The sequence below is a fragment of the Staurois parvus genome, unplaced genomic scaffold, assembly GCF_062004578.1.
Source record: "Staurois parvus isolate SC_StPar_1 unplaced genomic scaffold, SC_StPar_1.0 ptg000999l, whole genome shotgun sequence".
Classification (NCBI taxonomy): Eukaryota; Metazoa; Chordata; class Amphibia; order Anura; family Ranidae; genus Staurois; species Staurois parvus.
The window spans coordinates 1-112121 of NW_028318795.1; the positions used below are offsets into that span (position 1 = coordinate 1).

The 112121-nt window shown below is 47.5% G+C and overlaps 1 protein-coding gene across 1 annotated transcript; it reads left to right on the plus strand.

The window, feature by feature from the left end:
* The first annotated feature begins 7264 nt into the window (after positions 1-7264).
* LOC149441362 (protein mono-ADP-ribosyltransferase PARP14-like) lies at positions 7265-94974 on the plus strand. Its single transcript, XM_089657428.1, has 17 exons — positions 7265-7773; positions 10385-10506; positions 22057-22090; positions 26886-27095; positions 32701-32931; positions 39071-41358; positions 51184-51420; positions 55895-56116; positions 63180-63297; positions 64741-64890; positions 67867-67929; positions 72522-72698; positions 76317-76520; positions 82682-83287; positions 92907-93043; positions 93289-93463; positions 94521-94974. The coding sequence occupies exons 1-17, from the start codon at positions 7584-7586 to the stop codon at positions 94808-94810; spliced, it is 5454 nt and encodes a 1817-aa protein (XP_089513554.1). The 5' UTR covers positions 7265-7583; the 3' UTR covers positions 94811-94974.
* Positions 94975-112121: the final 17147 nt, after the last annotated feature.

Sequence of the window (112121 nt, forward strand, 5' to 3'; positions counted from 1 at the left end):
TATACAGTCCGGGGGAGGGGGGCTCACTTCTGGGAGATATATATATATATATATACATTGTATACAGTCCGGGGGAGGGGGGATCACGTCTGGGAGACTCTCTGTATATATATATACATTGTATACAGTCCGGGGGAGGGGGGCTCACTTCTGGGAGATATATATATATATATACATTGTATACAGTCCGGGGGAGGGGGATCACGTCTGGGAGATATATATATATATATATATACATTGTATACAGTCCGGGGGAGGGGGGATCACGTCTGGGAGATATATATATATATATATACATTGTATACAGTCCGGGGGAGGGGGATCACGTCTGGGAGATATATATATATATATATACATTGTATACAGTCCGGGGGAGGGGGGCTCACGTCTGGGAGATATATATATATATACATTGTATACAGTCTGGGGGAGGGGATCACGTCTGGGAGACTCTGTATATATATATTGTATCGGTGTCAATGCTGAGGATTTTCTTGTATCCATGAATTTCTCCCGATCCTTTGTGGTGCGATCGGCGTCTATATAAGATGTAAGGACACAAATGGCACCGCAGAGAATAACATGCGATTTGAGCAGGAATGGGATTCCCCTCCGACATGCGGCTTCCCCTCTCCTCCTAGGGGATCTTGTCCTAGGCTGAGCTCCCACAGGAGGGGTGCCGGAATCTTCCGGTAAAAATGAATAAAGAACACCCCATGACATAAATTTAAAGCGGTATTAATCCCCAAACCGGAGATGTGGTATATCGCAGCTTACCAACCATCACATGTGGCAGCTGCATTCGTTTTCTTTTTTTTTGGGCTTTTTTCCCCCTCTGTTTTCCCCTGGTGATCCGGCCAGTAACACACCTCCTGTATTAGAGCACCCCCGCTCTGGAGGAAGGAGCACAGAGGACACCTTTGTCAGTCTGGGGGGGGGGAGGGGATGGACTAGCAGATTCAGATACACTAACAAAGTGAAGCCGAAATCCGGATCACACTTCACGATCAGTTACAGCTTTGTTTCTTTTGGGATAAAAGGTTTTCCATCAATAAATAAAAGCTGCTAATTGTAAGCCCCCCCCTGTCAGTGGTCAGTGGTTTGTGTCATCCCTCTGACATATCTACAGGAGAGCTTGTTCTGTTAAAAAAAAAAAAACAACTGACTTTCTGGCTGGATCACCAGGCAAAAATATTATTATACAGGATTTATGGAGCCAACAGTTTGCTCAGCACTTTACAATATGCAGGGAGACAATACAGCAACAATACAGATCAATACAAGAGGGATAGGAGGGCCCTGATCCTGGGAGCTTACAATCTAGGAGGGAGGGGCTGATCCTGGGAGTTTACAATCTAAGAGGGAGGGGCTGATCCTGGGAGTTTACAATCTAAGAGGGAGGGCCTGATCCTGGGAGTTTACAATCTAAGAGGGAGGGGCTGATCCTGGGAGTTTACAATCTAGGAGGGAGGGGCTGATCCTCAGAGTTTACAATCTAAGAGGGAGGGGCTGATCCTGGGAGCTTACAATCTAAGAGGGAGGGGGCTGATTCTGGGAGTTTACAATCTAAGAGGGAGGGGCTGATCCTGGGAGTTTACAATCTAGGAGGGAGGGGCTGATCCTGGGAGTTTACAATCTAAGAGGGAGGGGGCTGATCCTGGGAGTTTACAATCTAAGAGGGAGGGGCTGGTCCTGGGAGTTTACAATCTAAGAGGGAGGGGCTGGTCCTTGGAGCTTACAATCTAAGAGGGAGGGGCTGATCCTGGGAGCTTACAATCTAAGAGGGAGGGGCTGATCCTGGGAGTTTACAATCTAAGAGGGAGGGGCTGATCCCGGGAGCTTACAATCTAAGAGGGAGGGGGCTGATTCTGGGAGTTTACAATCTAAGAGGGAGGGGCTGATCCTGGGAGCTTACAATCTAGGAGGGAGGGGCTGATCCTCGGAGTTTACAATCTAAGAGGGAGGGGCTGATCCTGGGAGTTTACAATCTAAGAGGGAGGGGCTGATTCTGGGAGTTTACAATCTAAGAGGGAGGGGCTGATCCTGGGAGTTTACAATCTAAGAGGGAGGGGCTGATCCCGGGAGCTTACAATCTAAGAGGGAGGGGCTGATCCTGGGAGCTTACAATCTAAGAGGGAGGGGCTGATCCTGGGAGTTTACAATCTAAGAGGGAGGGGCTGATCCCGGGAGCTTACAATCTAGGAGGGAGGGGCTGATCCCGGGAGCTTACAATCTAAGAGGGAGGGGGCTGATCCTGGGAGTTTACAATCTAAGAGGGAGGGGCTGATTCCGGGAGCTTACAATCTAAGAGGGAGGGGCTGATCCTGGAAGCTTACAATCTAAGAGGGAGGGGCTGATCCTGGGAGCTTACAATCTAAGAGGGAGGGGCTGATCCCGGGAGCTTACAATCTAAGAGGGAGGGGCTGATCCTGGGAGCTTACAATCTAGGAAAATAGAAGAAAGAAAGCCTAAAAAACAAAAACGAATGCAGCCGCCACATCTAGGACCTGGTAAGCGGCAGTATAATGTTTGATTTGGGGTTTAATACCGAATTAATGGCGCTCATACCGAATGTTGATGTAGATCCGTGTCAGTCATGCAGAACAATGTCTGTCGATGGTGATCCTCCGCACACATAGAATACAAGATCCCCATCGGCGTTGGTATGTCAGCAATCCGGAAGGGATCCTGGGTGACGTCATGGACTAAAATACGGAGATGACCATATCTGCTTCATGACGTCACCCAGGACGGTATACAGCGACCTCGTTTTATATCCAGTTGTTTCCTCTCACCCGGCACATATAGGAGAAGCCACTAGATGGAGCCGACGTCATACAGAAGAGCGTTTTCATAGAGAAGAGGATTTAAAAAAAAAAATATGAACCCCTTTATGATCGCCTAACACGCGTGTGCGACTACAAAAGGGCGGGCTTTAATATCCACACGCCGCACATATGTGTCGCCAGGGCCGTGGATAAGGGGGCACCACCAGTCCTCTTTTAAGGGGCCCAGGCCAGCAGGGGGGGTGAATCAGATGTGGGCAGGGAGGGTGATTGGCATGCAGGGGGGAGAGGGGCAATTACTGGAACTGATCCCCTGTATGGCCCTCTCTGCAGCAGCTGAATTCTGGCTTCTTCTCTGTTCCCCCTCACTGGCCTTCAGCTGCTGCAGAAAGAGCCATACAGGGGATCGGTTCCAGTAATCCCCCCCCCCCACCACCACATCCATCACCCTCCTTGTGCACCATACGTTTCCCCCTTTAGGATGGAGAGTGGAGGAAGATTCCGGCAAATATGTCACATTTACTAGCCCCTTTTTTTCCTGAATGACCACAATGAGTGATCGGCAGGCCTGGACTGGCCATAAGGCACACCGGGCTTTTGCCAAATGGGCTGGAACCTCCTGGCTTAAGATGACCGTGCCGCACAGTGGGAGGTAAGCGGCGGCCGCAGTCTGGACCGGGCTAATACAGACCGCGGCCGCCACTCACCTCCCGCTGTGCGACTGTGCCTAAAGCAGGGCCGACAGGAGGAGCAGCAGTGATGGCTCCAGATGACAAGCAGGAATCGCCACTGACACAGGGACACCTCCTTGGCTGGCTGGATGGGGCTGTCTCTTTGCTGGATAGGCTGTCTCTTTGCTGGATGGGGCTGTCTCTTTGCTGGATGGGGCTGTCTCTGTGCTGGGTGAGCTGTCTCTTTGCTGGGCTGGGCTGTCGCTGCTAGACGGGCTGTCTCTTTGCTGGACAGCTGTCTCTTTGCTGGATGAGCTGTCTCTGTGCTGGATGAGCTGTCTCTTTGCTGGGCTGCGCTGTCTCTGCTAGATGGGCTGTCTCTTTGCTGGACAGCTGTCTCTTTGCTGGATGAGCTGTCTCTTTCCTGGCCGGGCTGTCTCTTTGCTGGGTGGGCTGTCTCTTTGCTGGATGGGCTTTCTCCTTGCTGGATGAGCTGTCTCTTTGCTGGAATGGCTGTCTCTTTAATGAACAGCTGTCTCTTTGCTGGACGGGCTGTACTTTTAATGAACAGCTGTCTCTTTGCTGGATGGGCTGTCGCTTTGCTGGACGGGCCGTGTCTTTGCTGGAATGCTGTCTCTTTGCTGGTTAAGCTGTCTCTTTGCTGGATGGGCTGTTTCTTTGCTGGATAACTGTCTCTCCTGGATTGGCTGTCTCTTTGCTGGATGAGCTGTCTCTACTGGATGGGCTGTCTCTTTGCTGGATGAGCTGTCTCTTTGCTGGACGAGCTGTCTCTTTGCTGGACGGGCTTTCTCTTTGCTGGATGGGTTGTCTCTTTGCTGGGCGGGCTGTTTTTTTGCTGGATGGGCTGTCTCTTTGCTAGATGAGCTGTTGCTACTTGACGGGCTGCCTCTTTGCTATATGGGGATGTCTCTTTGCTGGATTGGGCCATCTCTTTGAATATATAGGGGGCATTGTGATTAGATCTCTAAGGGTACTGTGATATAAAGGGGACTGTAATCAATATTACAGTGCGGAGGACTGACTCAGTGAATATTCCGTCACCAACTGCCCCCGCGAATGCCCTTGCACACTCCAACCCCCCCCCCCCCACACTGGAAACTGGCTGCTCAGTCTAAAATTCCCGGGCCTATTTTTTGTCCCAGTCCGGGCCTGGTGATCGGTACCAATCACTAACTGTGTTCATTTATAACTGAAACATAGTCAACTGTGTTTATTTTTTGGGGGGTGGGGGTCAGCTTGGCTGTATGGGGCCACGTGGTTTCTAACAGCAGCCTTGTGTGTCGCTGGGCTGCCGATATTTCTGGGTTTTCAGTGCACTCATTACACTCCTCCAGCACAGAGACTGAGTGATGAAAGACAGCCCTGGGGCCCCGCTAATGATCAGTAGCCAGCGGGATCGATTCCTGTAGTCAGTGCAGCATATCAGTGCCGCCTATACCTGTCAATGCAGTCTTATCACTGCAGCCTTATCTGTACCTCTTCATCAGTGCCCATCAGTGCAGCTTATCAGTGGTCATCAGTGCCGCCTCATTAGTGTCCATCAGTGCAGCTTATCAGTAATCATCAGTGCCGCCTCATTAGTGCCCATCAGTGCAGCTTATCTGTGGTCATCAGTGCCGCCTCATCAGTGCCCATCAGTGCAGCTTATCAGTGGTCATCAGTGCCGCCTCATTAGTGCCCATCAGTGCAGCTTATCTGTGGTCATCAGTGCCGCCTCATCAGTGCCCATCAGTGCAGCTTATCTGTGGTCATCAGTGCCGCCTCGTCAGTGCCCATCAGTGCAGCTTATCAGTGATCATCAGTGCCGCCTCATCTGTGCCCATCAGTGCAGCTTATCAGTGGTCATCAGTACCGCCTCATCAATACCCATGAGTGCAGCTTATCAGTGGTCATCAGTGCCGCCTCATCAGAGCCCATCAGTGCAACTTATCAGTGATCATCTGTGCCGCCTCATCTGTGCCCATCAGTGCAGCTTATCAGTGGTCATCAGTGCCGCCTCATCAGTGCAGCTTATCAGCGGTCATCAGTGCCACCTCATCAGTGCAGCTTATCAGTGGTCATCAGTGCCACCTCATCAGTGCAGCTTATCAGTGGTCATCAGTGCAGCTTATCAGTGGTCATCAGTGCCACCTCATCAGTGCCCATCAGTGCAGCTTATCAGTGATCATCAGTGCCGCCTCATCTGTGCCCGTCAGTGCAGCTTATCAGTGGTCATCAGTACCGCCTCATCAATACCCATGAGTGCAGCTTATCAGTGGTCATCAGTGCCGCCTCATCAGAGCCCATCAGTGCAACTTATCAGTGATCATCTGTGCCGCCTCATCTGTGCCCATCAGTGCAGCTTATCAGTGGTCATCAGTGCCACCTCATCAGTGCAGCTTATCAGTGGTCATCAGTGCCACCTCATCAGTGCAGCTTATCAGTGGTCATCAGTGCAGCTTATCAGTGGTCATCAGTGCCACCTCATCAGTGCCCATCAGTGCAGCTTATCAGTGGTCATCAGTGCCGCCTCATCTGTGACCATCAGTGCAGCTTATTAGTGGTCATCAGTGCACAGCAATGCAGTTTATCAGTGGTCATCAGTGCCGCCTCATTGGTGTCCATCAGTGCAGCTTACGAGTGCCCATCAGTTCCGTCTCATCAGTGGCCATCAATGTAGCCTCATTGGCAGTGGTGTATTTAGATTTTGTGCTGCCCTAGGCAACACAAAAATTTAGCCCCCCCCCCCCAATGAGAGAGCGAGATAAGTGTATGTATATATGATTCTCTCTCTCTCCCCTCCCTCTTTCTTTCTCCTTCTCTCTCTCTCTCTTCCCTCTCTCTCTCTCTCTCTCTCCCCTCTCCTCTCTCTGTCTCTTCCCTCTCTCTCCCCCCCCCTCTCTCCCCCCTCTCTTTCTTCCCCCCTCTCCCTCTCCCCCCTCTCCCTCCCCTCTCTCTCTTCCCCCCTCCCCTCTCTCTCTTCCCCCCTCTCCCGCTCTCTCTTCCCCCTCTCCCTCTCTCTTCCCCCCCTCTCCCTCTCTCTCCCCTCTCTCTCTCTTCCCCCCTCCCTCTCTCCCCTCTCCCTCTCTCTCCCCTCTCTTCCCCCTGTCTCTCTCTTCCTTCCCTCTCTCTCCCCCACATAGATCTTCCTGCTGTCCGGGCCACTGCAAGGGTACCGGTGCGACCCCTCTGCTGGCGGCCCTGCATGGCTCTGTCCACCACTGCCCAAAAGGTCTCTTCTTGGGGGGAAGTGCCACCCCCCTGAAAATTGCCACCCTAGGCAAACGCCTTATTTGCCTCGCGGTAGATACGCCCAGGGGTGGACTGACCATTTTGAAACTCGGGCACTGCCCGAGGGCCCGGAGTCAGTATGGGGCCCCAGGAGATGCCCCTGGTACCTTTTTCATAGGATTTTTTGAGTTTGGGGAAGGACACAGGGGCCCCATGATCCCCTATTGCCCGGGGGCCCCATGAGTTGTCATTCTGCCCCTGGATACGCCCCTGCTCATTGGTGTACATCAGTGCCCACCAGTGCAGCTTATCAGTGCCCATCAGTTCTGTCTCATCAGTGCCCATCAGTGAAGAAGAAAAATTACTTTTTTTAAAAATTTTAGAACAAATAATTTTTTTCAGAAATGTTGGCCTTTTTTTGTTTGTTTAGTTAAAAATACCCCTCACCCCCACCCCCCAGTGGTGATCGAATGACACCAAAAGAAAGCTGTCTAAACAAAAATGATAACAATGTAATATGTGAACAGTGTCGCATGACCGCGCAATTGTCATTCAAAGTGTGAAGGCACTAAAAGCAGGAAATTGGTCTGGGCAAAAAAAGAACCCCCCCCTCGCAAACACGGTCCTGGCAGTGAAGGCGTTAACCCTGCAAGTGCTCTCTTTCCCCGTAACTCTTTCTTCATACTGGGTTTTGGATGCAACAATGTAACAATGTGGTCACAGGACCCAGATACAGCTGTATATATACAAGTCATGGGAGAGGACGGGGGAGGAGCCTCAGAACCGACAAATAAAGAAATGAAAGTGAAAGAGACTATTTCACATACTTAGGGACCTGAGAAGGGCCCCACACTGCGTCCCCTGCCCCCTCCTCACTGCCAAGGACCCCTTCACCATGGGGGACACCCAGTACCCCTACCCTGTGGCCCTCCAGTGGAAGGAGGACCCCAATCAGCTGAAGAAACTAAAAAATAAACTTCAGCTGTATTTCCAGAAGAAGAACGAATCCAACGGAGGAGAATGTGAGATCCGAGACACCGACTGCAGCCGGGGATACATCCTCATACACTTCAAGGCGCAGAAAGGTAGGTACTGGGGGGGGGGGACTGGGGGGGGGTCCTCATACACTACAAAGAGGAGGCAGGTAAGTACTGAGGACTGGGGGGGATCCTCATACACTACAAGGAGGGGCAGGTAAGTACTGAGGATTGGAGGGGATCCTCATACACTACAAGGAGGGGGCAGGTAAGTACTGAGGACTGGAGGGGATCCTCATACACTACAAGGAGGAGGCAGGTAAGTACTGAGGACTGGAGGGGATCCTCATACACTACAAGGAGGGGGCAGGTAAGTACTGAGGACTGGAGGGGATCCTCATACACTACAAGGAGGGGGCAGGTAAGTACTGAGGACTGGGGGGGGGGTCCTCATACACTACAAGGAGGAGGCAGGTAAGTACTGAGGACTGGAGGGGATCCTCATACACTATAAGGAGGGGGCAGGTAAGTATTGAGGACTGGAGGGGATCCTCATACACTACAAGGAGGGGGCAGGTAAGTACTGAGGACTGGAGGGGATCCTCATACACTACAAGGAGGAGGCAGGTAAGTACTGAGGACTGTAGAGGATCTTCATACACTACAAGGAGGGGCAGGTAAGTACTGAGGACTGGAGGGGATCCTCGTACACTACAAGGAGGGGGCAGGTAAGTACTGAGGACTGGAGGGGATCCTCATACAGTACAAGGAGGGGGCAGGTAAGTACTGAGGGCTGGAGGGGATCCTCATACACTACAAGGAGGAGGCAGGTAAGTACCGGGGACTGGAGGGGATCCTCGTACACTACAAGGAAGAGGCAGGTAAGTACTGAGGACTGGAGGGGATCCCCATACACTACAAGGAGGAGGCAGGTAAGTACTGAGGACTGGAGGGGATCCTCATACACTACAAGGAGGGGGCAGGTAAGTACTGAGGACTGGAGGGGATCCTCATACACTACAAGGAGGGGGCAGGTAAGTACCGAGGACTGGAGGGGATCCTCATACACTACAAGGAGGAGGCAGGTAAGTACTGAGGACTGGAGGGGATCCTCATACACTACAAGGAGGAGGCAGGTAAGTACTGAGGACTGTAGAGGATCTTCATACACTACAAGGAGGGGCAGGTAAGTACTGAGGACTGGAGGGGATCCTCGTACACTACAAGGAGGGGGCAGGTAAGTACTGAGGACTGGAGGGGATCCTCATACACTACAAGGAGGGGGCAGGTAAGTACTGAGGGCTGGAGGGGATCCTCATACACTACAAGGAGGAGGCAGGTAAGTACCGGGGACTGGAGGGGATCCTCGTACACTACAAGGAAGAGGCAGGTAAGTACCGAGGACTGGAGGGGATCCTCATACACTACAAGGAGGAGGCAGGTAAGTACTGAGGACTGGAGGGGATCCTCATACACTACAAGGAGGGGGCAGGTAAGTACTGAGGACTGGAGGGGATCCTCATACACTACAAGGAGGGGGCAGGTAAGTACTGAGGACTGGAGGGGATCCTCATACACTACAAGGAGGAGGCAGGTAAGTACTGAGGACTGGAGGGAATCCTCATACACTACAAGGAGGGGGCAGGTAAGTACTGAGGACTGGAGGGGATCCTCATACACTACAAGGAGGAGGCAGGTAAGTACTGAGGACTGGAGGGGATCCTCATACACTACAAGGAGGGGCAGGTAAGTACTGAGGACTGGAGGGGATCCTCATACACTACAAGGAGGAGGCAGGTAAGTACTGAGGACTGGAGGGGATCCTCATACACTACAAGGAGGGGGCAGGTAAGTACTGAGGACTGGAGGGGATCCTCATACACTACAAGGAGGGGGCAGGTAAGTACTGAGAGTGGTGGGGGAGGGGCAGCCAATGTCTCCTTTCACTTGCTATATATTCCATTCCGGGAAGAGATCGGAGTGTTGTCACCTCGGGTTGGATTTCTCCAGGAATTGGGAAGGGGGGGGGGAGGGGGGTTGATTTGATATCTGACCTGTAGGTATAAGAGGTCACATGGTTCTTTAAGGGGCCAGTCCATTATTTCTGTGTCCCGCCCCAATCTGAGGACAGAGAATATTATGTCCAAATATTACAATAATGATACAAAACAATCATTAATAATAATAATCAGAATGATTTGTTATCTGGGGAATGTATCCGGCGTCTCGGGAGATGTAGAACTCTTCCCTGTATACAGTATTCATGTGACAACCTACAATGGGGCGAGAGGGGCGTGTACAAGAAACCAGAACGTTCTCTGATTGGTCGTTCCAAGGACACTGGAATCCTGGCAGGATCAACGAGAATTTCTGTACGAGTAAAAAAGTATACCTAGCCTGAAAACAGAAAACAAATGCAGCCAACAGGTCTGGTTCACACCTACAGGCGCATGTACCCCCTGTATTCATATCAATGGGTTACCCTATGCATGAGAAACGCAGAAAAAACGCACCGCGCTGAACTGCACGTCGGGAAAGGTTTGGGCGATTGTGCGCACGTTTCCCACACACAGATCTGATCCGAGGGCGGCTGATCGGCCGTTTGTTCCGTTTTGTGTTCTCGCGTTTTGGGTCCAAATGTCACTTTCTCTTCTGTATGTTCAATTTCTTGGGATTTCCGTCGTTTCCCATTCCTGACCTCGTTCTTCTCACATCGCAGACCGGGACGGCGTGCTGCACAAAGACTCTCATGAACTGAACTTACCCGGAGGGAAGAAGATGAAACTGGACGTTCAGTGTGCGGGGGCGGACGGCGGCGGGGGCCCCGAGGAACCGCCAGCGGTAAGTGTCACCCGAGCGCACAGAGCCCCAGTGCAGCACCTCCAGCTAGTCTGATGTATATGAAAAGCTTTTATTGACTATAAAGGTTTCGGGTCGGTTTCGTACCATTTGTTTATTGTGGGGGCACTGTGATACCCCCCCCCAGCACAGAGGGCACAGTGATACCCCCCCCAGCACAGAGGGCACTACCATACCCCCAGCACAGAGGGCACAGTGATACCCCCCCAGCACAGAGGGCACAGTGATACCCCCCCCAGCACAGAGGGCACTACCATACTCCCAGCACAGAGGGCACTACCATACCCCCAGCACAGAGGGCACAGTGATACCCCCCCAGCACAGAGGGCACAGTGATACCCCCCCCCAGCACAGAGGGCACTGTGATACCCCCAGCACAGAGGGCACTACCATACCCCCCAGCACAGAGGGCACTGTGATACCCCCCCAGAACAGAGGGCACTACCATACCCCCAGCACAGAGGGCACTACCATACCCCCAGCACAGAGGGCACTACCATACCTAAAGAACAGAGGGCACTACCATACCCCCCAGCACAGAGGGCACAGTGATACCCCCAGAGCAGAGGGCACAGTGATACCCCCAACACAGAGGGCACTACCATACGCCCAGAGCAGAGGGCACTACCATACCCCCAGCACATAGGGCACTACCATACCCCCAGCACAGAGGGCACTACCATACCCCCAGCACAGAGGGCACTACCATACCCCCAGCACAGAGGGCACTACCATACCCTCAGCACAGAGGGCACTACCATACCCCCAGCACAGAGGGCACTACCATACCCTCAGCACAGAGGGCACTACCATACCCCCAGCACAGAGGGCACTACCATACCCCCAGCACAGAGGGCACTACCATACCCTCAGCACAGAGGGCACCACCATACCCCGAGCACAGAGGGCACTGTGATTCCCCCCCCCCCCTCCCAGCACAGAGGGCACAGTGATACCCCCAGCACAGAGGGCACTACCATACCCCCAGCACAGAGGGCACTACATACCTCCAGAGCAGAGGGCACTACCATACCCCCGGCACAGAGGGCACTACCATACCCCCAGCACAGAGGACACTGTTATACCCCCCCTGCACAGAGGACATTGGGATACTCTCCCCCCCCAGCACAGAGGACACTGGCATACCCCCCAGCACAGGGGACACTGGCATACCCCCCCAGCACAGAGGACACAGTGATACCCCCCAAGCACAGAGGACTCAGTGATACCCCCTAGCACAGAGGACTCAGTGATACCCCCCAGCACAGAGGGCCCAGTGATACCCCCCAGCACAGAGGACCCAGTGTTGCCCCCCTAGCACAGAGGGCACAGTTATACCCCCTGTAAGTGGGGTAAGTTTTTTTTTATAATTTCAGTGTTTTTAAATTGTCAGTGTGATCTTCATGGATTCTTTTGGATGTTCATGTACAATCTATAAGACCTGCGTCACACTTTTATGATGTGTGTTCCTGTGATATGTCCTGTGTTGTGTCCTGTGATATGTCCTGTGATATGTCCTGTGATATGTCCTGTGATATGTCCTGTGATATGTCCTGTGTTGTGTCAAGGCAGCCAGTTTAGTACAAAACTAAAAATAAGAAAGAAAGTATGAGCTCACAGAACGTACACTTCTCCATCTCCTCCTCCTCCATCTCCCTCTCCTCCTCCTCCATCTCCCTCTCCTCCTCCTCCCTCTTCCTCTCCTCCACCCGCTCCCTCTCCATCTTCTTTTTCTCCTTCTCCCTCTTCCTCTCCATCTCCTTTTCCCTCTCCCTCCCCCCTTTCTCTTTCTCCTTCTCCCTCTCCCTTCCCCTCCCTTTCTCCATCTCCCTCTCCTCCTCCCCTCTCTCCTCCTCCTCCCTCTTCCTCTCCTCCACCCGCTCCCTCTCCATCTTCTTTTTCTCCTTCTCCCTCTTCCTCTCCATCTCCTTTTCCCTCTCTCTCCCCCCCCCTTTCTCTTTCTCCTTCTCCCTCTCCCTTCCCCTCCCTTTCTCCTTCTCCCTCTCCTTCTCCCTCCCTCTTTGCCCTCCCCTCCCCCTCTCCTTCTCCCTCTCCCTCCCACTCCCTTTAGCCTTCTCCCTCTCTCTCTCCTTCCCCTTCTCCTTCTCCCTCTCCTTCTCCCTCCCTCTTTGCCCTCCCCTCCCCCTCTCCTTCTCCCTCTCCCTCCCACTCCCTTTAGCCTTCTCCCTCTCTCTCTCCTTCCCCTTCTCCTTCTCCCTCTCCTTCTCCTTCTCCCTCTCTTTCTCCTCTTTCTCTCTCTCCTTCTCCCTCTCTTTCTCCTCTTTCTCTCCTTCTCTTTCTCTCTCGCCTTTTCCCTCTCCTTCCCCTTCTCCTTCTACCTCTCTCTCCCACTCACTTTAGCCTTCTCCCTCTCCCTCTCCTCCTTCTCCTTCTCCTTCTCCATCTCCCTCTCCTCCTTCTCCTCCTCCTTCTCCATCTCCATCTCCCTCTCCTCCTCTTCCTTCTCCTTCACCTTCTCCTTCTCCTTTTCCTTCTCCCTCTCCTCCTCCACCCTCTTCCTCTCCTCCACCCGCTCCCTCTCCATCTTCTTCCTCTCCTTCTCCCTCTCTTTCTCCTTCTCCCTCTCTTTCTCCTTCTCCCTCTCCTTCTCCTTCTCCCTCTCCTTCTCCTTCTCACTCTCCTTCTCTTTCTCATTCTCCCTCTTCCTCTCCTTCTCACTCCCCCTCCCCTATCTCTCTCCTTCTTACTCCCTCTCCCCCTCCCCAACCCCCTCTCCCCCTCCATTGCCCTTTCCCTCTCATTCTCCTTTCTTCTTGTTCATCAGGGAAGGTCCCATGTTCTTTGTACAATATCTGTGGTGTGTCATTTACTGGAGGAGATAAGGAGCTGACAGGGCAGTAAAACCTTGCTGATCCCTCGGCTGCCTTACATACAGAGCGGTATATATGTAACACACTGGAGGTGAAGTCTTTGTTTTCTGAAATGTCGCCAATGATTAGAGCCACTCCATGGTCACCTTAATTTACTCCCATCAAATATCAGAACTTCCTTGACTTGTCTGACCTCCTGCAATGTGAAGTTGGTGTGTGAAGGAGTGTTGGGCCCCTTATGATAAGGTCCTTCTAGGAGGCCGGTCAGTCATGGTTCCTTGTAATGGATTTTCTAGCAGCAGGTTGTTTGGCAGGTCCCCAGCCATGACAGGTTCTCGACGCCCCTCTAGGGGGCCCTTCTTCCTACAGGACTGTCTAGATGCCTAACATTCATGCCCACAATCATCTCACAGCTCACGTAGACGTACTGTCCTCCAACTTGTGTATGGATGGTGGAGTAAAAACCTTGCACTACACCATCTTACTGGTCACCCAAAGCAACAGAGATTTGGGTTGGGAATTCTGCAGGGCCCTGTGTTTCTCTGATGTGTCAGGTCAGGGCTTGGCAGTCCAGCCGGACACCTGGGGCCCAGGTCACTTAGCACGTGTCCTCTAGTGGGGGTCTGTCCTTAACTGTCAGCACCACTCCCGACCTGACCAGATTTACCTCTTGTACCCCATATCCTGGACCCTGTCCACCACCACTCCTTACCTGGCCAAGTTTGTACCTTGTACCTCGTGTCCTGGACCCTGTCCACCATCAGACATGGCCTGACCAGGCTTGCACCTTGTACCTCGTATCCTGGACCCTGTCCACTACCACTCCTGACCAGACCAAGTTTGCACCATGTAGCTCGTATCTTTTATCCCTAATCTCTGTCCACCACCACTCCTGACCTGACCTGGTTTACACCTCATACCTCGTATACTGGACCCTGTCCACCACCAGTCACAACCTGACCAGGTTTGCACCTTGTGCCTTTTATCCCAAATCTCTGTCCACCACCACTCCTGACCTGACCTGGTTTACACCTTGTACCTTGTATCCTGGACCCTATCCACCATCAGTCACGGCCTGACCAGTTTTGTACCATGTACCTCGTATCCTGGACCCTGTCTACTACCACTCCAGATCTGATCAGGTTTACCTTGTACCTTGTATCCTGGACCCTGTCCACTACCACTCCTGACCTGCTCTGGTTTACACCTTGTACCTCATATGCTGGACCCTGTCCATCACCAATCCCGACCAGACCAAGTTTGCACCATTTAGCTCGTACCTTTTATCCCTAATCTCTGTCCACCACCACTCCTGACCTGACCTGGTTTACAACTCGTACCTCGTATACTAGATCTTGTCCACCACCAGTCACAACCTGACCAGGTTTGTGCCTTGTTCCTTTTATCCCAAATCTCTGTCTACCACCACTCCTGACCTGCTTTACACCTTGTACCTTGTATCCTGGACCCTGTCCACCATCAGTCACGGACTGACCAGTTTTGTACCTTGTACCTCGTATCCTGGATCCTGTCTACTACCACTCTGGACCTGATCAGGTTTACCTTGTACCTTGTATCCTGGACCCTGTCCACTACCACTTTTGACCTGCTCTGGTTTACACCTTTTACCTCATATGCTGGACCCTGTCCATCACCAATCCCTACCTGACCAGATTTACGCATTGAACCTTTTATCCCAAATCTCTGTCCACCACCACTCCTGACCTGACCTGGTTTACACCTTGTATCTCATATCCAGAACCCTGTCCCCAGCCATTCCTGACCTTACCAGGTTTATGCCTTGTATCTCATATCCAGAACCCTGTCCACTACCACTTCCAACCTGACTAGATTTATGCCTTGTACCTTTTATCCCAAATCCCTGTCCACCACCACTTCTGACCTTACCTGGTTTACACCTCGTACCTCATATCCTGGACCCTGTCCAATACCACTCCTGACCTGGCCAGGTTCACACCTTGTACCTCATATCCTGGACCCTGTCCACCACCACTCCTGACCTGACCAGGTTTATGCTTTATACCTCATATCCTGGACCCTGTCCAATACCACTCCTGACCTGACCAGGTTCACACCTTGTACCTCATATCCTGGACCCTGTCCACCACCACTCCTGACCTGACCTGACCTGACCAGGTTTATGCTTTATACCTCATATCCTGGACCCTGTCCACCACCACTCCTGACCTGACCAGGTTCACACCTTGTACCTCATATCCTGGACCCTGTCCACCACCACTCCTGACCTGACCAGGTTTATGCTTTATACCTCATATCCTGGACCCTGTCCACCACCACTCCTGACCTGACCAGGTTTATGCTTTATACCTCATATCCTGGACCCTATCCACCACCACTCCTGACCTGACCAGGTTTATGCTTTATACCTCATATCCTGGACCCTATCCACCACCACTCCTGACCTAACAAGGTTTCCACCTTGATAACAGTGCCAAGCAAAGCAACCCCCTCGTTTCAGTGTGCAGAGGGGAAACAACATGCGCAGGACACTGAAGATGGTGATGATCACTGCAAGGATTTAACCTACGTCTGTAGCCCCCTTGTCCTCGTTATTTTTACCCTCAGGCCTGGGAGAAATAAAGCTCCGGACACCGAAGTGTGCAAGCTAAATCTCTGAAAGTTTAATGCCTGACAAGAACGGTTATACAGAACTCAGTAGGCGCGGCTTAATCTCAGGATGACCAATGAAACATTCCATTCTTATCAATATAGTTACGTGAAGAACAGAAACTGCAAGTAGTTGAGGGAGACCATATAAGGGAGTTCCTTCTACAGAAATGAAACTAATCTAAGGAAACGAGAGAGAAGTTACAAAATCAAAACTAACTGTTCCCACGTCTAGCAATGGAGGCATTATACAACATGGATGACGATTAATAACATACAGTATATTTCCTTACAATCACTGTAGTAATGCCAACAACTACAGTAATTTCCCAGTGGTCCCATGAGCATGGAATCTACATACTTACATCATGCCATGCTGGACCAAGCTGGTGGTAATTGCAGAGCGCCCACCAACACATGCTAGGAGACCTCTGCTTGGCTATGTCCTTCACCCTTGTTGCAGAGACTATGGTGGTGGGTTCCAAATGGTCACTCCAGGGGCGGAATGACCATTTGGAAACTCGGGCACTGCTCGAGGGCCCGGGGTCAGTAGGGGGCCCCATGAGATGCCCCTGGTACCTGTTTCATAGGCTTTTTTGAGTTTGGGCAAGGACACAGGGGCCCCATGATCCCCTATCGCCCGGGGGCCCCATGAGTTGTCAGTCCGCCCCTGGTCAACTATTTTTAAGCTGTGGATCTGCTGGTCTCTACTACATGTGAGGGATGTGTGGTGTTACGTCAGGGCCGGGCCCTATATAGAGCACCTGCTTGGGCAGCTCGGGGCCTTTTAGGCAGCTGTGACTGGGAGACAGAGGTGTGATCGGGGAGATTTGTGTCAGTGATGCAGCTGAAAATGAATTTTAATGGCATAAGCGTGCCGGGGGCATAACACTGAGCTCAGGTATTGAAAAGTCCTTTCTTCAATACATTTGTAGAACTTTTAAAGACTTCTTCGAGTCTGCAGAGAAGTCGTGGCTTCCTGACACAGCTTTTCAGCATGAATTCTTTCTAGAAACGGATTAATATCAGACTAATCATCATTAATAATCATTAATCATTAATAACAGATTAATCATTTTTTTACATTTTCCTGTTTAGTTAAAAAAAAGGAAGTTTCAACCCTCAATATTGTTTTGTGAAATACTGTATATCGCCATTTGGAAACGCTATAACTTTCATGTAAAGCAATTAATTTACACGTATTATTGGTACTTATATACAGTTGCAAGAAAAAGTATGTGAACCCCTTGGGATTACATGGAGTTTTGCATGAATTGGGCATAAAATGTGCTCTGAACGTCATCTAAGTCACAACAATAGAAGAACACAGTCTGCTGAACATAATACTACACAAACATTAGATGTTCCCATGGTTTAATTGTACATAACATGTAAACATTCACAGTGCAGGGAGGAAAAAGTATGTGAACCTTTGGACTTAATAACTGGTTGACCCTCCTTTGGCAGCAATAACCTCAACCAAACGTTTCCTGTAGTTGCAGATCAGACCTGCACAACGATCTGGAGTCATTTTTGGACCACTCCTCTTCACAAAACTGTTTCAGTGTAGCAATATTCTTGGGATGTCTGGTGTGAATCTCTCTCTTAAGGTCATGCCACAGCATTTCAATGGGGTTGAGGTCAGGACTCTGACTGGGCCACCCCAGAAGGCGTATTCTGTGCTGTTGCAGCCATTGTTTTGTTGAATTACTTGTATGCTTTGGGTCATTGTCCTGTTGCATCACCCATCCTCTGCGGAGCTTCAGTTGGCGGACAGATGGTCGTACGTTTTCCTGCAAAATGTCTTGATAAACTCTGGAATTCATTTTCCCATCAATGACAACAATCCGTCCAGGCCCTGAGGCAGCAAAGCAGCCCCAAACCATGATGCTCCCTCCGCCATGTTTCACAGTGGGGATGAGGTTTTGATGTTGGTGTGCTGTGCCTTTTTTTCTCCACACATAGTGTTGTGTGTTCTTCCCAAACAACTCAATCTTGGTTTCATCTGTCCACAGTATATTTTGCCAGTAGTGCTGTGGAACATCCAGGTGCTCTTTTGCAAACTTCAAACGTGTTGCAATATTCTTTTTGGACAGCAATGGCTTCCTCCGTGGTGTCCTCCCATGTACTCCATTCTTGTTTAATGTTTTCCTTATTGTAGATGTGTCAACAAAAATGTTAGCATGTGCCAGAGATTTCTGTAGGTCTTTAGCTGACACTCTGGGATTCTTCTTTACCTCATGCAGCATTCTGCGCTGTGCTCTTGCAGTCATTTTTACAGGACGACCATCCCTAGGGAGAGTAGCAACAGTGCTAAACTTTCTCCATTTGTAGACAGTCTGTCTTACCGTGGACACATGAACATCAAGGCTCAAGGAGATACTTTTGTAACCCTTTCCAGCTTCATGCAAGTCAACAATTCTTGATCGTAGGTCTTCTGAGAGCTCTTTTCTGCGAGGCATGGTTCACATCAGACAGTGCTTCTTGAAACCAGTAAACCCAAAACAGGTGTGTGTTTTTTAAGGGCAGGACAGCTGTCAGCAACACATCCAATATCATCACACTGATTGGAGTCAAGGTTGGCTCACTCCTGGCTCCAATTAGCTCTGGGAGAAGTCATTAAGCTAGGGCCTCACATACTTTTTCCTCCCTGCACTGTGAATGTTTACATGTTATGTGCAATTAAACCATGGCAACATCTAATGTTTGTGTAGTATTATGTTCAGCAGACTGTGTTCTTCTATTGTTGTGACTTAGATGAAGTTCAGAGCACATTTTATGCCCAATTCATGCAAAACTCCACGTAATCCCAAGGGGTTCACATACTTTTTCTTGCAACTGTAGCTGTCAATTTACTTAGCACTTTACATATATATTATACATTCACATCAGGCCCCGCCCCCGAGGAGCGTACAATCTAAGGTCCATAACTTACATTCATACATACACTTACAAGGGACAATTTAGACAGGAACCAATTAACCTACCAGCATGTCTTTAGAGTGTGGGAGGAAATCGGAGTACCCGGAGGAAACCCACACAGGCACAGGGAGAACATGCAAACTCCAGGCAGGTGGTGCCATGGTTAGGATTTGAACCGATGACCTGAGTACTGCCAGGCGGAAGTGCTGACCATTTAGCCACTGTGCTGCCTGTATCGGGATTTTTTTCTAGCAAAGACACAGAGCAGAATACATTTCGGCCTAAATTAATGACAAAATTTGATTTTATCAATTTTTTTTACTGGACATGTTTAATAGCAAAATGTAAAAAATATTGTTTTTTTCTCAAAATTGTCACTTTTTTTTAGAGCGCAAAAAATAAAAAATGCACAGGCGCTTAAATACCACCGAAAAAAGGTCAATTCGTGGGAAAAAAAAGACGTAAATTTCATTTGGGTGCAGTGTTGCAAGACCACGCAATGGTCAGTTAAAGTAACGCAGCGCCGTAACGCAAAAAAATGGCCTGGTCAATAAGGGGGAGGAAATCCTCTGGAGGGCGAGGGGTTAAATTCCTTTAATTTTCTGTAAAATACAATATGGTTACCTGCAGGTGTCCAGTACACACATGATACAGAACTTCCCCCAGAAAGGTTGCTTCCTGCTTGTGTGATTGGCTTACTAACATAGTACGTCAGATTCTGGGCATCCCCTGAAATAAAAACATCCTTTTTGGTGAGATACCTCCAAAGGTAAATACGTCTCAAGGGATGCAGACCCCGTCACTTTCCTCATTAGAGCCCTGCAGGTGCAGCAACTGATCGATAATTATAAAGTCGCTCCCGTTCACAGTCACTCTGCACATGGACACAGAGAAACAAACAGCTATTTCTTCAGGAGAACAAAAGGTAGGAATCTGCAACAACATTCGTTGTAAACTCTGCAATGTACAACGATCACCCAGAGGGGAATGTTTTTCTCTCAACAAAAGTAGAGTTACTCTGTAACCACTTCCCGTCCGGCCGCTGTATATAAATGGCCAGACGGTGGCAGTGCAGGGGCGGGTTGCCGTTCATAAGCAGCGCCTGCCATTTTGGACTGTGCGCGCTCCCTGGGAGCGTGCGGCACAGCAATCCGCTGCGGACACAGCGGAAAACCTATCGCTGTACGGGACCTCTGTGTAAGGTCCTCATCATGTGATCACTGATTGGCCAATGAGTGATCACACGCAGAGTAGTAAGCAAGATGTCACTTCCTGACATCATTGCTTACTACGTGTGAAATATGTGAATGATCACAGAGATCACATGGTACAGGGCCATTCACAACAGCCAATCACAGCTCTCACAATATTTCTCAATGGCTGCAGGAATGCAGCCAGAGAGAAGGAGAAATGATTGATGTTACAGCCTTTATGGGTGTAAAAGCAATCAGCATGAAAAAAAAAATCTTCATAACCCCCCACAAGTAGTACAGTGTTACTATGGTGACACTACTGCTAGAGTGACAGTATGTTAACAAAAAAAAAACCCCATAAATAATAAAAAAAAAATAAAAATAAAAATGTAAAAATTTTTTTAAAAAAAATTTTAATTTTTGGTTATAAACTAATTTGGTTTATATTTTTTTACTAAAAAGATAGCTGAATAAATTTTGGCCAAGATTTAGGAAGAAAGATTATTTATTTGCAAAATTTTAAAAGAAAAACACTTTTTTTTCAAAATTGTTGGACTTTTTTGGAAGGGGGGGAAAGTGTCCAGACTGGAAGGGGGAAAGTTTTCAGGACTGGAAGGGGGGGGAAAGTGTCCGGACTGGAAGGGGGGGGGAAGTGTCCGGACTGGAAGGGGGGGAAAGTGTCCGGACTGGAAGGGGGGCAAAGTGTCCGGACTGGAAGGGGGGGAAAGTGTCCGGACTGGAAGGGGGGCAAAGTGTCCGGACTGGAAGGGGGGGAAAGTGTCCGGACTGGAAGGGGGGGGGGAAAGTGTCCGGACTGGAAGGGGGGGAAAGTGTCCGGACTGGAAGGGGGATGAAAGTGTCCGGACTGGAAGGGGGTGAAAGTGTCTGGACTGGAAGGGGGATGAAAATGTCCGGACTGGAAGGGGGTGAAAGTGTCCGGACTGGAAGGGGGGGAAAGTGTCCGGACTGGAAGGGGGGAAAGTTTCCGGACTGGAAGGGGGTGAAAGTGTCCGGACTGGAAGGAGGGGGAAAGTGTCCGGACTGGAAGGGGGGGAAGTGTCTGGACTGGAAGGGGGGGAAAGTGTCCGGACTGGAAGGGGGGAAAGTTTCCGGACTGGAAGGGGGTGAAAGTGTCCGGACTGGAAGGGGGGGGGGGAAGTGTCTGGACTGGAAGGGGGGGAAAGTGTCCGGACTGGAAGGGGGGAAAGTTTCCGGACTGGAAGGGGGTGAAAGTGTCCGGACTGGAAGGGGGGGGGGAAGTGTCTGGACTGGAAGGGGGGGAAAGTGTCTGGACTGGAAGGGGGGAAAGTTTCCGGACTGGAAGGGGGGTGAAAGTGTCCGGACTGGAAGGGGGTGAAAGTGTCCGGACTGGAAGGGGGGGAAGTGTCTGGACTGGAAGGGGGGGAAAGTGTCCGGACTGGAGGGGGGGGGGGGGAAGTGTCTGGACTGGAGGGGGGGGGGAAGTGTCCGGACTGGAAGGGGGGGAAAGTGTCCGGACTGGAAGGGGGGGAAAGTGTCCGGACTGGAAGGGGGGGAAAGTGTCCGGACTGGAAGGGGGGGGGGATTGTCCATACTTGAAGGGGTTAAAGTTAGAGTGCATCATATTCTCTCCAAGACTTTTCCTGCTCTAAATACAGTAAATCCTCTTTTGGAATTAGAAAGGAGACTCGTTTATTGTAACCTGGAATGGATGATGATTCCAAAGACAATGGGATTGATTTAGAAACCAATCAGCTTCCAGGTTGTATTGTCAAAGCTTCATTGAACAAGTGGAAGCTAGAAGCTGATTGGCTGCCACGCAGAGCTGCACCATATTTTGCTCTCTCCGGTGTTAGTAAATCAACCCCAATGCCTATCTGCCATTATTTCTGTAAATATTCTCAGCTTCTTAGAATAACTGATTCTTTTTGTTCAGCAAAATGTTTTTTTTCCCACAGGTTTCCAGAATGGATGTCACGGCCCAACCCCCAGGTAACGTGCGTTCAACGTATGGTTGTGTAATATATTCAGTGGCCAGAGAACGTAGGACTGAAATCCTGGTGGTTTCTTGGAGATGGTGGAGGCTGTAGGACACTATGATGGTCAGGATGGTTGCAGGAGATGATGGTTGGTATGGTAGACACCCAGTATGATGGGTCTTATGGTGACTGTTGAATAGTATGGAGGAACCCTTGAAATAAGGAAGTCCCCCAATGTATTTCCACTGTCTGTATTGGTTTTATCTTGGTTCAATAAAGTGGATTGTTTGGAGTGGAGCCGATTGGATTTCCTTTCTCATCTATGCAGCAGACGAGCCGGGCTGGTACCTACAGGAGGAGTTGTGCTTGGAGATTGGGAGTCTCTCTACCTTGAGCAGCATTAAACACAATCCTTGAAATAACTTTCCAGTGTCAGGGAACCCCTGTTAAAGCTAAATTACAGGAATTCAGCAACTTTAGAAAAAGTTCAGGCAAAGTATAAATTAAGTCCAATTAGGTGCATGTCACCTACGGGATTTATCTCTTACTTATATGTGACAGGTATATTGCACTCCGAAAGGATACATTCTGGTTGTGAGAAGCACATAGATAAGCAATGACCACCCCTCCCCTCTGTTGCCCATTACAGAAGCCTTCGTATTTTGTGAATGAGTTCACATAATGCAAAGGCTCCTGTGAATGGGCTGCAGGAGGGGAAGGGAGGAGTGGGCATAACAGTTCCAGTGACTCTGCTCTTGAAGGAACTGAGACCACAATTCGCAGCATTGGAACTTCAGAAATTATCTTCTTGGAGCACAATAAACCTTTCAGATGTGAATTATTGAGATAAGTCTACTAGGCTGAAGGCACCTCCTTAGACTTAACGCATGGCATGCCCAAAGTTTTTACAAAGTAGCTGAATTCCAGGAATTCAGCTTTAATATTTACAAAATCTACAGCTCAAAGTACATTTGCATGACAGTAGGAGGGAAGAATGCTTCTTACAATTATGGTCAGTGGGAAAAATCTCATCCTTACGGACAGCTAAAAAAATAATTTGTGTCAGTGGTTACTTATCCGAGAGTCACAAATTGCTCATTGCTCAAGGAAACCCTAACAACTTCTAGGTTCCATGGAACCTTGGTTGAGAAAAGCCGTGTTAGATGTTGAACATACTGGAGGGCCTGTAGAACATGACAATGATTGTAATGGCTCTAAGGGATTACTGTAGTCAATGTGGTTGCATGACTTAACATTGGTTGAAGTTGCTGTAAAATATATTTTTTTTATGGTGGCTGTAAAATACAATGGCGTTCATCCCAGCTGAGGAACTTGAGGGTGACCTGTATGCCTACATAACATGATGTTGGCCAACATACTTGTAAATTATAATGGTGGCACTTGGAGATATAGAATTTGATGATGGATACGGCTGCTGTGGAAAATGATGGAGTTCATGGCTGGTATATTAAATGATGGTGGTTGTGGCTGGTGCAGAAAATGATGAACATCATGGTTGGTGTATAATATGGTGGTGGCCATGGATGGAGTAAAAAAATTCTGATTGTCACAGTTGGTGTATAATATGGTGGTGGTCATGGCTGGTGAAGAAAATGATGAATGTCGCGGTTAGTGTATAATATGGTGGTGGTCATGGCTGGTGAAGAAAATGATGAATGTCGCAGTTAGTGTATAATATGGTGGTGGTCCTGACTGGTGCATAAAATATTGTATGTCACAGTTGGTGTATAATATGGTGGCGGTCATGGCTTATGTAGAAAATTATGAACGTCATGGTTGGTGTAAATTATGATGGTGGCCATGTCTGGTGTAGAAAATGATGAACGTCAAGGTTAGTGTATCATATGGTGGTGGTCATGGCTGGTGTAGAAAATTCTGAACGTCACGGTTGGTGTATAAAATGGTAGTGATCATGACTAGTGTAGAAAATTTTGAATGTCGCGGTTGGTGTATAATATGGTGGCTGTTATGGTTGGTATAGAAAATAATGGATGTCACGGTTGGTGTATAATATGGTGGCAATCATGGCTCGTGTAGAAAATGATGAACGTCATGGTTGGTGTATAATATGATTGCGGTCATGGCTGGTGTAGAAAATTATAAATGTCACAGTTGGTGTATAACATGGTGGCAATCATCGCTGGTGTAGCAAATAATGGTGATCACAACTGGTAAAAAAAAATGATGGTGGCCATGGCTGCTCTAGAAAACAAGGATGGTCACAGCTCATGTAGTAAATGATGATGGCCATGGATGGAGTAGAAAATCACAGTGAATATGGTTGCTATATAAATTGACGAAGATCATGGTTGTTGGTGAGGCCTGATAGTGGTCATGGTTGTTGAAGGGGCCTGATAGTGGTCATGGTTGTTTGTGAGGCCTGATAATGGTCATGGTTGTTGGTGAGGCCCGATAGTGGTCATGGTTGTTGAAGGGGCCTGATAGTGGTCATGGTTGTTTGTGAGGCCTGATAATGGTCATGGTTGTTGGTGAGGCCTGATAGCGGTCATGGTTGTTGGTGGGGCCTGATAGTGGTCATGGTTGTTGGTGAGGCCTGATAGTGGTCATGGTTGTTGGTGGGGCCTGATAGTGGTCATGGTTGTTGGTGAGGCCTGATAGTGGTCATGGTTGTTGGTGGGGCCTGATAGTGGTCATGGTTGTTGGTGAGGCCTGATAGTGGTCATGGTTGTTGGTGGGGCCTGATAGTGGTCATGGTTGTTGGTGAGGCCTGATAGTGGTCATGGTTGTTGGTGAGGCCTGATAGTGGTCATGGTTGTTGAAGGGGCCTGATAGTGGTCATGGTTGTTGAAGGGGCCTGATAGCGGTCATGGTTGTTGGTGAGGCCTGATAGTGGTCATGGTTGTTGAAGGGGCCTGATAGTGGTCATGGTTGTTGGTGAGGCTTGATAGTGGTCATGGTTGTTGGTGAGGCCTGATAGTGGTCATGGTTGTTGGTGAGGCCTGATAGTGGTCATGGTTGTTGGTTAGGCCTGATAGTGGTCATGGTTGGAGGTGAGGCTTGATAGTGGTCATGGTTGTTGGTGAGGCCTGATAGTGGTCATGGTTGTTGGTGAGGCCTGATAGTGGTCATAGTTGTTGGTGAGGCCTGATAGTGGTCATGGTTGTTGATGAGGCCTGATAGTGGTCATGGTTGTTGGTGAGGCCTGATAGTCATCATGGTTGTTGGTGAGGCCTGATAGTCGTCATGGTTGTTGGTGAGGCCTGATAGTCGTCACGGTTGTTGGTGAGGCCTGATAGTGGTCATGGTTGTTAGTGAGGCCTTATAGTCATCATGGTTGTTGGTGAGGCCTGATAGTGGTCATGGTTGTTGAAGGGGCTTGATAGTGGTCATGGTAGTTGGTGAGGCCTGATAGTGGTCATGATTGTTGGTGAGGCCTGATAGTGGTCATGATTGTTGGTGAGGCCTGATAGTGGTCATGGTTGTTTGTGAGGCCTGGTAGTGGTCATGGTTGTTGGTGAGGCCTGATAGTGGTCATGGTTGTTGGTGGGGCCTGATAGTCGTCATGATTGTTGGTGAGGCCTGATAGTGGTCATGGTTGTTTGTGAGGCCTGGTAGTGGTCATGGTTGTTGGTGAGGCCTGATAGTGGTCATGATTGTTGGTGAGGCCTGATAGTGGTCATGGTTGTTTGTGAGGCCTGGTAGTGGTCATGGTTGTTGGTGAGGCCTGATAGTGGTCATGGTTGTTGAAGGGGCCTGATAGCGGTCATGGTTGTTGGTGAGGCCTGATAGTGGTCATGGTTGTTGAAGGGGCCTGATAGTGGTCATGGTTGTTGGTGAGGCTTGATAGTGGTCATGGTTGTTGGTGAGGCCTGATAGTGGTCATGGTTGTTGGTGAGGCCTGATAGTGGTCATGGTTGTTGGTTAGGCCTGATAGTGGTCATGGTTGGAGGTGAGGCTTGATAGTGGTCATGGTTGTTGGTGAGGCCTGATAGTGGTCATGGTTGTTGGTGAGGCCTGATAGTGGTCATAGTTGTTGGTGAGGCCTGATAGTGGTCATGGTTGTTGATGAGGCCTGATAGTGGTCATGGTTGTTGGTGAGGCCTGATAGTCATCATGGTTGTTGGTGAGGCCTGATAGTCGTCATGGTTGTTGGTGAGGCCTGATAGTCGTCATGGTTGTTGGTGAGGCCTGATAGTGGTCATGGTTGTTAGTGAGGCCTTATAGTCGTCATGGTTGTTGGTGAGGCCTGATAGTGGTCATGGTTGTTGAAGGGGCTTGATAGTGGTCATGGTAGTTGGTGAGGCCTGATAGTGGTCATGATTGTTGGTGAGGCCTGATAGTGGTCATGATTGTTGGTGAGGCCTGATAGTGGTCATGGTTGTTTGTGAGGCCTGGTAGTGGTCATGGTTGTTGGTGAGGCCTGATAGTGGTCATGGTTGTTGGTGGGGCCTGATAGTCGTCATGATTGTTGGTGAGGCCTGATAGTGGTCATGGTTGTTTGTGAGGCCTGGTAGTGGTCATGGTTGTTGGTGAGGCCTGATAGTGGTCATGATTGTTGGTGAGGCCTGATAGTGGTCATGGTTGTTTGTGAGGCCTGGTAGTGGTCATGGTTGTTGGTGAGGCCTGATAGTGGTCATGGTTGTTGAAGGGGCCTGATGGAGGTCAAAATAATAAACTATAAGACAGAATTCACAATGGCTAAAGGAGATGACGGTCACATTGATCAGAGGGAGTTTTAACTCGATATCTGTATCGGTAGTATGACATTTTACATACTGACCGGAGATAAAAAAATCAGCTTAATGTTTTCCTCTTTAATTTAACAGCTGCTGAGTCTCCGGGAAAGCAATCCCAGCCCGCTACACAGGACCCCCAAACCACTCTGATCATGATAGAGAACCTCCAGGACAGCTGCACTCCGGAACTGTTAAACCTTGTGCTGGAGAATATCAGTGGTAAGAGTGAGGAGAACGACTTCAAGGTGGAGAGGATTCCAGAGAAACAATGTGCTGTCATCACCTTCCTGTGTGATATCGGTGAGAACCAACCCAAAACCCTTCCCTTATGATGTAATATGAAGGTATATCAATACGAGGGCAATAAATGTCTGTAATTGGATCTTAACCCCGTCACTCCTGAGGGTAAAACAAATCTAAATGCCTAAGCACAATTCTGCAACGTTGACCTGTGTTGGTAAAACCGTCCGTGTCATCACAACGACTTTGTACATTGAGGTTCATTATACCAGGACAAATTGGGCTTTCATTTGGTGGGAAATGGAAATGGATATCTCCTGATTTTTTTTTTTATTATCAAAGGAAAACTGGTCCAAAATAGTAAAAAAAAATATTTTTTTTATTTATTTAGCTGTGTATTTCTTGTTTCTTTTTTTTAAATCCTGACCTTTGACCCTGACCTTGACCCAAACACTAACCCTTGCACTGAACTAGATCAAACCTTGATCTAGGTATTTTTCTTTATTTTTTCTTTTATTTTTTAATATTTATTTATTTATCTTTTTTTTTTTCTTTTTTTTTTTTACAAACATTTTTTTTCTCTCTATGCCAGAAGTTAGAGAGATACAATGTATAATATAATGTATATAATGATACAATGTATAATATAATGTATATAATGATACAATGTATAATATAATGTATATAATGATACAATGTATAATATAATGTATATAATGATACAATGTATAATATAATGTATATAATGATACAATGTATCTCTTCTCCATTCATAGAGAGAGAAAAAAACAAGGGGGCCGGACTGTAAAGTGACTGATATCTCTGATAGCCTATCAGAGGCTATCACAGCGATCATGTGACCCGGAATCGGGAGTCCCGGGTCTCAATCGTTAGAACGGGACCCGGGGCTCTCAGTGACACCAAGCGGCGCGCTCTCAGCACAAAGACAGGTACACAAATATGTGGCACGGAAAAAAGCCCAGTTTCGCGAGGCCGCATATTTGTGTGACGTCGGCGTCAAGGGGTTAAAAAACAATTTGATTTTATTGCGGTTCTCAATGTGTTTTATTTTTCTATTTATAATCAAACAGTTCTTCGTTGTATTCCGCTGTTTATGCCTAGAACCGTAGACGTACTAAAAAAAAAAATGAACTCCGAGCTCAATAGTTTCAGAACAATTCTTTGCTAAGGTACCCAAAGTCCTGAGATGCCAGTTCCCGGTCCTAGTCCTGGGGGCCTAGAGTCACCCCCTGGGTGGGACTTCTCAGGACACGTCTGCTATGGACAGTTATTTCTAGTACCAGGACTATGATGGCTAAAAGGTGCCAACTGAAAAAATACAATGAAATAATATGGAGGAAAACCAACGAAGTAACTTGAATCAGCTAATGTAAATCATTCATCAATCAGCTGTACGAAAACATAAAGATAGAATACTTCGGTCACAATGGATATATACAGTTTGTTTTGTTTTTGTTCGGCCAGCTTGTAAGCTAAGGCTTGGGAAAGGCATGTGGTCTAAATCCACTTCATTCTCAACTCTTGGGGTTTATTTACTAAAGCCGGAGGGTGCAAAATCAGGTCCACTTCTGCACAGAAACCAATCAGCTTCCAGGTTGTATTGCCAAAGCTTAATTGAACAAACTGAAGTCAGAAGCTGATTGGCTGCGCCAGATTCTGATGGCTCCAGTTTTAGTAAATCGACCCCCTTGCGTCCATTCTACATGGCTGGAACTGGCCTCCATAAGTGGGTTGGTGGGCTTCCGCTGTACATACAGTTTTGCTCAAAAGTTTGCCTCCCCCGGCAAAAATCAGGACATTTTGGCATTGAGGATGCAAATCTGATCGATCGTGCCAAGAACTGTCTTTTAGTGAAGGATAGTGATGATATGAAGCCATTTATGATCACATAGTTGTTTGGCTCCTTTTTGAATCCTAATGATTACAGAAATCCTTCAAATGGCCCAGATCAGAAGTCTCTCTCCCCTCCCCCGGATCAGAAGTCTCCCTCCCCTCCCCCGGATCAGAAGTCTCTCTCCCCTCCCCCGGATCAGAAGTCTCTCTCCCCTCCCCCGGATCAGAAGTCTCCGCCCCCTGGAATGTTGGGCCTTGGTACAGGCACACAAGGTGACACATACAGGGTACAATGCCAATTAAAGGTTAATGTCCCACATCTGTGCCTTTTTAAATTGCAGTCAGTGTATAAATAGTCGGTGAATTTGTTCGCTCTCACATGGAGGCACTGAGCAGGCTAGATACTGAGCCATGGGGAGCAGAAAAGAACTGTCAAAAGACCTGCGTAACAAGGTGATGGAACTTTAGAAAGAAGGAAAAGGACATAAAAAGATATCAAAATCCTTGAATATGCCGGTCAGTTCTGTTCAATCACTTATTAGGAAGTGGAAAGTTTGGGGATCTCTTGATACCAAGCCAAGGTCAGGTAGAGCAAAAAAGAAAAAAAAAGCCACAGGTCACCTCAGAAGAAATACAGGCTGCTCTGGAAAAAGACGGCGTGGTTGTTTTGAAGGAGCACAATATAATGGTATTTGAACAAAAATGAGCTGCATGGTGGAGTTGCCAGAAAGAAGCTTTTACCGCGCCAATGACTCAAAAAAAGTCCGGTTACAATATGGCAGCCACAGGGCCATCTGGGACAGTGACAACATGGTGGAGTTATGTTAATATAAACCCCACCCCACTCCCCTGATGCCCGCCCTGCCCTCCTGTCCCTGAGCCATATATGGTCAGAGGGAGGGGGAAAAAGGAGGTGATTAGAGACTTGTAACCCCACCTTCTGTCACTGAGCCAACTATGCCCTCCTGTTCCCGAGCCTTACACCTGTCAGTGGGAGGGGTAAAGAGGGCCTGTCATGGGGGAGGGGATTAGAGACTGGCAACCGTGCCCCCTGACACTGAGCCCATCCCAACCTCCTGTTCCTGAGCCATATACCAGTCAGTGGAGGGGGAACCTGTCATGGGGGAAGGGAATCCAGAGGAGGTTAAATTACAAGCCCAGAGGAGGGGGGAAGGGCAGAGAAGCTCATGAGGTGCAATAAAGTTTTAATTACACCTGGTAGCTAACTATGACTGACTTCCAAGGGTAGGACGGTGGGGAACAGTGGACTGAATGGGGGTGTATTATTACCCCATAATACTCTGTACATGTCCCCCACATATGACAATAGAGTTTATATGTGACCAAGGGCGTAACTACAGGGGTTGCAATTGTGACCTGACCCCATGCTCCAGGGAGCCCAGGCAGAGCCCCTGCACACATGGATAGGACGTGCGGTGGGGGCAGCATATAGAGGAACCAATCCCCTCCATTTTCCTCCTGCAACCACTGAATGCCTGCTTCCCCTCCTTTCCATCCCACAGGTATTCGGCAGCTACAGGAGGAACATGGGGGCATTGGCTCCTCTATATGTTGCCCTCACCACCCCTCCTATCCAGGTCCTATATATCCAGAATACTGTAGATTTGTGTAAGACTGTAAGCTGTTGTGCTGCACCGCAGGCTAGCCCATCCCGTACCCCCATACACTGATTGCTGATCTGTAGGGTAATAACAGGTAAGGGGTGGCAGCTTAGTTGTGCCCCCCAGTAGGTAAATTACTGCACCTTCTACCTTCATCCACCAGGAGGCGCCGTGCTGTGCAGCACAAGGGTCTCAGCCAGGCTGGGTGGATGTAAATTTATTGTATGTTCTCAGCATTTGTGGTTGTGTTTATTTGCCACATCTAAGTAACATTCTGTTGTGGTAAAAGCTGGTGTTGGGGTTGTTTCCTCGTTCGTGACGTCACTGTATCCTGGGGAGCCCCCCCCGGTACACAGCTTACACATTCACTGTATCCTGGGGAGCCCCCCCCCCCGGTACACGGCTTACACATTCACTGTATCCTGGGGAGCCCACCCCGGTACACGGCTTACACATTCACTGTATCCTGGGGAGCCCACCCCGGTACACGGCTTACACATTCACTGTATCCTGGGGAGCCCACCCCGGTACACAGCTTACACATTCACTGTATCCTGGGGAGCCCACCCTGGAACACGGCTTACACATTCACTGTATCCTGGGGAGCCCACCCCGGTACACGGCTTACACATTCACTGTATCCTGGGGAGCCCACCCCGGTACACGGCTTACACATTCACTGTATCCTGGGGAGCCCACCCCGGTACACGGCTTACACATTCACTGTATCCTGGGGAGCCCACCCCGGTACACGGCTTACACATTCACTGTATCCTGGGGAGCCCACCCCGGTACACGGCTTACACATTCACTGTATCCTGGGGAGCCCACCCCGGTACACGGCTTACACATTCACTGTATCCTGGGGAGCCCACCCCGGTACACGGCTTACACATTCACTGTATCCTGGGGAGCCCACCCCGGTACACGGCTTACACATTCACTGTATCCTGGGGAGCCCACCCCGGTACACGGCTTACACATTCACTGTATCCTGGGGAGCCCACCCTGGAACACGGCTTACACATTCACTGTATCCTGGGGAGCCCACCCTGGAACACGGCTTACACATTCACTGTATCCTGGGGAGCCCACCCCGGTACACGGCTTACACATTCACTGTATCCTGGGGAGCCCACCCCGGTACACAGCTTACACATTCACTGTATCCTGGGGAGCCCACCCCGGTACACGGCTTACACATTCACTGTATCCTGGGGAGCCCACCCCGGTACACGGCTTACACATTCACTGTATCCTGGGGAGCCCCCCCTGGAACACGGCTTACACATTCACTGTATCCTGGGGAGCCCACCCCGGTACACGGCTTACACATTCACTGTATCCTGGGGAGCCCACCCTGGAACACGGCTTACACATTCACTGTATCCTGGGGAGCCCACCCCGGTACACGGCTTACACATTCACTGTATCCTGGGGAGCCCACCCCGGTACACGGCTTACACATTCACTGTATCCTGGGGAGCCCACCCCGGTACACGGCTTACACATTCACTGTATCCTGGGGAGCCCACCCCGGTACACGGCTTACACATTCACTGTATCCTGGGGAGCCCACCCTGGAACACGGCTTACACATTCACTGTATCCTGGGGAGCCCACCCCGGTACACGGCTTACACATTCACTGTATCCTGGGGAGCCCACCCCGGTACACGGCTTACACATTCACTGTATCTTGGGGAGCCCACCCCGGTACACGGCTTACACATTCACTGTATCCTGGGGAGCCCACCCTGGAACACGGCTTACACATTCACTGTATCCTGGGGAGCCCACCCCGGTACACGGCTTACACATTCACTGTATCCTGGGGAGCCCACCCTGGAACACGGCTTACACATTCACTGTATCCTGGGGAGCCCACCCCGGTACACGGCTTACACATTCACTGTATCCTGGGGAGCCCACCCCGGTACACGGCTTACACATTCACTGTATCCTGGGGAGCCCCCCCCCAGTACAGGGCTTACACATTCACTGTATCCTGGGGAGCCCCCCCCCCCCCAGTACAGGGCTTACACGGGGCCCGGTTCCGTTACACCAATAGAAAAGCAGAATACAAAATTCAAGATAGAGGAAGCAGCATCGCCAATATACGATGTATCCTGCTCAGCACTCAGGTTCATTTATCGGTCGATCAACCAATTTTGTTTTTTTTTTTACCAGATATTTCAAAAATTGCTGAAAACCTTTCAAGAAACCGCAAATTCCAGAAATATAAAGTGAAGCCTCTGGAAGAAACAAGATCGATCAGGGTTGAAGGTCTCCCCCCCAACACAGCTGAGGACTACATCAGCCTGTATTTTGAGAACCCGAAGCATGGCGTTCCTGGAAGTACGGAGGACATTGTCATTCTCGACAAGGGCGCCGCAGTGGTGACGTTCTCCACCGTGGAAGGTAAGTCGCGTTTCATGCCGGACAGCACCGGGTGCTCTGATTCCAGGACTGCACACATACCCGGGATGGAGATGATTGGCCATTGATGATCATGAATTATAATGAATCTTTCTGAAGATCTCCGGCTAAAACAAAGCATTTCTCTATCAATTCCCCATATTAGTCCCCCCCAAAAAATAAATCGCATTATTGTATGATGTCATTTCATATGTGACGTCATTTAGGTAAGACGTAGCGGAAGTCGCACACTAATTACAAGAGACATTCATTTCTGGTATTTAGCAACAACGTATCAGTTTTACATCCCAGACTCCTTCACTAAAGGGAACTGCAACCAGCTCCCCCATAACAAATATTAATAATCAAAGGTACGGGGGGTTGGATGCAATAATGCATGATCTAGAGCAGCGGTCTCCAACCTGAGGCCCTTTGCCTGCCTTTATCTGGCCCTTGGGACACTATTCCATCTACTGCCACCAATGATGGGCCACTATTCCATCTACTGCCACCAATGATGAGGCACTATTCCACTGACACCAATGATGAGGCACTATTCCTCCCACTGATACTAATGATGGGGCACTATTCCTCCCACTGACACCCATGATGGGGCACTATTCCTCCCACTGACACCAATGATGGGGCACTATTCCTCCCACTGACACCAATGATGGGGCACTATTCCTCCCACTGACACCAATGATGGGGCACTATTCCTCCCACTGACACCAATGATGGGGCGCTATTCCTCACACTGACACCAATGATGGGGCGCTATTCCTCCCACTGACACCAATGATGGGGCGCTATTCCTCCCACTGACACCAATGATGGGGCACTATTCCTCCCACTGACACCAATGATGGGGCACTATTCCTCCCACTGACACCAATGATGGGGCACTATTCCTCCCACTGACACCAATGATGGGGCACTATTCCTCCCACTGACACCAATGATGGGCCACTATTCCTCCCACTGACACCAATGATGGGGCACTATTCCTCCCACTGACACCAATGATGGGGCACTATTCCTCCCACTGACACCAATGATGGGGCACTATTCCTCCCACTGACACCAATGATGGGGCTCTATTCCTCCCACTGACACCAATGATCGGGCACTATTCCTCCCACTGACACCAATGATGGGGCTCTATTCCTCCCACTGACACCAATGATGGGGCACTATTCCTCCCACTGACACCAATAATGGGGCACTATTCCTCCCACTGACACCAATGATGGGGCACTATTCCTCCCACTGACACCAATGATGGGGCACTATTCCTTTTGTTGACACCAATGATGGGGCACTATTCTTCCTACTGACACCATCGATGGGGCACTATTCCTCCCACTGACACCAATGATGGGGCACTATTCCTCCCACTGACACCAATGATGGGGCACTATTCCTCCCACTGACACCAATGATGGGGCACTATTCCTCCCACTGACACCAATGATGGGGTACTATTCCTTCCACTGACACCAATGATGGGGCACTATTGCTGCCACTGACACCAATGATGGGGTACTATTCCTTCCACTGACACCAATGATGGGGCACTATTGCTGCCACTGATACCAATGATGGGGCACAATTCCTCTTACTGGCACCAATGATGGGGTACTATTCCTCCCTCTGATTCCAACAATGGAGCACTTTCTACCCACACTGGCCCTATTTTGCCCCCCCTATAGTCTAAAGCACAGTAAACTGGCCCTCTGTTTAAAATGTTTGGAGACTCCTAATCTAGAGGGTCGTTTTGGGCTCACTGGCCATCATCAGTGCAGTGCATGGAAACCATTGCTTCTATGGTGCATCGCTTAATGAGCAATGAGACTGAATACCCAAACAATGCAAGAGGCACCAAAAAGCCTCCACTAAACCAATTAAAACAGCAGATGTCAAAATAAACCTCCCCCACCCATCGCAAATCAAAAAATGACTCCACCCATTATCCTAAAATGAAGAGTAAGCCCCCCCCTGCACTTTTCTAGTTGCGTGTTGGAAGTGGGACATGCTCTCCCCGCCACCCCTTGTACAGACTACTCTCCCTATAAGAAAATGACATTATGGGGGGAATTTATCAAACCTGGAGCAGGCAGAGTCCGGGGCAGCTGTGCATGACAACCAATCAGCTTCTGTATTCAGCTTGTTCGATTAACTCCTCCCCCTCTTGAGGATTTATAACCCCCCCCCCCCATCATCAGACCATGTTTTGCGTTACGGCACTGCGTTACTTTAACCGACAATTGCGCGGTCATGCGATGCTGCACCCAAATTAAATTTATTTCTTTTTTTCCTCCACAAATGGAACTTTCTTTCGATGGTATTGGATTGGCCTGTGCGGTTTTAATTTTTTGCGCTATAAACAAAAAAAGACTGACAATTTCAAGAAAAAAACAACATTTTTGACTTTTTGCTATTAAACACGTCCAGTAAAAAAAAAAAAAAGATTAAATCAAATTTCGGCCAAATGTATTCCGCTCCGTGTCTTTGCTAAAAAAATTCCAATACGTGTAAATTAATTGGTTTACATGAAAGTTATGTTTACAAATGGCGAGATAGATACGGGGATTTTTTTTTCAAGTTTCTACTAGTAATGGCGGCGATCAGCGACTTATAGCGGGACTGTGGCGGGCATTCTGACACTGGGGGGGTGGGGGAACTGACTTGGTGTCACTGACATCCCCAGTGACACCAATACAGTGATCAGTGCTAATAAAAAGCACCGACACTGTACTAATGGCACTGGACAGGAAGGGGTTAACATGAGGGGCGATCAAAGGGTTACCTGTGTGCTGTGTGCTTCACTGTACGCATGCTGCTATGCAGAGCTGTACAAAGCAGTGTGCAGGAGCTGACAGGGGAGAGATCTGTGTTGTTTATACACAGGTCTCTCCCCCTTCGATCTGGTGATTGACAGCCGAGGCTGCGAATGGCAGCACGGGTAGGGCTCGCGTGGTGCGCACACGCCACGTGGATAAGTGCTGGGAGGGGAACTTTGGTGGGAGTGGATTTTTGCTATAAAGGGTATCCTTGGAAAAGGGGAGAGCAGATTTGTGCTGGAAGGGGGGATCTGGGGGGGGGGGATTTGTGCTAGGAGGAGGGGGGGATTGAGGGAAGAGGATTTGTGTTAAGAGGAGGGATTGGGGGAGAAGATTTGTGCTGGGAAGAGAGACTGGGGGTATAAGTGTTACGAGGGATGGGGGGGGGGGGTAGGAATTGTGCTAGGAAGGGTAATCTTAGGAAAGAGGGGTTCAGATTTGTGCTGGAAGGGGAGATTTGGGAGGGGGGTGAGGATTTGTGCTAGGAGGAGGGATTGGGGGAGAGTATTTATGCAAGGAGGATGGATTGGGGGAGAGGATTTGTACTAGGAGGAGGGATTGGTGGAGAAGATTTGTGCTAGGAGGAGGGACTGGGGGAGAAGATTTGTGCTAGGAGGAGGGACTGGGGGAGAAGATTTGTGCTAGGAGGATGGATTGGGGGAGAGGATTTGTACTAGGAGGATGGATTGGGGGAGAGGATTTATACTAGGAGGAGGGACTGAGGGGATATGTGTTATGAGGAGGGATGGAGGTAGGAATTATGCTAGGAATGGTAATCTTGGGAAAGAGAGGTGAAGATTTGTGCTGGAAGGGCAGATTTGGGGGGATGGGGAGAGGATTTGTGCTAGGAGAACGGATTGGGGGAGAAGATTTGTTCTAGGAGAAGGGATTGGGGGGGATAAGTGTTATGAGGAGGGATTGGGGGGTAGGAGTTGTGCTATGAAGGGTATTCTTGGGAAAGGGGGGTGAAGATTTGTACTGCAAGGGGAGATTGGGGGGGGGGGGGAATTTGTTCTAGAAGAATGGATTGAGGGAGAAGATTTGTTTTAGGAGGAGGGATTGGGGGGGGGATATGTGTTATGAGGAGGAATGGGGGGTAGGAATTGTGCTAGGAAGTTTAATCTTGGAAAAGGGGAGAGCAGATTTGTGCTAGTAGGGGGGGGGGGGGTTGAGGGAAGAGAATTTGTGCTAGGAGGAGGGATTGGGGGGATATGTGTTAACGAGGACGGATGGGGGGTAGGAATTGTTCTAAGAAGGATAATCTTAAAAAAATGGGGGTGAAGATTTGTGCTGGAAAGGGAGATTTGGGGTGGGGGTGGGGAGAGAATTTGTGCTAGGAGGAGGGATTGGGACAATGATTTGTGCTAGGAGGAGGGACTGGGGGGATATGTGTTATGAGGAGCGATGGGGGGTAGGAATTGTGCTAGGAAGGGTAGTCTTGGGAAAGGGAGGTGAAGATTTGTGCTGGAAGGGGAGATTTGTGAGGGGGAGAGGATTTGTGCTAGGAGAAGGGATTGGGGAGAAAATTTGTGCTAAGAGGAGGGATGGGGGGTAGGAATTATGCTAGGAAGGGTAATCTTGGGAAAGGGCGAGGGGGGGGGGTGAAGATTTGTGCTGGAAGGGGAGAGATTTGGGGGGGTGGGGAGAGGATTTGTGCTAGGAGAACGGATTGGGGAGAAGATTTGCTCTAGGAGGAGAGATTGGGAGATTATGTGTTACGAGGAGGGATGGGGGTAGGAACTGTGCTAAGAAGGGAAATCTTGGAAAAGGGGAGGGCAGATTTGTGCTGGAAGGGAATATCTGGGAAGGTGGGGGGGGAACTTGTGCTAGGAGGAAGGATTGGGGGAAGAGAAATTGTGCTAGAAAGAGGGACTGGGGGGATATGTGTTATGAGGAGGGATGGGGGTAGGAATTTTGCTAGGAAGGGTTGGAAGAGGGAAGAGCAGATTTGTGCTGTAAGGGGAGATTTTTTTTTTTTTGGGGCGGGGGTATTTGTGCTAGGAGAAGGGATTGGGGGAGCAGATTTGTTCTAGGAGGAGGGATTGAGGGGGTATGTGTTACGAGGAGGGACGGGGGTAGAAATTGTGCTAGGAAGGGTAGTCTTGGGAAAGGGGGGTGAAGATTTGTGCTGGAAGGGGAAATTTGGGGGGGGGGATTTGTGCTAGGAGGGGAGGATTGAAGGAAGAGGATTTGTGCTATAAGGGGAGATTGGGGGAGAAGATTTGTGCTGGGAGGAGAGACTGGGGGAATATGTGTTGCAAGGAGGAATGGGGGTAGAGATTGTGCTAGGAAGGGTAATCTTGGGAAAGGGGTGTGCAGATTTGTGCTGGAAGGGAGATTTATTTGGGAGGGGGGAAGAATTTATGCTAGGAGAAGAGATGGGGATATAATATGTGTGCTAAGAGGAGGGATTGGGGGGAATATATGCTAGGAGGAGGGATGGGGGGGATTTGTTCTAGAAGGAGCGATTCAAGTGGTGGGGGGGGGGGAGAATCTGCGCTAGGAAAGGTAATCTGGGGAAAGGGGGTGGGGATTTGCACTAGGAGGGGAGAATTGGGCTAGAGGATTTGTGCGATGAGGGGAGTTTTTTTTGGGTAGGGATTTGTTCCTGGAGGGAGAGATGGAGGGGGGAGTTGGGAGAGGGGATTGGCAGGCAAGATTTGTGCTGGGAAGAACGGAACTCATTACATTTTCTTGTTTGGGGAAAATCTTGACTTGTATAGGAAATTTAGGCCTAAGGGGTTGAGCACGCGGTTTGTCATCTCCATCACTGGGCACTAGATGATCTTCTCCCGGCTCGGGTTACGATAACAAGTTAAATGAATTTGAAATAACTCGTTAAACAAGGAAATACCACCAACCTATAGAAAGATTATTTGTGGAAAACTGAATGCAAGATCGATGTGTGGCATGAATAGAATAGAATATGAATAGAATATATTATAGAATAGAATAGGAATATATGATAGAGTAGAATAGAATATAAATAGAATATATTAGAGAATAGAATAGAATATGAATAGAATATATTATAGAATAGAATAGAACAGGAATATAGAATAGAATATGAATAGAATATATTAGAGAATAGAATATGAATAGAATATATTATAGAATATGAATAGAATATTGGTGAATAGATTTAACAATGGTAGACAGAAACAGACCCACATTCCTCAAACTCCTCCATTCATGATAACATTCAGGTTTGTTAGTACAATTGTAACCCTAAGAAGTATTCCTGGTTTTCCAGCGATGAGATTCTGATGACTCCTCTTCTTCCTCTGTGTTCTCTGCAGCTGCTAGGAAAGTTCTGGGGAAGAAGCATCAGCTGAATAAGAAGGAAATATCTGTTTATCCGTATTATCCGGAACTGGAGATGGTGCTTTATGGAGACGAAAGACCTCAAATACAACCACCAGAGCCGCTCACCTTCCCCGTAAGTCCGTACGTTTTGGAAGTCATCCTCGTGAACGACCAGTTCAAAGAAGGCATGGAAAAAGCAATGAGGACTCATACATGTGAGATCAAATGGCCAGATCTACTCTGCCCCAACCCCGTCATCACATTGTGCTTTCCTGAGGCCAAGTCTACTGATCCCGGGACATTGGCGAAGCTGGTACCAACATGGAAAGACAATGTCCATACAGAGTTCTCACGCCTCATATCAAAGTACAAAGTCAAAGAATATAAAATGGATCAGTCGGTCTGGAACGCTGTTAAAGAACATGCCAGCAGCTCCACATATAACGGAGTTCTTCTCAAACCCGAGTTGGATTCAGGTCAAGTCTTCTTAGCGGGAATGGTAAAGGACGTTACCAGGATTGATCCCACATTCACACAACTGGTAGAGGAAACCTCTAAAGAGGTGGCAAGAAAGAGCCAAACCAAGACTGAGACTTTTCCCATGTCTCCAGCCCTCTATCAGATTATGTGTAACAGCGGCCTGAAGAAGAAGATCCTGGACCAAGTTCCAGAGCTGAGGATTGACTATGACGCGCAAAGAAAGGCGATCCTACTATCCGGACTAATGGAAGAAGTACTCACCGCCAAATGTGAGCTATTCAAGATCAAACAAGAAATGAAAAGTAAATCCATCCAGATGAACCCGCACCTCGTCCAGTTCCTGATGTCCACCGATAATGAGGAGCTGTCCTCTCTGCTCTTTGTACGTCACAACATCAACGCAATGCTTGAAATTGAGGATGGCGCTGTTCAACTGACGGCCTGCTCAAAGAAAGACTTCACAGATGCCGAGGAACAGATGAACCAAGAACTCATTTGTAGAGACGTTTCAGTTGAAGAAAAGAGTATCCTGACGAGTCCAGAGTGGGGAAGTCTTCATTCACATCTGCTTGAGTCGTACAATATAGAGAAAATCACCGTCCTGATACTGGAATCCTATTCTGGAGAAGAGAACAGTGTGGCCATCGCCGGCCTGTCTTCAAATGTTCAACAATGTTACCAAACAGTCAGTAAATTTCTAGAGGAAAACACTATCATGGAAAAGCTCATTAAAGTCAAATCACTGCTGGTCATGCAGTTCCTCAAAGAAGAGAAGAAACAAGTGTTGGATGACCTGAAGAAAGATAACTTAAGTGTGGTAATCCGTAATAAAAATATACGCTTGAGAGGCCCAAAGACCTACGTAGCTGAAGCCCACTCCCGTATTAGTGATGCCCTGGGTTCCCTCTGCTCTGACACACTGAACATTGATAAACCCGGAGCCAAGAAGTTCTGTTTGGGAAATGAAGACATTTATGTCACTATGGCGAAGAATAAATACAAATGCCTCATACGTTTGCAGAAGGAAGAGGAGGAAGAGATTGAAGAAGATGAACCTGAGGAAGTGGAAGGATCACAATGCCAAGTCAGTCATTCAAATGGAACGGTCATCTCCGTTTATAAAGATGACCTGTGCCGTCACAGAGCCGATGTCATCGTTAACGCAGCCAATGAGGATCTGAAGCACGTTGGTGGTCTGGCATTGGCTTTACTGAAAGCTGCAGGTCCAAAACTACAAGACGATTCTGATCAGATTGTCAGGACAGAAGGACGATTGTCCGCAGGAGAGTCGGTAATAACGGACCCTGGTAGACTGCCATGTAAGCAGGTTATACATACAGTGGGGCCCAAATGGTACTCCGAATCACCTAGAAAGCGGGAGGATCTTCTACAGAAAGCCATAACCAGCAGCTTGGAGCTGGCTGAGGAGTACTTCCATACCTCCATCGCCATCCCAGCCATCAGCTCCGGTATATTTGGTTGTCCTGTAGATCAAAGTGCAGAGAATATTATCAAAGCCGTCAAAAAACACATGGACAACAAACCTAAAGGCAGATCTAGCCTTAAAGAAATTCGTCTGGTGGACAGTAACGTGGATACAGTACGAATCTTTGCCTCCACTTTGAAAAAGGAGTTTGGAGAGAAGGGAGCTGAACCCCCTCCGACAAACAGAGTGAGAAGGATGGAGGAAAGGCCTGAACCCAGGGAGAGAGTCTATGAATCCAAAGTATCTGCTAACCAGCTGGTGACCAAAGAAAACTTCATCATCAAAGTTAGAGAAGGATTAATCCAAGAAGCTTCAGTAAGTATTCAAAACTTTGTGTCTAAATCTCTTTTAAATTTTTGGATGAAGTAAGGAATGTTTAAAATGTGTTTTTGGGTTTTTTTTGTTGTGATTGTCTGGGTCCTTTTAGGAAGAATTCACTTTACTTTCCCTTTGGACCACGTAACACTTTTTGTAGATTGACGTGTAGCAGATACAGCTGGGGGAGCAGGAAAGTTCATTATGGGATGCTTGGATTTATTTATCGGTGCATAGAACCCTGAGTCTTGTGGGCGGGGCTTAGGGGCCCGTGTGGGGGACACTAGAACACTCATCAATTGCCTAGATCAGGGGTGGGCAAACTTTTTGACTTGAGGGCCGCAATGGGTTCATATATTGGACCCGGGGGCCGGACCAAGAGTAGATGAATGATGTGTATGTGTCATCCATAGTAAGTATAGTAATATTCCCCCATATAGTAATTCATCCCCCATAGTAATTCATCCCCCATAGTAATTCATCCCCCATATAGTAATTCATCCCCCATAGTAATTTATCCCCCATATAGTAATTCATCCCCCATATAGTAATTCATCCCCCATAGTAATTCATCCCCCCTAGTAATTCATCCCCCATATAGTAATTCATCCCCCATAGTAATTCATCCCCCATATAGTAATTCATCCCCCATAGTAATTCATCCCCCATATAGTAATTCATCCCCCATAGTAATTCATCCCCCATATAGTAATTCATCCCCCATAGTAATTCATCCCCCATATAGTAATTCATCCCCTATAGTAATTCATCCCCCATATAGTAATTCATCCCCCATAGTAATTCATCCCCCATAGTAATTCATCCCCCATATAGTAATTCATCCCCCATATAGTAATTCATCCCCCATATAGTAATTCATCCCCCATAGTAATTCATCCCCCATATAGTAATTCATCCCCCATAGTAATTCATCCCCCATAGTAATTCATCCCCCATATAGTAATTCATCCCCCATAGTAATTCATCCCCCATAGTAATTCATCCCCCATATAGTAATTCATCCCCCATATAGTAATTCATCACCCATATAGTAATTCATCCCCCATATAGTAATTCATCCCCCATATAGTAATTCATCCCCCATAGTAATTCATCCCCCATAGTAATTCATCCCCCATATAGTAATTCATCCCCCATAGTAATTCATCCCCCATAGTAATTCATCCCCCATATAGTAATTCATCCCCCATAGTAATTCATCCCCCATATAGTAATTCATCCCCCATAGTAATTCATCCCCCATAGTAATTCATCCCCCATATAGTAATTCATCCCCCATAGTAATTCATCCCCCATAGTAATTCATCCCCCATATAGTAATTCATCCCCCATATAGTAATTCATCACCCATATAGTAATTCATCCCCCATATAGTAATTCATCCCCCATATAGTAATTCATCCCCCATAGTAATTCATCCCCCATATAGTAATTCATCCCCCATAGTAATTCATCCCCCCATATAGTAATTCATCCCCCATAGTAATTCATCCCCCATATAGTAATTCATCCCCCATAGTAATTCATCCCCCATATAGTAATTCATCCCCCCTATAGTAATTCATCCCCCATATAGTAATTCATCCCCCATATAGTAATTCATCCCCCATATAGTAATTCATCCCCCCATATAGTAATTCATCCCCCATAGTAATTCATCCCCCATAGTAATTCATCCCCCATATAGTAATTCATCCCCCATAGTAATTCATCCCCCATATAGTAATTCATCCCCCATATAGTAATTCATTCCCCATATTAATTCATCCCCCATATTAAGTCCCCAAGTCCCCCCTGTGTCAATTCACTTACCTTTTCTCCGTGCGTTCCTCTCGCCGTATTCCCGCGCCGTTCCGGTGTAGCATGAAAATCTGTCTCCTATGAGGATCTGTCCCCTTCGACGTATCTGCGCATGTGCCAGTTTCAGGCATCAGCAGCCGATCGGCGATCTCCGGCACATGCGCAGATACGTCGAGGGGGACAGATTTTCATGCTACACCGGTCTTCACGGCGGACTGTGAGAGGAGCCTAGCTCCGCGGGCCGGATTAAAAGGTCCGCCGGGCCATATACGGCCCGCGGGCCGTAGTTTGCCCATTGCTGGCCTAGATTCTAGGCAGGAGTTTGCTTCCATGTGAACATCAGCATTAAGGCCAACCCCACACTTAGAAGCGAGCCACCATGAGCACAGTTAACCCTCTAGCAACCCGAGGCTAACTGACCAATACTGTTACACTGAGCGCTACAAACACTACACCACAGTTAGAGACCACCAACTTCCAGGTGCGCAGAATTAAGAAACCGGAGCTTCGGGGCCTGCACCGGCGTCCACCAACCCAGCAATACCTGTCACCTCACTCCCAGTAATGTGTTCACAGTTACCTATGGATACAGGAAATGAACCTCACTCTGTAACTATGTCCTCGCTCTCAGGGGCCCCTCTACGTCATGACTCCCAGGTTAGGTCCTTAGGCACTCTGTGTGCAGGTCTGATCCCAAGTTACAGGGAGCCAGCAGCTACTGAAAGGGGCAAACGCAACACCCCTCCACTACCAGAGTAACTGTCACCCAACACCAGTCACCCATTCCCTGGCTGGTTGTGACGGGAGTCACTTTGGGTGGGGGGCCCATGGAACACAGCTCACTTTGGAGAGGTGGAGAGACCCCTGCCTCAGCTCCCCATATCCCTCTTATGTGTAAGTCACCCTGTGCCTGTTAGGGATACAGGGTGATCTGTCCTAATATTGTGTAGACATGTCTAGGAGATAGGTGGGGTGGGGGGTTGTGCATTGTTTGGTGTTATGGTTGCATCCTATTGTTCTATTGTGTGTCTTGCTTGGGAGCGAACTATTATGGGATGTATGTGTTTGTGTGTATTAGCATAGTGGGGGGTGTCTCCAGCAGCCCTCCCTCCTGATGGGACTGTCTGTTGGTGTGAAGTTTGAATACCTGTGTCTCTTGTTACTAAGTGTAGATAGCCCCGCCCTGTGTCATTATGCAGGGAGGGGGGATTGCCCCCTGAGTGTATATATCTTGTATCTGTGTTCAAATAAACTAGTCTGCTTCCTGGTTTACTTCAAATCTGTGGTGCCTGTTGTCGGTGTTCGGACGGGGAAGCGGTATTCTAACGGAAGTACTCAGTGCAGGCTGGGACGGTTCCGTTTCACTGGTTGGTTGCTATAAGTGGAGTTCCAGGCGTTAAAGTCAGCAGCTACAAAAACTGTATCTGCTGACTTTTAATAAACTCACACTTACCTGTCCCGGGGACCAGTGGTGTGCTCACCCGCGCAGTCCCTTCTCTCCTTCTGTCCGCCAGCATCTCAACTGTGGATCAAGGAAGGAATTTTTCCCCTGCAGGAGCAAATTGGATCGTGCTTTGCTGCATTTGTTTGCCTTCCACTGGATCAGCTGTGGGTGTCGGATTATAACTTTTTTTTTTTAATGGTTGAACTGGATGGACTTTTGTCTTTTTTCAGCCAGACTAACTATGTAACTACTGTATGTAAGTTCGCCGCCGAGAAGTGAGATGGAAATTCGGCCCCCTCCTCGCTCCTGCAGTCTTCTGGGAACTTTCACAGGTCCCATAAGACTGCCGGACCAATCAGTGGGCGCCAGGCTGTGAAGCCGCAAGCTGTCACAGCCTGGTGCCCACTGATTGGTCCAGCAGTTAGTCTGGCTGAAAAAAGACAAAAGTCCATCCAGTTCAACCATTAAAAAAAAAAAGTTATAATCCGACACCCACAGTTGATCCAGAGGAAGGTGAAAAAACCCAGCAAAGCACGATCCAATTTGCTCCTACAGGGGAAAAAATTCCTTCCTGATCCCCCGGATCTGAGCCGGAAGTGGGAGCGGGTACCTGTCAAAACCAGGTACCCACGCCCCCCTCCCCCACAAAATATGCAAAATATGGCAGTGGAGAGGGGGGTGGGAGGCAAATAAGTGGATCTTCCACTTTTGAGTGGAACTGCGCTTTAAGCTATGATACATGTACGGTTGTCCCCAGCAATGGCCTACGCTGGACAGCAAACTACATGCTGGATTAAAATGTACTGTATCCATTGTAACCTACAGTCTCCATGTAGGGAGCCCTGTTCTCTGGATCCACCATGCAATACGCCACTTCAGAGGGAACATTCAGACCAGGCATTAAACAGTTAATGGTAACATGACTGAGGAAAGGCAACGTACAGGAACAGTTCTTGTAAAGCGACTTCTCACGTGAATTCCTGTACAAAGCTGCTTTCCTGCCCAAAAGGTAATCATACCTGAATAACAGCAGAGAGTCCCGAGCGTCCATTAGAGGCAGAGCCCAGGATTGGCAATTGATCCACAAGAGGTAGCACAGGGTCCATACAGTCCATGTTTGGCAAACATCCTTAAGGGTAGTAACAAGAAAAAGAGAGGAAGGCGCCTCTAAGTGCAGTATTGACAATTTATTTAGTAAACAATGGATAAATTTCACTTACAAGATAAATAGTTAAAAAGACTCATTGTGTGGTAATTAGATCCAGGTGGGACATCCAGCCGTCCAGCAGCAAAATCTGTCTACAGGATCAGGAAGTAGAGTCCAGGTTGTGCCTGTGCATCAAAATGAAGCTAGGAGAGCACAGTCGGATGTAGGAGGTGAAGGGGGCGGTAATGCATTTCGGAGCATGCTCAGTAGGCTCCTTCTTCAGACCTCAAGTAAGTCCAAGATTGGTAGTGAAGGTTCCTCAGGCTCTCAGTCCCTCAGGGAGGCCCGAGAGCCCACCCCAGCTAGGGGCGCCGTCCAGCAGCTTAACAGCCTACATCTTGTTAGTATTTCCAGCAGCAATTTCTTGTGTCACTGAAGGGTCCCTTTTTTGTGGATCTGTGGAAAATTGAGGGAAAAACTAGCCAATCAATATCCACCACACATGAACATTTCACAGGAAAGACAGAGGACTTGACCCAGATAACCGAAGAACATGAGTCAGCACAGAAAAAAAAAACATGAAAGCTTCTGTAGGTACCTGCCGATAGTGTGCCCTTACATCAAAGTCCCCACTTTCTTACTTCAGGGTCCCTATAAGAGTTCCTCCTTACGTGAGAGCCCCCATAAGAGTTCCCCCATACTTTACAGTCCCCATCAGAGTTCCTTCTTACTTCAGGGTCTCCATCAAAGTCCTCCCTTATTTCATACACTTTTTAGCATGACTCGGAGCCTGGAGAGCCCAGGAGCATAGCTGAGCAGAATATGGAGGAGGAGCAGGTCTACATGAAGGAAGCACCATCCTCCCATTGCTTGGGCAGGCATATGATTGGTTGCTAGGATGCTGGCGATCCTAGCAACCAACGTTACAGTGACAGCACAGCAGAAGAACCTGCGCTGGAGACTGGGAGGAAAGTTGTGGATGTTGTACCATAGGCTGACCTGGAGGCAACTAACCATAGCTGTGGTGAACATAAAATCCTACAACTGCGCTGGATTTTCTCTACAGGGCCATAGTTTGAAGACCCCTGATCTAGAACATGAGAGTGTTCTCATGCTGGTCCTGCAGCAACTGTATCTCCAGGTGCAGGCCTGGTCAGTGCAGACAGACAAACACCTCCAGCGTGCCTGTGTACCTGCTACACCCTGCCAGAACAATGGTCTTCTCAGGAGGGTGGATCCCGGAGCTAATGTCAGCAGCCATCTTAAAAGGCCTGTGCACACCTGAAGAGTTGGAATTCTGGACACAGGGCTGCAGGTTATATTCTGTCCAATACTCTACAAAGCCTCTGGGCTCTAGAACCCATACTAGGAACTACCAATCCTGGAGAAGACTGTAAACAAACACTCTGGATGCTCCTCAACCTGCATGGGTGACACCATATGCATTTCAAAGCCCATTGACACCGGCTCTTATACAGTTAACTGGAGCCGCTGAACAGGCAGCTTGTGGCCATAGGACAGGACTCCATGGAAATAGGTGGAGAACTGCAAATACTGTGTGGACTACATTGTAGTTCTCTTCTCCACCCATTTCCATGGAGGTTTGCCAATGGCCATGAACTGCCTGCCCGGAGGCTCATCTGTGCTATATTACACTTTTTATGACATTTTAATTGAGCGAATTGCTTTTTTTCCCAGTAAAAAGGATCTTCTGTGCCAGGTCAGTGTGCTTTGTTCCTCTTTTGTTTTGCACAGTTCCTATTCATCATCCTGCCATAATAATTCAATACTGAACACCTCTACAGTCTTCCTTTTGGGGTTCAGGTGGTTTTCTGTGCCTGTCACCAATGCTTGTTCTGGTTCAGTGACTCGGAATATCAAACCTATTAGAGCAGCATGTAGGCAGGTAAAGTCTACTGTAGCTGGAGAGGAAGTCAAGTGGAACATAGTTCCTCTATGGTTTTCTGGATCACTGGGGAAGCTATCTAGTTGGATGCTACTTCCCCATGTGACCCTGGCAGCCAGCTTGGGCCACACTTAGCCTATTTAAGGACCTGGCTCCCAGGCTTGGCACTTTATGCAACTGGGTAGCGCAGGGACAGGTACCCCATCTGTTAGGAGCAATCCTATTTGCAGGGAGAGGTTCCTGATGAGGAGGGAAAGCGTAGGGTTTGCAACTTCCCTGGCCATCTTCCCATTTGGGAACGAGACAGCCAGGCCGCCTTCTGCCCTCATAGCAAATGCTGTCAGTCCTGCTGAGACCTACACTGTATACGTTGCTGGAAACCATGAGTGTATCTGGTTGGGCAGTCTTCCCACCACGTTTATTGTAAACTGCCTTTGCATTACTTCAATATAAGCTCTTTATTTGCACTTGACTGTGTGAATTATTGCCGCCGCACCACTCTGCACCCCACCTTCAAGCATGACAGACAGCTACCTTTTGCAGTTTATATATATTTTAAAATTTTTTTAGAAACTGTTAGCAAATTAAATATTTTTTTGTAAAAGTTACAAGATTTGGAGCAGTCTCTTTTATATATAAGGGTAGGGTAAGTGCAGTACGGTGGAGATCAAAGTCCCAAGAGTATCCCTTAAGCCTCAAGGATGGTCGTTATGTGGATAATCCATGGTGAAGGTCTCCAATATCAAAGGCCAGATGATGTATGGTAAGTCCAGGAACTTGGGACGTAGGACTAGTGTATATGGGCACATCAGAAAAGGCTACGTTGCATGAAGTAGCCATGAATGGGTCATCCAGGCAAGGTTCTCATACCTTGAGAAACCAAAGAACACAACCCCTGTGCTTATAAGGCTTTTCCAGAAGATTAGGGTAGGTGGTAGACTTTTTTTTCATTCTCATTTAATAAAGTGGTAGGCCTAGGAGTGTTTTTGTAAGGCCAGGTCCTTCATTGGTCCTCACAGACACACCTGAGGATAGGTCATGACTGTTATTTTAGTTACGTCTGTCCTGTATGTAACTATCTCATGCCAGTAGCTCTGGATCTTGGCACATCCGAAAAATGTTCAATAAGTTTCCATGGTCTCCTTCACACCTCCAACAGGCAGAGGATTTGGTGTTTTGTGCAGCCTCTGTGGAGTGACCTTTGCTCTATGTAGGTGTCTAAACTGTATCTTACATTTTAGGTGTGCCAAATGCACCACTCCAGATAACGGGTTAGATCACAAAGGTCTCTCCCCAATGTGGATTAGTCTCCAAGGGGGTATACAGGACCATACCTCATCTATCCCTTCTTCTCGAGAGCTTTTACCTAGGCTTGGCCCACCTTTCCCTAACCAGAAGGTATTTGCCCCTATCTACAGTCAGGTCCATAAATATTGGGACATGGGCACAATTCTAACATTTTTGGCTCTATACACCACCACAATGGATTTGAAATGAAACGAACAAGATGTGCTTTAACTGCAGACTGTCAGCTTTAATTTGAGGGTATTTACATCCAAATCAGGTGAACGGTGTAGGAATTACAACAGTTTGCATGTGTGCCTCCCACTTGTTAAGGGACCAAAAGTAATGGGACAATTGGCTTCTCAGCTGTTCCATGGCCAGGTGTGTGTTATTCCCTCATTATCCCAATTACAATGAGCAGATAAAAGGTCCAGAGTTCATTTCAAGTGTGCTATTTGCATTTGGAATCTGTTGCTGTCAACTCTCAAGATGAGATCCAAAGAGCTGTCACTATCAGTGAAGCCATCATTAGGCAGAAAAAACAAAACAAACCAATCAGAGAGATAGCAAAAATATTAGGCGTGGCCAAAACAACTGTTTGGAACATTCTTAAAAAGAAGGAACGCACCGGTGAGCTCAGCAACACCAAAAGACCCGGAAGACCACGGAAAACAACTCAGGTGGATGACCGAAGAATTCTTTCCCTGGTGAAGAAAACACCCTTCACAACAGTTGGCCAGATCAAGAACACCCTCCAGGAGGTAGGTGTATGTGTGTCAAAGTCACCAATCAAGAGAAGACTTCACCAGAGTGAATACAGAGGGTTCACCACAAGATGGAAACCATTGGTGAGCCTCAAACACAGGAAGGCCAGATTAGAGTTTGCCAAACGACATGTAAAAAAGCCTTCACAGTTCTGGAACAACATCCTATGGACAGATGAGACCGACATCAACTTGTACCCGAGTGATGGGAAGAGAAGAGTATGGAGAAGGAACTGCTCATGGTCCTAAGCATACCACCTCATCAGTGATCATGGTGGTGGTAGTGTCATGGCGTGGGCATGTATGGCTGCCAATGGAACTGCTTCTCTTGTATTTATTGATGATGTGACTGCTGACAGAAGCAGCCGGATGAATTGTGAAGTGTTTCGGGAATATTATCGGCTCATATTCAGCCAAATGCTTCACAACTCATTGGACGCTTCACAGTGCAGATGGACAATGACCCAAAGCAGACTGCAAAAGACACCAAAGAAGTGGAATGTTCTGCAATGGCCAATCACCTGACCTGAATCCGATTGAGCATTTCACTTGCTGAAGACAAAACTGAAGGGAAAATGCCCCAAGAACAAGCAGGAACTGAAGACAGTTGCAGTAGAGGCCTGGCAGAGCATCACCAGGGATGACACCCAGCGTCTGGTGATGTCTATGCGTTCCACACTTCAGGCTGTCATTGACTGCAAAGGATTTGCAACCAAGTATTAAAAAGTGAAAGTTTGATTTATGATTATTATTCTGTCCCATTACTTTTGGTCCCTTAGCAAGTGGGAGGCACATATGCAAACTGTTGTAATTCCTACACCGTTCACCTGATTTGGATGTAAATACCCTCAAATTAAAGCTGACAGTCTGCAGTTAAAGCACATCTTGTTCGTTTCATTTCAAATCCATTGTGGTTTATAGAGCCAAAAATGTTAGAATTGTGTCCATGTCCCAATATTTATGGACCTGACTGTATGTAGTCTCCGCACTGCTGGTCCACCAAAATGACCAAACAGTTCTATATAAAGCCCATCTAGATCCAAGATGGCTGCCCAAACCTTGGGAAAGCTTTGTGTCCAAACAGACATAGGCTCCCCAAACTTGCCACAGAGTGAAGAGGACAAGTAAGTCTTCTGCATGGTTCTCCTAACACCGGAGGTAAGCTGACCAGGAAGTGATTGAGCGATCTGTGGAACACCATCCCAACTATCCGTGCTCGGGTGCAGCGACTGCCCCTCCATAGCCTATTATATGTTAATATACAGTAGTCATCCAGTTACTTGCATCACATTCATGACACTTTGACCTCTTCACACAGCCACAGGTGAAATAATTACCTTCTCCTACACTGCCACTAATTGCCACAGCAGGGACTCTATTCAAAGTCTGGAGGACATCACCTGCTACTACGATTACAGGAAAAATACTGTTTTTTTGTGAGATTTGTGATGTTTTTCAGACAGATGCCATTGTGAACAGCGTGGGGACAGACTTGCAGCTCGACAGCGGCGGAGCATCAAAGGCTCTACTGCAAAAGGCTGGGATGCAGCTTCAGAAATGTCTGAACGATGCCAGTTTTGGAGCCCAGGTGAAAGAGGGTTCGGTGTTCATCACAGAGGGCTGCAACCTGAATTGTAAGACTGTTATCCACGTAATGGTTCCTCACTGGAATGGAGGACAAGGTTCCTCTGAGAAGGTAAAAAATTAAAGTGTATCGAGACCCAAAAACAAAAATGTCATATATTGCAGCTTACTAGTTCTTAAATGTGGTGGCTGCATTAGTTTTCCTTTATTTCCCCCTGCTATTAACACACTTCCTGTCCTAGAGTTGGGGGCGGGGCTTTGAGTGCCCTAGTGGGGACACTGTGTAACGGCACTCGTTAATGCCTAAGCCATAGGCAGATTATGTCGATTTAGAAGCGAGCAGCTTGCGCACTTAACACATTGTTATCTGTGGCCAAACGTCTCACACTGTTGACACTAAGCACTCAGACACACACTGTTAAAGATCACCTCTTCCCGGGTGTGCAGCACTTTTGAGCTGGTACCGTGAAGAATGTACCGGTCTCCACCAACTCAGATACGTCACCTCACTCCTAGTGACGAATCTGAATCTTGCTATTGGATATAGAAAAAACATTCTCCTTCCTGGGGTCCCTGTACATCTCCTTCCCATGACTCCAGGCTAGGTCCCTAGGTACTGCTGTGGGGTTGGTCCCAGTATATGAGGAACCGGCCACTAGTGAAGGAACCAAGCATAACACCCCTTCAATATCAGAGTCCCATCACCTCTGCCATGTCCTGGATGGTTGAGCGACAAAAAATTGATGGTTCCTAGCAACAGATCTCTTACTGGCTCCCGATTGCCCAACGCATCAAATTTAAACTTCTAATCCTGACCTACAAAGCCATTCATAACACTGCCCCTGACTACCTCACCAACCTTATCCCCAAATACCACCCTACCCGTACCCTTCGCTCCTCACAGGACCTCCTTCTATCCTGCTCCCTGGTCTCCTCCTCCCATGCACGACTGCAAGACTTCTCCAGGTCCTCCCCCATCCTCTGGAACTCACTGCCCCAATCCATCCGACTGTCGCCTTCCCTCCCCACATTCAGGCGCTCCCTCAAAACCCATCTCTTCAGGGAAGCCTACCCCACCCTCACCTAACGGCCATTCTCCCTCATTCCTCCCACCACTTCATCCCCCTCTGCCACTTCATTCCCCTCAGCCACTTCCTATTGTTCCACTACCCCCTCCCTCCTAGATTGAAAGAGTAGGGCCCTCTTACCCCTTGTACCCTGTCTGTTTTTGTTGTACTGTGCCATGTATTGTCCCCCCGATTGTACAGCGCTGAGCAAACCCTTTGGCGCTATATAAACTCCATGTAATAATAATAATAATAATAATAATAATAATAAGTGCCCCATGAGACAGTCATATCTGAGTACAGCAGCAAAGTCCATCAAAGCAATCCATGGCAAGGCGAGAGTCCACATAGGCAGTAAATCCACAAAGGCAAGAGACCAGAGTCTGGCATAAGTCCATGTAGATCCTTTCCCCTTAGAACCCCGACTGGGCACCAACAAGGGGGGAAACCAGCAGAGTAACGGCTACATCCTGATAGTATAATGGGAAATCTCTTCCAGGGGCATTAATTGGCCACTATTTATATGGTATGACCTGTGGGGGGGGCAGAAACCTTCTGAAAAAGAGTGGAAAAGCCTGATCAGCCAAGTCAACCATTCCTTCTCAGGTCCACCAGCCCAGCAGGTCAACCCAAGGACAAAAGTTGCACCATGCTACATTGTAACATTTAGTTGTACACATAAACACAGTTGACCTGAAGAACCTCAGAACATAAGAGAACACAAAAGAAAAACGTTTATCACTCAGAACACCTTGAAAGCACCTGACAACACTTACTCATTCCACTGTCTCTAAGGAGGAGCAGTGTTGTCACACCAGGAATGCGGAACATCTTCCCCTCTTCTTCCTTGCCTGGGAGCGGTTTACATACGATATACGAGGGCCGACTGGAAAGTTCTCAGCCTACCCATGAAGCATTTGTCTTAGCCCAATTTTATTTTTGCTCCTCATAGTACATATCTTCCACACCAAATTTCTCTCAAATAGTTTTCTCTTTGTTTCAGTTATTGAAGACTGTAGCGCAGAAGGTCATCATTGTCTGAAAGATGGAGAAAGCGAGCAAACGTGCCGTTATCCAATACCTGCTGAAAAAGGGAATGAGTGGACAGGGCACAAGGACACGATGGAAACATCAGGGGAGGAGGCGCCTCCTTATTCCACCATTAAAATGTGGGTGTGGAATTCAAGAGGGGGAACGCCACTGACCAAGATGCCCCTCACAGTGAAAGGCCAGCAACTGCCTGAGGAAATCACAGCAATCCAGGATGTCAGGGATCGGTGCGGCGCCTCTCCCGGTGCACGCGCACTAGCGGTGGCTCACGCCGGGACACAAGCACCAGGTCCCGGCGGGCCGCAGCTGACAGGACGCCGCGCATGCGCAGTAGGAGCCGCGGGCGTGTCTCGGGCAGCCAATGACAGCCCGGGGGCGCGTCCTGGACGGCCAATGACGGTGCAGGGCACAATATTTAAAGATGCACTGTCACAGGTTGTCACAGGTTGCCGCAAGGTCTATCTGTGATCCTGAGTTCCTGTACCTGCATATTGACCCTGATTGCCCTGACTACGCTGCCTTCTCCTGTGCTTTGACCCGGATTGTCCTGACTACGCTGCCTTCTCCTGTGCTTTGACCCGGATTGTCCTGACTACGCTGCCTTCTCCTGTGCTTTGACCCGGATTGTCCTGACTACGCTGCCTTCTCCTGTGCTTTGACCCGGATTGTCCTGACTACGCTGCCTTCTCCTGTGCTTTGACCCGGATTGCCCTGACTACTCTGCCTTCTCCTCTCCTGATCCCTGTTTGGACCAATCTACGGACTGACTTATCCTGCTGACCCTGCATGTGACCTGACTACTCTTCGCCTGCCGATTCTGTACCCCGCTTACCCCACGGGACCACTGCTCGTGACCCGTACTGCTAGGTCCCGCCGTCCTCCTCACATCTGGCTCTCCCGGTACCTATACATCTCCGGAGGTTCCCTCTGCCACTGGTGGGCCTGCTCAGAGGTCGTGACCTGGCCCTGGTCTGTTACAAGTCCATCCCCACCATCAGGGGCTCTGGTGAAAGCACAGACCGGGACTTAGACTCCACGCTCTGGGTAGGTCTGTCAAGTGGGCAGCCGGAGGCACCACCTGGCGGATCATAACACAGGATCTCGTAATGGCAGACAGGCGTGTAACAGAGCGATTCATCACAGAGAAAGTGGGCATATCCCAGGAACCTGTTGGACACATTTTAAGAGTAGTGCTGGATATGCACAAGGTGTCAAGTCGGTGGGTCCCGAGAATGTTGACTGGAAAACAAATGCGACAGACACGTCATGTCTGCTGCAAACTTGACCCTCCTTGAGGCAGATCCTGTGAACTTTCTCAAATGTTTTGTGACCATGGACGAAGCATGGGTTTACCACTGTCAGCCAGAGTCCAAGGTGCCATCAAAACAGTGGAAACACCCCTAAAAAGTTCAATTCAGTCCCATCAGCAGGTATTGGATAACGGCACATTGGGTCACTTTCTCCATCTTTCAGACAATGATGACCTTCCGCACTTCAGTCTTCAATAACTGAAACAAAGAAAAAGCTGTTTTTGAGAAATTTTGTATGGAACCTTGCAAAGATATGTACTATGAGGAGCAAAAATAAAATTGGGCTAAGACAAATGCTTCACGGGTAGGCCGAGAACTTTTCAGTCGCCCCTAGTTTCTGGTAAAGCTGCTAACATCGTTGGAGATTTCAGTTCAATACAAGGGAAGTTAGAAGGACACGGCATTTCTGGCACAATCAACAGCTATTTTCTGTACCTGCAGAAAATGTTCTTAGCCTTAAAAAATTAAAACTAAAGCAGCCACCACTTCCAAGGACTTATAAGCTGCAATATATATATATATTGTGAGAACTAGCATGACATGGTAGAGCTTTTACAGCACAAAACCACTCGCTTTCTTCTTTTTAAGGGCCTTTTAGCCCAATTTTATTTAAAGGAAAGTTCCATACCATATGTTTCCCATGCAGGGGTATCCACCATCAAAACAAATTAAACAAATATACAGCCCCCTTGCTGCTCTGGCTCCCACCTCTCCTAGGTGAGCCCTCCTGACTCCTGACCTCCTATCTGCTGAGATGGTGCCCAGAACCATGGTTTAGCCTCTACAAAAAGGCCTGCACACACCTGTACAATCAGTGTGCTGGGGGTTCTGAAAACACGGACCCAGGATTGGAGATTTCATCCCTCCCAAATCACTTCGAAATCTCCAGGCCCCAGGTCCCAAAACGGGCTTTACGAACCAACGAGGAAACTGACAAACCAGTTTCCTCTGCATTAAGAGAATTGCCTGGAGCCCCTCAACCTGTATAGTTGAGAATCCTGGGTTATAACCTCGATTTAGACCATGGCAGGATACCATATACCGCACTGCCAATATATATATATATGACACCTTTGTTAGTCTGTTGTCTCTGGGTGATGTCCTGGCCAGTCACCTCTTCGCTAAGGTTGGTTTTTGATAACTGTTTTAACATTTTTAGGTTTTCAGGGAAATAGTGAAGCGCTGTTTGTTGGAGTCAGAGAAGGAAAAACTGAGATCCATAACATTCCCTGCCATCGGGACCGGAGTTCTGGGATTTCCAAAAAGGACCGCCGCCTCTTTCATGTTCGATGAGATTCTCAAGTTCAGCAGCAAAAGTAAACCCCAACATCTGAGAGAAGTCAACTTCATTCTGCATTCCAATGATAGAGAAACTGTAACGGTAAGTAAACTTTAATATGGGTAACAGGTTGGGATTCAAGGTCTGCATTAAAGTCATTGTTTAATTAAGTAAGCTCCCCCCCACGCACCCTTACTACCCTACCCACCCCGAAGGTGACAGAAGTCCTGAAATAATTACCTTGGCTGCAGAATCTTCTGCTCTGGGATTCTATGGTGGATAGTCACACGATCAAAGGTCCAGGAGCATGGTCATGTGATCTCTGCCAAACGAGGGATCCCAACAGCCAAGCTAAGTATTTCGGGGGTTAGCCAATGGATTCTAGGTTGACCATAGTTCTGTAGTCACATCATTCCGAATTTCATCACTCTGTATGTAGAAGGTGTACTACATCCGTGGTACTAAGAATATCATTTTGTACACTGTGACACTCAGGGCTAGTGCAACCATTTTCATCTAGACCAGCAAAGGTGCATTTTACCACCCCCCTCCCCTTCTCCATCCAGAATCTGATCCTCCTGTTCCCTGCAGCAGCCAGCTGGAAATGATAGGAGAAGAAGGATGCTGGAGGGGGGCACACAGGGGGAGCAGGGGTGGGGGGTACTCAGGTGGTATTTAGGGCAACTGGGTGGGTAAAGGGGTGCTGGGAGCCTGCACAGGCATGGTAGATTCCCCTGTAGTGGTATCAGTGGAGCCCAGTGCTGAAACTTGGCTCCGGTCTGCTGGGTAAGAGTTTGCAGCTGCTTTCTCGAGCCCTCTCCCCACCATCTGCCTCGCACCTTCCTCCTTCCCTGCACATCTCTCGGTCACTATGGCAAAAAAAAAGACTGGATCCCCAGCAAGTGGTTGAGGACTCAGATTTTATCGCCATCTCCCCCTTCCCCATCCTGGCACCCTGAGGTGGCTACCTTATGCTGGTGCCGGCCCTGGTGACTCACAGACATTTGTGAAGGATGGTGGAGGGGCAGGTGACATTGTGAATGAAGGCCAGGTGTGAAATGCTGGACTTGTGGTGTCAGAAAGACCTTTAGATATCAGGACAGGAACCTATCCTTCCATTATGGATTCATTAGATAGTCAACCAGTGAGTTTTTAAAGTATACCATTTGTAAAAGAGAAAAAAGAGGTCTCAACACACTGAGACGTCATATTTTCTGCCATCATTCGTCAGTCGCTAAGACTGGAGGGAAATATCCATCTCTAATAAAGTCCAAAATGTTAGTCGTAGATGAGGCCACTCCTTCTAAATGAGCTTCATGCAGATGCAAACATTACGTTCAGGCTCTGTAGAACACCCTACGGGCCGACTTTGGGGTTGGCCCATAGTGGTCATGTGATGTTGAGTTTCACTACCATCAGGATGATGCCCTGGTGCCAGAGAATTCTAACCCCCAACTCAGCCATCAGAACCTGAAGGTCTATATAGCCTACAGGCCACTTCAGAAGGCAAAAACCCTCCTCACGGCAAGGGAGGCAAGACCTCCAGAGGTGATTGGCCAAGGGTAAGAGTCTGTCAGACATTGAAATGAAACATAATTCGTCTGAAACTTGTTCTGAACTGTGTTTTCTGGTGTACTCCTGCCAACGGGATAAAAGAATATTGTCCAAAACTATCTCTCCTGCCTTTGTTAATACCAAATAGCCAAATATCTGTATGTTGTTAAAGCGGAGTTCTACTCACCTGTCAAAAAATAAAAGTCAGCAGGCTACGAAAACTGTAGCTGCTGACTTTTAAAAAACAGCCACTTACCTGTCCCTCGGTCCCGCGGTGTGTCTCCTGCAGCCCGTTTCACCGTTCTTTATTCCAGGAGGCCGGCATCTTCAGTGTGGGCACCCGGCTGTGATAGCTTGCGGCTTCACAGCCAAGTACCCACTGCGCATGCGCGAATAGTGCTGCGCTTCATGAATGGTCCTGTGGTCTTCTAGGACCTGTCACGTGTCCCAAAAGACTACAGGGAGGGAGCACACCTTCCGCTTCCGATCGCCTAGGTGATTGGACCAGAAGTGGGAGCGGGTACCTGTTAAATTTCGGGTACCCGCTCCCCCCCAAAGGTGCCAATCCTTAATGGGGAGTGGGGGAGCAGTCCTTAAAGCGAAACTTCCCCTTTTGGGTGGAGCTCCGCTTTAACAAGTGGCCTCTGTGTACTAGACTGGGAATCCATAGAGACTCCTGGAGAGATTGGTGCATTGTGTTACCAGCGCCTGTATGCTCAATTGTAAATTTGATGTTAATCTGTGTCAGATTGCATGGTGGGGTTGATGATTGCATGCAGAGATCAGTGCAAATGTGTGGAAGATATCATATCGGGAATCGCTAGGTTGCTTTAGGGATGCACAATTTGTATCTCCCTGTGTGCGTCCATGCAGCCACACTTTGGGTAAGTCTCCCTTCAGCGGTATTGCAGGCTGTGATAGCCGATTCACCGCCTTGTTTTACCTTCCCAAAATAATCTCGCTCCACATTACTCCTTCCTTAAACGTGGTCCTTGCCCCTTTTAGGGAGACGCCGTGGGGCGTGACTCCATGATATATATCTTGCAAACAAAAGTCAGAGAATGGACTCCTCCCCTTCCTGTTCAGAATAGTGACTCCTCCCCTCACCGCCCCCCCCAAACTAAGATTTCTCCCCCACAACAGTGATTCTCTCCCTCCCCTCCAGAGCAATGACCCCTCCCCTCTTCCTTCCAGAGCAATGACCCCTCCCCTCTTCCCTCCAGAGCAATGACCCCTCCCCTCTTCCCTCCAGAGCAATGACCCCTCTCCCTTCCCTCCAGAGCAATGACCCCTCCCTTCTTCCCTCCAGAGCAATGACCCCTCCCCTCTTCCCTCCAGAGCAATGACCCCTCCCCTCTTCCCTCCAGAGCAATGACCCCTCCCCTCTTCCCTCCAGAAGAATGACTCCTCCCCCTCCCCTCCAGAACAATGACCCCTCCCCCTTTCCTCTAGAGCAATGACCCGTCCCCTCTTCCCTCCAGAGCAATGACCCCTCCCTTCTTCCCTCCAGAGCAATGACCCCTCCCCTCTTCCCTTTAGAGCAATGACCCCTCCCCCCTTCCCTCCAGAGCAATGACCCCTCCCCTCTTCCCTCCATAGCATTGACCCCTCCCCTCTTCCCTCCAGAGCAATGACCCCTCCCTTCTTCCCTCCAGAGCAATGACCCCTCCCCTCTTCCCTCCAGAGCAATGACCCCTCCCCTCTTCCCTCCAGAGCAATGACTGCTCCCCCTCCCCTCCAGAACAATGACCCCTCCCCTCTTCCCTCCAGAGCAATGACACCCTCCCGCCTCCCTCACCTACAGGGCAGAGACATCTTTCTCTCCTTCCGACTTTTTCCAAGGTTTTAATCAGAGACAGAGTGTCTAAAGGTGAAACGTGTATACCGATGTCTCTTTGGTTACCTCATAGTGCTCTGGGAATCTTTTTGATTTATCAAATATATAATGTATATATAATGTATATTTGCAAAACGAACATTGTACACTTGTGGTAATAAAAAGATATAAAATTTAGAAATTAAATTTAAAATTGACACATTATTGTTTCCATGTAAACTTAATTAAAGCCAACCACGGTTTTGAAATAATATCTCCTGTATGACGGTACCATGTATGTGGGCTCCAGGAGACTCCACCAAATGAACAACCTTCAGAAGAAAAGATTGGCTGGACATGCCTAACGACCTTGTTTGATGACTTTTCTTTGAAATAAAAAATGCTGTGTAGACGTTGGGTTCCCTTCCAATGTGTGTATTGAATCCAGAAAGACTTTTTCTAGTGGCCATATTGTGCTTAAACAATCCAGCGAACCTCTGAGGTCTATGGCCATCCTTGGCCTGGACATTGATAGGCAGGTATGACCCCAATATCTACAAATGGGGGACAATCTGTAGTCCCTGCCCTGTGACAAGCAAGGATTGCTCTTGTACTCTCCAAGACACATTGAAAAGGTGTCCTCTTACCAGGAATGATTGGAATGCTGGATCTCAGAGTCATCACACAGAAGTCACCCTTGGGTTGTGTTGAATGTTTTTCCCTTGAATTGGCCAGGCTATGGAGGAGGTGTGTGTGAAAGGTTGGTTTCCTCATTTGTGAGCAGACAAGTTTTTCAAGATGTCAGAATTTCTCTGCGGCCGAAAACATCACTTATAATAATTGAAGCTGATCCTTGTAGTTTAGATCATAAAGTGTGACTCCAGGGCAGAACACCCTTTCTCAACCTTTTCAACAAGGAGGAACCCTTGACATAAGTTTCTGGTCTTGGGAGCAAACTATTATGGGATGTATGTGTAAACCCTAGGGTTTCTCCAGAGGTTGCTAGGGGTTTCTCGAGCGATGAACAATTTCTGCAAGAGACACACAGGTATTCAAACTTCACACTGATTTAGTAGAGGACTAAAAATGTCCGGTGCTTATCTGTTCCTGTCCTAATTTATGACGCTAGCTTTGAAATGTGCGCACACTGGAAGAGACTCACGCTGACACACAAGTTCAGTCTATGAATACTTCTAGTTTATTATAATGAGAAAGTGAGCTTATATAGGCAAAATGATGCGAGAGTCATGTGACAACAGCATAAGCATTATATTAGTCTTTGATTGGTCATTTCCACACGAAAACAATCTCCGTCATGGTATAGGTGTGATCTTCTTCCAGGCCTTATCGTTTAGGAAAACATTCTTTTGTCTTCCAAATCACACGGTGGGAGGGGGTCTGTGTGTGTGAGCAGACATTTCTTAAGCAAGGATTTCTTATAGTACCACAAAGCCCAGCAGGCAGAAAATATTCACACAACATATGTATTAAAGTATAAAAGTAAATATTTATAAAACTTATAGAAATAGCGTATATATATATTCAATAGGAAACGAAATAGGCATTTTACCAAATCCATCACAACACCAGCAGACAGTCCCATCAGGAGGGAGGGCTGCTGGAGACACCCCCCATTAAGCTAATACACATAAACATGTGTATTAGCTTAATGGGGGGTGTCTCCAGCAGCCCTCCCTCCTGATGGGACTGTCTGCTGGTGTGAAGTTTGAATACCTGTGTGTCTCTTGTTACTAAATGTAGATTGCCCCGCCCTGTGTCATTATGCAGGGAGGGGGGATTGTCCCCTGAGTGTATATATCTTGTATCTGTGTTCAAATAAACTAGTCTACCTCCTGGTTTACTTCAAGACTGGTGTCATCTAGTCTTGTATGGTCGGCTGTGGTGTCTGTGGTCGGTGTTCGGATGGGGAAGCGGGATTCTAATGGAAGTACCCAAGTGTAGTCTGGGGCAGTTCCATTACAACCCCCGTATAGATAGCTAGAAAGAACAATTGTGTTATCTGAGAGGCAGAAATTGCTCATCGCTCGAGAAACCCCTAGCAACCTCTGGAGGAACCCTAGGGTTTCATAGAACCCTGGTTGAGAAACCCTGATGTTGGTGTACCTCGGTTTACGGACGCCTCGGTTGACATAATTTTCGGTTTACAAATGAAAATCCATTGAAAATAACGCCTCGGTTTACAAATTTTTACAAATTAGTTGTCACTTTCCCCAGAGCTAAAGGAAACTGTGTTTCTTTTATCTTGGGAAGGAAACTAAAAAGAAACATTGTTTCTTTTAACTCAGGCAAATAATCTAGAAGGAAATGTTGTTTCTTTTATCTGGGGGAAAAGTGACAGCTGATTCTCTGAGCTATAGTGAAGAAAAAGCCAGTGATTACATTTAGAAACCGGCACCGACCTGTACTGACCTGTAACTTTTTTCTGACCTCCGGAAAGGATTAAATGGTTTTAATGCATATGGGAAACCGCGTTTCGGTTTTACGAATTTTGCCCAATACAAAACATTCCGGAAAACGCATTAAATTTGTAAACCGAGGTACACCTGTATAGACAAACTGTCAAGGTCCTACCTTTTCCCTGAGGTTGTGTTGCTCCATGTGCTGGCGTCCATCTTGGATTCTGCTGTGCATGATGGGAATCCTTTTTATGCCTTCAGGTCTCTGTGGTCCATCCCCCAGAGGGGTGTGGCTGATGACATATAAGCCTGTGGCCCGCACATGCTCTTTGCACTTGTGTCTTGTGTCTTTGTGTTGCTATTACTCTGTTCTGACTCTCGTGACTCTCCTGGTATCTGATTCGGCTTGTTACTCGACTATTCTTTGTATTCTCCTTTGATCTGACCCTCTGTTGCTGAACCCGGCTCGTGACCTGTGATTCTCGTCTGCTGTCCTGTACTGTTTTGTCCTGTTGTTGTTGACCTCGGCCTGTCTGACTACTCTTTTGTTTCTTCCACCAGCTACACGCTATTGGCGGCGGCCATTACCACAGCTGAGGTGTCTCGGGGGCCGCGACCTGGTTCCTGGCTGCGTCAAGTCCATCCCCACCATCAGGGGCCCTGGTGAAGGGCAGCCTGGGACTTAGACTCCGCGCCCTGAGGGACTTCGGTCTGTGGGTGGTGGTTGTCGTCAGCCAGTGCGTTACATTGTTAGGCCTGCCTGTCCGTTCCTCGGCTCCTGCCCTGACACAAACGAAGGCCTGCTCGCTGGGGGGCATCTTACTGCAGGTTTATTGCTCACTGGGCAGGCAGATTACCCAGGAAGCTGTAAGGCTGAATGAGGAAATAGTGGTGTCACCTTTTAGGCAAAGTGTGTAAGTGACAAGACGGGCCGAACAGAATTGCAATTCCCTGGGTAAAACCATCAACATATGTCAACTATAAGTCAGTTAAAATCAGCAAAATAGGTTCCAATAAGTGTGCGAAGTCTTGTTTCTTTAGAAAGCAGAAAGCCTTTCCCCCGCCAGCATTCTGCTGAGAAGGAGCCTTGCTCTGAGTGGAAGCAGTGGTCTCTCTGCAGAGGTCTGGTATGTCCTCTACTGAGTCAGGCCTAAAGCGTTGCTGTCAGTGAAGCTCACACTTCCTGCTGATTGTGGAGCTCTAGCTCAGCAGGGGGAGTGCCGGACCTCTGCAGAGAGACCACTGCTTCCACACAGAGAGCAAGGCTCCTTATCCTCTTGCTGGGCTCATATTTTGAGGATTGTGTGACTTCTGTACATAGTACATATGTAGAATGCAGTATGATAGAACTTAGCGCTGTTTTCTGCATCTTGTTCAGGAGTTTTCCAAAGAACTCAACAGCCGGGCTGACAGAAATGTTGCAGTAAGCATTGCGAGCGATATGCCGGTGCCAGGAAACTCCCAGAGCTCACAAGGCAGTGCCGGAGCCGGTACAGGTGAGTGAGGACAGCCGCAGACCGGTAGGTGTCTCACCAAGGGTAACGGAAGGTAGGAAGCTGCCTATCCATGCTCAGACCACCAGGACCCCCTACAACGTACCCCTCTGCTCACTGGCACACTGCTTTTATTTACAGTTTTACATGTGTATCGGTACCCCCGAAGGAACCTCTGGATTTCGGGCCTATTCCCCTTTACAACATCCACAGCCAGGCAAAAGGCATTTTCACACACTTCCAGATGGTTTAATAAACAGGGGTGTTGGTTTTTGGAGTAACTGCTGTCTTGGCCTTTCTGTTAGACAGGCTGCTTCTAGCTTGGCTTGGAGTCTGTAGCTAAGCCTAGCTGAGACCTAAGCTGAGTGAGTTCCTGGAGCTCTTTCCTTGCTCCTCTCTCTCTCTTTTTCTCCTTTTCCTCTTCTCTGCCCCAGGGACAGAATCCCCTAGCATAGGGGCCACCTCCAGACAGCTGGACCCTGGACTCTGCTCCCAGACTGTCAGGCTTTAGTATATTTATGGGCTGCTTCCCCACCTTCTGGACCAGCCTTCTCAGGGATTGGTGGAAGCTCCATGAATATTCAGGCTGCAGCCTCTGTCTCTTGACCCACCATGTTCTGGAGACTTCCAGAGGGTTCTAAAAGACAGGGGGAGGTAACAGAGCCATGGCCTCCTAAACGCAATTACCCCCTGCTCCTGTGCCTACAGAGGAGCCAACTAGCAAACTAGGAGGGTGCTTCTCAGGGATTGGTAGAAACCCCATGAATATTCAGGCTGCAGTCTCTGTCTCTTAACCCACCATGTTCTGGAGACTTCCAGAGGATTTTAGAAGACAGGGGGAGGTAACAGAGCCAAGGCCTCATAAACACAATTATCTCCTGCTCCTGTGCCTACAGAGGAACCAACTAGCAAACTAGGAGGGTGCTTCTCAGGGATTGGTGGAAACCCCATGAATATTCAGGCTGCAGCCTCTGTCCCTCCACCCACCATGTTCTGGACACTTCCATAGGATTTTAGAAGACGGGGAGGTAACAGAGCCAAGGCCTCCTAAACACAATTATCCCCTGCTCCTGTGCCTACAGAGGAAACTAGGAGGGTGCTACGCATGCACATAGTCTAGTGAGAGATTCAAAGGTCTGAGAGTCCAAATGATTTTAATATTGATTTTTGTTCACAAAGACCAAATCAGCACAGCCAACACATTTTGGAGACCCTGAGATCTCCTCCTTTTTCTTGGCTCGGGTTGTTGGGGAGATTGGAGGGTTCTGAAGTGTCACCATCATCGGGGCTTTATCTGCTGGCTTCATCAAAAATCAGAGATGACCAATATCAGTGGATCAATGGATCAGCATAGATGTATTGGTAGTATTGGTTGCAGAGTTCAGGAAGAATGATGGAAAAGTCCTGGGTGTGGATAATTCCTCTTCATCTTCTCGTCTGTTGCAGGCGTCTTTGGCACAGTGAGCACGCCGGTGACAGGGACTCATGAACTGACGATCGGATCCGTCACTTATCAGGTGAAAACTGGAGATATAACAAAGGAGGATACGGACATCATCGTCAATTCAACTGACCGGTCATTCTCCATGAGATCAGGTATTTCCTAAGGGGGGGTTGGGGGGGGTATGTGGAGAAATCCCTCTAACCCCTTTCACCGCCAGGTCCGTACGACGTACGACGGTAGGGGGCTCTATACACAATTGGGTGGTTGCAGCCATCGGGATTGTGTGTAAAACTGACAGGCAGACTCCTGACTGTCAGGTGGAAGCTGTTGGGTGGCTGAGCTGTGGGAAGAAAGAAGGAGATAAGGAGGGAAGGAAAGAGAGAAAGAGAAAGAAGGAAAGAAAGAAAGCAGGAGGGAAAGAAAGAGAAAGAAGGAAGGAAAGAAAGAAAGGGGGAAATAAAGAAAGAAAGAAAAAAAGAGAAAGAAGGAAGGAAAGTAAGAAAGAAAGAAAGAGGGAAAGAAAGTAAGAAAGAAAGAAAGAAAAAGAAAGAAAGAGGGAAAGAAAGTAAGAAAGAAAGAAAAAAAAAGAAAGAAAGAGGGAAAAAAAGAGAAAGAAGGAAAGTAAGAAAGAAAGAAAGAGAAAGAAGGAAGGAAAGTAAGAAAGAAAGAGGGAAAGAAAGAGAAAGAAGGAAGGAAAGTAAGAAAGAAAGAGAAAGAAGGAAGGAACGTAAGAAAGAAAGAGGGAAAGAAAGAGAAAGAAGGAAGGAACGTAAGAAAGAAAGAGGGAAAGAAAGTAAGAAAGAAAGAAAGAAAGAAAGAAAAAGAAAGAAAGAGGGAAAGAAAGAGAAAGAAGGAAAGTAAGAAAGAAAGAAAGAGGGAAAGAAAGTAAGAAAGAGAGAGAGACAGAAAGAAAGAAAAAGAAAGAAAGAGGGAAAGAAAGAGAAAGAAGGAAGGAAAGTAAGAAAGAAAGAGGGAAAGAAAGAGAAAGAAGGAAGGAAAGTAAGAAAGAAAGAGGGAAAGAAAGAGAAAGAAGGAAGGAACGTAAGAAAGAAAGAGGGAAAGAAAGTAAGAAAGAAAGAAAGAGAAAAAAAAGAAAGAAAGAGAAAGAAGGAAAGTAAGAAAGAAAGAAAGGGGGAAAGAAAGAAAGAAAGAGAGGGAAAGAGAGAGAGACAACGAAGGAAAGGAGAGGAAACATACGTTTTCTTTTTTGGGGGGAGGCACCTTTAGACACAGGAGGAGAGGGTGGGAGGAGGAGGGGTAGAACCAGCTTTCTCTCCCCTCTCCAGTCTGTGGTGGTGGTGGGAGTGAACTATCAGCAATGGGGACAGAATATGTTGACAGATGCTCCGCAGCACTTCAGGAGTTGAGGGGGAGGACACGGGGCCCCCCTGTGTGTATATATATATATATGTTTTTTATTTTTTTATATTTAAATATATTGCATACGGCTAAAATTGTAGTATTTCAAATATATGTCAATATATTTGAGAAGAATATTTTTAAAATATATTTGAAGTATATATTTCTTCCATGTGGGTTTCATCGGGTTCAGGACAGGATCAGGTCAGGGTTTTATCCTGTTCACACATGTGCGTTTTAGAAACGGTTCCCATGGAAGTCAATAGCCTGTAATCCGCACCTGAACCTGAAGCCACTGCTGGGAACCTGGACAGGACTGTTTTTCAATCCGCACCGCCAGTGCACCGGACATATGTGATCAGGCACCATAGGAAGCAATGTTATTTCACATGTCATGCGGATTGGATGCGATTCAAACCACACCCAATCCACATATATGTGAACCGGCACTCACTCTGGGGTATGTAGTGATATGTAACGTGTAACAAATCAATGTTTTTGTGTAGGCACCCCTAATGCAAATGTTTGTACATACAGTGCCTTGAAAAAGTCCCCCTCCCCATGAAATGTCCCCCGTGTTGTCATGTTACAATATATTCCCCCCCCCCCGAAATGTCCCCCATGTTGTCATGTTACAATGTATCCCCCCCCATGTTGTCATGTTACAATGTATTCCCCTCCCCATGAAATGTCCCCCGTGTTGTCATGTTACAATATATTCCCCCCCCCCCCCAAAATGTCCCCCATGTTGTCATGTTACAATGTATCCCCCCCCCATGTTGTCATGTTACAATATACTCCCCCCCCCCCCGAAATGTCCCCCATGTTGTCATTTTACAATGTATCCCCCCCCCGAAATGTCCCCCATGTTGTCATGTTACAATGTATCCCCCCTCCCATGTTGTCATGTTACAATTAATTCCCCCTCCGAAATGTCCCCCATGTTGTCATGTTACAATGTATCCCCCCCCCATGTTACAATGTATCCCCCCCATGTTGTCATGTTACAATGTATCCCCCCCATGTTGTCATGTTACAATGTATCCCCCCCCCATGTTGTCATGTTACAATATATTCCCCCCCCCCCGAAATGTCCCCCATGTTGTCATTTTACAATGTATCCCCCCCCCGAAATGTCCCCCATGTTGTCATGTTACAATGTATCCCCCCTCCCATGTTGTCATGTTACAATGTATCCCCCCTCCCATGTTGTCATGTTACAATATATTCCCCCCCCCGAAATGTCCCCCATGTTGTCATGTTGCAATGTATCCCCCCCCATGTTGTCATGTTACAATATATCCCCCCCCCCCGAAATGTCCCCGTGTTGTCATGTTACAATGTATTTTATTGGGATTGGATGTGATGCACCGACACAAAGTGGCACATAATTGTGAAGTGGAAGGAAAATGAGAAATGGTTTTCAAAATTGTTTACAAATAAATATCTGAAAAAGTGTGGCGTGTATTTGTATTCAGCCCCCTTTACTCTGATACCCCTAACTAAAATCTAGTGGAACCAATTGCCTTCAGAAGTCACCTAATTAGTACATAGAGCCCCCCTGTGTGTCATGTGATCTCAGTATAAATCCGGGGACAATCGTTTCTTCCAATAACATCCTTCAGTAAAGGCATTCTAGCATGTGACCCCATTAGAAAACAACCTAACATTAGCATATAAGCACTCAATATTTGAATCATCGGTACAACATGCAAATATTTGTCTTTATCGGTTGGATTCTCTCATGTATGTCGCGGTTTCCTTCCTAGGTGTGTCCAAAGCCATCCTGGACGCTGCAGGACAGAGCGTGGTGGATGAGTGCACCCAGCTGGGTAAGAAACCTCAGATTGCCATTGGAATATCTGGCAGTGGGACAAATATCGTGCTCTGGGGGATGTCACTATGTCCTACACAGCAAGACCCTCAATGACCGTCAGTCACCGCAGCCTCCATTACCTTCCAATGTTCCGAGGAGAACATCTGCCTCCAGTCCCCATGTTTCAGCGTCATAGATATGACATCATTGCAACGCTTCATTAGAGGCAGCGAGGTGGCAGCTGGCAGGACTTGGTCCTAAAGTCACAGAAATCAGGTCCCGGTAACAAGGTGAAGCAGTTTCAGAGGGGCGCACAGTGAAGGGTTTGGGCTAGTAGAGGTAATAGCGGGCAACCTATGGGATCCGTCCTTAGGCAGGACTTTGCTTATTAAAGCAAGTAGAATGATTTCATGTTTCAGAGAAGCTCTGCCAGATCTTTATTGCCCTTTGAGTCCTTGGAGATTTGTTTTCGTCTTTATTAGGCCTGGTGACCATTTTCACCAAAACCCAAAATTGATGGCAAATCCAAAAATATTTGGCCACCAGCCTTTCCTGGACTTCAGTGGCCTCCCAGTCTTAGTCCGTAGGGTTCAATATTGAGTTGGCCCCGCCCTTTCCACGCACATGACCTTTAATGGCCCCCCAGTCTTAGTCCGTAGGGTTCAATATTGAGTTGGCCCCGCCCTTTCCATGCACATGACCTTTAATGGCCCCCCAGTCTTAGTCCGTAGGGTTCAATATTGAGTTGACCTCGCCCTTTCCACGCACATGACCTTTAATGGCCCCCCAGTCTTAGTCCGTAGGGTTCAATATTGAGTTGGCCCCGCCCTTTCCACGTACATGACCTTTAATGGCCCCCCAGTCTTAGTCCGTAGGGTTCAATATTGAGTTGGCCCCGCCCTTTCCATGCACATGACCTTTAATGGCCCCCCAGTCTTAGTCCGTAGGGTTCAATATTGAGTTGGCCCCGCCCTTTCCACGCTCATGACCTTTAATGGCCCCCCAGTCTTAGTCCGTAGGGTTCAATATTGAGTTGGCCCCGCCCTTTCCACGCACATGACCTTTAATGGCCCCCCAGTCTTAGTCCGTAGGGTTCAATATTGAGTTGACCCCGCCCTTTCCACGCACATTACCTTTAATGGCCCCCCAGTCTTAGTCCGTAGGGTTCAATATTGATTTGGCCCCGCCCTTTCCAGGCACATGACCTTTAATGGCCCCCCAGTCTTAGTCCGTAGGGTTCAATATTGAGTTGGCCCCGCCCTTTCCACACACATGACCTTTAATGGCCCCCCAGTCTTAGTCCGTAGGGTTCAATATTGAGTTGGCCCCGCCCTTTGCAGCTATAACAGCTTCAACTCTTCTGGGAAGGCCCCCCCACAAGGTTTAGGAGGGTGTCTATGGGAAGGTTGGACCATTCTTCCAGAAGCACATTTGTCAGGTCAGGCACTGATGTCGGGGGAGGAGGCCTGGCTCACAGTCTCCGCTCTAATTCATCCCAAAGGTGTTCTATGGGGTTGAGGTCAGGACTCTGTGCAGGACAGTCAAGTTCCTCCACCCCAAACTGGCTTCTCCATGTCTTTATGGACCTTGCTTTGTGCACTGGTGCGCAGTCATGTTGGAACAGGAAGGGGCCATCCCCAAACTCCTCCCACAAAGTTGAGAGCATGAAATTGTCCAAAATGTCGCCTTAAGAGTTCCCTTCACTGGAACTAGGGGGTTCAAGTGGCTGTACCAGGATGATGCCTGCATCATCCCAACACCGTTTTTTTAGAGTCGACGGTCGGCTCCCATGTAATGGCAATCGGATCGACTAACTAGCCTCTCGGTTGCTATTGCAAGCAGTGGGAAGGGACACCCACCCCTCAGGCACTTTCCACAGCTTTAACAGGATCTCCCATCCCACCAGGAGTCCCGATCGACCAGCCAGCGCTTCCACCCAACAAAGACCGGATCGGCTTTGTTTGTCTCTGTGATATAGTAACACGGAAGCGATGACCTTACATCACTCCTGGCCACAAATGGTGCCATATTGACCCCAGATCCCTCTATGAAAAGTACCTGTCATGTGCCTATTGCTGTCATGGGGGACGTTTGCATTCTTTGTGACAGCAATAAAAGCGATTAAAAAAACATTTTAAGCAATAGAGTACAAAAAATGTTTTAAGGTGCCCCCTCCCCCACCGTGCTGGCACGCAAGGCGAACACATGGGCCGTGTCCTGCACGCCAGAAGTCAGCCCACACATGTGAGGTATTGCCACAAACGTTAGATTATGGGCATTCATTCTAGCACCAGACCTCCTCTGTAAACCTAACGTGGTGACCTGTGAGGGCTTTTAAAGTGTCTCCTATGGATAGTAAAATTTGACATCTGATCAGCATAAGCACCGCCCACATGGTCACCTGACTGAAAGAGACAAAAGGACATTACATGGGATTGAGACCCGGAATACAAAAACAACACATGACTGCAGAGCTCAATCTCAGTCTTCACGGGACTCACTCTTCATGGGACTGAAATGGAGCTCTGCTGTTTTCGTATTCCGGGTCTCAATCCCACGTAATGTCCTTTTGTCTCTTTCGGTCAGGTGACCATGTGGGTGGGGCTTATGCTTATCAGACAATGTTTTCCCCGAAATTCTATATGCCGCCGTAACCTTTGATATTGAACCTCGCCACGTGGCCAATACATTGTCAACACCCTGGTTATCTCTTGACTATTGTAACTCCCTCCTCATTGGCCGACCTCATCACAGGCTATCCCCTCTTCAGTCTATCATGAATGCTGCTGCCAGACTCATCCACCTTACTAACCGTTCTGTATCAGCCACCCCTCTCTGCCAATCCCTCCACCAACCTCCATTCAGTGTCCTCCACCCCCCTCTGCCAATCCATCCACTGGCCTCCACTCAGTGTCCTCCACCCCTCTCTGCCAATCCCTCCACTGGCCTCCATTCAGTGTCCTCCACCCCCCTCTGCCAATCCCTCCACTGGCCTCCACTCAGTGTCCTCCACCCCCCTCTGCCAATCCCTCCACTGGCCTCCACTCAGTGTCCTCCACCCCTCTCTGACAATCCCTCCACTGCCCTCCACTCAGTGTCCTCCACCCCCCTCTGCCAATCCATCCACTGGCCTCCACTCAGTGTCCTCCACCCCTCTCTGCCAATCCCTCCACTGGCCTCTACTCAGTGTCCTCCACCCCACTTTGCCAATCCCTCCACTGGCCTCCGTTCAGTGTCCTCCACCCCTCTCTGCCAAACCCGCCACTGGCCTCCATTCAGTGTCCTCCACCCCACTGTGCCAATTCCTCCACTGGCCTCCACTCCGTGTCCTCCACCCCACTCTGCCAATCCCTCCACTGACCTCCACTCAGTGTCCTCCACCCCTCTCTGCCAATCCCTCCACTGACCTCCACTCAGTGTCCTCCACCCCTCTCTGCCAATCCCTCCACTGGCCTCCATTCAGTGTCCTCCACCCCTCTCTGCCAAACCCGCCACTGGCCTCCATTCAGTGTCCTCCACCCCACTGTGCCAATTCCTCCACTGGCCTCCACACAGTGTCCTCCACCCCTATCTGCCAATCCCTTCACTGGCCTCCATTCAGTGTCCTCCACCCCAATCTGCCAATTCCTCCACTGGCCTCCACTCAGTGTCCTCCACCCCTCTCTGCCAATCCCTCCACTGGCCTCCACTCAGTGTCCTCCACCCCACTCTGCCAATCCCTCCACTGGCCTCCACTCAGTGTCCTCCACCCCACTCTGCCAATCCCTCCACTGGCCTCCATTCAGTGTCCTCCACCCCTCTCAGCCAATCCCTCCACTGATCTCCTCTTAGTGTCCTCCACCCCTCTCTGCCAATCTCTTCACTGGTCTCCATTAAGTGTCCTCCACCCCTCTCTGCCAATCCCTCCACTGATCTCCTCTTAGTGTCCTCCACCCCTCTCTGCCAATCCCTCCACTGGCCTCCATTCAGTGTCCTCCACCCCTCTCTGCCAATCCCTCCACTGGCCCCCATTCAGTGTCCTCCACCATTCTTTGCCAATCCCTCCACTGGCCTCCACTCAGTGTCCTCCACCCCTCTCTGCCAATCCCTTCACTGGCCTCCACTCAGTGTCCTGCACCCCTCTCTGTCAACCCTCCACTGGCCTTCATTCAGTGTCCTCCACCCCTCTCTGCCAATCCCTCCACTGGCCTCCATTCAGTGTCCTCCACCCCTCTCTGCCAATCTCTCCACTGGCCTCCATTCAGTGTCCTCCACCCCTCTCTGCCAATCTCTCCACTGGTCTCCACTCAGTGTCCTCCACCCCTCTCTGCCAATCCCTCCACTGGCCTCCATTCAGTGTCCTCCAAGCCTAACCAGGCTAACCACAAAGCCACTGTGCTGACCTATTATACTGTATCTGACTGAACCTGATATTCCCAGTTCTGTTTGGTTGACAACACTGTGAAATGAGTCCGTCGGTGTTCAGCTGGTCGGTAATTGTATGTTCTGTGTCCTGGTGGTTGGTGGTCGGTGTTCACATTCGGAGTGTGACTCCATACTGGGACAATATGATTGGATAATGTAGACTTCCACGGTGCCGGTTATTTATTGGATTTGTTCCGTCTGCAGGATCTCAGGGTAATAAGGATCACATTGTGACACAGAACGGAAATCTTCGCTGCAAGAAGATCCTCCATATGGTCGGCACCAACTCAGCCACTGCAATCAAAACGTTCATCACCGATGCTCTGACCGAATGTGCCCGACTCCAGGCGACATCCGTGGCCTTCCCCGCCATAGGGACAGGTGTGTGGTCTGATAAATACTCCCACGTATCGTATTCCTGCTCCGGGTCACCGCCATCTCTAAAGGACCCCTCACCAGATCACAATCAGATTGGTTCACCCATTGGAGCTGATCACCATTCACACAAAAGAACTGAACGCTGCTGATTGGTGCATTTGGCTACCAATTACAGTCATTCCATTTGGCTGAAGCAGATTGCTCATTTACTAATTCAGTGGAAGAAAACAAATGTGGCCCTTTACTCACCTTTATCCAACCCTTGGGGCATTGTTCATCCTCACATCAATGATGGGGCACTATTCCTCCCACTGACACCAATGATGGGGCGCTATTCCTCCCACTGACACCAATGATGGGGCACTATTCCTCCCACTGACACCAATGATGGGGCACTATTCCTCCCACTGACACCAATGATGGGGCGCTATTCCTCCCACTGAAACCAATGATGGGGCGCTATTCCTCCCACTGAAACCAATGATGGGGCACTATTCCTCCCACTGACACCAATGATGGGGCACTATTCCTCCCACTGACACCAATGATGGGGCACTATTCCTCCCACTGACACCAATGATGGGGCACTATTCCTCCCACTGACACCAATGATGGGGCACTATTCCTCCCACTGACACCAATGATGGGGCACTATTCCTCCCACTGACACCAATGATGGGGCACTATTCCTCCCACTGACACCAATGATGGAGCACTATTCCTCCCACTGACACCAATGATGGGGTACTATTCCTCCCACTGACACCAATGATGGGGCACTATTCCTCCCACTGACACCAAAAATGGGGCACTATTCCTCCCACTGACACCAATGATGGGGCACTATTACTCCCACTGACACCAATGATGGGGCACAATTCCCCCACTGATACCAATGATGGGGCACTATTCCTCCCACTGACACCAATGATGGGGCACTATTCCTCCCACTGACACCAATGATGGGGCACTATTCCTCCCACTGACACCAATGATGGGGCACTATTCCCCCTACTGATACCAATGATGGGGCACTATTCCTCCCGCTGACACCAATGATGGGACACTATTCCTCCCAATGACACCAATGATGGGGCACTATTCCTCCCACTGACACCAATGATGGGGCCCTATTCCTCCCACTGACACCAATGATGGGGCACTATTCCTCCCACTGACACCAACGATGGGGCACTATTCCTCCCACTGACACCAACGATGGGGCACTATTCCTCCCACTGACACCAACAATGGGGCACTATTCCTCCCACTGACACCAACAATGGGGCACTATTCCTCCCACTGACACCAACGATGGGGCACTATTCCTCCCACTGACACCAACGATGGGGCACTATTCCTCCCACTGACACCAACAATGGGGCACTATTCCTTCCATTGACACCAATGATGGGGCACTATTCCTCCCACTGACACCAATGATGGGACACTATTCCTCCCACTGATACCAATGATGGGGCACTATTCCTCCCACTGATACCAATGATGGGGCACTATTCCTCCCACTGACACCAATGATGGGGCACTATTCCTCCCACTGATACCAATGATGGGGCACTATTCCTCCCACTGACACCAATGATGGGGCACTATTCCTCCCACTGATACCAATGATGGGACACTATTCCTCCCACTGATACCAATGATGGGGCACTATTCCTCCCACTGACACCAATGATAGGGCACTATTCCTCCCACTGATACCAATGATGGGGCACTATTCATCCCACTGACACCAATGATAGGGCACTATTCCTCCCACTGATACCAATGATGGGGCATTATTCCTCCCACTGACACCAATGATGGGACACTATTCCTCCCACTGACACCAATGATGGGGCACTATTCCTCCCACTGACACCAATGATGGGGCACTATTCCTCCCACTGATACCAATGACGGGGCACTATTCCTCCCACTGACATCAATGATGAGGCACTATTCCTCCCACTGACACCAATGATGGGGCACTATTCCTCCTGACACCAATGATGGGCACTATTAGTCCTGATACCTATGATGGGGCACTATTCTCTCCACTAAAACCAATGATGGGGCACTATTCCTCCCACTGACACCAACGGTGGGGCGCTTTTCCTTCCACTTGCACCATTGATGGGGCACTATTCCTCCTACTGACACCAACGATGGGGCACTATTCCTCCCACTGACACCAACAATGGGGCACTTTTCTTTCCATTGACACCAATGATGGGGCACTATTCCTCCCACTGACACCAATGATGGGACACTATTCCTCCCACTGATACCAATGATGGGGCACTATTCCTCCCACTGATACCAATGATGGGGCACTATTCCTCCCACTGACACCAATGATGGGGCACTATTCCTCCCACTGATACCAATGATGGGGCACTATTCCTCCCACTGACACCAATGATGGGGCACTATTCCTCCCACTGACACCAATGATGGGGCGCTATTCCTCCCACTGATACCAATGATGGGACACTATTCCTCCCACTGATACCAATGATGGGGCACTATTCCTCCCACTGACACCAATGATAGGGCACTATTCCTCCCACTGATACCAATGATGGGGCACTATTCATCCCACTGACACCAATGATAGGGCACTATTCCTCCCACTGATACCAATGATGGGGCATTATTCCTCCCACTGACACCAATGATGGGACACTATTCCTCCCACTGACACCAATGATGGGGCACTATTCCTCCCACTGACACCAATGATGGGGCACTATTCCTCCCACTGATACCAATGACGGGGCACTATTCCTCCCACTGACATCAATGATGAGGCACTATTCCTCCCACTGACACCAATGATGGGGCACTATTCCTCCTGACACCAATGATGGGCACTATTAGTCCTGATACCTATGATGGGGCACTATTCTCTCCACTAAAACCAATGATGGGGCACTATTCCTCCCACTGACACCAACGGTGGGGCGCTTTTCCTTCCACTTGCACCATTGATGGGGCACTATTCCTCCTACTGACACCAACAATGGGGCACTATTCCTCCCACTGACACCATTATTGGGGCACTATTCCTCCCACTGACACCAACAATGGGGCATTATTCCTCCCACTGACACCATTATTGGGGCACTATTCCTCCCACTGACACCAACAATGGGGCATTATTCCTCCCACTGACACCATTATTGGGGCACTATTCCTCCCACTGACACCAATGTTGGGGCACTATTCCTCCTACTGACACCAACAATGGGGCACTATTCCTCCCACTGACACCATTATTGGGGCACTATTCCTTCCACTGACACCATTATTGGGGCACTATTCCTTCCACTGACACCATTATTGGGGCATAGTTTAATCCTACTGACACCATTATTGGGGGCACCATTCCTCCCACTGACACCATTATTATAGCCTCATTCCTCCCGCTGACACCATTCAATGGCACACCATTCATGTCTGGCAGGATTATGTTCTTGCCTAAAATTATCTTAGCATAGAAAAAGAAAACAAATGCAGCGTCCACATCTGAGGACTGGGAATCTACAGTACAGGAGATTTTTGTTTTTGATTTTAGTTTTCTGTTAAACTATACTCTTGTGCTCTGTGTGGCAGGTATGGGTAACGTCTCCTCATTGGTGGTGGCGGACTCCATTTTGGAAGCGGTGGCTGCTTTCGCAAGATCGCCCCAATCTGTCCAGATGGTGAAAGTCGTCGTCTTCCAGAAGCAAATGCTGAATGATTTCCACGCCAGCATGAAGAAGAAGGAGGGGGGATCTCTACCCAAAGACAAGAGATTCTTCACTAAGATGAAGAATTGTGAGTACCCGGTGTCATAGAAAGATCTTCTCTTCAGGAAATGAATCAGTACGAGATACGAGGTGCCCAAAGTATGACATCTTCCTTTCAGACTCGGCCAATGAGCAGCTTCCTTCCCTCTCCCAAGTCGATTTACAGGTTTGGTATATGGTGGGGTAGGCATCACACAAAGTCCAAGGAGAAAACATTTGTAAAGCCTTTGAACATATCAGTCATGGGTTGGAGGTGGAAGAGGGCTTCCATTGTGACTCTGGTCCAACCCCCCCCAGAGGTGATGACATGGTGGTGGTGGTGGCAATGGTGGTTGCTCCAAGAGGGGGTCATCTGGGTAGTTCTTGGCAGGAAGATTAGGACCTCAGCAGTGACACGAGGGATCAGTGTGGAAGAGCAGGTGAGGCCCAGCAGTTGGGAAGATGCCTACTGCCGCAGTAGGTAAAGGTGGTGCAGGATGAGACCAACTGGAATGACTCTGTTGAGGTCAGGAGCCAAGCCAAAGTCATACGTGGATGATAGAGTGGTCAGGAGCTAGAGCCAGGGCAGCACAGTGGCTAAATGGTTAGCACTTTTGCCTGGCAGTACTGGGGTCGTTGGTTCAAATCCCAACCATTGCACCACCTGCTTGGAGTTTGCATGTTCTCCCTGTGCCTGAGTGGGTTTCCTCCTACACTCCAAAGACATGCTGGTAGGTTATTTGGCTCCTGTCTAAATTGGCCCCAGTAGATGATTGTGAGTTATGGACCTTAGATTGTACACTCCTCAGGGGCGGGGACTGATGTGAATGTACAATATATACGTAAAGCACGGCGTAAATTGATGGCACTATACAAGTACCTGAAATAAATGAATACATAGCAGATCAAGGGGGTGAAGACATCAGAATGGTCAGGAACAGGGGCGCACTGACAACTCATGGGGCCCCCAAGCAATAGGGGATCATGGGGCCCTGTGTCCTTGCCCAAACTCAAAAAAGCCTATGAAAAAGGTACCAGGGGCATCTCATGTGGCCCCCTACTGACCCTGGGCCCTCGGGCGGTGCCCGAGTTTCCAAATGGTCAGTCCGCCCCTGGTCAGGAACCATAGAAATGGGGTTACAGTGGCTACAACACATTCCTGTCCAGGCAAAGAACTCCCAGTGAGAGAGGATCTGTCTGAGGATCACTGAACGCAGAGTTGGAAAGGCCCAGAATGGGGGGGAAGTGTTGCCGGATCCAACTGCAGCACCCCCTTACCCCTAGGCAATGGTGAAGGGCCCCAAGATGGCTCAGTGGGCCAGTATTTCACCATGGGGCAGAATCCTTGACTCTTTGTGGAGCAAAAGAAATCACTTTAGGGTGGTTTACCAGAGTTTATTCTAGGACCCTAAACTCAGGGACAGAGGGGTTGGTGCTACGGATACCCAAAAACAGCCAAAAATGCAAACTCTACTTATAGTCAGTTAGGAAAACAAATCTTTAAGCTGGAATGAGCACTCTGTTCTCTTCACACTGTATAGCAGCTTTGGTGTAGCCCACGTACCCCCTGGATTATAAGCCACCAGAACTTCCTACAATGTCCACTGGCAGTAGCTTCCACCCAGTTCCCCAACACTCTTCAGTAGCTATCCAAGCATCAATCCTGCCCCAGACTCAGGCTACTCTCCTAGCAGTAGGCCCCCCCAGGCAGAAGGCAAGCCTTCAACACACAGTTTCCTCTCATGGCTCTTGCCCATGTGGTAAGAATGTTTGTACAAAGTCGGCCCGAATATTTATATGCTTTCCCAGCATGCACCACTGGCTATAAACTACCTAGCAGTCTTCCAGGGAGACGTATATTTTCTGAATTGTCCTATCTTCAAACACCTTTGCCAGGGACCCTTCCTAACAGCAGGCAGAAGCAAACAATAAAACTGAACTGGGGGGGGGAGAAGAGTCAACTGATCAGAAAGAGGGTGACTGCAACTTGAAGTTTTCTAGATAGGTTCAGAGTCGGATTACACTGTTCAACAGGTAAAAAGTTTTGGGCATAAAATTAGCTAATCTTACATAATTTTGGGGTGCTGAAAACGAAAATGACCCTAAAAAATGTTGATTGGCTCTAGTTTCCATGATATATTCCCCCATCTAATGACGTAAGCCATTCAAAATTATGATGCAACTTCAGCTGCATATTGCGCAATTGATACTGGTGACCAATAGAAAATGTCATGTATACTGAGATGATGCAATATTAGCCTTTAATTGCATCACTTCACTGCATAAAAGCTGCAGTATCTGTAGCTGATTGGAGTTCGTCTTTACATTTGGTTTTGTGCTTATATAGGCTACTCAGTAATGCCTCCAACTTGTGTGAATAAAGCAGATAATTTCTGCTATATCTGCGGTGAAATAACTTTTATCTCACAAAAAAGGAGGATAACAGGAATGATTAAGAAAGCTTACAACTTGTATTTTGGCTGCAAGATAGGAGACCAGGACAAGAGCCGGGCACCACATATATGCTGCAATTCTTGTGGGACGGCACTGGAGCAATGGTTGAATGGAAAAAAGGCATCTATGCCTTTCGCTGTGCCAATGATTTGGAGAGAGCCAACAGATCATGTTAGTAATTGTTACTTTTGTATGGTGCCTCCAATTGTAAAAGGGCTAAATAAGAAGAAAAAGTTATCTGTGCACTATCCAAATATTCCATCGGCAATACGTCCAGTTCATGGAGAGGGGCTACCAATTCCTAAAGCACCAGAATCCTTCGTGGTTGAGTCAAGTGAGGAAGAACCTGAAGCGTGTAGTCACGTGCAGTTGTAAGAGATGGCCCTTTCCTCGAATACAAGAGAAAAGCCAAGAGAAGCAAAACCGACACAAACTGAAGACAAAACTAGTGAGAATCCTAAGTATTAAAATGATTCAACTTGGCTTATGGCTATAATTTTTCTTGGTAATCCTATGCAATATATTCTGCCATTTAGGCTTTGTTATGTATCAATATCACTTGCTTTATATTTGTGGAAAGACATCTATCTATATAATTATTGTGCATTACAGTATGTAGTCATTACGCCTATAGTAGAAAACTTTCCGTTTACAGAAAAACTAGAGCCAATTGACAAATTTCATTGTTATATTTGAACTCAGAATGTGAAATTCATTAAGAAATGGATCCTTTTGTTTCCAAAACTGGCAAAAAATAAAAATTTGTTGAACAGTGTTATCAACGCAGACAGGATGAGAATGGCAGTAGACCGTACAGTACATAAACAGCTACTTGCGCTGCTCCTCTCACAGTCAAGTCCAGGCTAGGTGTGATAACATGGGGGAACAGCTGGAGGGATCTCAGGGCTGGTAGCACAACCAAGTGGCTGTAGGAGCCCCAGGGCTGCTAACACAGGCAGACGGCTGGAGATGCAGGACCACCCCAGGTGAAGTGCCGTAGCAATTACAGTAGTGCTCACCGCAGTGGCTGGGTCTTTCATGCTATAGGTCTGCCTGCATGCCTATGGACTTCCAGTGGAGGATGGAACCTGCAGATCGCATGCCCATCAACCTCTGCTACCTCCGAAAGTGATCTCTCTGAGGACATAAAAGAGAGAAACATATACAGGTGAAACTCAAACAATTAGAATACGGTGCAAAAGTTGATTGATTTCAGTGCAGCAACTTAAAAGGTGAAACTAATATATGAGACTCATTCCATGCAAAGCAAGATAGTTCCAGCCGTGATTTGTCGTCATTGTGAGGATTATGGCTTACAGCTCATGAAAACCCCAAATCCACAATCTCAGAAAATGAGAATATTCCATGCAATCAATAAAACACGGATTGTACATAGAACAATATCGCACCTCTGAGAAGTAGAAGCTGCATATGTACTCAGTACTTGGTTGGGGCCCCTTTTGCAGCAATTACTGCCTCAATGGGGCGTGGCATGGAAGCTATCAGCCTGTGGCACTGCTGAGGTGTTATGGAAGACCAGGATGCTTCAATAGCGGCCTTCAGCTCTTCTGCATTGTTCAGTCTCCTGTCTCTCATCTTTCTCTTGGCAATGCCCCATAGATTCTCTATGGGGTTCAGGTCAGGCAAGTTTGCTGGTCAATCAAGCACAGTAATCCCACGGTCATTCATCCATAGGTCTCATTGAACAGGTTGTGAGTCAGTTCCTAGAGAAAAGTTATTATTATTATTATTATACAGGATTTATGGCACCAACAGTTTGCGCAGCACTTTACAATATAAGGGGGGCGGTACAATTACAATACATTTCAGTACAGAAGGAATAGGAGGGCCCGGCTCGTGGAGCTTACAATCTAAAGGAAGGGGGAGGTGATACAAAAGGTGATAGCTGCGCAGGATGATCTTGGCGGAGGTGATTCAAGTACAGTTCTTAGGTGGGGGTGGGATAGGCTTTCCTGAAGAATTGCGTTCTCAAAGATCGCCTAAAGGCAGACAGGGTGGGGGGTGACCTGACATGCTGTGGTAGGAAGTTCCAGAGGATGGGATAGGCTCTGGAGAAGTCCTGGAGGCGAGTGTGGGAGGAGGTGATGAGGGAGCTAGAGAGGAGGATATCATGGGAGGAGCGGAGCGGGTGATTTGGGCAGTATCTGTGGATGAGGTTGGTGATGTAGCTGGGGGCAGTGTTGTGGATGGCTTTGTAAGCTGTGGTTAGTATTTTGAATTTTATACGTTGGGTTAGTGGAGGCCAGTGGAGGGATTGGCAGAGAGGAGTGGAGGACACTGAGTGGAGGCCAGTGGAGGGATTGGCAGAGGGGGGTGGAGGACACTGAGTGCAGGCCAGTGGAGGGATTGGCAGAGAGGGGTGGAGGACACTGAATGAAGGCCAGTGGAGGGATTGGCAGGGAGGGGTGGAGGACACTGAGTGGAGGCCAGTGGAGGGATTGGCAGAGAGGGATGGAGGTCAGTGGAGGGATTGGCAGAGAGGGTAGGAGGACACTGAATGGAGGCCAGTGGAGGGATTGGCAGAGAGGGGTGGAGGACACTGAATGGAGGTCAGTGGAGGGATTGGCAGAGAGGGGCAGCAGTCACTGATTGGTTGGTAAGGTGTATGAGTCTAGCAGCAGCATTCATAATAGACTGAAGGGGGCGTGGCCTGTGTAACGATAGACCAGTGAGGAGGGAGTTGCAGAGATGGAGGCGGGATATAACAAGGCATGGATAAGTTGTTTTGTGGTGTCATTGGTCAGGAAGGGGCGGATTTTGGAAATGTTACGAGGGTTGAGGCAGCAGGATTTAGCCGGTGATTGGATGTGGGGCCCAAAGGAGAGGTCAGAGTCTAGGATTACGCCTTGCACCCTGGCATGAGGGGAAGGACCAATGGTTGTGCTGGTGATCTTAATGTAAAGTCATGAGTGGGGGATCGGGGGGGGGGAGGTAATATTACAAGCTCAGTTTTTGAAAGATTGAGTTTGCGGTAGTGATGTGACATCCATGCTGATATGTTGTTTAGTAGATTTGTGATACGTGAGGAGATGGAGGGGGTGAGCTGGGGAGTGGAGACATAGATCTGGGTGTCATCAGCATAGAGGTGGTATTGGAAGCCATGGGAGGTGATCAGTTGACCCAGGGAGGAGGTGTAGAGAGAGAAAAGGAGGGGCTCAAGAACAGAACCTTGGGGGGACCCCAACAGAAAGAGGAAGCGGAGGAGGAGGAGTTGTATGTGACACTGAAAGTGCGCTGAGAAAGGTAAGAGGAGAGCCAGGAGAGAGCAGAGTCATGGAGGCCGATGGAGTGGAGTTTACTGAGGAGGAGCGGGTGGTCGACTGTGTCAAAGGCAGCAGAAAGGTCAAGGAGTATGAGTATGGAGTCATGGCCGTTGGTTTTATATAACACTGGATGTTGGGGCAGAAATTAGCAAGATAATGGCTATGTATACATTCGTAGCACCAGCAGAAAGATTCAAAATGACAAATATCAGATATGATTCCCATGTGGCCCCTGTGCTTAGCCATGGGATCTGTGTTGTCATAGGTCGGGAAGACATAGGGAGATATTTCCACTGGCTCAGTGTTGGTATTTTATCCCTGGGTTTGGGGGAAGTTGCCGGTGCACAGTGGCTTGGACCTCGGCAGAATGGAAGACGTGTATAGCAAAGGTGGTTGACGTATGAGGGGGAAGCAGTTAGGGGGGCTCTCATCCAGACTGCACAGACTGTTTATCCTCTTTTCTCCTACACAGCTGTATTGAACTTCATGGGGTGGAACACCGGAGACTCGCAGGATCTCAAGGTTTTTGAATTAAGAGAAAACATCGAGCCGGCTATTTTCCAGCTGTGCGCGGAAAGTCGGGGTGCCGTGAAGCAGACAAAAGACTGGCTCCATGATCTGATAATGAAGGAGCAGCACGAGAACATCATCACAGATGACTGGATCCAGGAGTTCAATGACAAGGATCAGGAGGCCTTATTCCAGCTTCAGAAGACCTACCAAGTTAGTCTGATTATTGATGTCCCCAATTACACGGTCAAAGTGCTGGGCCTGTCCAGGGATGTCCTGGAGGTCAGCAATAAAATCCAAGACATGGTAAAGAGTGTGCGAGATAAGAAGACGAGAGAGCGGGAGGCGGAGCTGTGCAGTAATCTGGTGGAATGGGGATACCTCAATGGAACCAACTTTGTTCCATTCGACAAAATGACAAACATGGAGCTGGAGAAGGCCAAGACTGAGGACAGACAAAGTATACGTATCGATATTAACGGGGTGAAATACACAGTGATTGTAGAACTGAAAAGTGCAAAAGATCCCGGAGGGAACACCGTGAAGATTCAACGCAATTCTAAACACGGTAAATAACATTTTATATCAGATATGGGGCATTACATGGCTGGAAAATCCCGGGAGCTGGGCGGCCAATCCACCTAAAGGACAAGATCATGAGGGTTTGTTTGTTACTATGATCTTTCCATGGTATTTAGTAATGACTGTGGCTCCTTAGTTGGACTCAGTGATGTAGCATGGGCAGGGCCACACAGGTAAAAATATTGCGCCCTTGAGTTAGGGGGCGCAATACTTGCCTTGCCCAAGGTGCTGGCAACCCACGCTATGCCATTATGGGTGCTGCTAAGTTGTCAAAACTGACAGCCAATCCTAGGCAGTGGTGGCAATCCCTGGCCTGCAGAATGCTCCTTCCATACGTGTGGCTGTGGGATGCCATTGGTGCCTAGACTCATGTGTGAACCAAACACATCCGAACTCCTCCCTACCCGGGAGAGCGCCCCAGGCACTGGCAACCCACTGGACTGACCATCTCCTGAGTTCTACTTTTGTGTCCTTCCTCAGTCACTGGTCACATACACAACGGAAACAGAGAAGGAAACTAATCTATAATCTATCAATCAATCTATCTATCTATCTATCTATTATCTATCTATTATCTATCTATAATCTATCTATCTATCTATTATCTATCTATCTATCTATCTATTATCTATCTATCTATTATCTATCTATCTATCTATTATCTATCTATCTATCTATTATCTATCTATCTATTATCTATCTATTATCTATCTATCTATCTATCTATTATCTATATATCTATCTATCTATCTATATATTATCTATCTATCTATCTATCTATATATTATCTATCTATCTATTATCTATCTATCTATCTATCTATCTATCTATCTATCTATCTATCTATTATCTATCTATCTATTATCTATCTATCTATCTATCTATCTATCTATCTATCTATCTATCTATCTATTATCTATCTATTATCTATTATCTATCTATCTATCTATCTATCTATCTATCTATCTATCTATCTATCTATCTATCTATTATCTATATATCTATCTATCTATCTATATATTATCTATCTATCTATCTATCTATTATCTATCTATCTATTATCTATCTATCTATCTATCTATCTATCTATTATCTATCTATCTATTATCTATCTATCTATTATCTATCTATCTATCTATCTATCTATCTATCTATCTATCTATCTATCTATCTATTATCTATCTATTATCTATCTATCTATCTATCTATCTATCTATCTATCTATCTATCTATCTATCTATCTATCTATTATCTATCTATCTATTATCTATTATCTATCTATCTATCTATCTATTATCTATCTATCTATCTATCTATCTATCTATCTATTATCTATCTATCTATTATCTATTATCTATCTATCTATCTATCTATCTATCTATCTATTATCTATTATCTATCTATCTATCTATCTATTATCTATCTATCTATCTATTATCTATCTATCTATCTATCTATCTATCTATCTACCTATTATCTATCTATCTATCTATCTATCTATCTATCTATCTATTATCTATCTATCCATTTATCTATTATCTATCTATCTATCTATCTATCTATCTATCTATCTATCTATCTATCTATCTATTATCTATCTATCTATCTATTATCTATCTATCTATTATCTATCTATTATCTATCTATCTATCTATCTATCTATTATCTATCTATCTATCTATCTATCTATCTATCTATCTATCTATCTATCTATCTATCTATTATCTATCTATCTATCTATTATCTATCTATCTATTATCTATTATCTATCTATCTATCTATCTATTATCTATCTATCTATCTATTATCTATCTATCTATCTATCTATCTATCTATCTATCTACCTATTATCTATCTATCTATCTATCTATCTATCTATCTATCTATTATCTATCTATCTATCTATCTATCTATCTATCTATCTATCTATCTATTATCTATCTATCTATCTATCTATCTATCTATCTATCTATCTATTATCTATCTATCTATCTATCTATCTATTATCTATCTATCTATCTATCTATCTATCTATCTATCTATTATCTATCTATCTATCTATCTATCTATCTATCTATTATCTATCTATCTATCTATCTATCTATCTATCTATCTATTATCTATCTATCTATCTATCTATCTATCTATCTATCTATTATCTATCTATCTATCTATCTATCTATCTATCTATCTATTTATCTATTATCTATCTATCTATCTATCTATCTATCTATCTATCTATCTATTATCTATCTATCTATCTATCTATCTATCTATTATCTATCTATCTATTATCTATCTATCTATTATCTATTATCTATCTATCTATCTATCTATCTATCTATCTATTATCTATCTATCTATCTATCTATCTATCTATCTATCTATCTATTATCTATCTATCTATCTATCTATCTATCTATTATCTATCTATCTATCTATTATCTATCTATCTATCTATCTATCTATTATCTATCTATCTATCTATCTATCTATCTATTATCTATCTATCTATTATCTATCTATCTATTATCTATCTATCTATCTATCTATCTATCTATCTATTATCTATCTATCTATCTATCTATCTATCTATCTATCTATCTATCTATCTATCTATTATCTATCTATCTATCTATCTATCTATCTATTATCTATCTATCTATCTATTATCTATCTATCTATCTATCTATCTATTATCTATCTATCTATCTATCTATCTATCTATTATCTATCTATCTATTATCTATCTATCTATCTATCTATCTATCTATCTATCATCTATCTATTATCTATCTATCTATTATCTATCTATCTATTATCTATCTATCTATCTATCTATCTATCTATCTATCTATCTATCTATCTATTATCTATCTATTATCTATCTATCTATTATCTATCTATCTATTATCTATCTATCTATCTATCTATCTATCTATCTATCTATCTATCTATCTATTATCTATCTATCTATCTATCTATCTATCTATCTATCTATCTATTATCTATCTATCTATCTATCTATCTATCTATCTATCTATTATCTATCTATCTATCTATCTATCTATCTATCTATCTATCTATCTATCTATTATCTATCTATCTATCTATCTATCTATCTATCTATTATCTATCTATCTATTATCTATCTATTATCTATCTATCTATCTATCTATCTATCTATCTATCTATCTATCTATCTATCTATCTATTATCTATCTATCTATCTATCTATTATCTATCTATCTATCTATTATCTATCTATCTATCTATCTATCTATCTATCTATCTATTATCTATCTATCTATCTATCTATCTATCTATCTATCTATCTATCATCCATCCATCTCATTATGTGCTCAGCATGCAATTCAATCCAAATACCTTAATTACTCTGCACAGCAAGCTGAGAGGAGCTTTTATAAACAAACTGCTCCAACTTGCTCACTTCACTGGCGATTGCCATCTTCAAACGGTTGTAGTTTTAAAAGTATAAATCCTACAGCGAAGAGCTTTATATTGTGAGAATCACAAGACCCAGACCTACATTTTGATGCATGGTATGTCTCTGAAATATTAAAAATGAAGGCACAGTCGCAGTTTTAAAATGGCCCTTGAAATTTCAGGTGTCTAGAGTGAAGATTCAATGAATGTCAATGGGCGGCGTGAGTTGGAAACAAATGGTCATATTGTGAAAACTATCAGGACTATGGCTTAGCCGTGGACATTTTTAGTGGCAGCCGGGATAGCTGAACGTTTTGATATACGATTTGTGTAGGTGGGCTTGAAAATGAGGGAGTGATGGCAGTTTACAAATCATGTCCTGATTTTTCAGCTCACACTCTAGTTTTGAACGTTCCGCCATCTATTCCTATGGGACCAATTTCACCACAAAAACGGCGACATTTCGTGAACCATTCGGCGAAACGTTCCACAAAGTAATAGCAGACCAATCGGGAACAATCCGCACGTTTCGGTATATTACTGTCTATGTAGTGTAAAAACTGTGGGAGAAGTTAGGGGGGTAAATGTGGGAGGAGTTAGGGGGGTAAATGTGGGAGGAGTTAGGGGGGTAAATTTGGCTGTAATAATAATAATATAAGATATAAGATTTGTGTAAGCAGGGTTGAAAATGACAGAGTGATGGCAGTTTAGAAATCATGTCCTGATTTTTCCTTCCACACTGTAGCTTTGTCAGCTCCCACTCTAGTTGCTCCATTCATTCCTATGGGAAAATTTCACCACAAAAACCGCGATATTTCGTGAACCATTCGGCGAAATGTTCCACAAAGTAATAGCAATCCGATCGGGAACAATCCGCACGTTTTGATATATTACTGTCTATGTAGTGTAAAAACTGTGGGAGGAGTTAGGGGGGTAAATTTGGCTATAATAAGAATATATTTGTGAGATAACAATAAGTGTTCCTGCAAGAACACTTAATTATATGAGCCCTGGCCTTTGTGTGGTGGACCCCCCCCCCAAATACATTCCTGCAAACGCAGGCCATGTCAGTGACACCGTGTAGCTCCCAACTGTTACAGAGGAGCTCAGGCCCAGAGTGGGACAAAAAGGCATTTTAGACTGGGGCCCAGTGACTGGATGCCAGTAGTTTTGTATTTGTATGTAATTTTTTTACAATTATATTTTCTTTATTTTTTTTTTACAATTTTATATATATATATATATATATATATATATTACATTTCTTTTTTTTTTGGAGTCCCCGTTGAGGGGGCTTTGGGGAGATATTAAGGGTCTAAGCCAGGGGTGGGCAAACTTTTTGACTTGACGGCCGCAATGGGTTCATATATTGGACCCGGGGGCCGGACCAAGAGTAGATGAATGATGTGTATGTGTCATCCATAGTAAGTATAGTAATATTCCCCCATAGTAAGCATAGTAATTAATCCCCCATATAGTAATTCATCCCCCATAGTAATTCATCCCCCATATAGTAATTCATCCCCCATATAGTAATTCATCCCCCATAGTAATTCATCCCCCATATAGTAATTCATCCCCCATAGTAATTCATCCCCCATAGTAATTCATCCCCCATATAGTAATTCATCCCCCATATAGTAATTCATCCCCCATAGTAATTCATCCGCCATATAGTAATTCATCCTCCATAGTAATTCATCCCCCATAGTAATTCATCCCCCATATAGTAATTCATCCCCCATAGTAATTCATCCCCCATAGTAATTCATCCCCCATATAGTAATTCATCCCCCATATAGTAATTCATCCCCCATAGTAATTCATCCCCCCATATAGTAATTCATCCCCCATATAGTAATTCATCCCCCCATATAGTAATTCATCCCCCCTATAGTAATTCATCCCCCATATAGTAATTCATCCCCCATAGTAATTCATCCCCCATATAGTAATTCATCCCCCATATAGTAATTCATCCCCCATAGTAATTCATCCCCCATATAGTAATTCATCCCCCATATAGTAATTCATCCCCCCTATAGTAATTCATCCCCCATATAGTAATTAATCCCCCATAGTAATTCATCCCCCATATAGTAATTCATCCCCCATAGTAATTCATCCCCCCATATAGTAATTCATCCCCCCTATAGTAATTCATCCCCCCTAGTAATTCATCCCCCATAGTAATTCATCCCCCATAGTAATTCATCCCCCATAGTAATTCATCCCCCCTAGTAATTCATCCCCCCTATAGTAATTCATCCCCCATATAGTAATTCATCCCCCATATAGTAATTCATCCCACATAGTAATTCATCCCCCATAGTAATTCATCCCCCCTATAGTAATTCATCTCCCATATAGTAATTCATTCCCCATATTAATTCATCCCCCATATTAAGTCCCCAAGTCCCCCCTGTGTCAATTCACTTACCTTTGCTCCGTGCGTTCCTCTCGCCGTGTTCCCTCGCCGTTCCGGTGTAGCATGAAAATCTGTCTCCTATGAGGATCTGTCCCCCTCGACGTATCTGCGCATGTGCCAGTTTCAGGCATTAGCAGCCGATCGGCGATCTCCGGCACATGTGCAGATACGTCGAGGGGGACAGATCCTCATAGGAGACAGATTTTCATGCTACACCGGTCTTCAGGGCGGACTGTGAGAGGAGCCTAGCGGGAGCCTAGCTCCGCAGGCCGGATTAAAAGGTCCGCCGGGCCGTAGTTTGCCCATTGCTGGTCTAAGCAGACTCCCAATGTCTCACCTTTAAAACAAAGAAATGAGATTTTGAACACAGTCCTCACTCTCCTTCTCTGAAGTCTCAGCAGCAAAGAATGAATGGACAGGATTAGCTCTGTACAGAGGCTTCCCCTTCAGTCCCAAACTGAAGCATAGTAAATGCAGTTTATGAATGATCACAGTTTACTATGCTTCAGTTATGAATGGACAGAGTCAGTGATCGGTACCAATCACTGACTGTACATTCAGAAAGGGAAGGGCCCAGGAAATGATGGCCACCGGGAGAGTACATAGGAGCCCGGGCAGCAGGAGGTGAATAGGAGGGGCGGTGGGCATGGCATGTAGAGGAACCGATCCCTCTTTTTCTCTCCTGCAGCCGCAGAATGCCAGCATCTCCTTCTCTCCCTCCTGAAGCCGCTGAATGCCTGCAGGAGGGAGTGGAGGAGAAGCTGGCATTCATTAAAAATGGAGGGATTGGTTCCTCTACATGCCATGCCCACCGCCCCTCCTATTCACCTCCTGCTGCCCGGGCTCCTATGTACTCCCCCATCGGCCAACCTCTTTTTCATTCCCCGCAGCATTGCTGGGTTCCCTGCTCCCCTCTCCAGCTGGCCGCTGTGGGGGATCTGTCAGGATGAAAATTGGGGAATGAGCCAGTAAATGTATCATTTACATCACTGACTCAGTCCATTCATAAATGAAGCATAGTATATTGTGTCCATTCAGTGATAGGGACCGATCACTGACTCTGTCCATTCATAACTGAAGCATAGTAAATTGTGTTCATTCACTAAACTGCATTTACTATGCTTCCGTTTGTGAATGAAGGTTGAAGCCTCTGTACAGAGCTCTTCCTGTCCATTCATTCTGTGCTGCTGAGGCTTCAGAGAGGGAGATTGAGGACTGTGTCTTCAATCTCATTTCTTTGTTTCAAAGGTGAGATGTCAGGAGTCTGCTTAGACCCCTGATATCTCCCCAAACAAAAATTTTTTACAAAATAAATAAAATTGTAAAAAAACAAATATATAAAATATAATGATAAAAAATAATAAAAAAATAAAATTGCTGGGTTACTTGCTCCCCTCTCCAGCCTGCTGCTTTGGGGGATCTGTCAGTATGAAGAGCGGGGAAGGGGTCAGTAAATGTATCATTTACATCACTGACTGTGTCCATTCATAACTGAAGCATAGTAAATTGTGTTCATTCACTAAACTGCGCTTACTATGCTTCAGTTTGTGAATGAAGGGGAAGCCTCTGTACAGAGCTCTTCTTGTCTATTCATTCTGTGCTGCTGAGGCTTCAATCTCTTTTCTCTGTTCCTTCCTGATGCCTGCAGGAGGGAGAGGAGGAGAAGCCGGCATTCAGTGGCTGCAGGAGAGAAATGGACGGATCGGTTACTCTATATGCCGCCCGCTGCCCCTCCTATCCAGGTGGCCCCAGCCCACCAGGCAAGCCTCTTATGTACTGTATGGCCAGTCCAGGCCTGGAATGAATGAACTACAGTGAGGAACAGAAGTATTTGAACCCCCTGCGATTTTGCAAGTTCTCCCACTTCTCCATCATGGAGGGTCTGACATTCACATTGCAGGGGATTCCCACTCTGAGGACAGAATTCAGGAGATCACATTGTATGATTTGTAAAGAATGTATTTGTCTCGCACGGCTGAACAGAAGTATTTGAACCCCTAAGAAACAGCAAGAATTCTGGCTCTCAAAGACTTGTTACTGTGCCTTTAAAAACTCCACCTCTACTCCACTCATTCATCTCACTTAGTAGCACCTGTCTGAGCTCTTTAAAGACACCTGTCCACCCCACAGTCAGTCAGACGCCAACTACTACCATGGGCAAGACCAAAGAGCTGTCAAAAGACACCAGAGACAAAATTGTGGACCTCCACAAGGCTGGAAAGAGCAATTGCCAAGCAGCTTGGTGAAAATAGATCAACTGTTGGAGCAATTGTCAGAAAATGGAAGAGGCTAAAGACGACTGTCAGTCTCCCTCGGACTGGGGCTCCATGCAAGATGTCACCTCGTGGGGGATCACTGATGATAAGAAAGGTGAGGAATCAGCCCAGAACTACAAGGGAAGAGCTGGTCAATGACATGAAGAGAGCTGGGGCCACAGTTTCAAAGGTCACTGTCGGTAGAACACTACGCCGTCATGGTTTCCAATCATGCATTGCACGGAAGGTTCCCCTGCTCAAGTCATCACATGTCCAGGCCCGTCTGAAGGTTCCCCTGCTCCAGTCATCACATGTCCAGGCCCGTCTGAAGGTTCCCCTGCTCCAGTCATCACATGTCCAGGCCCATCTGAAGGTTCCCCTGCTCCAGTCATCACATGTCCAGGCCCGTCTGAAGGTTCCCCTGCTCAAGTCATTACATGTCCAGGCCCGTCTGAAGGTTCCCCTGCTCCAGTCATCACATGTCCAGGTCTGTCTGAAGTCTGCCAATGACCATCTGGATGATCCAGAGGAGGCATGGGAGAAAGTCATGTGGTCAGATGAGACCAAAGGAGAACCTTTTGGTCTAAACTTCACTCGTCGTGTTTGGAGGAAAAAGAAGGATGAGTTGCATCCCAAGAACACCATCCCTACTGTGAAGCATGGGGGTGGTATCATCATGCTTTGGGGGTGCTTTTCTGCGAAGGGGACAGGACGACTGCACTGTATTAAGGAGAGGATGAATGGGGCCATTTATTGTGAGATTTTCAGCAACAACCTCCTTCCCTCAGTCAGAGCATTGAAGACGGGTCGTGGCTGGGTCTTCCAACATGACAACGACCCGAAGCACACAGCCAGGAGAACCAAGGAGTGGCTCCGTAAGAAGCATATCAAGGTTCTGGAGTGGCCTAGCCAGTCTCCACACCTAAATCCAATAGAACATCTTTGGAGGGAGCTGAAACTCCGTGTTGCTCAGCGACAGCCCCGAAACTGACAGATCTAGAGGAGATCGGTGTGGAGGAGTCGGCCAAAATCCCTGTTGCAGTGCAAACCTGGCCAAGGACTACAGGAAACGTCTGACCTCTGTAATTGCAGACAAAGGCTTCTGTACCAAATATTAACATGGATCTTCTCAGGGGTTCAAATACTTCTGTTCAGCCGTGCAAGACAAATACATTCTTTACAAATCATACAATGTGATCTCCTGAATTCTGTCCTCAGAGTGGGAATCCCCTGCAATGTGAATGTCAGACCCTCCATGATGGAGAAGTGGGAGAACCTGCAGAATCGCAGGGGGTTCAAATACTTCTGTCCCTCACTGTATAAGGTGGCGCTTTATTTTCTAGAGTTGTAGCCTCACCTTCTTGCAACCATAAGGCGACTTGTAGTATATGGTATAGGGCACACAATGGACATTATTATACAACGAGCGTCTGTAAGCAGATGACAGATATCACTGCTGAGTGTTTCCATTGCAGGAAAATTAGACGTCCCCTCACACTGGGCTCCAATGCAGAATGAAAATATGAAGGTGGTCCCGTTAGGTGCTGGGAGTCCGGAATACACAGATGTAGAGACCCAATTCAGGAAATCTTGCCAAATGCGAATTATCAAGGTAATCAATCTTTTTGATGTTTTTCAAGTAGCCATTGGAGATGGATGATGTAACAGGGGTTTGGGGGTACACTGTACATTATGAGGGGGGGGGACCGAATGATTGGACGATTTTTTTGTGGGACTCGTAATGTTTTAGGACATTTTTGGTCCTATTTAGTGAATATTTCTTTTATTCTGTGAGAAGATCTCATTAATTTTTGTTTACGATCCTTTTGGCCCGTGATGACGTTTGTGTCTGAGCAGATCGAGAAGGTCCAGAACCGCCACCTGTGGATAAACTACCAGATAAAGAAGCAAAGTATCGATGACAAGAATGGCTCCACCACTAACGAGAAGCAGCTCTTCCATGGCTTGGACCCCAATACTGTGAGCAGTGTGAACAACAATGGATTTAACAGGAGCTACGCTGGAAAGAATGGTGAGTGACCACATCTGATGATACCTCTGGCAGGGGCCCCTGTGATCATGTAGAGCAGTGGTCTCCAAGCTGCAGCCCTTGGCTTGTCTTTATCCAGCCTTTGAGGCTTCACTCTTGCCACTTATACCAACAATGGGGCATAATTCCTCCCACTTCCCACTAAAAGGAACAGTACTGGGATGTGGGTAGGGGGTGGAACCAAGGAACGGTGCTCAGAGGTGGGGAGAGGGTGGAACCATGGGACGGTGCTCAGAGGTGGGGAGAGGGTGGAACCAAGGGACAGTGCTCATAGGTTGGTAGTGGGTGGAACCAAGGGACGGAGCTCAGAACTGGGTATGGGATGGAATCAAGGGACGTTGCTTAGAGGTGGGTAGCGGGTGGAACCAAGGGATGGTGCCCAGAGATGGGTAAGGGGTGGAACCAAGGGATGGTGCTCAGAGGTGGGTAGAGGGTTAAACCAAGGGATGGTTCTCGGAGGTGGCTAGGGGGTGGAACAAAGGGACAGTGCTCAGAGGTGGGTAAGGGGTGGAACTAAGGGATGGTGCTCAGAGGTGGGTAGCAAGTGGAACCAAGGGATGGTCAAGGGATGGTGCTCAGAGTTGGCTAGGGGGTGGAACCAAGGGACGGTGCTTGGAGGTGGGTAGGGGGTGGAACCAAGGGACGGTGCTTGGAGGTGGGTAGGGGGTGGAACCAAGGGATGGTGCTCGGAGGTGGGTAGGGGGTGGAACCACGGGACAGTGCTTGGAGGTGTGTAGGGGGGGCAGAGACAAGCAATGACTAAGAAGGAGGAGTTCCTGCACCTATTCTCTGAGAAAAAAAGCCTTGATATTATTATTATACAGGATTTATGGCACCAACAGTTTGCTCAGCGCTGTACAATATAAAGGGAGTCTATACAGCAACAATACAGTTCAATACAAGAGAGTTAGGAGGGCCCTGATCCTGGGAGCTTACAATCTAAAAGGGGTGGGGGCTTTAAATGTGATGTCACCATTATAAATAATAATGAAAAGTTCTGCATCTTAGAGAGAATAACACTTTTTGTTTCCCTGTCCAGCGGCTTGTTATGGAAACGGAACGTACTTTGCAGTGGAGGCCAATTATTCTGCCCACGACACATACTCCCGTCCGGACGGGAGCAGATGCAAGTACATGTACCTGAGCCGTGTGGTCACAGGGGTATCGTGTGTCGGAAAACAGGGGATGGTTGCCCCCCCTCCTAAGAATGCCGCAAACCCCACCGACCTGTATGACAGCGTCACAGATAATGCGATTAAACCTGTAATGTATGTGATATTCCACGACATCCAGGCCTATCCCGAGTATCTCATCACCTTTACTAGATGACCTGCTGACCCAAAGTATATACCCATCCTGGTATACGGGAGTTCTTCCAGATGGACACGGAGTCACGACTGCGAGTTCATAATACGGTTTTGGTCATTTAATTTCTGGTGAAGTTCTTGCATTAGCTACAATAAAATGAATATAATAAAGTTGGGTGAAACGTGTGGGTTTAGAGTGAACCTGTTATCTGCTACATCATTCCTGTGAAGTAATGGGTGAATGTTAACACTTCCAGGTATTTATTACCGAGATCACAATACTCCACCTGACAACGCCTTCATCTGAGGGCGCCACCTTTGTACAGGCATCAACCGGGGTCACCTACTGCTTCCTTCCAGGAATACAATCCTCCATATGAAATGACACATGGGTTTTTGGCCTGCCCCTCCCACAGTGGGGCGAGTAGTTTGTGTCTCTGCCCCTTCCACAATGGGGAGATTTCCTGCAGTAGTTGTGTTTCTGCCCCTCCCACAATGGGGAGATTTCCCTGCAATAGTTGTCTCTGCCCCTCCCACAATGGGGAGATTTCCTGCTCTAGTTTGTGTCTCTGCCCCTCCCACAATGGGGAGATTTCCCCCAGTAGTTTGTGTCTCTGCCCCTCCCACAATGGGGAGATTTCCCCCAGTAGTTTGTGTCTCTGCCCCTCCCACAATGGGGAGATTTCCCCCAGTAATTTGTGTCTCTGCCCCTCCCACAATGGGGAGATTTCCGTGCAGTAGTTGTCTCTGCCCCTCCCACAATGGGGAGATTTCCTGCAGTAGTTTGTGTCTGCCCCTCCCACAATGGGGAGATTTCCTGCAGTAGTTTGTGTCTCTGCCCCTCCCACAATGGGGAGATTTCCTGAAGTAGTTTGTGTCTCTGCCCCTCACACAATGGGGAGATTCCCCCCAGTAGTTGGTGTCTCTGCCCCTCCCACAATGGGGAGATTTGATGCAGTAGTTTGCGTCTCTGCCCCTCCCACAATAGGGAGATTTCCCGCAGTAGTTTGCGTCTCTGCCCCTCCCACAATAGGGAGGACATAATCTGTATGAAGTCTCGGTAAGTGTCCTTGGAGAGGAGCAGATTGTGGTGTGTATGTGGGTGTCTGTGGTGTCGGATTGTGTGTGCAGTCCTGGGCACGCTAACACGGCAGTCAGTATGACTCTTCTTGCTATGGGGGGGGGTATTTCCTAAAACTGGAGGGTGCACAATCCGGTGCAGCTCTTCAGAGAAACCAATCAGCTTCCAGCTTTTGTTGCAAAAGCTTAAATGAACAAGCTGAAGGTAGAAGCTGATTGGCTGCCGTGCACGGCTGCTCCGGTATTAGTAAATCCCCCTCTATGTTGGTAACAAGGCATTATTCTGGGTCTTGCGGCATCTGGAAAGGCTATGCACATGGCTCCAACATGACAAACCTGTTCCTTCCATGACATCGTGGTTGGGGTGTTGTGGTCCTCAAAGGTGTGCAGGAACAAGAGAGCTCCACCAGACAAAGGAAAGAGAAGGGACAGGACAGTCCTTATAGTGCAGTAAGCAGACGCCATTGTTTGCTGTAAATTATGTTTAGGACGATGAAATGGAGTAAATTATTTGGCGAGGTGGCGAATAACCAAGCAGTACAGTAGACACAACCTTCCAAGTGTGCATGTGGAGAATACCTGTCTCCACGAAGGATGGAGGTATCAAGAGTCACCAAGAAAGGTCACTCTTGATGCCTCCAGAAATCTGGTTGAAGGTCCTCATGGGGGACATCAGGGGGTGGTAAACTTGTTTCTAGCAACTAAAAATATACATTGCGTGCTCAAACAACGGAGGCGTGTGTAGCCCCCCTTGTACTAAGCAGGGGCTACCACGTTAGTTTAGTTTTTGGCTGGGTTGCCATTAGCTCAGACTGATTGTCTAGTTTTTCACCTGGTTTCTCTCTAGGTTTAAGTTTGCTTGGTTCTCACTGTAGCACCCTTCTAGAAAACTAGGGGGAGCTAGTTGATTACTTTTGGTTAGCAGCTTGGTGGAATAGTCAGATGGGGGTCAAATTTTGGTCAGGGCTGGGAGGCTCTGCAGATCAGCTCTCTGGAACTTCCCCCTGATCTAAGACCTTGGAGAAGTCTCTAGAATTCAGTGGGCAGGGGTGAGGAGGAGCTGGTCTGCACTCTTAGGGGATCCTGACCAATCCCCAAACAGAAGGCTTGGCATGGTGTCAGGACAGCCTTTATGAGTGACTGAGCCTGCTCAGCAGCAGGAGAGTTTGGGTGGAAGATGGACTGAGCAGGATTAAGTGTGGAGACTGGGAGAGGGGCCTACCTACAAGTGGAGGAGCTGGAAGGGAGGATCTCTCAGTCTCATTGTCCCCTGAGAGAGGACAGCCTGGGAAGCAGGGAAGGAGCCAGCTCAATGTAAGGCCTGAAGGCAGCCGCCAACCCACAAGCTTGCAGGAAATCCCGAGTGAGTAACCTCACAACCCCTGGGCCAGATAAGGAGAATGAGCATTCGGGCGGGAAACCTGACTAGCCCCCATCTGGGACTGCTTTCATTTAAGGTGGCAGCTTCTGGGACCTCTTGGCCAGGAATTCCCGCAGGCAGCTGGGTGAAGAGGAGATTTCATCTTGGGTCTGAGGAGGTACACAAGGGAAGGCTGGCTAGCTCTCCAAGAAGAGAAAGCCCTTCTGACTACTTGTACATAGTTCCAGGAAGTTGTCCTCAGTTTTATAGTTCCTTGGGCATCCAATGTATCCTGCATCCCCATCTAAGTTATTATCCCCTAATAAAATCCCCCCAAAAAAACAAGTTCATGGGCTGTTTACAGTCTCTGGAGTGCAAATCTGGAAAGAAATGTGTGTTGCCTGGCTGTGCAGGACTATAGGGGAACCAAATCTTAAGCGACTTGCAAGGGGGTAGTGCTACATCACTGTCATGGGTAGATGTCACTGGTATCAATGGCCATAGTACTGTATGAGATTTCACAAACAAAACTAAGTTATGAATATTTATATTTCCTTCAGCCAATCCAGTAGGAGGTTTGGGTCACTGGGGCATGCCAGAGAAGGATATGAATCTGGGACAGGCCATTTGCTTGCTCTCTTTCCCTGCCTGAGGAGGTTCTGCTTGATGGAGTTCAAAAAGAGGGGGATTTGTGAAAAGAAATTCACAGAGAAAGCGGCTACATTATGAACAGAACGTGACACTCAGAAAAAATTTCCAAAAATTATGCTTTATTACACATATATAAATATGACATATGGGCGTTCGCCCTGGTTTACCATCACCTCAGTATGAGACAATACACACAGACCTAAAACCATATAAAATGACATCAAGACCGGTCTAAATGCATGTGCAACAGAAAAAATGACTGCAAGAGTCTAATGTCCCTGTAGCACAAACACATAGGTGAACACTTCCCAAAAGAGGTGTATCCAAAAATTATACCATAGGCATACCATAATGTTAATTATTATATGTAGAGCAATACCATTATGGTGAATCCCAATCAGGGAATCCAAAAATTGTACTATGGAAAATTATCACATATATACAAAGCAGCAAGCACAATAGGCGTCAAGAAGAGAACAACAAGCCTCAGGCCTGTATGGGGGGAGACATAAATGTCAAATATATGATGCAATTCATTCCTGTGCCGGCACAAGTGGTTGGGGCCCATTCATCTGTAATATCAACAGCTGTATCCTAGAGCTCTTGAATGAAATAAAGCCCCATTTATTCCCAGGGTGGAAGAAAAGATGCAAAAAGCAGCACTCTGCTAGAAATGGTATCTTCACCACTATATGTGGACTACATACCACCTTTCGTAGGGAAAACAGGACATATCCCAAAAGATCTTCTGCCCGTTGAGATATATATGGTATATCCTGTATCCTATACAAAGCACCATGATGTCCCCATCCTGTAGTGAGATAAATGATATGTGGGAAGTCACTGACAGAGTATATACTCAATAAGATATATAGGTCATATAGATCACAGAGGACCATATATCTAATGTCCTGTAACAGTCCACTCACCACCTGTGCTGTGGGTATTAGGAATGAAAAAGATGTCCTTCATGGGTACTGCCATACACGGCCACAGAGGCCTAGGAACCACCGCTGACATCCAGCCCCTTCTTGGCGCTTGTGCTGCTCACACTTGCCTCATGGCATGTGAAGATGGCTTCCTCCTTATGGGTCAGCGTGCGTTCCACCTAATGCGCATGACCGGAAGTGACGTATCTGACGTATGACGTCAACGCGTTTCGCCGATGGGCGTATCTCACTCAGCTTCGTCAGGACCAATGAAACCACTGCATTTCAATTTCCTATTTATAGTGGGTAAAGACCCACCCATTTATGCAAAAAAGCTAACCTGCAATTGTTCCATATGGAAGAAAAGAAGGGGGCTAAATACTTAGCATAACTGCTGGTCTTTGTTGAATATAATTAAAAAGACAAACGGCTGGAGACAACAGAGAGGAGAGAGGCTTAACAATTTTAACAATGCATATATTGATCAAAAGATCATGAATTAAATATACCAGTCAATTAACGCTTTTATCACATTTTAACCAATAGATGGCGATATAAATCAGAGAATCACCAATTCTATTCATTGAGACAGGTTTTTTAGGAGACAATGTAAATTACCAAAGGACACCACAAGATGGCAATATAACCTGGGAGTTTTTATAAGGGTCATTACAGCAAAAATACCCCAATTCTCAGGCTACCATCCTATGGTGTGGTTATTATTCAAAAAGAGGAGGTACTAAGGGACAATTAACCAGACAATCAATCAATCAAGCTGAACATTTACATAATGAAAGGTTTTTGGAGAAATGGAAAGTGCTGTGTATAGAACATGGGATTAATGGTATGAAACTCATTGTCGAGGAGGAAAAATTACAACTTGAAGAATTGGACCAGGCTATTAGTAAAAGTGCATTAGATTTAGATCCCTTCAAAAATCAGGAGAACTTTGAAAAATATAATGAACAACTGAAAAAGGAAGTTGAAAAAGTACAAAAAAATCTTAGAACTACTAAACAAACTAAATTTAGACGTGATCTAAAAGACTGGGAAACAGGTGAGATATTTGATCTCACTACAAAAAGAAGTAGAAGTCGATCTAAACGAAGAGTATTTCGTTCACATTCTAGATCAATGGGAGAAACCATGTCTAGTGAAAGTGATTCTGAAAATCTTGGAAAATCTGTCTCTTTTTTAGACCAACAAAATGGAGAACCTCCTCATATCCATCAATCACAGATGGGAAGAGGATCCAAAAAGAAAGTAGAGGAATCCTTAAAAAACAAACATCAGGAGGACAAGGGCAGAACAAGAAGTCAAAGGAGATAGTAGAAGAGAATATCCATGACAATAAGGTAATCAATTTGGCTAATTTTCCACTCAGAAGGGAACATATTTCTTTATTGAACAAAGGTATGTCCTTTTCACCAGTGACCCCCATGGACGAGTTCGAGGTATTTAAAGATGTTAACTTATTTCTAAGAAAAGTTTTCTTGAGAATGATACATGGTAATCCCACTATTTTGGAGGATATGGCCTCTGACTCGTCCATTGAGGACCGCAAGATGCTAGATATGTTGATATCTCTCATAGAGGAGAATGAGGATGGTGATGAGAGTGCAATAGACCTGGACAATTCCAATAACATAATTAGGAAGGTTGATCTAAATATTAGATCGACAAAAATGCCGAAAATTCGTTCCAATATGAGGATCTCGACATTTCTAGATTTTGTTGCTGATGATCTTAAAAATCTTGAGTGGAAAATGCCAATTGGTGATAATCTTACCAAAAAAGAAAGAAAAGCTCTTAAAGAACTAAAAGAGACCAAAGATATTGTTATTAAGAGAAGTGATAAAGGGGGTAATGTAGTGATTTTGAATGAACAAAACTATGTCAGGGAGGTGAAGCGCTTATTGAGTGATTCATCCACATATAGGAAAGTCACTGCGAATCCTTTCCATATGGTGGTAAAAAAATTAAATTCCATCTTAATACTAGGAAAAGAAGTGGGTTTGTTAACTAAAAAAGAATATGACTATCTGAAAACTGAAGAATTTAATCACCCTACTTTTTACATTATCCCTAAAATACATAAAAATCAAGAAAACCCTCCAGGTAGACCTATTGTTTCAGCCATTAATGGTCCCCTAGATAAAACAGGGAAATATATAGATTTGTTCCTTAAAGATATGGTCCCTAATCTCCCCTCCTATGTAAGGGACACTAAAGATGTGTTGGCTAAGATTGAAAACATGATTATCAATGATAACTCCATTCTAGTGGGAATAGATGTGGAATCACTTTACACCTCTATCCCACATGAATGTGGTGTAAGATCAGTTTCCTATTTTCTTGATAAAACATATCCTACTTTGGGAGGACAGAACGAATTTATTAGTGAGTTATTGGAGTTTGCATTAAAACATAATTTTTTTCAATTTAACAATACCTTTTATCAACAAACTAGAGGTACCAGTATGGGAGCACCGTGGGCTCCAGCCTACGCATGTCTCCATTTGGGGTTTTGGGAGGAGCAGGTTGTCTTCAGATCATCAAGATTTCTAGCTAATGTCCAGATCTGGTTAAGATATATAGATGATGTGTTCCTTGTATGGCGAGGAACATCTGAGGAATTAAAATTATTTTTGGGAGAGTTAAATCAGAACTCCTTCAACATTGGACTCACGTATATATTTGATGAAAGATGTATTTCTTTTCTGGATCTGGAGATTAGACTTGAGAATGGAAGACTCCTTACAAAGACATATAGAAAACCTACTGCTGCCAACACCCTACTGGAGGCAAGAAGCTATCATCCACGTTCACTGATTTCGGGGATTCCAGTGGGACAGTTTTTGAGATGTCGGAGAAATTGCTCAAACATCAATGACTTTAGAATGGAGGCTCAGGACCTCTATAGAAGATTTAGAGAGAGGGGATATTCCCACTCCCAAATTAGAAATGCTCGAAGACGGGCATATCAGACTGACCGCGAGGACTTATTATCTCCTAAAAAGGATGTAAAGGCTAAACCGAGTGATCAACCTGTTAGAATGATAACCCAATTTGGAGCCCAATGGCAAGATGTAAAATTGATATTAGAAAAACACTGGAAGATTCTAACCCAATGCCCTAGGCTGAGTAAGATTGTAGGTGAGCGCCCCCAAATGGTAGCAAGAAGAGCACCAAATCTTGGTGACCTCCTTATTCATTCAGACTATCAACCATTAAAACAAACAACATGGTTAAAATCACGTACCAAGGGGATGTTTAAATGTGGAAAATGTCAAATCTGCAAATATGTGGATCGTACGGATTCCTTTTATGACTCAGGAAATAATACTCATTATAGGATTCAGAGTCTCATAAACTGCTCCACAGTGAGAGTATTATATATCCTAACCTGTCCCTGTAAAAAGATGTATGTTGGTAAGACTAAAAGACAACTTAAAGTACGAATAGGTGAACATCTTAGAGACATTAGGTCAAATGACCCTGATAGTAATCTTGCCCAACATTACGCTAAATATCATGGAGGTAAACTGGACGGTACAAAAGTAAAAGGTTTCTATGCACTGCACTTCCCACAAAGAAGAGGTGATTTTGATAGAGAACTGCTTAAAAAGGAGAAACATTGGATATATAAACTTGATACACTGTACCCTAAGGGGTTAAATGTGGAATGTGACCTCCAAGTGTTTTTGGAAAAATAGGTTTATAGGACTATGTACCTGTTTATTGCCATGCGGTGGGAAATCTACGGCATTTTTTTGTCTTTATAAAGGGTTGGACTTCAGATCAAATAACCCCAAAATAAACCTATATATAGTGGGAACATTAATAAAAGTATGGATGATCTTATGGTATGAGCTTCAATATAGCTCTAAAAAATGTAAAAGGATTGATTGTCTGGTTAATTGTCCCTTAGTACCTCCTCTTTTTGAATAATAACCACACCATAGGATGGTAGCCTGAGAATTGGGGTATTTTTGCTGTAATGACCCTTATGAAAACTCCCAGGTTATATTGCCATCTTGTGGTGTCCTTTGGTAATTTACATTGTCTCCTAAAAAACCTGTCTCAATGAATAGAATTGGTGATTCTCTGATTTATATCGCCATCTATTGGTTAAAATGTGATAAAAGCGTTAATTGACTGGTATATTTAATTCATGATCTTTTGATCAATATATGCATTGTTAAAATTGTTAAGCCTCTCTCCTCTCTGTTGTCTCCAGCCGTTTGTCTTTTTAATTATATTCAACAAAGACCAGCAGCTGTGCTAAGTATTTAGCCCCCTTCTTTTCTTCCATATGGAACAATTGCAGGTTAGCTTTTTTGCATAAATGGGTGGGTCTTTACCCACTATAAATAGGAAATTGAAATGCAGTGGTTTCATTGGTCCTGACGAAGCTGAGTGAGATACGCCCATCGGCGAAACGCGTTGACGTCATACGTCAGATACGTCACTTCCGGTCATGCGCATTAGGTGGAACGCACGCTGACCCATAAGGAGGAAGCCATCTTCATATGCCATGAGGCAAGTGTGAGCAGCACAAGCGCCAAGAAGGGGCTGGATGTCAGCGGTGGTTCCTAGGCCTCTGTGGCCGTGTATGGCAGTACCCATGAAGGACATCTTTTTCATTCCTAATACCCACAGCACAGGTGGTGAGTGGACTGTTACAGGACATTAGATATATGGTCCTCTGTGATCTATATGACCTATATATCTTATTGAGTATATACTCTGTCAGTGACTTCCCACATATCATTTATCTCACTACAGGATGGGGACATCATGGTGCTTTGTATAGGATACAGGATATACCATATATATCTCAACGGGCAGAAGATCTTTTGGGATATGTCCTGTTTTCCCTACGAAAGGTGGTATGTAGTCCACATATAGTGGTGAAGATACCATTTCTAGCAGAGTGCTGCTTTTTGCATCTTTTCTTCCACCCTGGGAATAAATGGGGCTTTATTTCATTCAAGAGCTCTAGGATACAGCTGTTGATATTACAGATGAATGGGCCCCAACCACTTGTGCCGGCACAGGAATGAATTGCATCATATATTTGACATTTATGTCTCCCCCCATACAGGCCTGAGGCTTGTTGTTCTCTTCTTGACGCCTATTGTGCTTGCTGCTTTGTATATATGTGATAATTTTCCATAGTACAATTTTTGGATTCCCTGATTGGGATTCACCATAATGGTATTGCTCTACATATAATAATTAACATTATGGTATGCCTATGGTATAATTTTTGGATACACCTCTTTTGGGAAGTGTTCACCTATGTGTTTGTGCTACAGGGACATTAGACTCTTGCAGTCATTTTTTCTGTTGCACATGCATTTAGACCGGTCTTGATGTCATTTTATATGGTTTTAGGTCTGTGTGTATTGTCTCATACTGAGGTGATGGTAAACCAGGGCGAACGCCCATATGTCATATTTATATATGTGTAATAAAGCATAATTTTTGGAAATTTTTTCTGAGTGTCACGTTCTGTTCATAATGTAGCCGCTTTCTCTGTGAATTTCTTTTCACAAATCCCCCTCTTTTTGAATGCCTCTTTTGGCTACTGAATGGAGACCAAATATTGGGTGACATGATAAATCATTTTACAACCTCCTAATAACTATCTTTTATATCTGCTTGATGGAGCCCTGTTATTAGGCCCAATTGCCTGGTTTGGGGCCAACCATGTGCTAAAGTGGCCCTGAATCTGTCCTGCTTGGTTTGGAGGAAGCTGTGCCATGGAAGAGACCCCTTGCTGGAGAGGGCCAAGAAGAAGGCTGGTCTCTTAGAAGGTCCTGGTGACTCACTTGGAGGTCACATTTGTAACGAACCAGGAAGCCTCCAAGGAAGGGGAAATAATCATCCAAGGGGGTAAGAGGACACAGTGAGAGAGGGACAGTCCAAAGGGCAGTGATAAGGCACGGTGAGGGGATGTGTTCCTCTGGACAGCAGAATGGCACAGCAAGGGTAACCCTCTGTGGAATAGAAGTACGGCACAACAACAAGGGGAACAGTCCTCAGGGCAACAGTACGGCACAACACAGGTTGAGCCCAGCACCTGGGGCAGCCATCTGAGCAGAGCAGGGTTTGGCACAGCATGGGTTAAATTCAGCACCCAGGGCAGGGAGCTGGGTAGAGCAGAGTTTGGCATGGGAGGGGTTAGGTCCAGCACACAGGGCAGGGCACACAGCAAGGAAGAGTAGCACTATGGCACAGCAGGGTTAAGTCTTTACCAGCCAGCAGCAGAGAGCATCAGGGTGGAGAGAGCTAGCAGCTGGTAGAGGAGGCAGGTCAGGTGGGGGTCTTCTGCAATCCATGGGGTCCTGGAAAGGGGGTCTGGCCGCAGCACAGGACCTTGCACAGCGCAGCAGCAGAGTAATGGACAGAGCAAGCAGGGAGACTACTTGAGTGGAGGCCCCACTCCATTATTTATCAGTGGAGTTGGGGTGGGCGCCTGTGTCCAGGCAACCTGAGGCTTGGCGTTGGGGTTGCCCTTACATCAAACCCTGCCCCTTCCACTCCAGCCATGCTCAAGGAGCTGTGTGCCCAGCTCTCGGCCAGGAGAACAGGATGGCAGCTCGGCTGTGGGGGCATCCTTTGTGCCCAGCATGGAGGCTATGTGGTCTGCATACGGGGTGTCGGGTGCAGGCTGGTGGCAACTGGGCACTGGTAATATGCCAAGGGTCTGTGCTTGGGAGTAATTGGGAAGAGAGAGCAAGGTGCCAGTGACAGCACTGAAAATTGGGAACGTGTTGCCGGGTTGGCTGAAAGGTTCTGACACTGTGAAGCTGGACATTGATCTGAATCTGGAGAGTCTGTAAGTGATCTGCTACAGTATCTGGGACCCCTAACCCTCACTTTTGTTCTGCAAAGACAAAAGTGATTGGCCCCTGTCAAGAGAACCAGAGAGCACACAGAGACAGATTGCACGGAACCCGACGTGCGGGCCTTTATTAGGGAGGTTTTTGGGGCACAAACAACAGTTCCTTTAGTCCACAGATCCACACCAGACACAGCAACGCAGTAAAGTTCTCTGAAAGGCAATATGGAACAACAGGGGTATGGTAATCCAGAGTTCAATAAGGCAAGGGCAGGGTGGTTTTGTGGGACTTCACAAAACGGGTTCCTAGGGAGAATTGGGCTCAGTCTTCTGGGCAGCACAGGGTTAGTCCACTTGCTGGATGCGGGGAGCCGGACACAGAGGGCTACAGTCCACACCGGCAGCACAGGGTAAATTCACAGAGGCAGCTCCAGGCAGGGAAGGGTTAAGTCCATTCGGCTCACGGGCAACAAAGAATTAAATCCAGTCAGGGAAGGTGTCCAGCCCGCAGGCTCACAGGGAACAAGAGGTAAGTCCAGCCAGGGAAGATGTCCAGCCCACAGGCTCACAGGGAACAAGAGGTTAAGTCCAGGCAGGGAAGGGATTCCAGGCAGCAGGGAGTTCACCCCACACAGGAGAGGGATCCAGCTGCAGACGGGCAGTCGGGTACCACAGGGAGAGGAGAAGGGGTCCGGGGGATGGTCGTCTGAAAGAAACTGGCGCTCAGCACAGTCTTCTCTCACACACACAGCCAGGAGAACAGAAGGGGGTTTGCCCTGCTCTCTCTTAACCACTTGCCGACCGCGCATAGCCGAATGACGGCTTCACCTCGGCCGGCTAGTTCTGGGTGGACGTCATATGACGTCCTCCCAGAACGCGCTCTCCTGCGCGCCCCAGGAGACAGCTGATCACGAGATGTGGTGAAAGGCCGATCCCACCGGCCTTTTACCACGTGATCAGCGGTGTCCAATGACACGCTGATCACAGGAAAATGCAAGTGCCGGTTCTCGGCTGCACTTTCCTCACGCTGTCAGATCGTGAGGAAAGTACTGCCGAGAACCGGCAGTTGTCAGAGCGGGGATCGGCACCGATCATCAGGGCACTAATGATCAGTGCCCTGATGATCGGTGCCCAGCAGTGACACCCGCAAGTTCCGCCCAGCAGTGCGCCCACTAGCCCCGCCCACCCATGCCCAGCAGTGCCCCCACCTGTGCCCAGCAGTGCCCCCACCTGTGCCACTCTGCAGTGCCACCTACCTGTGCCCAGAAGTGCCACCTACATGTGCCAGCAGTGCCACCCACCTGTGCCCACCCACCTGTGCCCACCAGTGCCACCCACCTGTGCCCACCAGTGCCACCCACCTGTGCCCACCCACCAGTGCTGCCCACCAGTGCCGCCCACCAGTGCAGCCCAGCAGTGCTGCCAGTCAGTGCCACCAGTCAGTGCCCAGGGGTTGTGCCAGTCAGTCCCGCCAGTCAGTGCCCAGAAGTGATGCCAGTCAGTGCCGTCTATCAGTACCCATAATCAGTGTCACCTATCAGTGCCGCCTATCAGTGCTGCATATCAGTGCCGCCTATCCGTGACCCCTAATTAGTGCTGTCTATCAGTGCCGCCTATCCGTGCCACCTCATTAGTACTGCCTATCAGTGCCCTTTAGTGCTGCCTATCAGTGCCGCCTATCAGTGCCCATCAGTGCCGCCTCATCAACGCAAATCAGTGAAGAAGAAAAAATACCTGTTTGAAAAATTTTATAAAAGAAACAAATAAACTTTTTTTTTTTTCAAATTTTTTGCACTTTTTTAAATTTATAGCACAAAAAGTAAAGTGCCCAGTGGCGATTAAATACCACCAAAAGAAAGCTCTATTTGTGAGAAAAAAATGATCAAAATTTCATATGGGTACAATGTTGCATGACCGCGCAATTGTCAATCAAAGTGCGGCAGCGCTGAAAGCTGAAAATTGGCCTGGTAAGGAAGGGGGTATAAGTGCCTGGTAGGCAAGTGGTTAAGTACAGAGCTAGGCGTGGTGCTGCTGCAGTGGTAACCCGAGACTTCCTGTCGGGTTACCATGTGTCAGGGCAGGAGCTGTGGAATGGACAGGCAGGCCTAATGGCAGAGTCACTCACTGACTGATGACAACCACCACCCACAGACCGGAGTCCCTCAGGGTGCGGAGTCTAAGTCCAAGGCTGCCCTTCACCAGGGCCCCTGATGGTGGGGATGGACTTGACGCAGCCAGGAACCAGGTCGCGGCCCCCGAGACACCCCAGCTGCAGTAATGGCTGCCGCCAATGGCGTGTAGCTGGTAGGAACCAGATCAGACAATAGCGTAGTCGGGCAGGCCGGGTCGACAACAACGGGACAAACGGTACAGAACAGTAGACAAGAATAACAGGTCACAGGCCTGGTTCAGCAACGGGAGGTCAGATCAAAGGAAAACGCAGAGAATGGTCTAGTCAAAAGCCGAGTCAGATTCCAGGAGAGCCACGAGAGTATAAACAGAGCTGTTGCAACACTAACACACAAGACACGAATGCAAAGAGCACGTGCGGACAACAGGGTTATATGTGATCAACCACACCCCTCTGGGGGATGGACCGCAGAGGCCTGAAGGCATAAAAGACTCCCACCATGCTCTGCAGAAACCCAAGATGGATGCCAGCACATGGAGCAGCATAACCTCTGGGAAAAGGTAGGACCTTCACAGTACCTCCTCCTCAAGGGCCCCTCCCCCTCCGCGGCTCAACAAAAGGCTTCTGAGGAAAGCAGGTATGAAAAGCGCGGAGGAGGGCAGGAACATGAACATCCACGGAAGGAACCCAGGAACGCTCCTCGGGACCATAACCGCGCCAATGAACCAGGAACTGCACCCGACCGCGCACCAATCGAGAGTCCAGGATCCGGCTCACCTCATACTCCTCATGACCGTCAACCTGGATGGGACGGGGCCGAGGCAGAGAGGTAGTGAAGCGATTGCAGACCAGAGGCTTCAACAGGGATACATGGAAGACATTGGAGATCCGCATCCCAGGAGGAAGGGCAAGGGCATAGGCAACCGGATTTACCTTGCGGAGGATACGAAAAGGGCCAACAAAATGGGGGGCCAGTTTGGGTGCGGGCACCCGAAGATTGAGGTTGCGAGTAGACAACCACACCTGATCGCCGACCTGGTATGAAGGAGCGGGCAGCCGTCTGCGATCAGCCTGGAACTTCTGGCGCTGTGCTGAGTCCTTCAAGGACTTCTGGACCTGCCCTCATGAATAACGCAGGGCAGCAAGATGGTTCTCCACAGCCGGAATGTCCTGTGGTGAGAACCTCTCAGGTAATACCGCAGGTTGGAACCCATAGTTGGCCATGAAGGTAGACATCCCGGAGGAGGAATTGATAGCCGAGTTCCTGGCAAACTCCGCCCATGGCAGGGGATCGGCCCAATCGTCCTGATGGTCCGAGATATAGCAGCGAAGAAATTGTTCCAGGGCCTGGTTGGAACGCTCCGCAGCCCCATTGGACTGCGGGTGGTAGGCCGAAGAGAAGGAGAGCCTGATACCCAACCGGGAGCAGAAGGCGCGCCAGAACCTGGACACGAACTGACTCCCGCGGTCCACGACAATCACTCTGGGCAATCCATGCAGGCGAAAAATCTCCCTGGCAAAAACCGTGGCCAGTTCTTGCGCCATTGGTAATCTCTTGAGCGGAACACAATGGCACATTTTGGAAAAACGATCGACGACCATGAGAATGACCGGATGACCCAGAGACACAGGGAGGTCTACAATAAAATCCATGCCCAGGTGTGACCAAGGACGCTCCCCATTGGAAATGGGTTGCAGAAGGCCCAATGGAAGATGCCGTGGAGATTTATTCTGGGCACAGACCGAACATGCCGCTACAGAAGAGGCGATATCGGCACGGAGAGTTGGCCACCAGAATAACCGAGAGACGACCCAGGACAACTGGTTCCTCCCCGGATGCCCGGCAGTCCTGGAGTTATGGTAGGTACGCAGCAGGCGGGTGTGCAGTACCTCCAGTACGAAACATCTACCATCTGGTCTCTCGGGGGGAGCGTCAGTTTGAGCCGCCAAAATCTGCTCCCCAAGGGGAGAAGTCAGACTGGTGCGAATGGCAGCCAGGATCTGATACGGAGGTATGACCGAGGTTGGCTCAGAGTCCTCCCTGGACAACTCAGAGTATTGCCGCGACAAGGCATCGGCCCTGACATTCTTGGAACCAGGCAAATAGGAAACCACATAGTTGAAACTCGACAAGAACAAGGCCCATCTGGCCTGACGGGGCGTCAATCTCTTGGCCTCCGAAAGATACGTCAGGTTCTTGCGATCGGTAAGAATGAGGACCGGAACCGCGGAGCCCTCGAGCAGGTGCCTCCATTCCTTGAGAGCCAGAATGATGGCCAACAACTCCCTATCTCCAATCTGGTAGTTGCATTCTGCAGAGGAAAGCTTCCTGGAGTAGAACCCACAGGGAAGTAGGGGTCCATCGGGCGACCGACGCTGAGACAGGAGAGCGCCTACTCCCGTCTCGGATGCATCAACCTCGAGGACAAAGGGCAACCCAGGATTGGGATGAGACAGTATCGGAGCCGAAGCGAAGGCGGATCTCAGAGCCTCGAAAGCTATGATGGCCTTGCATGGCCACTCGTGAGGATTACTGCCCTTCTTGATTAGGTCTGAGAGAGGCTTTGCCAGCGTGGAGAAGTTCCTGATGAACTTCCGATAATAGTTGGCGAAACCCAAAAAGTGCTGAATGTGCCGAAGACCATTGGGACGAAGCCATTGCAGAACCGCCGCAACCTTCTGAGGGTCCATGGAAAATCCCACCGCAGAAATGATGTAGCCCAAAAAGGCAACCTGGGACCGGTGGAATTCACACTTCTCGAGCTTACAAAAAAGTTCGTTCTCACGTAACCGTTGCAGCACCCACTTGACATCCTGGATATGGGAGTCCATGGAGGCAGAGTAAACCAGGATGTCATCCAAGTAAACCACCACGCACTGCGGCAACAAGTCACGAAAGACATCATTTATGAACTCCTGAAAGACCGCGGGCGCGTTACACAACCCGAAGGGCATTCGTGTAATGTCAGGGCAGGAGCTGTGGAACGGACAGGCAGGCCTAATGGCAGGGTCACGCACTGACTGATGACAACCACCACCCACAGACCGGAGTCCCTCAGGGCGCGGAGTCTAAGTCCAAGGCTGCCCTTCACCAGGGCCCCTGATGGTGGGGATGGACTTGACGCAGCCAGGAACCAGGTTGCGGCCCCCGAGACACCACAGCTGCAGTAATAGCCGCCGCCAAAGGCGTGTAGCTGGTAGGAACCAGATCAGACAATAGCGTAGTCGGGCAGGCCAGGTCGACAACAACGGGACAAACAGTACAGAACAGTAGACAAGAATAACAGGTCACAGGCCGGGTTCAGCAACAGGAGGTCAGATCAAAGGAAAACGCAGAGAATGGTCTAGTCACAAGCCGAGTCAGATTCCAGGAGAGTCACGAGTATAAACAGAGCTGTTGCAAGACTAACACACAAGACACGAATGCAAAGAGCATGTGCGGACAACAGGCTTATATGTGATCAACCACACCCCTCTGGGGGATGGACCGCAGAGGCCTGAAGGCATAAAAGACTCCCACCATGCTCTGCAGAAACCCAAGATGGATGTCAGCACATGGAGCAGCATAACCTCTGGGAAAAGGTAGGACCTTGACACCATGGCAATGGGCCCTGTCTCCCAGGTCTCCGGACCCACCCAGGGAACACGGCTTTTGTTCCTGTCCGACATGGAGCCCGGGAAGATGTGCATGAAGGGGAAGGGAGGGGGGTGGAGGCCTGTTTGTGGATTCCCTCAGCAGGGGGCCAGACTGCCAGGGACAGGGGGGTGAGGGGCTGCTGAGGGCTGCCTGTGTCAGGGTCATAGAGGACTAGAAGTCCCAGCATGGACGTGACAGAAGAGTGAGGGGCAGCTAAGGGGTGGGGGGGTGGCAGGCAGAAAGCCTAGAGGATGGGGGGGAAGGGCCAGCTCCGTAACAGCCCCCAATATCCTTTCTCAGTCCCCCTATTTTAGCCCTGGGGTGAAATGCTAGCCCGCTCCTGTCTCTGGAGGAGCTATTCTGTCTTTGGGGTGTCAGAGGGGTGCTACAGTACATATGCAAGGAAGAGGTCATATCCATAGGAAGAGGTCAAAGTCTTTGTAATTGTAACAAACATCATGTTACTATATTATTACACCAAAGAAGCATTTTGTGGCTAAAATATTCCACTTCCTCGGTTTATGATGTTACACAAGAATTCTACGCTTCGCGGTTTCTGTGCATTCCTCGGTATGGGCTCTCCTAAGCGGTTACACATTACTGTGGGTGCTTCTGCTTTTTGAGCTCTCAACTGTGTTTTTTCTTTGCTACAAACAACCTCGGATGACTTTTAGGACTTCCTTTCCTCACCATGC

What these genes read in the sequence shown, in the direction of transcription:
- LOC149441362 (XM_089657428.1), top strand. Translation starts at nt 7,584, where the DNA reads ATGGGGGACACCCAGTACCCCTACCCTGTGGCCCTCCAGTGGAAGGAG. An exon ending in TGTCACGGCCCAACCCCCAG is followed by an intron (nt 22,091 to 26,885) that starts GTAACGTGCGTT and finishes TTAATTTAACAG; the next exon opens with CTGCTGAGTCTCCGGGAAAG. An exon ending in CAGTGCCGGAGCCGGTACAG is followed by an intron (nt 63,298 to 64,740) that starts GTGAGTGAGGAC and finishes CGTCTGTTGCAG; the next exon opens with GCGTCTTTGGCACAGTGAGC.